Source organism: Dasypus novemcinctus, chromosome 6 (assembly GCF_030445035.2).
Source record: "Dasypus novemcinctus isolate mDasNov1 chromosome 6, mDasNov1.1.hap2, whole genome shotgun sequence".
NCBI lineage: Eukaryota > Metazoa > Chordata > Mammalia > Cingulata > Dasypodidae > Dasypus > Dasypus novemcinctus.
The window spans coordinates 93,444,160-93,586,316 of record NC_080678.1 but is presented as its reverse complement, the minus strand read 5'-3'; the positions used below and the strand labels follow the sequence as shown (position 1 = coordinate 93,586,316).

The 142,157-nt window shown below is 53.5% G+C and overlaps 1 protein-coding gene and 1 pseudogene across 1 annotated transcript; both read left to right on the top strand.

Annotated features, from left to right (window-relative positions):
• Window positions 1-8,579: 8,579 nt before the first annotated feature.
• Window positions 8,580-11,361, top strand: LOC101425748 (ataxin-7-like protein 2; annotated as a pseudogene).
• Window positions 11,362-71,892: 60,531 nt separating this feature from the next.
• Window positions 71,893-133,028, top strand: RET (ret proto-oncogene). The gene is given in 21 exon segments (XM_004452112.3): window positions 71,893-72,088; window positions 103,751-104,014; window positions 105,651-105,938; window positions 107,709-107,950; window positions 109,013-109,208; window positions 109,826-110,025; window positions 113,050-113,308; window positions 114,149-114,274; window positions 114,948-115,058; window positions 115,606-115,728; window positions 116,654-116,910; window positions 119,333-119,480; window positions 121,016-121,123; window positions 122,085-122,224; window positions 122,226-122,300; window positions 122,377-122,499; window positions 125,423-125,493; window positions 126,709-126,846; window positions 127,635-127,734; window positions 129,283-129,430; window positions 130,751-133,028. Coding segments are annotated over 21 exon segments (3,342 nt in total). The 5' UTR covers window positions 71,893-72,021; the 3' UTR covers window positions 130,909-133,028.
• The last annotated feature ends 9,129 nt before the right edge of the window (window positions 133,029-142,157 follow it).

Here is a 142,157-nt window from a genome sequence, read left to right as displayed (position 1 = left end):
AAAAAAAAAAAGACTTTAAAAAAAAAAAAAAAAAAACAATAACTGAGTGAGTGCTGAGTTCCTAGCCAGGGGGGCTCTATCACATTTCCCAATGGAACAGCAACAATCCCCCAAGTGCAATGGCAAAAACCAATAAAGAAGGATGGTCCAACAATGAGCCCTTGATACTGATGACTATGCTAATGAGTCTGTGCACCTGAAATATGAACCATGCCTAGAGCTGCAGCATGCCTTAGAGTTACCTCCTGAGAGCCTGCATGTTGCTCAAATGTGGCCTCTCTCTAAGCCAAACCCAGCATGTAAACGCATTACCTTCCCCCCATCCTGGGGATGAGCCTCCCTGGCACTGAGGGATTACTACCAAGCACCAGCTGATGATGTAACTAGAAAAAGACCTTGATTGAAAGGATCAACTCAGACCAACAGAATATCTCAACCTACATGTAATATCACATGTTAAAAACTGTTTTTTTGACCTTGAATAAAAAGGAGAAATGGAAAGGACAAATGAGTTTATATGGCTTTGAGTCTCCAAAAAAGAGTCTGGAGGTCGTCAAAGGAGTCACGCTTTTGCATGCCTCAACAGGGTCCCAGAGACAGCCAAAGTAGATACAATCCCACGTACTGGTTCTCCTGAAGGCTACAGAGATCCACAGGTTCTATGGTCATGGCAGATGGCTCTAGGGTTCAGTGCCATGTCAGTTGGCCCTACTTTGGAGTTTGTGTTCCTGAGTGTGATGCAGTTGGACTCAGATGTGACCTTTTCACACATGCCTCTTCTGTTGCTTTTACTGAACTGTGGTTGGCACTGGTGTTGGTGTATACCCAGGAGACCTGAATCTCTGGACTGTCTATGTGCCAGCTGGGCCCTGTGCCTTAGTAGACTTGCAACTCCTACCCTCTGGTTTATTGGACTTACACCGGTCAACTAGCAGGGAGGTGAAGAAGGTCAGCCACCACACCATGGAGCCAAGAGTGCCTACAACTGCAAGCAGGAGAATTGCATCCATTATCCAAGTGGATAATGAAGCCTAATATATTGCCAAGTTCCATTAATAGTAAAATGGAATATAGTGATGGGCTTAAAGTTTAGATATAGAATACATACTAATTTAGAAAAATTAAATAAAGTAAAAATAAATTGGGTATCCAAGTGGCCAAGAGGACCCACCTCTCAGTATAGAGGTGGAGTGGACATAACCATCCCAGGGTCCACAGGATGGAGGAATAGAGTATGGATTAGAGGGGACTTACTGATATTGTACTATAGAACTATTGTGATTAGTAATGGAAGAAATTTGTACCACTGATGTGGAAAAAGTGGCCACGGTAGCTGCTGAGGGTATGGAGATGGAAGAAGACGTATGATGTGGGGGCATTTTCAGGACTTGGAGTTATCCTGGGTGGTACTGCAGGGACAGATGCTGGATATTGTATGTCCTGCCATGGCCCACTGGGTGGACTGGGGGAGAGTGTAAACTACAATTTAAACCATTATCCATGTGGTGCAACAGTGCTCCAAAATGTATCCACCAAATGCAATGAATGTGCCATAATGAAGAAAGAGGTTGTTGATGTGGGAGGAGTGGGGTGAGGGGCATGGGGACCTCTTATATTTTTTGAATGTAACAAAAAATAAATAAAGAGAGAAAAAAAATTTAGACAATTGTACAGTCTGAAATATAAACCATAATGTAACCAAAATAGAACCATGTTTGGTAGCTGTTTCAATATCTGTACATCAGCTGCAGCAAATATAACACAAACATGTAAAATGATCATTGCTGAGGAAGGGGGAAAATGTTTGATGTTGGATATATGGGAGTCCCCTATATTGTATATGTGACTATACTGTGATCTAAAACTTTTTTGAAGACAAAATTAAAAATTAGGAAAAAAAAAAAGCAAGGAAGTATGTAGACACTGAGGAAGAAATGAAAGAAATTGCCTTGCCACTGTATATGCAGGGCAACACCTATTACAGTGATGAAAAGCAAAATGTCAAAAACAAAGTTTTATGATATTTTTCATTTTTTAATCCAATTTATTTTTACTTTAGTTTTTCTAAATGAGTATGTATTCTATGTCTAATCTTTAAACCTATCACTACCATTTCATTTTCCTATTAATGGAACTTGGCATTATATTAGGCTTCATTTTGGACCATAGAGGGGTTCAACTATGGCAGGGGAGGAACACTGGTATGGGGTGTTATTGATGGGGAGCACATGGTTGGGAGGGAGTTCTCCAGGGCATGAAGACAGGGTACATAAAATTGTTCTGATATATGTTGTGTATTTTCATATAAATGACAACTGAGTGAGTACTGAGTTCCCAGCCAGGGGAGCTCTGTCACATTCCCCAATGGAACAGCAACAATCCCCCAAGTGCAAGAGCAAAGACCAGTGAGAAAGGATGGTCCAATGATGAACCCTTGATACTGATGACTATGCTTATAAGCCTGTGTTCCTGAAATATGAACTAGGCCTAGAGCTGCAGGGTGCCTAAGAGTTACTACCTCTTGAGAGCCTCCATGTTGCTCAAATGTGACCACTCTCTAAGCCAAACTCAGCATGTACATGCATTACCTTCCCCCCAGCATAGGACATGACTCACAGGATGAGTCTCCCTGGCACTGAGGGATTACTACCAATGACTAACTGATGATGCAACTAGTAAGACACCTGAATAAAAGGGGAAAATGGTAAAGATAAATGAGTTTATATGGCTGAGAGTCTTCAAAAAGAGTCAGGAGGTCATCAGAGCGATCACACTTATGCACGCCTCAGCAGGATCCCAGAAGACAGCCAAAGTAGATACATCCCTTGGTACTGGTGCTCCTGAGGGCTACAGATATAGTTTCTACGGTCATGGCAGGTGTCTCTGGAGTTCAGTGCCTTGTCAGTGGGCCCTACCTGGGAATTAGTGTTCCTGAGTGTGATGGAGTTGGACTCAGATGCGACCTTTCTGTACATGCCTCTTTTATCACTTTTACTGAACCTGTGGTTGGTGCTGAGATTGGTGTATACCCAGGAGACTTCAATCTCTGGACTGACAGTTGGGCCATGAACCTCAGCAGAGTTGTAGGAGAATCATCAACCATGGATCTAAGCCTCTCTTGATACAGAGGTAGAGTGGACATCACCAACCCAAGATCCACAGGATGGAAGAATAAAATATGGATTAGAGTGAACTTACTGGTATTCTAATATAGACCTATTGTGACTAGTAATGAAAGAAACTGTATTGGAACGGACTTTGGCCCAGTGGTTAGGGCGTCCGTCTACCATATGGGAGGTCCGCGGTTCAAACCCGGGGCCTCCTTGACCCGTGTGGAGCTGGCCATGCGCAGTGCTGATGCACGCAAGGAGTGCCTTGCCACACAAGGGTGTCCCCCGCGTGGGGGAGCCCCACGCGCAAGGAGTGCTCCCGAGAGGAAAGCTGCCCAGCGTGAAAAGAAAGTGCAGCCTGCCCAGGAATGGCGCCGCCCACACTTCCCGTGCCGCTGACGACAACAGAAGCGGACAAAGAAACAAGACGCAGCAAATAGACACCAAGAACAGACAACTGGGGGAGGGAGGGAAATTAAATAAATAAATAAATCTTTAAAAAAAGAAAGAAACTGTAGCATTGATCTGGAGAAAGTGGCCAAGGTAGTTGCTGAGGGCAGGGAGAGGGAAGAAGAGATAAGATGTGGGGGCATTTTTGGGAGCTGTCCTAAATGATATTGCAGGGACAGATGCTGGACGTTACATATCCTGCCATAACCTACTGAATGGACTGAGGGAGAGTGTAAACTACAATGTAAACTATATTCTATGCAGTTTAGCAGTGCTCCAAAATGTATTCACCAAATGCAGTGAATGTGCCACAATGACGAGGGAGGTTGTGATGTGGGAGGAGGTCGGGGGGGGTGGAATGTGGGAACCTGTTATATATTTTGTGACTTATGTATTTTTAAATACAATTTAATAATAATAATTATTTATATATATATAGAAAAGAAGGAAAAAATTCAAGAGACAAAATCTGGGAGTGGAACATTAGCAAAAAAATTAAAGAAATAAAAAGCCATGTGGAAAAAAATGATAGACCAAGAAGGGAAGTTGAGACCAAAACAAGGGGATGGAAGAAGGTGTTCTTGAAGGAAATCAAGAACTGCATCTGGGCTGAGAGAGGGGATGTCAGCAGAAATAATAAAAGCCAGGGGAAGACACCAAAGAGTACTCAGTCTCAGGAGGGTGGGCAGAGCTGGGGTGGAGCCGAGGGTTTTGGAGCAGGGAGGCCACAGCAGATGGTAGCAACCTGGAAGCAGAGGAACAGTGGCATCTGGGACAGGTTTGCAGCTGGCTCTGGTGTGCCAGCTGGAGGAAGGGACATAGGGGCTGTCTGCTAGTGGACCCCAGGCCCGCCTACTCAGTTAGGGTGGCTTCCGGGCCCCAAGCCCCTGCCTGATGCTGCTGAGTGATCCCATAAGCCCTGCCCGTGGCTAAGAGCTGGCACGTTTAGGGAGTCAGAATACTCAGAGACACTTTCAGCCACACCCAGGAATCTGCAGCTTTTGCTCTCTTCTCCCACCTACCCACTGACCCATCCCCAGCTCTATGCTTGCACAGGTTCAGCAGGCTTTTCATCCATTTCTCTCTTTAGGCTTCAGTGGATCCCAGAGCTGTAGCTGTCCACTTCTCATCTTGCACTAAAGTTGCTAGCACAGCACTGGGCTCAGACTAGGGTTTCATAAGCACTGTTGATGGACAACCTGAAGTGAAGCAGAGCCTGTCCCAGGAAGTCCAGGCACCCAAGGGAGGCAGCTGGGGAACCTCCTAGAGGCTGTGAAGGTTGAATGAGCTGGGGCCGGGTCTGTGCTCACCGCTCCACTCTCCTAGGGAGATCAGACCCAGATAAACTAAGTGAGAGGTCATTCCAATCACCGCTTTTCCCAGCAGTCGGCTGCAGCCCGGATGGGTGGTTAGAGCCCTGGGCTCGGGCTGCCAACCTCCCTTGCTCGCCGTGCTCACAGGCTAGACAGGAGGTGGTTAGAGTGGCACTGGCCCATCATGTGCATGCAGTAAGTATGTGTGGTTACTTTCATTGCCCTGGTGTACATCTCGCTCATGGCCCAGCCCAGCACAGATCTCGTGCATCGTGGAACTCAGAGCTGGCCTGGGTCCCAGAGTAGGGCATGGTAGGAGTGGCCAGGACTGGCCTGTGCCCGGGCACCTGAGCCAGATGATCCCCAGGCAGCTTCCTGGACAAGGATGAGCCAGAGACCAGAGGAAACCCTCATGTCCATCCCAGCATGGGCTGCCCAGAGGCCAGAGCAGTGCCAAGGGTGAAGGACCTGCGTGGCTTGACCAAGTGAGCTTCTGAGAGTGAGATCCAAGAATCTCCTGCAGGTGCCCACTGAGGGAGGCAGGGAGCATTTGGGGTGCTAGAGACCCATATATGTGAGCCTGAAAAGAGATGTGCCTGGGGGCCTGGAGAAGACATAGGGGTACTTTTGGGTCCCCTCTCCTCTTGTTTTTTTTCCCCTCATCTTTTCTTAATAGCTCCATTTTTCCTCAGTTAATTCCCTTGGTGTTCCTTTGCATGTTTCCCCCTGTTTAACATTTTTAAAACATAGAAATGTACAGAGCACAATCTAGCTAACATCAGACACCCACCATCAGAAGTTATAAATGTTAAGACTAGCCATACTTACTTCAGATTTTTTTTTCATGTAAAAGAAATAAAATATTGTAGATGATGTTCCCTCCTGAATGAAGTTGCTTTCCCTCCTCTGTGGAAGCAAATGCTGGCACAATCTGACGGGCATCTGCCCCATCCATGTTTTCATATTTTCACTGCATCTGAACACACACACAGATGACACAGGAGCCATGTGTGTGCTGAAGGCCTGCAAATGCTTGGCTTCAACGAGACTGTTTTCAGGCTTATCCACAATGACACCTATAAAGCTAATTCACTCATTTTAGTTCTCCATTAATAATTCCATCATATAAATACCTCACAATTTATTTATCTGCTTCCCTAACAATTTATGTTATTTCCAGGTTTATACTAGAGCAAGCTATACCAGAATGAATACCCTTACAGTTTTCTAGTTGTACTCCAGGGTATGTAGCCAGAAGTGGAATTTCAGCATTTTTCAGGAATGCGCCATTTCAAAGTCATGAGTTTTTGCCACTTGCCTTCTCAAAGTCACTGTATTAATTTACACCTCTGCCAGGGTATAGATTTCCCATTGCTCATCATTTTATCAACTCTTGGGATTATCAGATGCAATTTTTTTCCAAATTGGGGATATGAAATGCTATTTCATCACTGTAATTTTTATTTGCTTGGTGATTAGTGATGGTGAGATCTGATCTCATGTTTTTATTGGTGTCTTTTTTACAGGGCCCTTTCAGCTGTAGGTTGTTTGTATTTTCCTGGTTGTTTAAATTTTTGATCCTCAAGTTTGCTAAGTATAAAGAAAATATCTTTTCCCATCTGTTCCTTTTATTTTTTAAAGATTTATCTATTTACTTCATTTCTTTTTATTTATCCCTCCTGTCACCCAGATAATTTTCTCTTCTGTCTGCTCATTGTTGGCTCATTGTTTGTTCACCTTCTCCAGGAGGCACCAAGAACTGAACCCAGGACCTCCCAGATGGGCAGTGAGTGCCAAACAGCCTGAGCCATACCCACTTCCCACAAGCTGTGGCATCTGCTGGCTTGTGGCATCTGCTCATTTAGGCATCTGCTCACTGCAGCAGGTGCAGCATCTAGCTTATTGAGGCAGGTGCAGCATCTAGTTCATTGCTGGGGGTGTGGCTTCTGCTTGTCTTCTGTAGGAAGTATCAGGACCCAAACCTGGGACCTCCTATGCGGTAGGTGGGCACCCAACTGGTTCAGCCACACCTGCTTATTCTTTTTCTCTTAAACATTGTTTTGAAGTGTAACAAACACAGAGAGAGGGCACAGATCCTGCATACAGGTGAACCTTAGAGATACTGCTTATTTAGTTTCAAGCCAATGCAACAAAGCAACTATAGGGATAAGGTGAGTCACACAAATTTTCTTGGTTTCCCAGTGCATATAAAAAGTTACCTTTACACTACACTTAGTCTATTAAGTATGCAATAACATCATGTCTAAAAAACAATGCACGCATCTTAATTTTAAAAATAAGATTGTGAGAAGATGGCAGAGTAGGGAGCTCCAGGACCCAGTCCTTCCACCAAAACAACTATTAAAAGGAAGGAACTATGTGGATTAACTCTTTTGAAACTCTGGAGGCCAGAAGAACACTGTACAGCCTTCAGGGAAGAGCAGGAAGAAGAGGCTGGTAAATGATGGTAAAGAACAGTAAATTGCTCTCTCTGTCTGGCAGCTACCAATGTCCATCGCCACTCTCATGGCAGGCTGCCATGGGCCCAGCTCCTGGCTAGCACACTGATCACAGAAAGTACCTTAAAAACACTCTTCTCCAAGGCCAGGAGTGGGCAGGGCTGATCACTCATCACAGCTTTTGATTAACAACTTCAGATTGCTGAGGGCCCGGCTCTACAGGCAGCGATTTTTCAACCTGCCTCAACAGGGGCAGCAGCAGAGGCACCTTACGGCCTTAAGGATGCTACACTTCCTCAGGGTACAGAGGACATCGAAGTGAGGGGCTGATTTGCTGGCCAGGCCAGAAGAGCTCAGCTTTGAGGAGCCATTGGAGAAACTCTTGGTACCATTCCTGATGCCCTCCACAGGGCCCTTGGGAACTGATCTGTACCCCCCTTGTGAGGCCCTGGCCCTTGTTTTGGCTGGAAGACAGACTCCCCAGGTGGACCCTCCTCCCAGAATTTGCCCTCCAAGCAAAAACAGTGTGGGACAATTAAAGGAGCATAAGAAACTATACAGGCAAATAATCTGGGGCAAGGCTTGCCAAATTCAAACACCTGGAGAGGGAGGTCTGTCTTCTAGGAAAGAGGGGACAACCAAACTCCTATAAATAGGGAAACTCCAAAACAGCTAACAAGCAAAAGCCCAGGACAAGACAGAAGTCCAGAAAGATAGGAAAATCCCTGCTTACTGCATTTGTCTTGGGCAGACCTTCCCAATAGGAGGGCTGGAGCATGAGAACATCTGTCTTATCACTATCTGCTTACAAAAATCAAAAAACAGGCTTCTAAGGAAATAAATTTCAGAGCTAACAATTTGAAATATTAAAATGTGCAGTACATAACAAGAGTACAAGACAAACAAAGAAACAGGAAATGATGACCCAACCAAAGGAAGTGGATAAAAATCCAGAAAATACCAATGAAAACCAGAATGTAGACATATTTGGGGGCAGGGGCAAGGAGATGAAGAAAAAGTACAGAGAAAGAACTAATGGATGTCAGGGAAAAATGAATGAGCAATATGAGAATCTTCCCAAGGAGGTAGAGATTTTAAACAAGAACCAAGAAGAACTACTGGAGTTAAAGACCACTACAAATGAAATGAAAAAATTCCCAGAAGAGTTTCAAGCAAAGATTCAACCTGGCAAAATAATGATAATAATAATAACAATCAGGGCAATGCATGAATGCTTTGCGGTAGCAATGGAACCTCTGGAATCGCGGTGCCATCGAGTCTTGACTTTTCAGGACAGAGCTGGGGCTCATTCATGGGTGAAGCAGGCCAACTTGCCTACAGCTGACAAAACTGAAGTATAAGGGCCACCCTTGCCCAGAGACCCCTAAGGAGCAGAAGGCTTGCCTAGCTGACCAAGAGGACTTTGAAGATGCCAAAACAGCAATTTCTCCAGTCTATGGCCATCATACCAATCCCAGACAAGAAAAGCTGGGTGTGACTTTGACAATGCTATGGGGCAAAATTGGAGGACAGTAGCAAAATCACAAAGAAGTTGAATGCCATGACCCCATTAAAGAAGGCCCGTGACGAGGGCTTCTGTCATTGCAGACGTGTCCATCTTCGGGCTCTATCCTGCCTGTGACTACTTCTGTTTGGTTGTGTTTAACCACTGCAGCCAAGTGGTGAAGACTCAAGCTTTCCAGAAGCACTGCAAAAGAAGACATGAGCCCCTCAGCAAGCTTTATACCCGGGCCCAACCCCCACCAGCAGCCCCCCGCCCCCCCCCCAGCTGCAGTCAATGGGCAGGGCCCAACTTGTAGGGCCCCAGGTTCCATCAAAACCCCCTCCAGGGTGTAATATGGGGGCACTTTCAGGGCTTGGAATTGTCCTGAATGACATTGCAACAACTGATATAGGCCATTATATATCTTGCCATAACCTACAAAATTGTGCCAAAAGAGAGTGTAAACTACAATGTAAACTATAGTCCATGCTTAGTGGCAATGCTCCAAAACATGTTAATCAATTATAACAAATGTACCACACTAATGAAGAATGCTGTTAATGTGGAAAATGTGGGAGATAATAGGGATCGGGGCATACAGGAAACCTCTATATTTTTTATGTCACATTTATGTAATCTAAGTATATACTTTAAATAATTTAATTTAATTTAATTTTTAAAAACCTCCTCCAGGGAGAAGGGCCAGGGGTCCCAGAGCCATGGCCACCAGCCTCCTGAGAAGACCTAGAAGGACAACCCCTGCCCTTTCATGCCTGTGGTGAATCTGGAGAAGATGTCCAGTTTCCCAAAATCCAATGGGCACAGAATCAGGGTAGCCCTGCCTTCTTCTTTCCTCAGCCAGCCAGGCAGCCCTGCCGAGGACTCCTCTGGAATAAACCCCTTGGCTCCCCCTTCTAAAGAACCTACTGGCAGGGAGAGCACTGAGGTAACCCCCAGTGAGGGCCCCAGTCACCAGCTGAAGATAGCCCCATGAAAAGGAGCCTGGTGGAACAAGGGCCCCTCCAAAAAACACGTGGGAAAATGGCTCAGGAGCAGTGCAACCTCAACAGACAGTGAGAGCTGATAAACCCAGAGACCTACGAGATCTGTCCCCGCCTGCTCACTACAAGATCCACTCGGTGCACCAGCGCCCAGAGGTCCAGGGCCAGGCCAGGGACCTGGATGTTCTGGTGGCAGAACTGAAGGCCAACTCCCGCAAAGAGGAGTCTCCCAAGGAAAAGAGCACAGGGCACAAGGAGCCAACTCTCAAGTGCCCCTCCCAGGAGCCCCTTCCTCAGTCCAGGTGGTGACAGCTGCAGCTGCTCCAGCAGCACCCTCACTGCTCATGCCAAGCAGACCTACCCATCCTGTGCACTGCCAGGTCCCAGCTTCCTCTGAGAGTGAGTTAGATGATGAAGGCCCAGGGATGGTGATGGGGACCCAGGCCCCTTCCCCTTCCCCCTGCCCTGTGGTGGGGCCCAGGCCTCCAGCGAGGACAGTGACCAGGAGGGGACATCTGATGACATCCACCTGCCCCCGACAGCTACTTTGTAACCTGGCCCCGCAGGCACAGGTCTTCTGCACCTTTGGGAGCCCGTTATTGAGCCCAGGATGCTACGTGTTTAGCCACCGGCTGAACCGGTTCTGCTTGGCACTTAGCTCTGCGTTGGAACGGCGCCTCACCATACATGTAGAAGATCCTGCTTGCAGCTGACCCTCCATCCCACCCTGTCGGTTCCCCCTTATCTGCCCCCTGGGCCCCTCCTCCATGGGCAGCTGACCCCACCTTCCAGGCTCACCCCCAGACCAGCCTGCCCAGCCTCCACAACCCCCATCAAGGACAGCCTTGTCCCCAGCTAGGCAGCGGACACACGTGTGCTGGGCGGAGGGCGTGGGCAGGAGCCAGGCCCTCCCCTCGCCACTGCCCACCAACACACCATCCCCTCCTTCAGCAAGCTCCCACCTTCCAAGGCCAGCAAGTGGTCCAAAGGCAAGGACGGGGCAGAGGTGGAGGCCCTTCTTGAAAAATGGAAGCTATCCCCCAGGCCCAGCACTTTCAAACGGACCTGCGTCCACTGGAAAAGGCAAGCCGTCTGGGTGCTGGGGCCTCTCTGCTAAGACTAAAGCAGCCCTTGGCATGGGGCTTAATGGGGTGATGGGGCCAAGAACGAAGAAGGCAGGACTCCCAGACTGCCAGGGTTCCCCTCATCAACCCCCCACAATGGCAAGGCTTCTCAGCTGGGGAACCAGAAGCAGCTGGACACCCAGCCATGGCCCTGTCAACAACCTGCCTCTCTGAGGAGGAGGTAGCCAAGAAACGGAAAAACCTGGCTACTTACTGCTGGCCCATAAAGGCCAGGCACTGTCAGGTTGGCGCTTCTGCCACTGCAGCCTGCTCAGTGCACTGCAAGAAGCCTGTCCCTTTGGAGAGAAGTGCTCCACATGGAACTCAAAAGCTGTTAACAGGACGGTGCCTACCCACTGAGATGGAGCTGCCCCTCCAGATCTGGGCCCCAGGATGCTGACGCTTTTTGTAATTTTATATTATTTTTTAAGGAAAAAAAAACTCTTTAAAATACCTCAAGACTGTCTCCCTGCTCTGTTGTTGCTAAGAAAATATAAAAACAGAGACATAGAAAAGGAAGAAAAAAGAAAAAACAATCAGCGAACTTGAAGACAAGACACACGAAATGAGCAAGGCTGAAGAGAGGAAAGAAAAAAATAGTTATTAAAAGTGCAAATAGCTTAAGAGACCTATGGGACACTATCAAAGATATGAATATACATATTATAGGAGTCCCAGAAGAAGAAAGGCAGGAACGAGCAGAAGAAATATTCAAAGAAACAATGACAGAAAACTTACTAAGCTTAGCAAAGGAAGAAGTCCAGAGAACACCAAACAAGATAAACATGAAGAAAAATACACCCCGTCATATACTGATCAAACATCGAATGCAAAGGGCAAGAAGATTTCTGAAAGCAACAAGAGAAAATGAATGTGTTACATACAAGGGAGTCCTAATTACATTGAGTGTCAATTTCTCATTAGAAACCAAAAAGAGAGTACAATGAAATATTAATACTTAAAGTGCTGAAAGAAAATAACTGTTAACCAAAAATTTTATATCCAGTGAGACTCTTTCAAAAATGAGAGAGAGATTGGCATTCTCAGATAAGCAAAAGCTGAGGGATTTCATCATCACGAGACCTGCCTACAAAGCAATACTAAAGGGAGTCCTTCAGACTGAAAGGAAATGGTACCAGACAGTGGTTCAAAACAGCATCCATGCGGTGTAGCAGTGCTCCAAAATGTATTCACCAAATGCAATAAATGTGTCACAATGACGAAAGAGGTTGTTGATGTGGAAGGAGTGGGGTGAGGGGTGGGGGGTATATGAAGATCTCATATTTTTTTAATGTAACATTTTAAAAAAATTAAAAAACAGCATAAAGAAATAAAGACCTGCAGTAAAGGTAACCATCTGAGGATTATAAATACCAGTATTATTGCAGTGCATTGCTTTGTATGTAACACCACTTCTTATTTTATAAAGTAAGAATTGATTATGCAAGAATATGCATTGCTAAAATGCAAATGCATAAAAAGTAATTATAAACCTATGGTTTAGGACATATAATGTACAAAGATATAAGTGGTAACAAGTACAAAAAAAGATGAGGGGACAGAGGAGTATAGGAAAAGTATATGTGCATGCTATTGAAATTAAATTTGTTTCAAACCAAATATAATTATTATATATTTAGGATGTTACATTTTAACTCCATGGTACCCACAAGGAAAATAGATGAAAAATATATCCAGATGGAAATGAGAATGCATTCAATATGGTACAACACAAAACAAATCAAATAAATATAAAAGTAGGTATTAATGGAAGTGAGAGACGTAAGGGTATAAGACTTAAAAAGGCTAAATAGCAAAATGGCAGAAGAAAGTTCTGTATTATCAGTAGTGACTTTTAATGTAAATGGATTAAACTCTCCAATCAAAAGGCAGGGTTGGCAGAATGGATGAAAAAGCATGACCCAACTATATGCTGTCTGCAAGAGACTCATCTTAAATACAAAGTACAACTAGGTTGAAAATGAAAGGATGAAAAATACATATACTGTACAAGTAGAAACCAAAAAAAGAAGTGGGGTAGCCATACTAACATCAGATAAGATAGACTTTAAGACATTACTATCAAGTCCACTAGAATAAAAAGGACTATAAGAAGATACTGTGAACAACTGTATGCCAATATACTAGATGAAATGGACAAATTCTTAGAAACAGACAAACCACCTACATTGACTCAAGAAGAAATAAAAGATCACAACAAACCAATTTCTAGGAAAGAGATTAAGTCAGTAATCAAAAACCTCCCAACAAAAAAAGCCCAGGACCAGATGGCTTCACAGAGGAATTCTACCCAAACGTTCCAAGAAGACGTAACACCAGCTCTGCTCAAACTCTTCCAGAAAACTGAAGAGGAGAGAACACTCCCTAATTTATTCTACAAGGCCAACATCACTCTCATACCAAAGTCAGCTAAGGACACCGCAAGAAAAGTAAACTTCAGACCAATACCTCTTACAAATATACATGCAAATATCCTTAACAAGGATACTACACAAACAGTGAACCTTAAGTTAAACCATGGACTACAGTTAATAGAACGATTAGAAAAATGTGCTATCATCAATTGTAACAAATATTCCACACCAATGCATGGTGTTAATAATACTGCAGTATATGGGAATCCTGTATTTTATGCATGATTGTTCTGTAAACCCACAACTTTTCTGATAAAAAAAATGTATTGCTGACCACCTTCTGAGCCTTCAGAGAATCATAATATTTTTGCATGTGCAGGGTCTTGCCTTGATGTTAATGACTGCTGACTGATTGGAGCAGTGAATGCTGAAGGTTGGGTTAGCTGCAGCAATTTCTTAAAATAAGGAAATGAAGTTTGCCACATCGATTCTTTCAAAATTGGAGTCCAACCTCTCAAACCCTGCCACTTTTCATTGACTAAGTTTGTGTAATATTCTGAATCCTTTGTTGCCATTTCCACACTGTTCACAGCATCTTCACAAGGAGTAGATTCCATCTCAAGAAACCACTTCCTTTCCTCATCCATAAGAAGCAACTCATCATCCACTCAAATTTTTCATGAGATTGTAGCAATTCAGTCACGTTGTCAGGCTTCACTCCTAATTCTAGGTCTCTAGCTATTTCTTCCATATCTGAGGTTAGTTCCTCCACTGAAGTCTTGAATCCCTCAAAGTCGTCCATGAGGGATGGAATCAACTTCTTCCAAACTCCTGCAAATGATATTTAGACCTCCTCCCATGAATCACAAATGTTCTTTATGGCATCTAAAATGGTGAATCCAACTTCAAAACCTTTTCTCCTTGCTGAGCAATGATCTTTTTACATATCCATATTGTATTTGCTGCAGCTGATGTACAAACATTGAAACATAGCTTTCAAACATCATTCCATTTGGTTTACATTATGGTTTATATTTTAGACTGTACAATTTCCAGAAAGTTTTCAATTAAACTTATCCAGATCCATCAGAGAAATCACTATCTATGACTGCTATATCTTTATGAAATCTATTTCTTAAATAATGAGACTCGGACAAAATGAATCCTTGATCCATGGACTACAGAATGGATGTTAGGTGAGCAGGTAAAATAACATTCACCTCATTGTACATCTCCATCAGAGCTCTTGGGTGACCAGGGGTGTTGTCAAAGACCCATAATATTTTGAAAGAAATCTTTTTTTTTCTTAGCAGTAGGTCTCAACATATTAAAATATTCAGTAGACCATGTTGTAAACAGATGTTCTGTCATCCAGGCTTTGCTGTTTCATTGATAGAGCAAGGCAGAGTAGATTTAGCATCATTCTTAAGGGCCATAGGATTTTCAGAATGGCAAATGAATACTGGCTTCAACTTAAAAAGTCACCAGTTGTATTATCCCCTAACAAAGGAGTCAGCCTGTTCTTCAAAGCTTTGAAGCCAGTCATTGACTTCCCCTCTCCAGCTATGAAAGTCCTATCTGGCATCTTCTTCCAATGCAAGGCTATGTCATCTACATTGAAATTTTATTGTTTAGTGTAGCCACCTTTATCGATTATGTTAGCTAGACCATCCAGATATCTTGCTGCAGCTTCTACATCAGCACTTGCAATTTGATGTTATAGAGATAGCTTCTTTCCTTAAACCTCGTGAACCAACCTCTGATAGCTTCAGATTTTTCTTCTGCAGCTTCCTTTACCTTCATAGAATTGAAGAGAGTTAGAGTCTGCTCTGGATTAGGCTTTGGCTTAAGGGAATGTTGTGGCTGGTTTGATCTTCTATCCAGACCAATAAACTTTCTCTGCATCAATAATACGGTTGCTTTGCTTTCTTATCATTCATGTGTTCACTGGAGTAGCACTTTTAATTTCCTTCAAGAACGTTTCCTTTACATTCACAACTTGGCTAACTGGCATAAGAGGCCTGGCTTTTGTCCTGTTTCAGCTTTCAACATGCCTCCTTCACTAAGTTTAATCATTTCTAGCTCTTGATTTCAAGTGAGGGACATGCAACTCTTCCTTTCAATTGAACACTTAGAGGCCATTGTAGGGTATTAGTTGCCCTGGTTTCCATATTATTGTCTCAGGGAATAGGGAAGCTTTAGGAAAGGGAGAGAGATGGGGAAATGACTGGTCAGTGGAGCAGTCAGAACAAAGGCAACAGTCATTGATTAAGTTTTCCTATTATAGGGGCACAGTTCCTGGCACCCCAAAACAATTACAGTAGTAACATCAGCCCACAGATCAACATAATAGATACACTAATAATGAGAAAGTTTGAAAAAATCGTGAGAATTACCCAAATACAACCCAGAGGCAAAGAATGCACACATGCTGTTGGAAAAATGGCACCAATAGACTTGGTTTGTCACAAATCTTCAATTTGTAAAAATCATCTGCAGAGCACAATAAAGCAACATAGACTAAAACAAGGGAAGCCTGTAAGGCTTGGAGTGACCAGTGGTGTGCATGCCCACATCACCCCCACCAGGTCGAGGCCGAGCACATCCAGGCCCCCAAGCGCTCCACGAGCCTCCCAGTCGGAACCTATTAGTCATGTACTTTGTTAATATAGCTCTTGGTACTGTACACCTCATCCTGCATTGAAGGCCGTTATTCTTTTAGTGTTTACCTCTGATTCTATTTGGTAATAATCTATTTAAAGATTTTGCATCCACCTGCACAGGGTAGAGTGGTCTGGAGTTCTCCACTTTAGTTATGGTATTCACGAGAGGCCAGCTCCATAACAACTATTCTTCAAATGTTGGTTCATTTATAACCCCGGAAGCCGTGGCCAGGACAGTAGAGGGCAGCAAAGAAACAGAGGCTCAGAGGAGGCTCCTGGGCCTGGCCCATCTTGCCGCCCACTCGGGACATGCATGCACTGTCCTCAGCAAGGTATCAGACCCTCCCAGACTCTTAACCAAGGGCATTTCCAAGGTCATTAGTTTTGGGGGGTGTGAGTATGTGTCACACTTGTACCAGAAAGAGCTCAGGACTATGAGATGCTGGGAAATACTGGATTTTAAAAGCTCAACAAGGTTCTGCTTCTGTTTGTGGTGTTCACCGCAGCACTTCTCTGAACTTTCCCTCTGAATCTCCAAGGGAGGGACGAACCCATGAAGGCTGCAGACATGAAACGATGGTTAAATTCACATGTCTACCTGGCTAGATGATGATGTCAGCCATTTAGTCAAGCAAGCTCTAGCTTGATTATTACCATGAAGGTATTCCATAGATGGACTTTGCATCTACCATCAGTTGATTGTATCTACAATCAGCAAAGGAGTTTGCCCTCAGCAATATGGGGAGTCTTCTCATCCAATCAATTGGAGGTCTTAAAAGCTTGAACTGAGGGTTTCAGAGTCCAGAAGACTTTCTGCCTCAGCTTCAGCATTGGCTCTTGCTGGAATTTCCAGCCAGCCAGCTTCCCCTTGGGAATTCAAACTGAGGGCTTCAACATCACCCTAAGGAGTTCAGACTTGCCAGTCCCCACAGTTGCATGAGCCAGTTCTTAATAATAAATTAAATTTCTCTCTCTCTCTCTCAGTATATGCACCACATTGGTTTTGTTTCTCTGGAGAACCTTAATACATGCAGTAAAGCACAGACCTCTTCTCCATGGGAAACCCCTGGGAGTGGCCTGCAGTCAGGTCTTGGCACCTCTGCTCAGCTGCTGCCCTCGTGCTTCTAAGCTGCATCCCCCTGTCATGAGCCTCCCCCCAGGGGTCTCTCAAGGATTTCCAGCCAGTCCAGCTCTGGACACCAAGTGAAAAATTTCCTCCCATTGGCAAGACCCTGTGGTCAGGTTGGGCATTCACAGCCCCCTGGGCTGTCCCAGGGCTGTCCCAGAGCAGAGGAGGACAACACCTGCCCACGGGGAACCCCTCAGGCATCCTGCTGGGTGGAGATGGACCAAGCACCTGTGACAGTTTGTGGGCCCCAGAAAGTCCTGTTGTTAAAGTTCACGCCTTCCTGTGTATGTAAACCTACTGTGGGCAGGAACTTATGATAAAATTACTTCACCTAAGGGCCTCTGATTAGATTGTGGGACCCAGGGTGGGTCTTAATCCTCTTATTGGAGTCCTTTATAAATGGAAGAATAAAAAGCCACAGACACAGGAAAGAGCTGCAGAGACAGAGAGGAACCCAGAAGCCGAGAGAGAAGTCCTGGGAGCCAGAAGGTGAAATCAGGGAAACACAGGAGCTGAGAGGAAGCCACTTTAGCCAGAAGCTGAAAGTAAGGAGGCCCAGGGAGCAGGGAGAGGTGAGCAGACACTGACGTGTGCCCGAACACCCACAGCCGCTGCGAGGGGAGAAAGCATCTGACGATGCTCTGATTTGGACACTGCCTCACGGCCTCATAACTTAACAACACCCCACTATAAAAGCCAACCCATTTCTGAAACATTGCTCTAGCAGCACTTAGCAAATTGAAACGCACCCGTTCGCACATGCCCCCGAGCGGGAACAAGACTGCCCTTTGTTTCAGTGAAGACGAGCCTGTGCCTCTGACCTCATTACCCGGGGCTGCTGAGGCTTCAGGCGGGCCCATCCACGTGTCCATTCAGCCTCAAGCCCACAGGGCAGAACATCTACACTGGGTGGAGCCCGGAGCCAGGCCTGGCCTGGGAGGATGGCAGATGACCCTCAGCCCCGGGGACAGATGGCCTCAGTCCACGGTGACGGTGGGCATGGGCACAAGCACAGTGGGCACAGACAGGGAGTCCACCCTGCCTGCCCAGGCCTGTAAGACAAGGGGTTGGGTGTGAGTTTGCAGGGATAGGTGCAGGAGGCTTCAAAGAGGGGGACACTGGGAGACAAGCAGGGCCGGGGGCTCCCGGCGAGGGGCTAGTGCACACAGCAGAAGGCCCTGGAAGAACAGGGCCTGCGGCTGAGAGAATGAGGGTCCCCAGGGGACCGCAGGTGGGGGGAGGCCTGGCTGTGAGCCAGCCGTGGGGTGGGGGCTTTGCAGGGCAATGCAACATGCCGGCCCTAACCTCGGAGGGAGCTCAGGGTGCCTTCTTGAATGAACAGGCTCTACCTGCCTGGGACGAGCTGCTGCTCTGCCCGGACGCTCCATGGGCTTCAGAGCTGGGAGGGTGTCCGGAGGACAGGGGTGTCTCCAGTATGCAGGAGCACTGGGTGAGGAGAGGGTCAGAGGGGCAAGCCTGGGCCTCGAGGAACCCCCTCAGCTCTGGCCCCTGCAGCTGGGCTTGGGGCACGTGGGAAGGACTAGGAGGAAGGTAAGTGGCAGAAAGCCTCTCCCTCCCTCAAGCATGCCCCCTTGGAGAGTAGCAGCCCCCTCTGAGCCTCACCGGCTCCTCGCTCTACCTGGACGTTGCCTGCCCTTCCTGTCCCCTGGGGCTGTCGGGAGGCCCAAATGGCCGTGGTGTGTGAACGGAACAAAGCGATACAATCGAGCGAGCCCGGGTTATTATTTCGCCCTCCATGTCCTTGTTCTCCAACCCGCTCGCTGGGCTGAGCTACTTGCATCCCATGTAATTAACTGTCGGAACAATTGGTTCCCTTGTGTGCAGCCAGCCAGAAAACGAGCCCGCGGCTCCTCGGCACAGCGGCGTTCGCGGCGCGGCTGGGGAGGCTCTAGCCCCTTGCCTCTCAGCACCGCCGCCCGTGCCTTCCTCCATTTCCCTTCCAGCAATGAGGTGCCATTCTGTTCCGAGTTGGGGGCTGTCTTTTCCAGCACCCACGTTTCCCTGGGGCTTTTCAAACAGGCTCCCTGCAAGGGCATTATTTTAGTTTTCCCGAGTCCTCAGCCACCACGGGGGTCTCTGGGCCTGGAGAAGACTCATGCCAGAACTGCATCCCTAGGCTGGCCGGGCGTGCACCTGCAGGCGTCCAGGGCTCCCGGGGCCCTGGGGTGAAGTGGGGTGGGGAGCAGGATGGGTGAGGGGGTGCCTGGAGAGCCCCAAGGCCCAGAGGAGGCAAGTGGGCGGAGGTTGGAGAAGCCTGTCGCAGGGCCTAAGACCCCATAGCAGGGTCCAAGGAGACACTGTGCAGCAGCAGCTGCCCCCTGGCCAGACCCCCGGTCCCAGAGAGACCCGGCATGGAGACCAAGGCTGCAGTGGGGGACCCCAGGGCTCCTGCAGCAGCTGGCAGGTTCCTCGCCTCCTGGAGCCTCCTTTTCCTTTCCTGCTTCCACAAAAACCTTCAGGGTCCCTGGGGCTTGTGCCCCCACCCTGCCAGGCTGGAAGAGCTCCAGAGGCTCCAGGAAGAAACAGCTCTTCTCCAGCGGCTCCCAGACCCAGCAGCTCCTAACTGAAGGGAGCTCAGAGTGCAGCGGGGATGGCCACGGCCCCCCTAGCCCCTGGAGCTGGGGTTCCACGCCCTCCCTGTACCCAGGTTTCACAGGTGCCTCCTGGAGTACACAAGAAAGAGAACGTCACCCCAGAGAGGTTACGGGCTTGCAGAGCTCCCTCCCCAAAGGCCCTCACAAGCCCCGTCCAGCCTTCCCCGGGACTCTGCTGGCGAATGCTCTGCCTGCTGCGTCCTGCCTCAAGCACGCATCCGTGTTGTCCTCCCACAGCAAGCCTGACCGTGGAGGACGGTTCTTGCCCCTATGTCATGGAGGAGGCACTGCTGTCTGGAGGGGCTGGGCCCTGGGGAGGGTCTGCTGTTAGGAATAGGGTCTCCAAGTCGGCCAAGTGCACACGAGGGCATGACCCCACAACGCTGCCTCTAAAACCCAGGGGGAAACTGCATCTGGAACTGGCAGCCCCAGGGGACAGCTGGAGCACACAAGCAACTGCACGTGGGCCCCTGTGTGTCCCCCCCACCCTCTTCCTGCACAGGCTCCCAATTCCCCGGCTCCAGGGAGCTGACCGCCCCACAGGAAACTGCAGTGGGAGCCTCACAAAGACTGAGGTCCCCGGCGAGGCAGAAAATATGTGGCAGAGCTGCTGGTCGAGCCCGGCCGGGGTGGACGTCCAGACGGCGAGGAAGGCCCAGCCCCGTCCCCTGCGAGGGCAGGTGAGCCAGGCCTGCAGGCGGAGATCCACCTGCAGCACCAGCCAGACAGGCCAGCCCTCAGGCAGTGCCCCTCTCCCGTCCCAGCACTTGCAGCCTCCGTCATCCACATCCGCAGGGTCAGGCCTTGACTTGGGCTGATTCTGCTCCTCTCCCCACACTGGCTGTTGGCCTGGACACGACCCCGAGCTGTCTGAGGTAGTGTTTCCTTGTTTGCAAAGAGAGGTAATATTAGCACCAAAAACCTCCAGGGCTGGTGTGGTGAAGCATATCTGGCATCTGGCGGGTGCAGAAGGCATGAGGAAGCGGGAGCGCTCGAGTGGAAATGTGCCCTCTGCCCACGCAGGGTGGGCACCCTGCCAAGCAAGAAGGGACTCCCAAACCAAACCAACGCACTCCCTCACTGCATGGCACCCCAGGCCACGCAGCTGGGGACGAGAGGATGAGCCCGTGGCCAAACCAGACCCTGGCCGAGGGGAGTGGGCTCCTTGGAGGAGACGAAGGTCTGCTGCGATTTGAGGAGATGTTGGGGAGCCGACAGGTAGGGCTCCTTTGGAGAAGATGTCTGACTGAGGCTGAAGAAGGACGTTGAGCTGGAGGTATAGAAAGAGCAACGGCAAAGACGGCGGGACGCAATGGCCTTGAAAGGACAGGGAGCGCGGGCAGAGGAGGAGCAGGGCCGAGGCTTCTCCCACAAGGCTCTGGGGCCGTGGGGTGCGCAGGGAGTAGCTCCTGGAGGGGTGAGTAGAGGAGCAACAGCAGCTGCCTCTTATTCTGGAAAGTTCACTCCACTCACGGTGGGGGCTGGGGGATGAGGACCCTGAGGGGAGCAAGGGGCCAGGGAGGAGGTGGGAGACGGCGGTGGCTGGGAGGGGGGGAAGGTAGAGAGAATGGGGGGGTCTGAAGGATCTGCTATGCTAGCCAGGGGCAGGGGGGAGGTTGAGGCAGAAAGGGTGGGGTAGCAGCCCGGGAAAGAAGGGAGGAGAAGGCCGGCGAGAGCAGCGCATTGGCAGTGGAAGAGGGCGGGAAGTGGGGTTGGAACCCCGGGGAGGCGTGGAACCCAGGATTTCAGAGCTCAGTGGGGAAGGTTCCTGGGGTTTTCAATCTCCCTTTGCCACAAAGCAAAGCACTTCCTTCAAATGAAGCCAGATGTAAGAGCCCAATCAGGAGAAGGAAAGGGGAGACTTTTCTTTCCCCTTGAAGTGAGATAAGAAACCATAACTGTAACCAGTGTACCACACTCACGAAGGATGTTGTTAATGTGGGAAAATGTGGAAGGGGTAGGGAGCGGGGCACGTGGGAATCCCCTATATTTTTATGTAACATTTATGTAATCTAAGTATCTTTTTAAAAAGTAAAAATAAATTTAAAAAAAAACCAAAGACATAATAAAAGAAAAAAAAAACCCTATGACTGCCCCTCCACACACACAAACCACCCCACACTCTCCAGGGGCCGAGGGGGCGCTCCTGGGGAAGCCCTGGCTCTGTGGACAGCCTGAGGACCGGGGGTAGCTGGCTGTGTTGGTTGGACCCTCTGGCTGCTGGACAGAGCTGAGGAGCAGGTGTGTCCCCCAGACCCGGGAGCCTCCCAGGCAGCACCTGCCGATCGGGCCTGAAGCCCCCCTTCCAGAAGCTCCCCAGGCCGTCTTTACTGCCTCCACCAGCGGCTTCTCCCTCCTCCTCCTGGCCGTCATTTTCCCAAGGAGGAAGCAGAGCGTGTTGTTGGAGTGGGAGGTGGGGCTTAGGGTTGGGGAAGCCCCTGATGACCTCTCACCCTGGTTCACCCAGCCTCCCCCACCCAACCTACCTCCGGGAATCCCTCTCTGTCCATGGGGGCAGGGGCTGTGCCGTTTCCACCTACAGCTGCCCTGGTGCATCTGGGCGGCCTGCGGATGGGGTGTGGGGGGCATTCGGGCCGCTGGAGAAGCTCACCCCAGCCCTGGACTCCAAGCAGGCCCTCGAGCGCTGCCCTGGCCCCGCCGGGCCTGGAGATGCCGCTGCCCCAGGGAGCTCCCTAAGGTTCTAGCTCTGTCTTCTCTGGTCCTGCTCCCTCCCCTGGGAGCCCAGAGGACTGGCCAGCGGAGACTTGGGGCCAGCAAGAGGGGACAGGCCCGCCAGGGAGGACGGTGGGACACTGGCCCTCAGCGGCCCCTTCCCGGCAGCTGCGCCACAGACCCAGCCAGCTGGGTTCTGCCACCGGGCCTTCCTCGTCTCCTGCTCCCCTGCCAGGCTGAGGCTGCAGCCCAGGGGCGGTGGCTCCTGCCAGAGGGGCAGCTGGAGGGGGAGTCCGAGCGGCCTGCCGGGCTCAGCTCTGATTCACTGTGTACCCCATTCTTTTTATTTTTTAATTTATTTCTCTTGCCTTCTCCCCCACCCCAGTTTGCTCTCTGTGTCTGCTTGCTGCGTGTTCTTCTTTGTCTGCTTCTGTTGTTGTCAGCAGCACGGGAATCTGTGTTTCTTTTTGTTGCATCATCTTGTTGTGTCAGCTCTCCGTGTGTGCAGCACCATTCTTGGGCAGGCTGCACTTTCTTTCACACTGGGCAGCTCTCCTTACGGGGCGCACTCCCTGCGTGGTAGGGCTCCCCTACGCAGGGGACACCCCTGCGTGACAGGGCACTCCTTGTGCACATCAGCACTGCACGTGGGCCAGCTCCACACGGGTCAAGGAGGCCCGGGGTTTGAACTGCAGACCTCCCATGTGGTCTAACGCCCTAACCACTGGGCCAAGTCCACTTCCCTATACACCATTCTTAAACTTGGCAAGGCCCGTTGAACAGGGCGGCCTCCCACTGCCACAGCCATGTCACTCCAGCGGCCTCGACAGAGGAAGGGGAAGGCTCGGCCCTGACGGTCAGCCACGGCTATCGAAGGTCTGCACCCCCATCTGTGCCCGCAGCTCTCTTCCTGCCTCAGCAACTGCCAGCCAGAAAGCAGCCGGGGCCAAGCGAGGCCTTGGGCAGGGCTGCCCCAGCCCCTTTCCCCTGTTCCAGACACACTGGTGGTTGACCAGCTTCTCTCTAGCAAGTGAGGGGAGGAAAGGACCCCAGGCCAGCTGCAGCTCGTTCTCCTCAGCAGAGAGATGCCACCCCCTAGCCGGGCAGACGCCAGTGCCACTTTCTCCACCCCCTGCCCCTTACCCCCCACCCTGTTCTCCCTCCCTGCTCCTGGGAGGCTGCCATCCAGCTTGTCTCTCAAGCCAGCCTCAGCCCCTCGGCACTGCCCCCCTTACAGGACAAGGGATCTGAGTGCCCACAGCATGCAGCTCCCTGCAGGAGGCCTCAGCCACCCTCCGAGGATGCCCACGGGGGAACTGGCCTCCAGGCCCATCCTGCCCCCTGCATCCAGGTCCCAGGGAGGTCAGGAGGGTGCTCTCCTGATCCGCAAGCACGCGTGCCGTCACGCTTTCCGATGATGAGGACTAATTGCCGCAGCAGCCCGTCTCAACAAGAAGCGCGCACCAATTAAAACGAAAATTCCTCCCGTGGTTTGCAGGCAAGAGCTGGAGCAGAGGGCGTGTGGAGATGTTTACACAGACATGCAAAGAGCTTGCCTGGCATCACCCAGACTAAGAGGCCCATTGGAGTGGAAGCAATGAACCTCGTCAAGTGGGGGCCCGGGATGCTGTTTAATTAAGGCCAAATCAGGCAAAATCCTTGGCTTTCCCTGCTGGACACCAGGGGCAGCAGGTACAGGGCAGGCCCTGCTCCCTCCTCTCCAGACCACCCTGCTGGACCGCCCAGAAGAGCCCGGCAGCTCTTTCTGCATCCAGGTACGAGTCCACGGTCAAGTACACTGATCACATCCAGGGGGGAGATGCACGCAGAGCCGTGCTGTCCCAGGAAGTGGACCCGGAAGTGTGGAGCACGTTGCTTGCACTGAAGACTTACACATAGCAGCATCCTCAGCCCTACAGCACCCACAGAGGGGCACAGGGATCCCCGAGCCTGCACAGCAAGGCAATGACAGAACGGGGACCCACGGGTGACCCTGCATCAGTGATACCACAGGCAGTGCTGGGAAGGGAGGCAGGTGTGAGGGGGCCTGAGCATAGCCCTCCTCCCCAGAGAGTGCAAGTGAGGGTGACGGAGGTGAGTACAATATCCCCTCCACAGAGGTGTGTCCTTGTAGGTGAAGCTGGCGGAGGAGAGCGCAGTCCCCTGCTCCCAGTGTTTGTGTGCGTGTGAGGGTGACGGATGTGAGTGTGTTTCCATCGTCCACAGAATGACCGTGTCAAAGGGCTAATGGAGGTGAGAGCAGTCCCCTCCTCAGTGTGTGTGTGAGGGCTTGAGGTGGGCACAGCCCACTCCCCCACAGAGTGTGTGTGAGGCTGGTGGAGGTGAACATGGCCCACTTCTCCACAGGTGTGAGAGGGCCGCTGGAGGTGAGCATGGCCCACTCCTCCACAGGTGTGAGAGGCTGCTGGAGATGAGCACGGCCCACTCCTCCACAGGTGTGAGAGGGCTGCTGGAGGTGAGCACGGCCCACTCCTCCACAGAGTGTGTGAGAGGGCTGTGGAGGTGAGCACAGCCCACTCCCCCTCAGCAGGACACGTATTGGGGCTGCACACGGCCTGGACGGCAAGCACCATGGGAACCGTGGCCTTTGAAGCAATGCTAAAGGAACCATTACGAATGTTCGTTCAGGAGGGCTTGTGCCTGCAGTCTCCATGCCCACTTGCTGCCAGGGCCCCTCCCAGTGCTCTCACACGCACCCTGCGCTCCCAGGCTACATTAAGCCTGGGCCCTCGCCGCGCAGCAGGCAGCGTCATGTGCGGCCCCGCACACCCGGGGGCTCTGCCTCCGGCCCCGCAGGCCCCAGAGAAGGCTGGAGGGGGGCCTCACCTGGCTCACCTCCTCCCCACGGAGACCAGGGCCAGCCTGGCAGATGCCCAAGGGAGAAGAGGGGCCTCACCAGGCTCTGCGTGTCCTCCCTCCTCGTCCGGCCCCGCTCGGGGCTCGGGGGCCAGCAGCAGAGGCGTAAGCTCTATGCAAACATCCTGCCTTCTCCCCAGGACTCGTTTTAATAAAAGACCACGGAAATGTCAGCGCACTGAACAAATAGCCACGTTTTGCAGAGGAAGCACAGCCTGCGTACCAGCGCCCCAAAGCCCGGTCTTCGAAGTGGCTTTGGGAAAACTGAGTGCCGGGGAGAGGCGCAGAATTCTCCCCCCCAGGGCGAGCCTGTAGGATGGTGGGCGACTGAGCCCAGGGAGGCGGGCCTGCAGGGACCCAGGAGGTCCCAGAGCAACTGCAGCCTGCACCCCAAGAGCCTGGGCTCTGCCCACCACGGCCTACATCCTGGCGCCCCAAGAGCACGAGGCCACGGGCAGAGGGGTGGGGGCAGGCTGACAGCCCTGAAATGGGCACCCCACCTTCCTCTTGTCCAAAACTCAGGACTCTGGTCTAGGGGAGGCTCCCATGGGCCCCGACTCGGGGTCTGGCACCAAGGAGCCTTCCAGGGGAGTGGGAGGCCCTTGACACCTCACTGTGTCCCCTGGATGGGGTCATGGTGAGGCCTGCAGGGGCTGAGGAACTTCCCAGCCGAGGAGCCCCCGTCACCCCGCTGCGAGCTGTTCTTTCCTGCTGGAAGGGGGGCGGTCCAGCTGTAGCCATGGCGGGTGCGGTCGGCTGGGCCCAGGCTGGCTTCACAGCCCTTCCCTCCCCAAGAGCAAGGTTTCAGGGTGCCGCGCCCTCGGAGGATTCCTACCACCCTTGAAGGGAGTGCCCAGGGGAGAGCTGTGTGCGAGCGCAACTGAGCCCCCAGCCCAGACCCAGGACACTCGGGGAGGGAGCCCAGGCTTCAGGCCCCAGGCAGGGCTCCCACAGGAAAGGGGCTCGGAGGTTAGGGCCTGCAGGGGGTGGCAGCCTCCTCCCAGCCCCCACGGCTCCTCGGCATGAGAAGGAAGGTCAGCCCTCCCCAGGCAGGGCCCGCCGAGGCAGAGCCAGGGTGGAAGCCATCCCCGAGCCCTCGGGGCAGCCACATGAGGATGGGCCGGCCTTGAACGCCACTCTGCCCCTCACTGGCTGGTGACCTCGGCCAGCCTCCCAGAGCTCCACCACCTGCAGCACGTGTGATTAGGAGGCGAGAGCCAGATAGTGGGCCTGAGGCAGGCCTGGCCGGCATTCAGGTACGGCGGTCTCTCCCCCTCACCATCTCTCCTGTGTGGGTGCTGAGGTGGGCCCTTCTCGCGGCGAGGACTCCGTCCCTGGGAGAGGATGCTCGGCGTGGCAGGCGGTGTTTTCCTCAAAAGCAACCACAAAGTCACGCACGCTCTTTCAGAAAGTGCCCTCCCCCACCAAGACAGAGTCTATTTTCCCTCCCCTTGAACCCAGAGGTGGGGGCCATCGGGCCACCTGGATCAACAAATGAGGCCGCGGTTCTGCCCTGTGACCTCGGAGGCTCAGTCAGATACAGGGATTCCCTCGGGAGTCCAAGCTGGGGACCAGCTGCCATGTTGTGAGGGAGCCCCGGCCACGCGGGGAGGCCTCTGAGGCCCCAGCTGAGGTCCTGGCACCTACCCCAGCCCTGGGAGGGCGGCGTCCAGATGCCTACAGCCCCCAGGGCCCGAAAGGCCCCAGCTGCTGCCCAGTGGGGTAGAAATGACCGTCCCCCCAAAAAAACTCTGCCTGATTTGCAGCTTCCTGAGGAAATCAACTTTATTGTTTAAGCCAGGAAGCACTGGGGGGTGTTTTCTTATGCCACAAGAGCTGGCAGGTCGCCAGAACCCTAGAACTGGGCCTTTCTTTCCCAGACCACTCGAGTGTAGCTGAGCACGGGGAAACCGAGGCATCGGGCCGCGAGTGTCACTGCCACCCATTCTACTTCTCAGTCCCCACTTGGCGAGGCCTGTTTCGGGAGACAGGCCCCCAGGGGCCATCAGTGCCCCTAGCCCAGGGCTTCTTAAGCAGGGGTCCGTGAGCTGGAATTAAAATTCAATAAATAAACATTATTTGTGTGGGGACGTGTTGGTGTATTGAATAATACACAGTATAGTATGGACTTAGTAAGGGGTCTGTGGTTTTCACCTGACTGGCAAAGGGTTCCATGGGACAAAAAAGGTTATGAAGCCCTGCCCTAGCCCAGGGCCCAGGTCCCCGGCCAGGCTGGATTTCCTTGACCCCCAGGGACACAGCTCCTCCCACCACGACACAGATGTGCCACCGGCCACCCAAACTCTGTCCCCCCCAGCCTTGCAGAACGCGTGTGATCACGAGAAACCTGAGGTCCAGCATAGGCTGGGCCCTTGCCTAAATGCGTCCCCCGGAACTTTGAAGAGGCACAACTGGGAAAGAAACTCAGGCCTGTCCGACTTAAAAAGCCCACGCTAGATGGCTTCTCACTTCCCCAGCCACACCCTCCAGGCCCACCCTCCCCACCGGGCCCAGCAGCAGCTCTCAGCCACGCACCGCCCCCATCAATCAATATTTTTAATTACTTACATGATTGACTAATAAAATTCTCCACTGACTAATTGATTTTTTGCTCAGACATGAGCCTCTGTTTTTATTAGAAGGCTACTTAGGTGAATATTTTTTGTTCACGTAAATGGGAGGTTATATTTCTTCCGGTCAATTTAGAAGAAGAAAAATGGGAGGGGACAGGAACAGCGGAAGTCCCTGAGGCCGAGAAGACTGCAGGGCCCAAACCTGAAGACCCTGTGATGAATGAGTCGACCCCGCCGCTCACCCGGCGGCTGGTCAGCTGCACCGCGTGCAGGCTGCGGACAGGTCAGGCCACCGGCCAGGGGGCCCCGGGCCCCCACCCTCAGCTCCTGGCCACAGCTTTGACAGGTGGCCGGAGTTAGCCGGAGCTGCTTCCATTCTGTAAAAAACTGAAAAAACAAGCTGTAAACCAACCTTCACCTTTTAATCACAGCCGTTCATTAAATTATCAAGTAGCTCGTTTGTTAGGTGTGATTTGGAAAGACAGGCAAACACAACAACGTGCAAAAGCAGGGCCCATGGGCTGCCCGAGAGCGGGTGACTGGATAACGGGGACGAGGGCTGCAGGACTTCTGCTTTCGCAGGGGCCGAGCCCAGACAGACCGTCGCCATAGAAACGCTCAGGTCCCAGCACCCAGTAAGAGGGCTTCCATGGTTAACAGGGCGATACCCTTTTTCGGTTCTGGTTTTGGTTTGCCACATTGTATCCAGTTATAGACCCGGTTTCGCGACGCCCCAGGACTTGAAATGGCCTTCCAGGTGTATCCGTAAGTGACAGCAGAGCAGCCGTCCAGTACGGGGCGCCCCCCGCGGCCTCTCCTGGGCTGCGGCCAAGGTCGTCCTCCCTGGGAGGCCATGCAGGGCAGGGCCAGTTCCAGACCAGCCGGGAGGGCTGCACGTTAAGGCGGTCGGGGGAGGGGATGCTGGGGCGAGGGTGCAGGGAGGAGGCGCCCTGCCGTGGAGAAGCCTGCAGCCCCTGTGGTCCTCAGCCCCTCGCTGGCCCACGGTGCTTCTGCACGGGATCTCTCGGCCCGGTCCCTCCCACGCCTGGGCCACCCACTCTCCTCTCCAAACCCTCCTGCAGCTTCCAGGGGTGCAGAGGTCACTCCAAGGCTGGGGTGGGGAGGAGGGCACTGCCCCACACTCAGCTCTGGGCAGAACCCACCACGCAGGGGTCTGCCCGTCTCCACCACGGCCACAGCACGCCACGCCATGGCCCAGCCTTTGACTCTGCCCGTCTCCACCAGTCACAGCACCCCTGCCGCGGCCTCCCCTTGGTTGACCACGGCGTGCCCGGCAGACAAAGAACGATGGGATGCACGCTGCAATGGCACACCCCTCAGGGGGCTCGAGGCCCATTCCTCTCCACAGGCTCCCGAACCTGAGAAGGTTGCAGAGGCGGCAGCATCACCCGCAGCCGCGCAGCAGCGGTGACAGGCCACCAGACCACCCCAGCACAGATCAGGGCCACCCTCGGGCCCCAACAGGCTGCTTCTCCCAAGGGCCTGCTTTCAGACTCACCTGGGCAGCTGTAAAAGTTGTAGGTTCCTTTGCCCAGCCCATACCTGCTATCCCAGGGCCCAGGTGACGTGCCTTGAGCAGCTCCAGGCAACATGCCGAGAGCTGCACCAGGGTCTGCCCCCAGGAGACCCCCACGTGACAAAGGATAACTGAAAGCACGGGTGCAAGCCGCACACACTCAGGATGTGCCGGCCCATTCCTTGGAGCGGGATCCAGAGCTCCCTCAAATGACCGGGCCTCACCTTCTCCACCTGACCACCCTCAGGCAGGTGGGAGGCTCCTGACGATGGACCAGGTGGCTTGGGGTCAGGAGATAGTCCGGAGCCAACCCTGTACCTGTGGAATCTGGAATAGCTCTAAAAACTGCTTCTATTTTTAAATAAAACTCACTGTTTTTATTTTTTTAATTTTCTTCAACAAAAATAGCATCTGCTCAAAGCAGAAAGCTGAGGATAGAAAAACCACAAAAGGAAAAGAAAACACTTGTCCTCCTCCGCTGAGAGCTGATGACACGGGATGGGGAAACACTGCAGGAGCGCAAAGGCCCAGGGGCCACCGGACACAGTTACCCCAGCATGTCTGCAGATCTCTTGGTGTGACTTCTCAGCTTCTCCAGTAGCGGGGACCCCTCTCCCCCAGAACGCGTCTCTCTCGGGGCCCGAGGCCAGCCCCAAGCATGCAGCAGAGCTGGAGCCCACGCAGATGGCCCCGGTGCTTCTCCCCAGCGCCTGCCGTCCAGCCTCCCTGGAGGCCCCTGAGGTTCGCGCATTGAAGCCTCAACCCTTGGCCATCTTCTCACCCCAGGCCGGCCTCGGTGAGCTCATCGGGCTGGAGCCCCCTTGTGCTCCTGCTGCTGTAGGGGCCTCTTGGAGCACCTACGAGGCATTTGCAGGACTCCTGACACATCCCAGTGCACACACCAACCACCACACACCCGGCTCCCTGACTCGGCAAGAAGCGGCCTCCTCCACGCGTGTCTCCACCTACGCCCTGGGGGCCAGCGTGGCTCTACCCTTGGACCACACACGCTCCAGGGTCTGCATGCACCGCTCCAGCCCTCAGAGCATTCCTCTCCTCCTGGTCTCCCACCGCCACCTTGACCTTCTCCAGGTTCTCTTCAGCCAGAGAGGCCCTGGGAAAGCGTGTCGGGTCACTAACCATCCTCTGGGGCCTCCCACCTCACTCCCACGTGGCCCACGAGGGCCCACCAAATCCAGCCCCAACCCTGCCCCAGCTCCCTGAGCTCCAGTCGCCAGGCCTCCTTGCTCATCCTTGAGCCCACGCAGCACGGCGTCCTGGTGCCCCCAAAAGCAGAGCCCGCGGCAAGGATGTGGTGCCCATGCTTCATCTGGAGGTGACCAGATGCAGGAGGAAAGTCAGTAGAAGGGCCCAGTCCGCCAGGAGCCCCTGGGAAGCTTCCAGAGCTGTCACTGGGAGGATGCGCAGCTGCAGCTCGGCTCCCAGGGCTGTCCCACCACTGCAGGAAAACAGAGGCGGGCAAGAGGACACCCCGGGGACACCAGGGAGGGGTCTGTGCGTCACGCCGTGGCTTAGGCTCCCGGCCAGGAGTGTTCTTCCCCTGTGAGCAGGAGGCTCCTGGCTCACCTCCTCCAGCGCCTGCTCAGCCATGCTGGCCAGAGCCTTTCCCCAGCTGCACTGGGGCAGCCGCCCTGCCCCTCCCTAGAGGGGGATAACAGCTCCTGTCACCTCCTGCTGTTGTGCACATTTATCAGATTAATCGCCTACCTCACCCGTGTGGACACTCGAGACTCCTCTTTTGATTGAACACATGAGTGAGCTCCAGAAAAATGAAAACCAGAAACCTGTGGACGGATGGGGGTGAAATGAAACCGCAGTGGTTACATTTAATTTTTTAACCTTTGCATTTTGGGAAATTTCAAACAAATACAAAGTAAATGGAGTAGTATAACGAACCCACAGGAACCATCACCAAGCTTCAGATATTTAGCCACCTTCTGCCCCTCTTGCCTCCTCTCCACCTATTCCTCACTTCCATTCAACTACTAATTTTATACTTCTTTTTAAAGGCAAAATTTACATACATTGGGATGTATAAATATTAGCTGAGCAATTTTGACAAATGGATACAGCCACGCAACATGCTTGTATCATGATATACAAGTTTTAAATAATTTCTTATTGTTTAAAAAACCAAACCTTAGCAGATACACATTAAAGAGAAGTTGAATGTAAGGAAGAAGAATGATTAAGTGAATGAAATTAAAACCCCAGATCACTGCAGCAGGGGAGGTGTGAGAGGAAGAGGAGAAAGTAGAAGCATGAGAGGAGCCCTTTTTTTTTTTGGCAGGAGAGAACATAGCTGTTGATAAAATTTAGACATCGATAGAAAAACATAAATTTAAGTATTTGCATTAAAAAGCCAAGAGTAACCACTAAAAGAATAGAAATAGAATGAGCAATATTCAGTAAAGAATATTAAAATAAAAAATTTAATTTGTTCATTTATTCTAAAATGTTTGAGAGTTTGCTATGCCACAGGCACTGCTCCAGGCATTGGCAGAACGGCCATGAACAAAACCGACAAAATTCCCTGCCCTCACAGGGCTCACGTCTTTGTGAGGGAAACAGAAAATAATCAAAATAAATAAGTAAACACATGGCGTGTTAGCTGGTGGTAAATGCTGCAGAAAGAAAGAAAGCAGGGAAGGAGGCTAGGAAGAGTCGGAGGTGGTTTGCAGTTTCCAGCAGCGTGGTCAGGGGAGGTGGCAGTGTGAATGCAGACCCGAGGGGGTGGGGAGCCACGCACAGAGTCAGAGAGGGAGGCAGAGGGAAACTGACCAGGGCTGGGCTCCTGCAGCATGAGGTCAGGGACTGGAATGGAGTGAGCAAGGGAGTAGCGGAGGCTGGGAGCTCAAAGAGGAATCAGGGGACAGGCCTCGCTGGCACATTGGGTAAGGGCTGTGTGGCAACTGTCACTAAATGGTCCCCATAGTCCCTGGGTCCCCCTCAGTGGGGGCTGGACTTGGTGCTTCGCTTTTAGAGACTAGAATATAGCAGAAGTTACAAAAGATTGCAGCTTCTGTCTTAGATGTTCTTGTTTTCTTGGGTCCTTCATCTGGGAGAAGCTGGCTGTCATGTCATGGCCATGCCAAGGACACTCGGGCAGATCCTGGAGAGGCCCAGATGATGTGGAACTGAAATCTCTGGTTAGTCATCAGCAAGGAACTGATACCTGCTGACAGCGATGCAAGTGAGCTTGGAAATGGATCCCATCTATGTTGAACCTTCAGATGAGACTGCAGGTCCCACTAAAGCTTGACTGAAAGCTAACAGGGAGGTGAGGATGGTCAACCACCACACCAGGGAACTCAGAGGGTCAACAGCTGCAAGCAGGAGAATTTCATCCATCAGCCATGTGAGATCTAAGCCCCCTCTCAATTTAGAGGCAGAGTGGGCATCACCATCCCAGGGTCCTCAGGATGGAGGATTAGAGTGGACTTACTGGTATTCTACTATAGAGTTATTGTGACTCTAGCAATGGAAGAATTGTATCATTGATGTGAAGACAGTGTTCATGGGAGTTTCTGAGGGCAGGGAGAGGGAAGAAGAAATGTGATATGGGGCCATTTTCAGGACTTGGAGTTGTCCTGAATGATATTGTAGGGACAGATGCAGGATATTATATATCCGACCATAACTCACTGAATAGACTGGAGCAGAGTGTAAATTACAATGTAAACTATTATCCATGCAGTGCAGCAGTGCTCCAAAATGTATTCACCAAATGCAAAGAATGTGCCAAACTGATGAAAGAGGTTGTTGATGTGGGAGGAGTGGGGCGGGGAGAATGGGATATATGGGAACCTCTTACATTTTTTAATGCAAAATTTTGTGTGATTTATGTATCTTTTTTAAAAAAAGACAATTAAAAAAAAAAAAAAAAAAAGCTTGACTAAAACCTTACCCAGAATCTCCCTGCTAAGCCACACCTGAACCACACACTAAAAAAATGAAATAAGGGAGTGGATGTAGCTTGAGTGGTTGAGCACCTGCTTCCCACATGGAAGGTCCCAGGTTGGGTCTTTGGTGCCTCCTAAAAACAAAAACAAACAACAACAAGCAAACAAATGAAAAGGCCACCTCAGGGGAGCCAATGTGACTCAGTGGTTGAGCACCGGCTTCCCACATAGGAGGTTCCAAGATTCAATCCCCAGCTCCATTACCTAAAAAAAAAGAAAGATAGAAAGAAATAATAGGGAAGCAGACCTGGCCCAGTGGATAGGGCGTCTGCCTACCACATGGGAGGTCCGTGGTTCAAACCCCGGGCCTCCTTGACCCGTGTGGAGCTGGCCCATGTGCAGTGCTGATGCACGCAAGGAGTGCCGTGCCACGCAGGGGTGTCCTCCACATAGGGGAGCCCCACACGCAAGGAGTGAGCCCCGTAAGGAGAGCCACCCAGTGCGAAAGAAAGTGCAGCTTGCCCAGGAATGGTGCCGCACACACAGAGAGCTGACACAACAAGATGACGTAACAAAAAGAAACACAGATTCCCATGCCACTGACAACAACAGAAGTGAACAAAAAGAAGAACACACAGGAAATGGACAAAAAGAACAGACAGGAAACGGACTTTGGCCCAGTGTTTGGGCGTCGGTCTACCACATGGGAGGCCCGCGGTTCAAGCCCTGGGCCTCCTTGACCCGTGTGGAGCTGGCCCATGCGCAGTGCTGATGCGCGCAAGGAGTGCTGTGCCACACAGGGGTGTCCCCCGCGTAGGGGAGCCCCACGCGCAAGGAGTGCACCCATAAGGAGAGCCGCCCAGGACGAAGGAGGGAGCAGCCTGCCGAGGAATGGCGCCGCCCACACTTTCCGTGCCGCTCACGACAACAGAAGCGGACAAAGAAAAAAGAAACAAGACGCAGCAAAAAGACACAGAAAACAGACAACCGGGGGAGGGGAGGGGAATTAAATAAATAAAAATAAATCTTTAAAAAAAAAAAAGAACAGACAACCGGGATGGGGTGGGGGGGAAGGGGAGAGAAATAAATAAAAATAATAATAGTAAATGTTTGTTGTTTTAAACTGTTAAATTGGGGGCAATTTGTTACATAGCAATAGATACCTAATACAGGCTGTGAAAGAAAGAAGGGAGTCAACACTTGGCTTGAGCGACAGTACCAATGGAATTGCCATTTACCGAAATCAAGAAGAACATGGAGGAGCTGCCCTGGATGGTGCTTCAGAGGCAATCACTGGACATTGTAAATCTTCACAGGGCCCACTGGATGGAATGGAGGAGAGTATGGGCCATGATGTGGACCATTGACTATGAGGTGCAGAGGTGCCCAAAGATGTACTTACCAAATCCAATGGATGTGTCATGATGATGGGAACGAGTGTTGCTGGGGGGGGGGGGGGGGAGAGGTGGGGTGGGGGGGTGGGGTTGAATGGGACCTCACATATATATTTTTAATGTAATATTATCACAAAATCAATAAAAAACACACACACACACACAAAAAAAAAAAAAAAGAAGAAGAACATGGAAGAAACAGGTTTAAGGAGAAATTTCCATAATTTAGCTTTAAGCTAAATTTGTGTCAAGTTTGTGATGACTGTTAGACATTGTAGTCAGGTAGTCAAGTGAGCCATGGACATTTGAGACTGGAGTTTAGGGGAAATCCTGAGCTAGAAATACATCCTTGGGAATCATTTGTGTGTCGTTGGTATTTAAAGCCCTGAGACTGGATGAAATCACCAAGGGAGGGAGTGTAGATAGAAAAGAGAAGTGGACCAATCTCTGGAACAGGAGCACTTCCATGTTCGAAGGTGGGAAGAAGAGGGAAACCAGCAAGAAAATGAGAAGGAACAGCCAGTGAAGTAGGAGGAAATCTGTGGCAGTTTGATGTTATTTATGAATTCCAAAAAGAGATAGAGATTATGTTTGTAAACTGGTCTGTTCCTCTATGTACAATACCCTTTGCTTGTATTAGATTTAGCTGAGATGCCTTTGATTATATTATGTTAAGATTAGGGGTTTACATCCCAAGGTCCACAGGATGGAGGAATAGAGTATGGGTTAGAGTAGACTTACTGGTGTTCTGCTGGGGAACTATTGTGATTAGTAAAGGAAGAAATTGTAATATTGATGTGGAGAAAGTGGCCACGGTAGCTGCTGATGGTAGGGAGAGGGAAGAAGAGATAAGATGTGGGGGCATTTTCAGGATCTGGAGTTGTCCTAGGTGGTGCTGCAGGGACAGGTGCTGGACATTGTGTGTCCTGCCATGGCCCATTGGGTGGAATGGGGGAGAGTGTAGACTACAATGTAGACCACTGTCCATGTGGTGCAGCAGTGCTCCAAAATGTATTCACCAGGTGCAGTGAATGTGCCATGATGATGGAAGCAGTTGTTGATGTGGGAGGAGTGGGGGGTATATGGGGACCTCATATTTTTTTTAATGTAACATTTGAAAGAAAATAAAGAAGAAATTTTTTTTAAAAACATGGAGGTTGTGGTAAAAAGCAATCAAGTGGAGACTAGTCTGCTCATTAGAGATATAAGATAAACCATAGTCTAGCTAGTTTATCATAGAGAGCCAGGGAAAGAAACATAAAAATAGCTCTCTAGGGTCAGAACAAATTTGAAACACTGACCTCAAAAATTATCTCTCAAAGGAGGTGAGGATGGACAACTACCACACCAAGGAACTGAGAGAGTCTGCAACTGCAAGCAAGAGAGTCCCGTCCATCAGCCATGAGGCTCGAAGCCCCCTCTCAATTAAGAGGTGGCGTGGGCATCACCATCCAAGTTCTCAGGATTGGGAAATAAAACTTGGACTAGAGTGGAGTTACTGGTAATCTACCAAATAATTATTGTGATTCTAGCAATGGAAGAAATTGTATCATTGATGTGGAGACAGTGGCCACTGGAGTTGCTGAAGGCAAGGAGGGGGGAAAAGAGGTGTAATATGGGGACATTTCCAGGACTTGGAGTTGTCTTGAATGATATTGCAGAGACAGATGCAGGAAATTGTATATCCTGCCATAACCGACTGAATGGACTGGGAGAGAGGGTAAGCTACAATGTAAACTATAATCCATGCTGTGTAGCAGTGCTCCAAAATGTACTCATCAATTGCAATGAATGTACCACACTAATGAAAGAAGTTGTTGATGTGGGAGGAGTGGGGGGTGTGGGGAGTGGGGCATATGGGAATCTCCTCTTTTTTTAACGTAACATTTCATGTGATGTATGCATCTTTTAAAAATAAATTTTAAAAGATTAGGGGTTTGATTCAACCATGTAATTAGTTGAGTCCCTACCCCTTTGGTGGGCTATATAAAAGATACTCACTCAAGGAGAACACAGAAGAAGATGCGCAAAAAAGAGAGCGAGTTCTGTAGGCAGGGAAGAGCATCCAGAGGCCCTGGAAAGAGAGATGAGCCATTCGCCTGACAGTTTATAGCACTTAGAAAGCCCCAGGAAGAGAGACAAGCCCTATGCCAGCCTACAGCTGAGATCAGAACAAGCTGGGACCACGGAGCCTTAAGGGGAAGAAGGCAGGCTCAGCCTTCACAGACACTGGCAACCATCTTCAGTAGGAAAGCACCTCTTATGGTACCTTGAGGTGGACTCTTCAGGGCCTTGTAATTTGTAAGCTTCTACCCCAAATAAACACCCTTTATAAAAACCAACAGATTTCTGGTACTTTGCATCAGCACCACTTTGGCTGACTAATACAAAATCCAGGTGAAGAAAGAGTTTCAAGGAAGAGGGACAGATCAACTGGACCAAATTGTGGCCATACAGATGAGGACTGAGAATTTACCACTGGCTTTAGCAAGATGGAAGCCATAGGTGACCTTGACCAGAGCATTGATTGGCCAGTGGAGATGAAAGCAAATATGACTATTTTGAGGAATTTTGCTATAAAGAGATGAGAAATTGGATAGTAGCTACAGAGCTAAGGGAAGTCAAGAAAGGGTTTTGTTTTTAAATATGGAAGAAATAACTATTAGTATGTGTTTCGATTTGTTTTGGAAATATCCAATGGATGAGGAAAATTGATGATGCAGGAGAGATTTGCTGGAGCAATGAGTAGGCATCAGATGTTGGAATCTAGCATACATGGGCTCTCACTGGAACAAAGACAGGTTACCCATAGAAGCAATTGAAGAAGGCAGGGAAGCGATCCAAGATGGCATCAGAATAGCTTGGGAAGGATGCAGCTCTCTTGCAAAATAAGGGAGCTGCAGAAGCCATCCAAGGGAGCTGCTTTGGGGACCCCTGCAGATAAGGAGAGTGGGGAAAACCATGGGTTGATACCCCTGCAGCTTGGAACACTGCCCACCCCCCCACCCACCCCCGAGGGGAACAACCTTGGTAAAATCTGTGGCTGAGAGGCCAGTGGAGAGGGGAAAGGACAGATTCCTCCCTGGGAAAAGAGAGGGTACAGCAGAGGGCTGAGTGTGGTTTCTTTTTGGCGAATATAACTGCCTTAGCTCGGCGGTTCAGAAAAGCTGGTGGAGGTAGAAGGATTCGTCTCTGTGGAGGGCTTTGCCGAGGAGCTCCGTTTGCTGGCCAGCTGGGAAAGTGAACGAAAACTGGCTGGTCTCTCCAACTCTTTCCCAGGCACCATAGACCTGACCAGACCCCTTTAGTGTCTACCTGCCCCTATTTTGACTAGTTAGCTGGGGCAACATTAAAGTTTCAGAAAACAAACTAAAGATCAAAGAAGAGTTGTGTCATAAAATCACTAGGCAAGAAAGAAATTGATGAATCACCAACATAAACAGATGCCTAAGTATCAACAAAAGATAACAACCAATACTAAAAAGCAGGAAAATAAGGCTCACCCAAAGTAACAAACCAAGAACCCAGAAGAGGGAAACGGACTTGGCCCAGAGGTTAGGGCGTCCGTCTACCACATGGGAGGTCCACAGTTCAAACCCCGGGCCTCCTTGACCCGTGTGGAGCTGGCCCACGCGCAGTGCTGATGCGCTCAAGGTGTGCCCCCCCACGCAGGGGTGTCCCCCGCGTAGGGGAGCCCCATGCGCAAGGAGTGCACCCGTAAGGAGAGCCACCTAGTGCGAAAGAAAGTGCTGCCTGCCCAGGAATGGTGCTGCACACATGGAGAGCTGACACAACAAGATGATGCGACAAAAAGAAACATAGATTCCCGTGCCGCTGACGACAACAGAAGCAGACAAAGAAACAAGACGTAGAAAATAGACACAGAGTACAGACAACCGGGGGGGGGCAGGGAATTAAATAAATAAATAAATCTTTAAAAAAAAAAAAAAAGAACCCAGAAGACACACAGGCTATAAGACAACTAATAAATTATGTTTACACAAATGTGGAGGGCATGTGGGAACAGACACAGGTGGGTAAGGAGATGGGGGTGGGTTTGTGGATGTGCTCTCCTCATTGCTTCTGTTCTCTCCATGAATGAGAATGCAAGGTAGTTAGTATCTGCTGAGAGTTTGGTGTTTCAAGTAGAAAAGGTCTAAAACAGCTGTCTGGAAGAATGGGAGAGGGAACAAACCAGCAACTAGACTGTGACTGTCAGGCAACTTGAGGTTAGTGGCCATAAATTTACAGTGAAACCAGCTGCATAGATGTCCACACATAGTTAGGCAGAGAGGTAGATTTAACCCAGATAGGGACTTTGCTATGTGCAAGAGCGTAAAGTAGGAAAAAGAAGACATGAGCCAATGAAGGACAGTGACAATGGGTAAACCCAACAAATTTTTGGTCCTGATAAGGTTTAAACAGCTATAAAAGGAATGAATAGAGGGAAAGGAAATGTGAAAAAGCACAGTAAATAGAAGCATAAAGTAAGAAGACAGGAATAAGTCCGATAATGTCACATTTCACAATAAACACAAATGGGTTAAATTTTACTATTCAGAAATGGACTCAGATTGGGTTAAAACAAAATCCACAGCACTTAGCCACTTAAAGTACTATATCATGGTAGTAGTCCCCATTTCCACGCAAGGGTCTTTGTAATTTAGCAGTAGCTCAACAATAAATTGATTTAAAGTCTTTTAAAAAAGAAAGAAAACAAATTCCATGCTTTCCAGAGAGAGATAGAAAAAATATACACAAAAGATTAAAAATAGAGGAATGGAAAAACATACTAGATAAACACAACCCAAAAGGCAGTATCACTATGTGAATTTCAGACAAAAATAAAAATCAAGTCAAAAACATTTAAAGTGACCAAAAGTTATCATTTATATTCATGAAAATTACAATCTTCCAGGAAACTATAACAGTCATAAATATATATGTACATATTAACATAATATACCTGGCCCAAAAGATAAACTGACTAAAATAGAGAGAAATTGTGAAATCTACAATCACAACAGGGCCTTTTACTGTATCTTTTTCAGAAGTCCACAGATCCAGAGATACCAAAGAGAAAAGACTATAGAGAAGTTATATTACAATAATCTTAATCAAATATATAATAAGAGTTTACCTAAAAGTAGAGAACTCATATTTGTTTCATGCACAAGTATCATATATTAAGCCCTAAAGAAATTCTCAGTGAATTCAAAAACATGAGAATTCCTGACTACTTTTTATAACAATAAAATAAAGTTTGAAATTTAATAATGAAGGAATAGGCAAACAAAACTAGAACAAAAAATCTATCTGCTTAAAAACTTTCTATATAGCTCTTGAATTGTGGGATGATAGATACAGTAACAAAACAATATCATTTGTATTAAAATCACTTCAAAATGATGCCATATATGACTCAGAAAAGTGGAGAGAAGAAAACAGACTGACTAGGGATCTCAAGACCCAAAGAACGATATGGTAGTTATTTCCCTGAGTTTTCTTTTGCCTCATCTGTCCCAAAAATAGAAATGCTGTAGTTCCAATCCCACCCATGCTAACAAAGATCTGGTGGGAGCTTAGACTTCCACCCTGATGAAGCTGTAAGGAGATGCCACACACATCTGTCAGATCAATGGAACAGAACAGACAACCTAGAAACATACCCACAAAAATACACCCAACTGATTTTTGACAAAAGGCACAAAGGCAATTCAATGAAAGAGAGAGAGACTTAAACAAATGGTGCTGGAGCATTTGGACATCCATAGGCAAAAAAACTGAACCTCAACCTAAGTTTCATACCTTAAACAAAAGTAACTCAAAATGGATCACAGACTTGAACATAAAATGGAAAATGGAAAAGAAGAAAAAAGCATAGGAAAAAACTTTGAGATCTAAGACTAGGCAAAGAGTTCTTAGACTTGACACCTAAAGCACAATCCATAAAAGGAATACTTGATAAATTGGACTTCATTACAATTAAAATCTTTTGCTCTGTGAAGGATCTTGTTATAAGGATGAAAAGACAAGTTACAGAATGAGTGAAAATATTTGCAAATCATAGATCGGACAAAGGACTAGTTATCTAGATTATATATATTTAAAACTTACTAGAAAAACAAAAGGAAACAATCAAATTAGAAAATGGACAAAAGACATAAACAGGCATTTCACTAAATAAGGTATATATAAGGTAGCAAATAAGTATATGAAAATGTGTTCAACATCGTAAGGTATTAGGGAAATGCAAATTAAATTCCCAATGAGATACCACTATACACTTAGCAGACTGGTTAAAATAAAAATAGTAACAACACCAAATGCTGATGAGGATGAGGAAAAACCAGATCATTGCATTGCTATGAAGAGTAAAATGGTACAGCCATTTTGGGAAACAGTTTGGCAGTTTCTTATAAAACTAAACATGTAATATATCCCAGAAGAAAATGAAGATTGGTGCTCACACAAAAAAACTCACATGAATGCTCATGATAGCTTTATTCATAATAGCCCCAAACCAGAAACAACCCAAATGTTCTTCAATGAGCAAATGATTAAACAAACTGTTGTCCCTCCATGTGATGAAATATTTCTCAGCAATAAAAAGGAACTATTGATACATGCAACAACCTATGCAAATCTTCAGAGAATTATGCTGAGTGGGAAAAAAAAGCCAATCCCAAAAGGTTACATACTTATGTTTCAGTTTGCTAAAAACTGCAGAAAGCAATATACCAGAAATGGGTTGGCTTTTACAATGAGAGTTTATTGACTTGCAAGCTTACATTTCCGAGGCTGAGAAAAGTGTCCAAATCAGGGCATCATCAGGCAGCCCTCTCTCCCAGGAGAACGGCCGCTGGCCATCCTGGACGCCTCTGTCACATGGGAAGGCACATGGTGGGGTCTGCAGGGCTCGCCTTCTCCTCTGAGCTGTTGCTTTCAGCTTCTGGCTGCTCCATCTGTGGCTTTCTCTCTCAGCTTCTGTGGCTTTCTCTCTGTGTCCCTCTCTTATTTAACCTATTTATAAAGGATTCCAGTAAAAGGATTAAGATCTCCCTGGGCCACACCTTACTGAAGTAATCTAATCAAAAGACCCTTAACTGAAGCAACCCAATCAGAAGGTCCCACCTACAGCAGATTCATACCCACAGAGCTCTAATGATTTTCTGGGGTCCATCCAGCATCAAACTGTCACATTGTATAATTCCATTTTATACGACATTCTTGAAATAACAAAATTGTGAAAATGAAGAATAGATTAGCAGTTTCCAGGGATTAAGAGGGGATGGGAGCAGGAGGGAAGACGGTGTGGCTATAGAAGGACAAGACAAGGGACCACTGTGGTGGTGGGATGTCCTGGATCTTGACTATATCAGCGGCCTGGCTGTGAACCCACAGTATAGTTTTGCAAGATGATATCACTGGGGAAAACTGCATAAAGTGTACAGGAGATCTCTCTGTATTATTTCTTACAACTGCATGTGCATGTACAATTACCTCAAAATAAAAAGTTCAACTCTTAAAAAAAAGATGATAAAATTAGATGCAGACCTGAGCCCTGGCTCTATTGTTTAATTCCTGGAAGATAGTATATATTTTATAATCTTACTGGGGGAACTTATTCCTAAGGAAAACCAGACATCCAGGTGTCTTAGCAAAAAAGACCATAGATTTGACTAGATAAAAATGAACAATGCCTACACAGCTAAAGACGCCATGAACATGAAAAAGACAAATGACAGCACAGGAGAAAAATTTACAAAGTACAAAATAGAAAGTTTAATACAAATTCAGAAAGTATTCCAATAAGTAAAACAACAACTTTCTAATAGAAAACAAGCAAGGATTATGAACAGACCATTCATAAAAATAACATGAAATGACTAATATATGAAAACATGTTCAACATCGCTAGTCATGAGGTGAACACAAATTTAAACCCCTGTGAGACCTATGTATTTTGTAACTAAAAGACTGGCCAAAAAAAGAAAAATGTTTATTTTCTTAAACCTTTTATTTGGAAATAATTTCAAACTTACAGAAAAGTTAAAGAATAGTGCAAAGAACTCCCATATACCATTAGCCAAATTCATGAACTGTTTATATTTTGCCACATTTTGTTTTCTTATCTATCATCTCTCTCTCTCTATCATCTTTCTATCTTTCTATTCATCTATTTATTTGCCTATAATACATATCTAATTTCTGCTTTGCATGCATCTATGCCTCCTAACACTAAATTCTTTTTTTTTATTTCTCTCCCCTTCCCCCTCCCCCAGTTGTCTGCTCTGTGTGTCCATACTTTGTGTGTTCTTCTGTGTCCGCTTGTATTCTCCTCAGCAGCACTGGGAATCTATGTCTCTTTGTTGCATCATCTTGTTGCATCAGCTCTCCGTGTGTGCAGCACCACTCCTGGGCAGGCTGCACTTTTTTCACGTGGGGTGGCTCTCCTTACGGGGCGCACTCCTTGCACATGGGGCTCCCCTATGCGGGAGTGCCCCTGCATGGCACAGCACTCCTTGAGCGCATCAGCAATGCATGTGGGCCAGCTCCACACGGGTCAGGAGGCCGGGGGTTTGAACCCTGGACCTCCCATGTTGTAGATGGACGCTCTATCCACTGAGCAAAATCCACTTCCTAACACTAAAATATTAATTATTCATCTTCTACAAATACGGGCATGTTCTTACTTAACCATAGTACATTCTCAAGAGCAGGAAAGTTAACCTTGATAAAATGCTGTTCTCTAACCTACAGCCATATTTTGTCAACTGTCCTAAAACATCCTTTATAGCCTCTTTTCCCGTCGAGGATCAGGTTGTATTTGAGCATTTGACGGTCACATCCCTGGTCTTCTTCATTCTGGAGCAGTCTCTACCCTTCTTTGCTTTCACGGCTCTGACATCTTTGAAGGGACCTGGCCAGTTATGTTTCAGAATATGTATCAATTTCAGTTTATCTAATGTTTCCTTATGATTAGATTCAAGTTATGCATTTTTTAGGACTAATATAGAAGTGATGTTGGGTCCTTCTCAGAGCATCCCACTAGAAGAGACATGTCAGTTTTTTTCCATTAACTTTGATCACTGATTAAGCTGTTATTCACCAGGTTTCTTAATTATAAATTTACTATTTATTTTCCTTTTCTAATTAACAAGTACTTTTGTGGGGAGATAAGTTTTATCTATGTGAATCCACAGTTCCTGATCAAACTTTCACCCACAAATGTAATCTCTGTTGATGATGATTGTAATTATTGCGAAATGGTGTTTTATCTAAATTCCATCTACATGTATCGTCTGATTTCTGATTTTAAGGACAAGTTCTTCCTTCTTCTCATTTTATTTATTTAATATCAGAATGGGCTCACGGATTTTCTTTTAGTCAACCGTTATAATTCAATACTGCTATTATTTATTTTAATGCACAAATTGTCCCAGAAGGGCCAACAGAGCCTTTTATAGGTGCCCAACAGTCTTTGAACACTTCCTTACTTTCTAAACACATTTTGTTTCTCCCTGTCCCAGTCCTAGAACCAGTTATATCTCCAAGTAAAATGGAGGTGGTATTTAGAAATCAAGATGTGGGCGCTGGGCATACTCATTGTTACTTGGATGTTGGCAAAATCTTCTAAGGATTTTAAGTACCCAGGGTTCATGAGGGCTTGGATAAAGAGCATCCTCATTCTCAGTTGGTGGGAAAGTAACTGGTATGGCACCTTTGGTAGGAAATCCAGCCATACCTACAAAGTGCTTACCTGGACACACCTGGACACAGCCATGCTGCCTGTGGGAATCTGTTCAACACGAAGTAGTGGATAAGGGCACAAGAGCAACACACTGGAAACAGCCACTGTGTCCGCCAACACAAGGGTCATCAACAATGACAGCTCTTCCTTCTAAGGAGGACTCATCATTGTTAGCAATAACAAACCAGACTCATTCAGGTCCATGAATTATTAGAGAGCCAATTTACAGAAAGGCATGTATGGTCTGATGTTTTATATTTAAAATAGAAAATAAGAATACATGAGTGTTCTTATGGGAAAATTCTAGAAGGACACATGCCCATCTCCTAAGCCGTGTTATCCCTCTCAGTTGGGGGAAGGTGCGTGAAAGTTGAGAAAGTGAGAATGGAACATTATAGTTTTACTTTATACATTTCTGAGCTGTTTGAGGATTTTACTGTGACTGCTCTTCTTTTGTCATCAACAGAGAAAGTGTTAAGAGATAATAGGTCAAGAAGAGGCAGTCCAGTTCCCCAGGGTACAAGATTTACCAGAGTTGCTGAATAGTACTAAAGTAGCTTTAAAAATAAAAAAGGAAGGTGTTCTTCAGAAGAGGGGTCGATCCAGCTTTGGAAACAGAGAAAGGAGAAAATGAAGAAAAAATCTTGGCAGTGCTGTCCACGCCTGCCCTGGAGCTGAGGCAGGGCCCTGGCCCAAGGTGGGCCTCACCAAGCTCTCCTACCCTGGGCTCTGGAACTTCCCAGAGGCCAGCTCACCTGTCTGGTCTTGGTTTCACACCTTCTTCTGAAGGCAACGGGCTTCCCTCCCAGTGTGTACAGGATGAGATTCTCAGACCTGGGCTGGGCTGTTTTCCTGCCACGTGCTCTTGTAAGCAGATACACAGCATTGCATGGGTTTAGGCACAGGTATTCTGCAGCCAGACTTTCTGAGCTCAAGATCACCAGCTGGGACAAGTGACCTCAATGTCTCTGTGCCTCAGTTTCTGTACTGTCTGTTAAAATGTTGCCCAAAAGAAGAAGATTAAATGTTAGATATGCCAAGTGCTCAGGACAGCAGCAGGTATATGGTGAACACTTAGACAAAGTCGTTTGTATGATTACCATTACGAGTGGGATTTCTGGTGGGGACAGTGAGCATGCCCTGGTCTCTTTTCAAAATGCAATGTGCATTTAATTGAGAAGTGCATATTTTTATTCAACTGTGTTTTCTTTTTAGTTTTTAACTGTGTATATTTTCAATTATTTAATGTTTAAAATGAAGTTTAAAAAAAAATGTAATGGGAATGCAGCTGATATTTTACCATTATGTGTGATGCTGGCCAGTGTGGTTTGCATCACTTAGGAAGACTTTCAGCTGCAAGAATTCCAAACCCACCAGTTGAAACAAAAAGATTTGTTTTGCCTCAGTTTAGAAGAGGTCTAAAAGCAGTCAGCTGCTGGCCCACATTTAACAGCTCAACCATGTCAGTACCCTGTCCCCACAAGCCTGTTGGCCTCTCTTTCATGCTCAACTGCCTCAGGGTTAAAAGGTGGCTGCCACCACTCCTACCATCACATCTATCTTTAATGTAGGAAGAAAGGAAATAGGTAGAAAACTGGAAGTACCAGCCACATTTTGCTCTTTTATCAAGAAAACAAGCCTTCCCCAAATCCCCCAGCTGACTTCCACTTAATGTCTCATTTACTAGAAATGCATCATCTGACCACATATAGCTCAAAGCAGACTGGGAATATATTTAGCTTTTCCAGCATCCACAGTACAGATCACAAGGGAAAAAGAGATTGAGAAAGTCTTCACAGAGCCTGCCATTATTTTCTTTATCTCATTAAGGAAAAATCCAAGTGACCCCTGTTTTCATGAATCAGGAGTGGGTGGTGGATTTTGCCAAACGTTTGCTCGTTGTGGGATGATTGCAGTCTCCCTACCTCACTCCTGTTCTTGGGATTCTAAGTAGAGACCTGTGGTGAAACAGAGGGCAGGTCTGGCTCTGGGTGCCCGAGCTCCCGTTCTCTCCGGATGCAGCAAACTGCCTTGCAGACAGGGGTCCAGAGCTTTCAGATCCCCGGGTCCAGCCTCGCCCTGCCCAGCCCGCCCTTGGCTGCGGTGTGGAGGCGCTGCGAGGAACCAGGCGGTCAGTGTGCTGGGCCTCGCCGTTTCCTCCAGCACCGGTTTTGCCCTCCGGGCTCTCGGAGCCCAGCAGGCCGGCAGGGGTGGGGCAGCGCCCAGGTGTGACAAGGCCCCTCCTTGCAGGTCCACGGTGGTGCAGGCCGGCCGGTGCCATCGAGTTCCCGAGACCCCGCGGTGAACTCAGCCCAGATACTCACACTTGATAACAGCCTCGCCTTTTTCATCTTTTAACAAATACAACTCCTGGCTTAAACCCAAAGTCTCACTTGCTGCTTCCCAGAAACTAGTCTGGTCTGGAATGGATGGTGGAGGAGGAGAGCCAGGCCTGGTGCCAACAGCTCGCTGTGCGTCCCGGGCAGCACGATCGCCCTCTCTGTGGCCCGAACTTGGCGGCGTGGTGAAGGGGACGGGTGGCGGGTTTCCGGGGCTGCCCTCCTCCACGCACACTTGGCAGTTTTTAAGTACCACCACGGCTGCCTGCTCGGCCTCCGGGCCCCCACTCACCCGCCTCGGGCGCCGCGGGGCTGGTGCAGCCTCCCGGACTGGCCTTGTGCCCCGGCTTGGGCACCCCAGCCGCGGCCTCACGCGCCTTTCCAAGGAGGACCGGCAGGGCGCGCCGCGCGGCCCTCGGAGCAGAGGCTGCCGGCTTGTTTCTGAGTTTTGTGGGAAGTGCACTCTGAACACATTTGCATCAGTGGAGGAAATCGCATCCCTCCCAAGGGGCCACGAAGGAAAGAAAATCCAATTTGCTGAGACATCAGCCCCGGAGTCCAGCTCCTCTACCTGGGTTTCTTGGCCATCGCAAAGCAGCCAAGCCTTCTGGGCCCAGACCACGAGGGAAAGAAAGGAAGCCGCGCTGAACGCGGGCTGGCTCCTCAGCCCAGGAGCAGCTTCACACGCCCATAGTAACCGCGGCCTCCACGGACAAACCCTCGGCGGTCCAGGCCCTCCCCGTGGCCGCTCCCCAATCCCGGCTCAGCACCCCACTGCTCAGCCCACGCTGGTAAGGTCATCCTGCCCCTCAGGCCTCCTCGGGCCTGGGGCGTCGTGACAAGACGTGGAGTGGCACCCCCCTGAGGGCCCCGTGAAGTCGTGCTCCCACCATGCCCCCCCCCCCCGCCGTGAGGTCGTGCTCTCACCGTGGCCCCCCCCTGAGGTCGTGCTCTCACCGTGCCCCCCCACGCCTGTGAGGTCGTGCTCCCACCGTAGCCCCCCCACACCTGTGAGGTCGTGCTCCCACCGTGCCCACCCCCACCACCCCCCCCCCCCGTGAGGTCGTGCTCTCACCGTGCCCGCCCCCCCCCAGGTCGTGCTCTCACCGTCTCCCCCCCAACCCCCCCCCCCCGCCATGAGGTCGTGCTCTCACTGTGCCCCCCCCCAAGGTCGTGCTCTCACCGTGCCCCCACACCTGTGAGGTCGTGCTCTCACCATGCCCCGCTCCACTGTGAGGTCATGCTCTCACCGTGCCCCCCCCCCCCACCCGTGAGGTCGTGCTCCCACCCAACCCCCTGACAGCCTGGAGGTCGTGCTCTCCCTGCCTCTGGGTCAGCTTGTGGGCTCTGCTCTCCCCTCGCCCTCCGCAGCCCTGAGCAGGGTCCTGCCCACCCCTCAGTCTGGGTTGGCTCCGCTGTCTTGTCTCCCACCCGCACGCTCACGCCCGGCTTGGCGTCCCCCGCCAGAACCACAGCCACCCTGGCCTGCACCTGCCCTCCCAGTGCGGCTTCCCTGCGCCTCGGCCTTGTCCTGCTCCGGCCCTGGGGGCTGCGTCAAGGGGTCCGGTGGCCTTCGGCTTGGCCCTCTCCTCCTCCCTTCTGTGAGCTTATCAGCCCCTGGTTTCCAGCTTATCTCAAAGGAAATGAAAAGACCTGCGGATCCCCCTCAGATGAAAGGCTGAGCCTCGTTCCGTCAGGAAATTCCCAAGTGCAGCGTCTAGCACGGCCGCTCTCACGGGTCGCCCCTGGGTCACTTCAGCCGCCGCGCCACCCAGCAGCCCCTGTGCCTGGAGAGGCTGCCGGCCGCCTCAGGTTTCCTGCCCAGATGCTGGGATCCTCCAGCCCCCCCGGGCCCTGTGCCGGGCAGGGCCTTCCGTTCCCATCAGCCTCCCCCGAACCGCTGTTTCTCCCACCCTGAAACACCCTACATGCCCATTTCTTGGCTCCATTTTTCTGTAAGGCTGTGTCACCTTCTCCAAAGTCTCCCCTTGCACTGGTGACACCCCCTCCGAAAGCTGCTCCCGCGGTCACCCCGACCTCCTCCCCTGACCCTGAGTGGCCCTCAGGCTGCATTTCCCTGGGCCCAGTGGGGCGTGTGAGGAGGCAGGAGCCCCCTGCCCCTTGGAACACCTTCCTCCCTGCGTCCCACGAGGGGAGCCTGGGCCTGCGCCTGCTCCGCTGGGCCCAGCCCTGCGCTCTGGCTCTCCTGTCTCCCCCGCTGCCCTGGGCCCAGCCCTGCGTTCTGGCTCTCCTGTCTCCCCCACTGCCCTGGGGTTTGCAGCTGAGCACACAGCCTGCGGCTGGACTCCAGGCGCTCAGAGCTGGCGGGGTGCCCTGAGGAAGGCTGGGGAGTGGGGCATGTGCGGCTGCCTCCGAGGGCAGTGGGGCCCTGGGGGAAAAGGTGGTGGCTGGGGTTGGGGTGGGAGATGCCCCGAGGGACCCAGGGGCCCCCACAGCCTGAGAAACCCCCACACAGAGCAGGGCTCAGATGTTTGTCTAGTGAACCAATGGCCCGTCCTTCCTTTCTCCTACCGACCTCAAAGCCAGACAGTGTCCCTTCCAAGCCCCAAATAATGATTCTGACCCAGACCTCGGGAATGCCAGGAGAACTCCAGCCAGCATGCCTCAGGCGGCGCTCTCCCTCTCTCAGCCTCTTCAGGGGCCGCCCGAGCATCCCGCCACGGCATGCCCATAGGTGCTGCCCGCGGGTAGGTGTCATCCCCTCTCAGGGACCCGGGAGGGGCCAGGTCCTCTCCACATTTAGAGGCTGCACAGCTGTTCCTGTTCCAAGCCCAGCTGGGAGGCAGAGGGACGCATGGAGACACCTCGATCCCGGGACCCACACGTGCCCTTATGGGGAGACAGGAGGGGGACCTGGGAAGGGTGTCCCGAAGGCCAGGCTACATGGACATCATGCGTGCGACAGCAAAGGAAGGAGACCTCAGGCGGCCCGTACCACGAGCTCAGGGTTTGAGCCAGTTCCTGCGTTCTTCCAGCAACCCTCACAATCACTGCCCGTCCCCCACCCCGTTGGCGCCGCCCCCCACCTCCACTTGTGCAGTGTCCACACTGGCTGAGCACTCACCTGCCCCAGCCCCCAACGACTGTCCCAGCTTGCAGGGGCTAAGCAGTGTTCCCTCTGGGGTGGGGGGCTCCTGGGGCCCCACTCAGGGGGAGGGGCGCCAGCACAGGCCACACACCCCCGGCCTGCCCTATCTGCAATCAGAGCCTCTGCGCGGCCCACATCCCCCAGCCTGGCTCTGCTCTCACTAATGGAATTCCAGCTGCCAGGCGACGGTGACAAGATGTACGAGATGCCCCAGGCATGACAAGCCCTCCCTTGAGTGGGCCATTTCCTGAAGGAGATTCCACTGAAGGCTAATTTCATAAATGGAAGAGCTCTGGCAGCAGAGACGTTTGGAGCTGGGGGCAGTGAGGAATGATCACGTCCCGCCTCTCCGCGCCGATGGGTCCACAGAGCCAGCGAGGAAAAGGGACGAGCCGTGGGATGTCGACGAGTAGCCACCTCACGGGGAGGGCGCTTTCGTGGGCTCTGTCCCTAAATTCTGGGGGTGAATCATATTTGACCCAGACTCCCTTGGTGTGACCTCTGACCCGTGGTGTGGCAGGTCATGTTTTCCAAAAACGGCCACAGCCACACTTCTGGCCATTCCCCATTAAGAGGCAGCAGCGACTTTCTCTCGCCTTGAAATGAGTCAGGCCCTCAGTGACCCTCGATGAACAGAAGTGGCAAAAGGGATTCTGGGTGATTTCTGAAGTTAGGTCACTGTCGTATGTTGAATGATGTACCCCAATTTAGACATGCTATTTTTTTCCTTTTTAATTTTTTTATTAAAGCAGTTGTAAGTTTACAAAAAAACATGCAAATAGTACATAGCCCCAATATACCCCCCTCACACACACACTTTCCCCATTATTTTTTTATATTTTTCCCATGTATCACCATACTCTTAACGCCTTGTTGTAGAACATTCCTGTCTTTCTATTATTAACCACAGTCCTCATCGACCACCAAAATCACTGTTACACATTCCCTATATTATCCTCCAGCTGTCCTCCAACCAACATAACCTTCCTAGACTACCCATTTCAGCCACAAACACACCCATAAATCAACAGTGTTTGCTACACTCATTATAATGTGCTGCCATCAATTCCATCCATGACCACATATTTACAACTGACCTTATTAAAATCCATCCCTCCAGCATCAGCTCCCCCTTCTCAACCCTCATTCAGTCTCCCACCAACTTACACTCCATAGTCCAACTCCATAAGTCTACTCACCATATTTAGTTCTTATCAGTGAGGCCATGCGTATTTGTCCTTTTGTATTTCACTCAACATAATGTCCTCAAGATTTCTCTATGTTGTCATATGCTTCCCAAATTATTTCTTCTTACAGCTGAATAGTATTCCATTGTATATATATACACACACATTTTATATATATATACACACACATCACACGTCTTGTTTATCCATTCATCAGTTGACCGACGATTCAGTTGTTCCCATCTTTTAGCAATTTTGAATAACAGACGTGTTCTTCATCCACATCCCTGGGAGTGTGACCCCAGTGTTAATCAGACCTTTTGAAAGTGTCATTTGTACTTAAGTGTGGCCTGACTGATTGAGGATGGGTCTCAATCCATATGACTGGAGGCATGAGAAAGAGAAGAATGAGGAAGCCACAAGTTAGAAGAAACCAGAAGTCAATGGGAAGAGCCAGAGAAAGGAGAGTACACACACCACACGACAACAGGAAAGAGAGATACGAGCCGAGGAACCCCAAGGGCTGCCAGCAGCCAGCACCAGAATGTGCTTTGCCAACACCTTGATTCTGGAATCTTCTAGCCTCAATACCATGAGCTGATAAATGCTGGTGGTATAAGTCAACCCGCTGTGTGCTATTTGTGATAGCAGTCGGACAAACCAAGATAGGCACTAAAAGTGATATGACCTTCACCTGCCCTGACTTGGGCACTGGACCTGGAAACCCGGCGTGGATCCACGCTGTGTGTGGACATCCCACTGTGCTGACAGCTGCGGTCAACCAGTCAGCTGACAGCAGGTCACCACCAGATAACTGAGTGATCCCCACCATGGCGTGAGAGTAAACTGCAGTGCACCTGGCATTGGCACCTCTGGAAGGCCAGACCTCCAGCTGCAGGGAGAACCATCTGCTTACATGTAGGAATCCTAAGCAAAAAGATCTCTGCAGGGGCACTCAGAGAAGCACCTCAGGGATGGCCAATGAAGGCTTAGGTTTATGTTCCCTTAAAGTTAAAGAAAACATGCACCATTCTCTCTGGCCTGTTCCCCCATGAAAATTATGAAAATTTCTTTTTTAAATAACTATTTCAAATTTTAAAATGTAAAACAACAGAAAAAGGCAGCCCAACAAGTTATGAAAGCATTACTTCTAAAACATTCTGTCCAGACACTTTTATCCCACCTAATTCCAACTACTAATTCAAATGTGCCTCTTGTGTTCAGAAAGATACACAGATAAACACACATTAGTTAAATGACATGGTCAAGGTCTCCTTGTTAATAAAAAATTGAAGAGGAGGAAAAAATGCTTAATCATATTCATATCTCACAAATCCAAACCCCATATTCTTTTTTTCTCCCCTTTAGCATTAAATAGTACCAACTTTGCTTTTGCTACAAAATCATTACAATGTTATTGTTAACTATAGTCTATAAATTACATTTAGTCATCTTTTCCCATGCATTACCACATTCTTAACACCTTGTAGTAAACATTCCTGTATTTATATTATTAACCACAATCCTCATCTACTGCCAAAATTGTTGTTATACAGTCCCTATATTATCCTCCAGCTGTCCTCCAACTAACATTAATCTCCCTAGACTAGTCGTTTCAGCCACAATCACATTCATAAATCAACAGTGCTTGTTACATTCGTTATAATGTGTTACCATCAAGTTCAACCATTACCGCATATTTACATTTGACCTTATTAAACATTCTACACCCATCCATCATCATCTCACCCTTCTTATCCCACAGTCCATCTCCCACCAACTTACACTTCATAGTCCAGTTCCATAAGTCTACTCATTGTTTTTAGGTCATCCTTTTGTGTCCAGGTTTTTTCACTCAACATAATATCCTCAAGGTTTCTCCAGGTTGTCATGTGCTTCACCAATTGATTTTTCTCTTACAGCTGAAAAATATTCCATCTTATGAATATACCACATCTCGTTTATCCATTCATTGGTTGACAGGCACATAGGTTGTTTCCATCTTTTAGCAATTATAAATAATGCCACTATGAATATTGGTGTGCAAACATCTATTTGTGTCCTGGCTTTCAGTTCTTCTGAATATATTCCTAGTGGTGGGATTGCCAGATCATATGGCAGATCTACATTTAGTTTCCTGAGGAGACACCAAATCATCTTCCACAGAGGCTGCACCATTTTCTACTCCCACCAACAGTGAAGGCGTGCTCCTATTTCTCCACATCTCCTCCAGCACTTGTCATTTTCTGTTGTTGTTGTTTTTTTAATAATGGCCATTCCATATGGTGTAAAATGATATCTCATTGTAGCTTTGATCTGCATTTCCCTAACAGCTAGTGATGCTGAATATCTTTCAATGTGTCTTTTGGCTGTTTGTACTTCCACTTCAGAAAAAAAAATGTCTATTCAACTCTTTTGCCCATTTTTTAATTGGGTTACTTGTCATTTTGTCATTAAGTTGTGTGGTCACTTTATATAACATTGATGAAAATTGTTTTTAAAACAACCATTCAAAGTCTCTGTAAGTGAAGAAACATCTATTCAAGAAAATCTGTGGCTCAAGGATTGGGCTCCAGTCTACAATATAGGAGGTCCAGGGTTTGATTCCTGGGGCCTCCTAGTGAAGGCAAGCTGGCCCATGCAGAGTGCTGGGCTGCGCAAAGAGCTGGTGCAGCAAGATGATGCAACAAAAAGAGTCACAGAGGAGAGACAATAAGAGACATAGCAAACTAAGGAGCCAAGGTGGTACAAGAGATTGGGCACCTCTCTCCCACTCTTCCAGAGTGGGAGGAACCAGAATTGGTTCCTGGTGCCACCTAAAGAGAAGACAAGCAGACACAAAAGAACATGTGGTGAATGAACAAAGAGCAGACAATATGCAAAACAATGAGAGGAAGGGGAAATAGCTAAATCTTAAAAAAAAAAAAAAAAAGAAAAGAAAATCTATGAAAACCTGGTAAGGTAAGAATCTGAAGTATTTGAACCAAGACCACTCGTTCCACCCACAATTCCAACTCAGTGAAGTGGAGACTCCCTTCCAGACTGCTGCAGTCAAAAACATAGGGCTCTCTCTTCCCCCAGCTCCCAGCCAGAGATTTCTTCTTGGGACAAGTAGGACTTTAGCATTTCTCATCCTGCCTCTTGCTGAGGCTAATCCTAACCCTAAGCAAGTGTTGGTTGAGAGGTGGGGGCCCCTTCTGCTCAGCCCCCCTGTGGAATGGAGGCTCACTGAGAATACCAGGACCCCAATCTCCCTGACCCAGCTCATGAGGCAGTGGTTCCATGCCGGGAGAAGCAAGCTGAGAGAACCCAGGCTGTTGCCTTCCCACTCCACTGAGAGCTCAGCTCCTCAAGTAGAGGTGTTACTCAGAGAGAAGCTTGCCATTGTCACCTCCCGCAGCACCAGAGCCCTGTCTCAGAGATTTTGCCCAGGGGAAGGGTAGAAAAGCAGGTTTCTAAACAGCTCCTATCCTCTTCCCAAAGGAACCGGCTTCATTCATAACAGAGCATGAAGAAATCTAAACATGAGAGTACTCTCAAGCCCTATGGAGGTTGTGGAGGAAGGCAGTTGGGAGTTGTTCATGGGCCTAACGAAGATACAGCCTAGACTGTGAGCCAGCTAATTTGCAGAAGACACCAGGGAAACAAGGCAGCTGGGAGGAGCTCTCCTGAGATCAGAACAGACATCAAACACTGACCTCAGAAACTGTGCCTTCAAAGGAGCCACAACTTGATTGGATTAGTTTGAGGAGGAATATAAGTCCCAGAGCCCTATTGGAAACAGAGCAACCAGCCAGCAGTTAGTGGAATGTAACAGCTGGGTGTGGTCAGAAAAGAGAGGAAGCTCGTCTATCCAAACCACTGCCATCGCATGGTGACTGTGGGTACACCCAAGCTGAATCTCCACTGTGGTGGAGAAACAGACTTCAGCAAAATAATCCAGCCAGTCACTAAACAGATAAACAAGCAAATAACAATAGCAAGCCATGGAAGATGAAGTGGGGGACCTGCACCCATAGTTGCTGCAATATATTATCAAAAATGTCCAGTTTCCAACAAAAAATTACAAGACATATAAAGAAACAGGAAAGTATGACCATACACTTGGGGGGGGGGGGGAAGCAGACAATAGAAACTGCCTATGAGAGTGACCAGATGTCAGATTTAACAGAAAAATACTTCAAAATAGTCATTATACATCTTTTCTTAGTTTGCCACGGGGCTGCTGCTGCAAAGGACCAGAAATGTGTTGGCTTTTATAAAGGGAAATTTATTAGGGTAAAAGCTTACCTTGTCCAAATCAAGGCACCATCAGAGATGCTTTCTCACCAAATGCAGCTACTGGTAATCCTGGTGTCCTGCCATGTGCCAAAGCAAAATGGCAGGACCGACGCCAAGGTCCCTGCCTTCTCCTCAAGGCTCACCATCTCCTGGTGTTCAGCTGTGATGACCAGGTATATGACAGGGCTCATCTCCTCAGCCTAGAGCTGCTCCATGGGCCCAGCCCCTCAGGAGCTTCTTTCCTTGACTCTGTGCTCTGCTGATTCCAGACTCCAGGACCTCTCTCAGCGTCTTGGGCCTCCTCTGTTTTCCTGCAGTCTCCTCTCTCACATGGTGAATCAATACAGTGGCTTCCTTTCTCTGTGTCTCTGTTCCTCTGCGTCTCCATTTATGTAAGGTGCAGCAAGAGGGCAGAGACCCAACCTGAGTCATGCTTCATTGATATAGTCCAATCAAAATTGATTTAATCAGGTGATCTAATCATGGTCCCTTAACAAAATACAATCAAAGGGTATCACACCCACAGCAATGCATTAGTTGAAAAACATAATTTTTGGGGGGAGTCACCAAATTCAGACTGTCATAATCTGTCCACAGAACTAAAGGAAAACTTGACAAAAGAAGTAAAGGAGAGCAGGCTAATTATGTTGCATTAAGTAGAACCTATCAATAAAGAGATAGAAATTCTTAAAAAGAGATAAATGGACATTTTGCAGTGTAAATTACAATGACTGAAAAAAAATTCACTGGAGGGGCTCAGATTTCAACTGGCAGAAGGAAGAATTAGTGAATTTGAAGATAGATCAGTAGAGAGGAAAAAAGGTTGAAGGAAAATGAACAGAGACTCTGAGAAATGAGAGGCAGTATTAAGCATACCAACATATATGTAATAGGAGCTCCTGGAATGAAGAGAGAAAAAAAAAGAAAAAATATTCTAAGAAATTTCAATAAACTTCCCTAATTTATGGAACAGTAATAATGTATACATCCAGGAACCCCAACAAACTCCGAGTAGGATAAACACAACAAGACACACAAATGCATCCTAGTGAAAATGCTGGAAGTCAAAGACAAGTAGAAAATCATGAAAGCAGCAAGAGAACAATAATTCAGCACATACAAGGGAACTGCAGTAAGATTAACTCTTGACTTCTCAGCAGAAACAATGGAGCCAGGATACAGGGAGATGACATATTTAAAGTACCTACATCATGGGGCATTTTCACAGTGGGTGGAGATTCACGCAATAACTGAAAGAATAATGTATTCCCATCCTGGGGAGCTCTGCCTTATTCTCTAATGAAACAGCAACAATCCCCCAAGTTCAGAGCAATGACTAGTGAAGAAGGATGGTTCATTGATGGGCCCTTGATATTGATGACTATGCTTATAACCCTTTGCTCTTAAAATTGCAACTTAGCCTAGTGCTGTAGAATGTGTAAGAGTTATCTCTGAGAGTGTTCATGTTGCTCAAATGTGGTCTCTCTCTAAGCCAAAACTCAGCATATAAATGCATTACCTCCCCCCCAGGGTGGGACATGACTCCTGGGGATGAACCTCTCTGGCACCAAAGGATTACTACCAAACACCACTGAGCAATGCAACTGGAAAAAGACCTTGAATAAAAGGGGGAAAAGGTAAAGAAAAATGAGTTTATATGACTAAGAGACTTCAAAGTGAGTCGGGAGGTCATCCCACAGGTAACATTTATGCACATCTCAGCAAGATCTCATGGACTGACAAAGTAGACACCACCCCAAATCATGGGGCTCCTGAGGGCTATGGAGATATCCAGGTCCTATGGTCATGCCAGATAACTCTGAAGTTTGGTGCCTCACCGGTGGGCCCTACTTTGGAGTTTGTGCTCTTGAGTGTGATGGAGTTGGACTCAGATGTGATGTCTCTCCGTGTGCCTCTTCTGTCCCTTCTATTTGAACCTATAGTTGGTGCTGGAGTTGGTAGGTGTATGTCCAAGAGACTTGAATCTTTGAGCAGTCCATGTGCCAGCTGGGCCCTGAGCCTCAGTGGAGTTGCAACACCTACTCTCCAGTTCATTGGCCTCAGCCAGGACAACTAACAGGGAGGTGAATATGGACAACCACAATACCAAGGAACCAAGGCAGTCTACAATTGCAAACAAGAAAGTCTCATCCATCAGCCACATGAGATCAAGGCCCCCTATCAATTAGAGGTGGAGTGGGCATCACCATCCCAGAGTCCTCTGGATTGGGGAATAAAATACGGAGTAGAATGGAGTTACCAGTATTCTACTATAGACTTACTGGTATTCTAGCAATGGAAGAAATTATATCATTGATGTGGAGACAGTGGCCACTGGAGGTGCTGAAGGCATGGAGAGGGAAAAAGAAGTGTAATATGGAGGCATTTTTGGGACATGGAATTGTCCTGAGTGACACTGCAATGACAGATACCAGCCATTATATATCCTGCCTTACCCTACAGAATGGAGTGGGAGAAAGTGTAAACTACAATGTAAACTATAATCTATGCTGTGTGGAAATGCTCCAAATATGTTCATTAATTGCAAGGAATATACTACACCAGTGAAAGAAGTTGTTAATGTGGGGAAGGGTGGGAGGTGTGGGGAATGGGGCATGTGGGAATCCCTTACATTTTTTTTGTGTAACATTTTGTGTAATCTAAGTATCTTTTAAAAAAATAAAAATAATATATTAAAAATAAATAAAGTACCTATAGAAAAAAACTGTCTTATGGCCAGCAAAGTTATCTTTCAGAAATGAAAGTGAAATAAAGACATTCCCAGATAAACAAAAACTGAGAGAATTCATTGCTAGCAAATCCACTTTACAAGAAATACTAAAGGAAGTTCTTCAGACTGAAAGTAAGTGAACCCACATGGTGATTTGAATCCACATGAGAAAACAAAGCATAGGTTAAGACAATTATGCAATTATAACAGACACTATTAATGGATATTTTTCCTCTTTTCTTCTATTAAATGACTTAAAACTCAATTGTATGCAATTATATATATAACGTATTGTTGGGTCTAAAGCATATGACATATAATATATTTTCCAATAATACTACAAAGGGGGTGGTGGAAGCTAAGTTGTGATGGGCTACAGAAACTATTACAGATGGTAAAGTAATAATTATAACAAGGTACTGTTGAGTTTGTAACATTAATAACTGTATCTAGGGGATTTGAATCTCTGGACTGACAATATGATAGCCAGGCCCTGAGCCTCAACAGACTTCAGCTCCTACACTCTGATTTATTGGACTTACCCCACTCAGCTAACATGGAGTTGAAGAATGTCAACCACCACACCATGGAGCCTAGAGTGCCTACAACTGAAAGCAGGAGGATTGCATCCAGTATCCATGTGGAATCTAAGCCCCCACTTGACATAGATGTGGAATGGACACAACCAAGCCAAGGTCCACAGGAAGGAGGAATACAGTAAGGATCAGGGTGAACTTAATGATATTCTATTCATGAACTATTGTGGTTAATAATCGAGAAAATGTGGCATTGGTGTGGAAAAAGTGGCCATGGTGGCTGCTGGTTGCAGGGAATGGGAGGAAGAGCTGAGATGTCGAGGCATTTTTGGGACTTGGAGTTGTCCGGGGTGGTGCTGCAGGGACAATTGCTGGACATTGTATGTCCTCCTATGGCCCACTGGATGGAACGTGGGAGAGTGTGGGCTATGGTGTGGACCACGGGGCATGGGGTGCAGCGATGCCCAGAGATGTACTCACCAGATGCAATGGATGTGTCATGTCATGATGATGGGGGAGAATGTTACTGTTGGGGGAGTGGTGGGGTGGGGGTGGTGGGGGTGAATGGGGACCTCATATTTTTTTAATGTAATAATATTTTAAAAATGAATAAATTGAGTAGAATTTGAAAAAATGAAAAATAAATTGTAAACAAAGAAGTAAAAGGATATCAAGTTACATAAGAGTAACATTTCAATATATTTCTTGAATTAAGCTAGTATAACTCTGAAGCGCATTCTTATAAATTAAAATGTATATGGTAGGAAGCAGATGTAGCTCAAATGGTTGAGCACCTGCTTCCCATGTACGAGGTCCTGCATTCGATCCCCAGTACCTCCTAAAAACAAACAAACAAATGAAGAAACCAACTCTCAGTGGATGTAACTCCGGGATTAAGCACCTGCTTCCTATGTACGAGGTCCTGGGTTCAATTCCCGGTACCTCCTTTTAAAAAAAATGTATGTGGTAAACTATAGAGAAACCACTAAATAAATAACTGAAAGAAATACAGTGAAAAATCATTCATGAAACTAAAATGCTACATTAGAAAATACTCACTTAATGCCAAAGAAATCAGTAAAGGAGGAATAGAGGAACAAAAAGGGCATGGAACATACAAAAACAAAAAAATAAGATGGCAACAAAAAGTAAACTCAGCTATATCAATAATAACATTTAATGTGAATGAATTGGATTGAATAATCCAATCAAAAGACATGCTTAAAGCAGACAAGGAAAAGTAGCAGTTCCCAGAGAAAGTATAGTGGGAATTCATAGTTGCTTACGCAAGTTGCACCCAAGGGAAGAGTTTGGATGAGTAATTCCCATGGAGCAAAGATGGGTGACTGCGATTTGTCAGAGGTTCACCCAGGCCCCATCCTTGGAGAGGCAGGCAAGGGGTCGAGAACGCTCCCCCTGCAGCCGTTCACCCGGCCCAGCCCCCTGCCTGCCCTCTTCTCAGTCCTCCCGTAGCCCCTGGCACCCTGGGGGCTGGGGGAGGGGCACTGAGGCTCAGTGGGCAAGGTAAGAGGACTGAGCCCTGGAGATAACCGCAGGCCTGGCCTCTGGGAGCCCCATCAGCCAGCCCTGGCGGGAGCCCACGATAAAGCAGAGGATAGGGAAGACAGGAAGTGGCGGCTCTGCGAGGGCTCCCGCCCCTGCGGCCTCAAGCAGCCCTGCAGCCCCTCTGCCCACCGACCCCATCCCTCATCCCTATTGATTACTGAGGTCCAGTCCTGCAGCGGGATGTAAATCAGGGAGCCCCAGAGAGGGAGAGCTACAGCTGCCTCGTGCGTCCTGCATCTGATGTTTTTATATGAATTCCTATGGCGAACAGATTCATCTTTACTCTACCAACCGTTCTCTCTTCTTCATTGACCAGGAGACATTCCTGAGAAGCACATTTCTCACCTAGGAGCCATCATTTCGCTGGGTGCTTCCCCTTCCTGCGAGGTTTTAATTTAATAATGGAGAGTCCTTTGCTCTGAGTCAGTCTGTGGCAGGAACAACACAGAGGACAAAGGCTCGGTCACAACTGCTGCCCCCGCTCATGCCGCTGGAGCTGCCGGGGAGCTCCCCACTAAGGGTGCAGGGTCCCCTGGCCTCCCCATCCACCTCTCTTACAACCGCTTCTGGATCAGCCTTTACCACGTGCCAGAGACCAGCAAAAGAGCACATGGTCGTCGGAGGGACGAGGGAGCCCTTGCCCTGGCTCAGCCTCCTGCTCGCCCTTCTCACTGCCTCTGCACCCACTCTGAGATGAGGCAGTGGCCATCGTCAGACCCCTTTGCAGATGAGAGAAAGGTGCTTGCTGTGAACTCCCAGAAGCTCAGTTTTCTACAAGGGTCCTGGACATCAGGGCGAAACGGGAAGTTCTTCCCGAACGCTGAAATCACTTCCCCTTTCAAGGCGTTCAGCTGATCGGATAAAGCATCCCTCGTTGCTGACAGCAATCCCCCGACTGATGAGGTGTAACCAGCCATCTATGCAGTGCAGTCACTGGGGACTAAAGCCCCCGAATGTCCTTGTAGTACAGTTAGCCCAGCGCTTGCTCGACCAAACAGCTGGGCACAGCTCCCTGGCCGAGGTGCCCGGTTAGCCTGGCCATCACACAGGGTTTCAGGGGAGCAGAGCAAGGCTTAAGAGCAGGCGTGGAGCCATTTACAACACAGGTCCAGCGGCCGAGAGAGGTGGGAGTGTCCGGGGCCTCCAAGCCCAGCCAGGGCCACGGGCAGATGTGACGGGGGACTGTGGTTTGGGGTGAGGAGGAGAGGCCAGCTCAGGGGTGGGGGGTGTCTGGCCAAGGTGGATGCCGGGGTGACTGCACCCCTCAGATGAGTGGCATCCTCCAATCCCAGGGCTCTCACCTGCCACCCCCTGTCCCACCTTGCTTTAAAGGACCCTGGGGTGGGGGTGGTCCCAGCACCAGCTGCCTCAACACCGCTTGGGAACTGGTTTAGGAAAGCACATTCTCCACCCCAGACTCAGATTGGGGCAGCCCAGCCTCCGCGATTTAACACAGCCCCCGAGGGACAGCGATGTGCACTAAAGTTTGAGAACCCCACACACCTCTGTTCTCCCACCCATGGGGTGGAGGAGCTGCAACATCCCTCAGCCACCCTGGGCCCATCCCACCCACCCCTCTCCCTAGGAGAAATGCTTCAGCCCCGAAGCTTCACCCCCAGAGGCACTGCCTTCAGCCTTTCCTCCAGGGGCCAGGCGTGCTAATTAAAAGGCAACAAAACCCTAGACCTTGAGGGCTTGGAGAATGCTGGTGGGTTACAAGTGCAAGGGGGTAACTGGTGAACACCCACCCTGCCCGGGCTGCTGTCAGCCATGGGAAACGAAACGGAGTGTCCTTGGGCGCTGGCCTCTTAGGAGAACCGGGATGCAACTCACAGAGGGTGCTGACCAGCTCCCGACACAGCCAGGGCCCCGGGGCGCGGCCAGGGCAGAGCAGCCGGGCTGAGGGGTGAAGCCCGGGCTCACGGCAGCCTGTTCCGGTGGGGGCAGAGCCCAGGACAGGCAGGTGGGGGCCTGCCTCTCAGGCGGAAGGGAGAAGCTTCCAGACATGATTGCATCTGACCTTCTCGTGTCTCCTCTCTGGCGCGGGGCCCACAGTGAGCTCAGTTCCTTCCACTCCTGCCTTCAGCTTGGGAACTTTGTAAAGTTTGCAATCCACAGTAAAGTACCCACCTCCAGAAGCCTCGGAGAAACCCAAGTGCAATGCAGCGTTAGCCCCCCACCCCTTGGAGGACGGCTTCCTCTTAGCCAGCGGGTGCAGGGCCCTCTCCTGCCTGCAGGAGGTCATGCTCCTAAACCAGGTTCCCCAGGGACCTCTCTGTTGAGCAATCCCCAGTCCAGGGAAAATCGCCTGAAGCCCCCTTGCCTGGGGACTGTTCTATCCCTAGGTTTAAAGGGCCAGAGGGAGAAGAACAACGTCTCTGAGTTTTTAGAGAAAGCCTCTCAACTAAGCACCTGCTGATGCTTGCCTGACACTGTAAACCTATTAGTCATAAACTTCTCCTGCCGAGCACTTCTCAAACATGTAATTATCTAAAGGGCATCAATGTTTGGTCTCAAACTCAAACGCTGCAAATGTCAGGCCCCCAGTGATCGGTCTCGGGGTTCCCGGTGCTCTCCCGTGAGCTGTCTTCCAGCTCACCCCCTCCTTTCGCTCCTCTGCCAACCTGGACAGATGGTTTCAGCTCCCCCAGAGCAAAGCAGCCCAGAGGAAGAAAGGGGAGAGCAGCGTGAGTCTGTGGGTGCACGTGCGAGCATGGGTGGGCAGACGCAGGCATGTGTGCGGGCTTGGGCGCTGCTCCTTCCAGCGCTTTCGGAGCTGGAGCCCGTTTCGTCTGGTGCCCAGTCTGACCCCATTCCCCGGGGCGACAGCAAAGTGTGTGAGGGGAGGGGACGGAGAAGACAGACCTGGTGCCAGCAGATGACCCCCATCCCCCATGCCTCCTGCCTGCCCGAGCCGTTCTCTGCCTGCTGAGCCATTCCTCCCGTGGGACACTTGACCAGCTGTGACTCCTCTGTGGACAAGCGTGGCCTTCTCGCCCCGCCCCCACCGCAGGCAGAGGCTCCGAGGAAGGGGCGACGATGGGCGCTGGAGGGACAGGTAGGACCTGGGGCTGCAGGAGGGAGACCCAGCCAGACCAGGAGCCAGCCAGGCCACCGGCGGAAGGCCCACGCGGGGTGCTGGGGCACAGGCTGGAGCTGGCCAACAGTGCAGCTGGGACTCCTGGATGGGGTGCAGCGTTGGCCACAGAGGGGAGCCCGGAGGCGCTTTCCCGGGCTGGAGCAGCGGTAGGTGGCCGCCGGTGGGAGGCAGCACCTCGGCAGTCTGGGGAGCTCGGGGGAGCAGAGAGGTTCCTGCCCCAGAATAGGCCCTGGGGGGCCCCGGCGCAGCCCCGAGTCCCCCAACAGCCCTTCATCACTGTGTCTTAATACGCGTGAGCTCGTCAGCCCTCTCCAAGGAGGCCCCTGGGAGCCGCCCAGGGCGAGCCGCTCCTGTCCAGCTGCAGAGGACCAGGGGCTTTGGGACGTGCTGGGTCCTGGGCGGAGGCCTCGAGGGGTGCAGGGGCCTGCAGGTAGCCGGGGGGAGGGGTGCCGGGGGGGCCAGCAGTGTCATCTTCCACTTACAGTTGCGGCATCTTTGAGCCACCAGAATCAGGAAGTGCAGGGCAGACTATTTCCATCAGAGAATTCCACTGGGGCCAAGCAGGGTCCCCACAGGCCCCCGAGGCTGGGGCCTCGTAGCAGGCCCTGGTTTCTCTGCCAGGGGAAGAGATTTGTACAGGGAGCCCCGAGGGAGAGGGTGGGGGAGCTGTTTCCCAGCATCTCCCTGCCCAATCGGGCAGCTACTCGCACACAGGGCCACTTAAGTTGGCATTTTAAATTCAGGAGTATGAAGAATCCAGTTCCTGGGCTGCACAAGCACTTTTCCCATGCACGAGAGCCTCACTTTGAGTGGCCGCGGCGTGGGCAGTGCAGATACGGGTACCCCACCATTGCAGAGGCTTCCCTGGGAAGAGCTGGGCCGGAGGACGGTGAGGGCCAGTCCGGCCCCTCAGCAAGCAGGGGGCCTCGGCTGGCCTCCAGGGGAGCCAGCACTGGGGCTGGGGTACCCAGGATGTTTACTGCTCTGGAACCATGGGGTGTGGGGTGCAGGGGGGCTTGGCAAGGCCGGCAGGGCCCCCCATGCGAGTTTAGGGGGCAGTCTCAGGCAGGTGACAGAGACGAAGCTCTGAGACCTGCTGTGATCTACCTAGACCAACCTGCAGCTTCCAAAAGAGCCGGGCAAGGCTGCGCGCAAGCGGGGGACACGGGAAATGGCAGTGCTGCTGGGCCTTCTGCACGCCCAGGAGGTAGGCAGCCGTGCCCTGCCTGCTCTGCGCCGCCCCCTCCCCAGGGCAGAGGAGCCCCCCAGCTGCCTGCTCACAACAGCAGCTGCCCCATGTTGAGTGGGAAAGTCTGCACACGCCTACAGCCAAGGCAGAAAGAGCCACCACCGCGGGGCCTGGAGGCGCGGGCTGCAGAAGCCACCAGGAGCGCCAGGACGCAGGCTTCCCCCAGCTCAGCATTTCAAAACACGGCGGGAAGGACAAAGAGAGGCTCGAGGGACAACAGCAGTTCACCACAACGCATGAGCGTGGACCCCATCTCAGGATGGAGGAGAGAAGGCCCAAAAGGACGTTTCTGGGACAACCCAAAAGACTAAAATATAATCTGTAAGCTTTCTATCAAATTAAATTTCTTGAACTTGATAACATTAATGTGAATATCCATTAATAACTTAAGTGAATATCCTTTGTCTTAGGAAATCTACATGGAAGTATTAAATGGTAAAAGAACATGATGTATGCAACCTATTCTCAAGTGTTTAGAAGACAGATGATAGGTAGATAGAGATGATAGATAAATAGATATAGATGATAGACAAAAAACAATTGGATAGAAGATGATACTTAGAATGATACAAGAAATGGGGCAAAATATTAAAAGTTGATAAATCTGGGTATCTGGATAGTGGGTGTGGCATTTTGAGATTATTTATGATTCTAAAAAGAGTATGTTTATAAATTGGTCTGTTCCTCTGGGCATGATAATGCTTTGATTGTGTTAGATTTAGCTGAGATGTCTGACTAAATTATGTTAAGATTAGGGCTTTGATTCAACCATGTCATTAGAGTGCAACTCAGCGTTGAATCCCAGCCCCTTTGGTGGACTGATAAAACAGCCTTTCATATAAGTAGACACACAGAGAAGAAGAACAGAGAGGAAGAGAGACAGCTCCATAGACTCAGCAGAGGCCCCGGGAAGAGAGATGAGTCTGATAGTCTACAGCTGACCTTGTGAAAAGAACTGAGCAGCTGAGCCTGGAAAGAAATGAGCCGAGGGGAGAGAGAAGAGCCTTGTGCCAACCTACAGCTGAGATCAGAAGAAGCTGGGACCACAGAGCCTTAAGAGGAAGAAGGAAGGCTGAACTCTGCAGACCTCACCTGCCATCTTGCTTCAACAAGTGGCAACAGACTTTAGGTGAGAAAGCACCTCTTATGGTACCTTGAGTTGGACTCTTTAGGTCCTGGTGACTGTAAGCTTCTACTCCAAATAAATATCCTTTAGAAAAGCCAACAGATTTCTGGTACTTTGCCTCAGCACCCCTTTGGCTGACTAACACAGAAGATATATTGAGTCCTCTGTATTATTTTTGTATTACGTTTGCAACATTCCTGTAAGTTGGAAATTATTTCCAAATAAGAAGTTAAAAAATAAAATTTAAAAAATCAGGTCTCCTCAGCTCCAAATAAGGCCCTGGCCAGAGCATGCACTCCCACATCCAGCGTTAAGCCCTGCTGGAGACAGAACACTGCTGGAGAGGCTGTTCTCTGGGGCAGCCTTCTCCTGGGGAAGATGAGAGACGACTGCTCGTCCCCTGCACAGAGCCTCTGGCGTCTGGGGCAGTGCCATTCCCTAGCTGGTTCTCCCTGCCCAAAGCACCCTCCCAGGGAGCCCACCTCCCGCCCAGCTCAGCTTCCCTCTTCTCCGTGGCACAGGCCCCTCTGCCACCCTCACATACCTTGTATTTGGGGAGAAGCACCAGCAAGGTGAGCTGTTTTGTTGACCGACGTGCCACCATGGCCGAGAATGGCACCTGGAGTAGAGCCAGCGCCCATTCTGCCAAATAGATTAACTTTTTAAGTAGAAGGGCAACTGGAAACTCTAGGTTGGGCGAAATGTAGCCCCACGAATGAGCTTTTGAGCTGAAACAACTCTCAACCTTATTCTCAATTGTTCATTTAGGGTCCATGACTAGGGAGGGGAAAGGAAACCACAGGGATGTTGGGAGCAGGGCCCGTCGGCACCTGCCCCATGGACGCTGGATAAGCCCCTGCTCTGTGCTGGGCCTCAGTCTCCTTCCCACAAAGTAGCAAGTCTCCTCCGACAGGCCCCTCCAGCTCATACCTTCTTGGCTTCAGGACCTGCGTTGCCAGGGGACAGCATGCTGGCTGCCTCATCCCTGTTCTCTTTCACCATGAGCCGTAGACCAAATCGAGCAGTGTCATCCGTCTTACCAGAAGGTTTTGCCATTAAGTCATAAATAGGTTTTGCGATGGTAAAGGTAAGCTGCATTTTCCATTCACCTCCAGCTAATAACTTGATGGGGAGGCACTCCTTCGCTTCCAGAGGCAAAGAGGAAAAGAAAGGGCTTCCTAGTGACAGGATAATTTGTCAGAAAGTTATGGGCGAGTACAGCCAGGGGCGGTATAGGAAGTGTATATGGAACGGTACTGCACACACACTGGCTTCTAATTGCCGTTACCTCTCTGATCAATAATACATGTTTTCAAAAAGCCTTCTGTTTGCATTTACACAATGGGCTGTAACTACTGTGAAGGATCCATTAAGATCTATTTTAAAAAGTACATTCGTAAAAAGTTGTCTAAATCTGCATTACGAGGCAGATTATGAAACTGCCTTGGGAGATGCTTTCTCTAAAAAGCCTTTAGGCCATGTTTGCCGGACTTGTCATCGTGAGCTCCCTGCTCTCTCCACGGCCTGCCCAGGCAGCAAGCTGGGCCCTCTCCACGGTCTAGGGAGGTACAGATGAGGGTGGTGGGTCTGGGTCCCCTTCTCGCCCCGGAGCTGCCCTCCCTGCGGAGAGCTGCATACGAAGCCGGGAGCAGGGCGGGGATGCTCATCGACCAACCACTCCCCGAATGTGTAATTACAAACTCAGATAAGTGCTCTGAGCCACCGCAGGCAAAGAGGGCCCTGGGGTCTGAGGGCAGGCTCCTCCGCAGCAAAGGCTGCCGTCAGGCCCAGGCCAGCTGCAAGCCAGTGTGACCTGCACCAGGAACCACCAAAGCGGGTGTCGGCTCCTCCGCAGGGGGCTGGCTGGGTGCTGGCCACCACCCCCCACGCAGGTGCGGGTCGTGCCCTGCGCGTCTGGGGCAGAGCGGGGAGCCTGGGAGGACGGAGGCAGACAGCGTGGGCGTGCAGGCCACCCGGCTTTCTGTGCTGCCTCAGCTTCCACGCCCGATGGGCATAAATAATGACGATAGCTCCATCGACTTCAGGGAGGCCGGGTCGCAGGGCCTGCTATGGACTGACTCATTCCGTCCTCCTGGCCACCCAGGGGGAAGGGCCGCCGCTCCGCCCACTTTACAGATGAGGAAGCTGAGGGCCAGGGAGGCTGTGCATGAGGCACAGAACCCCATGTAAGCCCAGGCTGCACTGCGGGAGAGCCTCCTGGCTTGAGAGGAGCCCAGAGGAGGGCAGTAAAAATGCCCAGCATTGGCTGCGCCCGTCCACACATTGCTGCAGCAACACTGCAAAGCCATTGCTGTGTTGTCATTCCCAGGACACAGAGCCAAGGCACATGCCGTGCAAGGTACTACAGCAGCCTGGTCACGGCCTGGGTGGTAGGGACGGAGGCAGGGGATTCCTCCAGGAGGCAGGGATGCAGGGGAGGACAGACAAGCAGGGGAGGAGGGGAGGGAAATCCGGGAGAAAGAGAGACGCAGTACATCTGTCCCAGTGAGCATCCTGCTGCATGTAGGTGAGCTCTGTCCCCCAGGGCCGCTGATGAGGCGGAGGACCCTGAGGCCACAGGCTAGGGCTCCCGGCCCTCCCCCAGCACCAGGTGGCTTGGATCAAGGGCACTCTGCAAACACCCGGCCGTGGGCGCCACCACCACGGTGTCCCTCCGCTCCACCCCATGAACCCCAGGCAGGAGTCCTGTCGGTGTGTTAACGAGGGTGGCCCGTCAGGGAGGGCTGGCCTGGGAGCCCAGCCCCCCGTGAGATGCCCTCATGGCTGGCTGGTGGGTGCTGGCTGCTCCTTACAGGAGGCCGACAGCAGGGCGAGGCAAGGCAGGCGTGGGGGAGGTGGGGCAGCAACCTGCCCTCCGACTCATCATCCCACTAAGAGGCGAGGGCCGGGGAGGTGCCCCTCCGTGTCCACCTTACAGATGGGGACACTGAGGCACGGTGCGGCCACAGCAGAGAGAGGGCGTGAACGCAGTCAACCTCTGGTGCTTCTAGCCAGCATCATGCTGCCTATGGGAGGGGACTTCCACCCCCTCGCCATGCCCACTCTGACCACGCCTGGCGCCCGGCGTGAGCTCGAGAAGCCTGGGTCCGCTGTCCCCAGGGCACGGCCAGCGCCGTGGGGCCTGAGCAGTGCCCTGAGCCACTTCCCTGCCGTGTGCTTCTCCTGCCGCCATGCTCCACCTCCGTTCCCACAGGCTGGCCCTCTCGGCGCACCCCCCCGCCTCCCCCCCCTCCCCCCCCCCCCCCCCCCCCCGTCTTCAAGTCTCCGAGCATCCGGCACCCACCTCCCTGGAGTAACCAACTTGCCTTTCTGCCACTGGCCTGGCCATGTGTCCATGCTCCCTCCCAGGTCTGTTTTGGGGCCAGGCCAGAGAGCCGCAGGCAGGCCTCCCCTGCTCAGAAGCTCCAGCACAAGCCTCGCGTTCTCCCTGCCGCAGGGTGGCCATGCGAGCTGCCCAGTGGCCAGGCCAGGCCCCGGGCCTCCCGCAGGACCTCGCCTGCCACCTCGGTCTCTGTCACATCACCCTGCGGGGAGGGGCTGAGACGCGATCCCACCCCCACTTTACTGGTGACAGAACTGAAGCTCAGAGAGGCCAGGTGACCTGCCCAAAGCCATCCGTCCTACAAGTGACAAAATTCAAACTCAAGTCAGACTACCTCCAAGGCGAAATCCCACATCAGGAATTGGGGGGTTTGTTCAGGTGGGGCCCAGGAAGCTGTGCATTGATCGATCAGAGCGGCCCTGGCACTTCTCCAGGGGGTCCGTGGGCAGGGGTGGGGCGCTGGGACTGCACTGGGATCCCCACGCAGGTCGAAGGCTGCATCTGGAAAGTGCAGAGAGCACCCCTCAATGGTGTGGTCTGGGGCAGGGTGCTGGGCAGGCCAAGTTAAGGCTGCACGCGACTGAGCGCCTACTGGGTGCCTGAGGCCGAGCTCCCTGCTCACCTTCCTGGCTCTTTTCATCTTTGTTCTCCTTCCAACAGAAAGATGTTTAAACGAGGAAACTGAGGCTCAGAGGGAGATGACTCAGAAGCCAAGAGAGCCCACAGAAACCTCCTCCAGAACTGGAGGGCGCCCCCAGCGCAGGCAGAAGCGAGGCAGGGGCTTGCTGGGGGCAAGCCCCTCCTGGGACCCCCTGGAGGTTTCTGATCTGCAGGGCGAGGGGGGGTGCTCCTTCCTGCCCTTCTGAGCTTCTGCACCTGGTCTCTTGCCCCTGGCCCAGAGCAGGGCTATACATTCCCTCCTGCAGCCCCTCCCTCAACCTGACGCCCCTGCACGGAGACCCCAGGGTAGGTGGGCGTGAGAGTGTACCTGTGTGCACAAGGAATGCGTGTGAGGGTGCCCCACCCCGGACCTTCCTCCAAGGAGAGGGCAATGTCCCTGCCACAGCGGGCACTCAGGACCCCCAAACATGGTGGCAGGAGGGAGGGGAGACGGGACCGAGGGGCCCGGGCGGGAACCCAGCCTCAGATGGGCCCTTGAGACTGTCACACAGTGACACACTGTCCTGTGTCCCAGGGAGGGGCAGGGTGGGGCTGGTGGTAGGGCTGGTCCAGAGCCCACCCTCTGCCTTCTCCTGGGAGGCAGCCTTGGGAGACGGTCATAACCAAAAGAGACTCCTTGCCCGTCCCACTTAAGGAGATCCTGGGGGTGATGTCTGCTCAAGTCCACTCTTCTGGGCTCAGGGCACAGGGACCAGCCCCAGAAGGGGGGACCCATCTACATCCCAGGAAGCTCCCCATGGCCAACTCCGTCCCCAGAAACCGGGGGCCAGGGCCTGGGGGCACAGGGTGGCTCTGCTGGGCGGGCAGTCCCTCTGTCCTGGCCTCCAGCCAGCAGGCCGCTCTGGACAGCTCCACTGGCCGAGCCCCAGGGCCATTCGCCGCCTTGGTAGCCTCCCTCCTCCGGCCGGGAGAGGTGACTTCAATTTGACTTCATATCTGCAAAGGGAAGCGCAAATCGCTTATTCAGCCCTGACCACATGCAGGCAAGATGGGCGGGGTTCTGTGAAGGAGGAGGTGCTGGAGCAGGGGTCCCCTAGACCTGGACCCTCCCGCCCCAGGCCCACGCTCTTCCAGGCTTTAGGACCCCACCACATTCCTCCATCCCTCTGTGCCTGGGTGGAGGCCAGGCATCAGAAGCAGGCAACTGGCTGGTGGTGTGGGGAGACCTTTCTCTCGGGAGCCTAGAGACCACCCCCAACATCGGCCCAGGACCCCCCATTCCCAGCCCACAGATTTCCCCTTCTCCGAGGTGGGTGTGTTTACCGGCAGCATTTCCTTGGGCCCCCAGGCCCAGCCCTCCTACAGGGCTCCTGCCCTCGCAGCCCCACATTCTAAGAGCTCTCCTGTTTATGAGGGGAGGGGCGAGATCCGGGCCGCCCTGCAAGCACCTGTCAGGCCGCCAGAGAGCAGGTCATTTTGAAAGGTATGTCGGTGGCTAGTGTCCTGCTCCCATTGCAGGACCCCTCCTAGAAAAGGGGAGTCGCAAACTAGCCCTACAGGACGCTCACCGTCTACCCCAGAGGGACCCCGGACGCTGTAAGCCACGCGCTGGGCTCGCCCGATTCAGGCGCGGGAGGCGCTACTGCCCTCAGCCCCGCGTCCCCCGCGCCGTCTCCTGCCAGCTGCCCTCCTCCTTCCACCTCTGGCCCCTGGAGAGGCCGCGCTCCCCCCGCGCCTCCCCCTCCCCTTCGCCTCTGAGAAATGGCGCAGGAGGCTTTCTGCACCCAAGGCCTGGAGGCCGGGCTCCCGCCTCGTCTCCGGGTCCTCTCGGGCACACCCCGGCCAGTCCGGCCCGACCCCGCAATCCCACGTTGTCTTCCTGCCCTCCACCGGCGGCGGGGAAGGGTGAAATGCAGGGAGGGCGCGAGGATGCGCCGGGTGGAAAAGAAAGGCTGCGTGGGGCCCCCGCTCCGCCCGCGCCCTGCCCCACCTCGCACCCTATCCCAGTCCACGGCGCTCCCCATCCAGACCCACAGTCCGTTTCTCTAGGAGCCCCACCCGAGCCCGCACCCCACGCCCCGCCCCGGCCCGCACCCCACGCCTATCCGCGCCCCGCCCCGCCCTCCGCCCCGCCCCGGGCCGCTCCTCCCGCGCCGCCCGCGCCCGCTTCGCCTCAGTCCCGCGGCCGGAGCCCAGCTCGCAGCCGCGGAGCGCGCTCGGGTCCCGCGCCCCGACGCGCCCGCAGTGTCCCCCGCGCCCCGGGTGGGCATGGGGCGGCCCGGCTGAGTGCCGCACCTCGCCGCCGCCCCCCGCCGGCCCGACCCCCGGCCCCCCAGCCGCGGCCCCAGCGCGCTCGGCGATGGCGAAGGCGACGGCCGGCGCCGCGGGGCTGCGGCTGCTGCTGCTGCTGCCGCTGCTCGGCCAAGGTGAGTCCCGCCCGCGGCCGGGCGCCTGCCCGCCGCGGAGCTTCCGCTCGCCGGCCCGAAGTTGGCGACGCGTTCGGAAGCGCCTTTCCGGGGACGGCGGGGACACGGCGTCACCCTGCCCGTGCGCGGCGCGGCCGGGAGCCGGATCGCTTGAGAAAGGGCGCTTCGGGCTCGGGGCTACGGGGCTGCGGGGCTGCGGGGCTGCGGGGCTGCGGGCCCCGAGCGGGGTCGAACGTCGCCCAGGCGCGCGGCCGGTAGTCGCGGACTGGGCGGCCAGGGCTGGTGCCCCGGGACCGACTCGCGGCCGGCGCCGCCGCCCCTCGCGCCTCCCGCGCGTCTGCGTTCTGAAGCGCCCCGCACGGACCGGTCGCCGTCCTGGCGCCGGCGGGCGGCCCCGCGAGCCCCAGCGAATGCGCCTTAAAAGCCCGCGACGTGCGCGGGGAGTTTAGTTCCGCCTTGCTCCTCCAGCTCCGCCGCCCGGGCCCGCTGAGAGGCAGCAGGAACCGGCCTTTGCTAAAAGGGTGCCCGGCGGGAGCCACCGTGGTCCGAGCCCCACCCTCAGTCTCAGAGGCGTTGGCGGCCGCGGGAAGGTTCTGGACCGGCCGGTATCCAGCCCCTGTGCCCCGCTTGGGGCGGGGGAGCGCGCTTCGGTGCGCAGCGTCGCTGATGGGTCTCCCGAAGCCGCACTCTGTGCCCCCAGCACGAGGGGAAAGCTGCCCACCGCCCCCACCCCCAAACCCTGGCAGGGTGGACCGGAAGCTAGAGAGTCTTTGACCTGCCTGTCCGTTTCAGTATCTCCGATGCTCGACTCGATTTCCCTCTTCCTTGAGAGGGCAAAGGAGCTCGTCCGCCCTCCCCTCTACTCATAAAGGGCCTTCCGGGAGAGCGAGCCCGCTTTGGGAATGAAAGAGGTGGTGGTCACCTTGCCTCTAGCCCTGGGCCCCTAGCCAGGGGCTTCATTTGCCTAACCGTTCACCCAGCTCCAGGGCCAGAGGCTGAAGCCAGAGTGGGGCCTCGGCCACGGTGGGAAGACTATTCCTTCCTGTCCCTAAGACTGGGTGGCTGGGGCTGTCTGATCCCAGTCTTGGGGCTGGGGCCACAGTCCTGCAGGTGGAAGATAGACTACGGGAGAAGGGGGCATAGGGCAGAAGTAAACGAGTGTTTCCAAGCTGTGACTCCGGGTTGCAACTTTGTAGTTGTGCATGTGTGGACCACTGTAAGCTGCATGTCTGTGCATTGGTGGAACTGCAAAGGACTGCCCTCGTCCTTCCCCCAGGCTGGGGTGCCCAGCAAAGGCTGAGGGGAGCCAGGGCTGCAGGAGCCAGCCTGGGGCGCTTGGCAAGAACGTGGCAACCTCCGCGCTGAGACCCCCTCGCCCACGTAATTAGGTGGCCGCAGAGATCTCCCCCGCCCAGGGAAGGGGTGACCTGGAAGTTACTGTTGGTGGCGCTGGGGATGGAGAGGCCTGCTGGGCGCCCTGGCTGGAAGATCGGCCTAGGAGCTTCTGAGCATTGCTCTAGAACAGTCCTGCAGCTCCCCCCGGCCCAGGCAGACAGGAGCAACCTGGCCTCAGGGCGCCCTCTTGTGGGCCAAGGCCTCCATGGGTGGGCCTGCTGCCCGAGGGATGGGCAGGGTCTCTGGAGGGTGGGGGCCTTCGCCAGCTCCCCCAGACACCCACCCAAAGCTCCCTTCTTTGCTGAGTAACTGGAGTAGGGAGCAGGGCAGCCAGATGAGATAGAAGCAGTACTGCCTGGGGTCTGCTGGGGGCTGAGGGGGGCATGGAACAGAAACTGACCCCCGCCCCCACCCCCACGTGCCCACCCTCTCGCACTTCAGAAGAACAGGCCAACCCAGGCACAGACTCTCTCAGGGCAGCGCAGGATGCACTTTCCTACACCCCCGGTCCCCCATCTCACCTGAGTTCCCAGGTGCTCTCTGTGCTATGCTCAGTATGCTCAGCCTGCCTCAAGACACACGCCAGCATTTGCTCGAGATAATGTGCTTTTGATACCTGTGGGGGGGGACGACCCACCCTGGGACCCCCCCATGTACACACACCCTCCCTCCTCATCACCACGCACTGCAGGTTCAGCCATCCCCATTGCCCGGATGAGGAAACTGAGGCTCAGGGCCCACAGCCAGGAGGGGGAGGAGGCTGGGACCGATCTCCTTCATCCTCTGCACAGTCAGACTGAGCCAAATACCTTCCCCCTGCCCCCCCCCCCCGCCTTCACCCTGGCCCCTGCCCTGCCCCACCCTGGAGGGAGGCAGTCCATGGAGGCAGCCGGGTCCCAGGGCAACACCTGTAGCCCTGTCCAGTGGGTGCCGCCCGGAGTCCATCACTGGAAGGAAACCGGGACACTGTCTCCCATCCCCCTTGCGCCCTGGGGGGGGCTAGGTGTGTGCGTGCGGCTCCCCTGCTCCCACGCCCCGGCTGCTGCACACCAGCTTCCTGCCTCCTGGGGCTCCCAGCAGCCTCCCTTGACCCTTGGGTCTCATTTTGCCTGCAAGGAAGGGCCGGCCTCTGCCCGCGGGCACCTGGCTTCACCTCCCCAGCGCTGAGGAATGAAGACACAGAAAGAGGCGTCCTCCTGACCTGGCCATTTGCCCTCTTCTGGGCCCCACCCCCCTGTTGTGGAGCCCCTGTGGGCAACTGCTCACTTCCGTGGGACTTAGTCCTTTTTTTTTTAAAGGATTTATTTATTTATTTATTATATTTCTCTCCCCTTCTCCACCGCCCCCCCCCCCCCGGTTGTCTGCTCTCTGTGTCCATCTGCTGCGTGTTCTTCAGTGTCCGCTTCTGTTGTTGTCAGCGGCACGGGAATCTGTTTCTTTCTGTTGCGTCATCTTGTTGTGTCAGCTCTCCGTGTGTGCGACACCATTCCTGGGCAGGCTGCACTTTCTCTCGCACAGGGCGGCTCTCCTTACGGGGCGCACTCCTTGCACGTGGGGCTCCCCTACGCGGGGACACCCCTGCGAGCAGGGCACCCCTTGCGCACATCAGCAGTGTGTGTGGGCCAGCTCCACACGGGTCAGGAGGCCCGGGGTTCGAGCCCTGGACCTCCCATGTAGTAGATGGACGCCCTAACCACTGGGCCAAGTCCGCTTCCCACTTCGTCCTTTCTGACTCCTTCCCTTTGTGGTCAGGTCCAGCCCTCTGAGCCCCTCAGCCTCCTGTACAGGAGCTGCCTGTAGCCCAGTGGGGACCAGGACGGAGGGCAGGGCAGGGCCAGCTGGGGGTGGGGTAGGGGGCTGTGAGCAGACTACACACGGGGGAGTTTATTGAGCCCATTCACTAAACTACCTTGATTCTGCAGAAGTGCTTGAGGGCCAGCTAAGTAAATTGCTGTTTCCTTGGTCGTGTGAATAAAATGGGATGAGTTGCACCTAATGGGGAGCTAATGGCCTTTTAAGCCAGGGAAGGAGAAAACTAATGAAAAATTACGGAACCCGTGGGTCTCTTTATCCCTCAAAAGATGGGGTTCACTGCCATGTCAGATGGCCCTTCTTTGGAGCTGGTGTTTCTGCGTGATGGAACTGGACTCAGATGGGATCTCTTTTCACAAGACTTTCATGCTACTTTACTGGAATTGTAGTTGGTGTTGGGGTTTAAGATATATTTAGGGGATTTGAATCTCTGGACTGACAATATGATAGCCAGGCCCTGAGCCTCAACAGACTTCAGCTCCTACACTCTGATTTATTGGACTTACCCCACTCAGCTAACGTGGAGTTGAAGAAGGTCAACCACCACACCATGGAGCCTAGAGTGCCTACAACTGAAAGCAGGAGGATTGCATCCAGTACCTATGTGGAATCTAAGCCCCCACTTGACATAGATGTGCAATGGACACAACCAATCCAATGTCCACAGAGAAAATGTGGAATGGGTGTGGGAAGGGTGGCCATGGTGGCTGCTGGGTGCGGGGAATGGGAGGAAGAGATGAGATGGGGAGGCGTTTTCAGGACTTGGAGTTGTCCTGGGTGGTGCTTCATGAACAACTACGGGACATTGTAGATCCCCCCAGGGCCCACTGGATGGAACGTGGGAGAGTGTGGGCTATGATGTGGACCATTGACTATGGGGTGCAGCGATGTCCAGAGATGTACTTACCAGGTGCAATGGATGTGTCATGATGACGGGAGAGAGTGTTGCTGTGGGGGGAGTGGGGGATGGGGGCGGTGGGGTTGAATGGGTCCTCATATTTTTTGAATGTAATATTTTTTTAAAAAATGAATTAAATAAAAATAAATAAATAAATTATACTTCATTTAAAAAAAAATCTCTTAAAATGAAGCCTGGGGTGCAGAGGGGAGGACGGATGCTGCCACTGCCCCTGGTGCCTTCGGGGGGGGGAGTTGCGGGGGGTGATGGCTCCCCACCATCTCCCTGCAGCCCCACAGAGGACTTGTAGGATCCCTTTATCTCAGCCACAGAGGACTGATACCTGCAGCAGACCCCACGGGGGTGGGACCCCCTAGGCCCGGGTGAGCTCTGCCCGCCCATTCGCTTACCTTATCCTCACCACACCCCTGCTTTTAGGTGAGGAAACCGCGGCTCCCACAGGGCCTGACTTTGTGAGTGGGAGAGGACTTCGTACACCTTGCCCCAGCAACCCCATTTGCTGTGCCATCAGGGGTGGGCATGGGGCTGACGAGGGCTGAGAGGGGCGGGCGGCCCTGCGCCTGCCCTCCCCTTCCCTCCCCACCCCAGACTACCTGTCTCAGGGCCTGAGGTGCCGGGTGCGGTCTCCGGCCACCCTAAGGCAGCAACCCCGAGGGTCCCAGCTCCAAGTGTGGGGCAGGCGCGTTGCTAAAGCCGAGGTCTGGAGAGCAGGGTCTGGAAGCAGCCCCTCGTCGGGGCGTGCCTGCGGAGCCTGCGGAGCTGGCTCAGTCGGGAGGCTGCTTGGTCAGTGAGGGCGGGTCCCACAGTGCTGGGAAGCATGCTGGGGACGGGGTCCAACGGGGCCAGGGAGCTGTGGGCCGGCTGGGTGTCCTCGCGCAGGGCAGGGCCCTTCTCCCGCTGCTCCAAGACTGGGTACCTTGGAGAGAGCTCCGCGATGGAGGACGCCCCACCCCCACCGCTGTTGCATTTTTTTCCATCCTGTGAAGTGGCTACATTTCCCTGCCTTTGTAACCACAGCCTTCTCCTTTGTGGCCGAGGGAAGTGGGGGAAGGGGGAGCGACACTTGTGGTGTACCCTGCAGCCCGCTGCCGCCCCTCTGGGTGGGCGGGTGGCCACCTGCCCCGGGCGTGCCCGCGGCGCCCGACTTTGCCTGCCCACCCAGCTCGGGCGCCCCTGCAGGGGCTGTGCGCTCTTTAGAGCTCTTCTCCTTTTCTCATTTCCCCAGTTGTTTTTCTGTTTGAGAAACTTAAAAGTAGCAATAATAGTAACAATAACCGGCCTGCAAGCCTCTCTAGCCTGGCCCTAGGGGAGCGGGTCCTGGGGCTGGGGATGCTTCTGAAAGCCCCGGGACCTGGGCACTGTCTCCCCTTTTAGAGGGAGAGGGGCCGGAAGGGAAGCGATCGTGCCTGCTTGTTATAAGTATGTGTGCCGCCTTCACAGAGGGCGGAGGGCCAGGAAGTGGGCAGAGGGCAAGGCTTGGAGAGGGTGGGAGTTGGTGCTGGAGAGGGGGAGGTTTCTGCCGGGCCGAGGGGATGAGAGCAGCCTCTGCTCCTCAGCGTGCAGGCCCAGCCACACCCACGCCTTGTCCAAGGGGCAAATACGCATCGGCCCTGGAAGGCGGGGAGGTCAGTGAGAGTCAGGGAGGTCAGGGCCGCGAGTCCCGCGGCGGCCGTGGTCCAGGGCCGCTCGTGTGGCAGGTCTCTTGCTGCTTCCTTAGGCACTGGTCCCGCTTGGCTGGGGTGGGGGTGGGAGCTCTCTGGAGGGCTGGCGGGGGGAGAAGGCTCTCCTCCCCCTCCCAAGCCCAGCCACAGTCCAGCTGACCGTCCCTCCCTGTCCCCACCCCTCCTGCTACCCCACCCAGTGCAGGCACCCAGTTGGGGGCCAGCCATGCTTCCTAACTAGGACTCCTCCTGCTCCATCCCTGCTCAGCCCTCCCACCATGCCCAAACCTGAGCCCACATCCTTGCTCTACATCCAAGCCACGTGACTTGGGGACCCTGGGGACCCCTCAGCACCCCCAGACTGAAAGCTGTGAGGCCAATGGACCCTCGAGCTGTCCACCGTGAAAGCTGGTGGGGCAGGGTGGGTGACAAGAGGCAGCCAGGTACCGCTGTCTCATTCCCTCCTTTCACTGCAGTGGCTGATGCCCCTAAAAGCCTGGCTGTGGGTTGGTAGAAGCCAGGGGACCCCGGGGGAGGGAGCAGAGCTGGACAACCATCAGGAAGAGCAGGTGGCCCGGCTCGAGCAAACACCACTGTTTGTGTTTGCCTTCCGGGTGGTTCCACTGAGTACAGCAGCCGAAGTGTGACCTCAGAAAGGCCAGCTGTGCACCTGGACAGGTGTGTGCCCACCTGGCAGGCCAGCGGGTGCTGACTCCCCTCCAGGACGTTCGTCATGCTCTGCCGTGTTTCGGGGCATCACCAGGCCCACAGGACCCCGGGGCTCCAGGAAGGGACTGCAGGGCTGAGGGTTGCCAAAAACCTTTGCCAAGAAAATGGTCTCGGACACTGTTTCTAGGTCCCCCCGTAAGCCTTGGAGATTTCCAGAAAGTTCAGCCTGTGGTTCAGGAAAGGGTCAAGGAAGGAAATTACACTTACATTTCCTAAAATTTAGGTAGTGGCCTGGGAAAGGCTGGGGAATGTGTTTGTGTGTGAGCAGCAGCTCTCCCTGCCTCCATCCACCTGCCCTGCTCCCTTGAAGGGGGTGCATCCTAGGTCAGGGGTCAGGAAGCCGGGGCTCAGTTAGGGCCACTGAGTGACTCTGGACAAGTCCCCACGCAGCCTCCCTCAGTCTGTCTGCTCATCTGTGGAAATAGGTGTAAAGGTCTTTACGACGTGAGGGATTAGCTCTTGTGGTGCACTCCCCCCAGAAACGGGCAGCCTGCCAGTGGTGTTTGCAGGGGACCCATCCCAGACTCCAGAAAACCTTGAAAAGCCACACAGCTCTAGACCAAAGAACAACTCCAGCCTTCTCTCCAGCCTCCCACCCTGGCAGGCAAGACCCCGCGTGGGTCACGGGAAGCCCCCCGGGCTTGGACTGAGCATAGCCCCTTTCTTTCCTGCTCAGGGCACAGCTTGGCCCGTCCTCCAGGTGGGCTTGACTGCCTTCCATCGTCTTCCACCAGCTCAGGGGCCAGCGTGTCCAGCCCTGGGTATGGGGGCAGGCACAGGGTTTGGAGGAGCCAGGACTGGCAGGAGCCCCTGTCACTTTGCCAGTGTTTCCCAGTCGGAACCGAGCCACGTGGCCGTCCATGCTCACTGCTAGGGAGGCTGGGAGCAGAGGGGCGCGCAGGGTGGGGGGCACTGCGTCTCCCAGAACCCCGTCTCCAGGTCTTCACCCCTCCTCACCCATCGTGCCGCTGAGCTCAGCAGGGTTGGGGGGCTGTGGCGAGCCCAGCAGCTGGGGGTGGGATGGGGATGGTTACCTTCACTGTTTGCGCCTCCACCACGTGCTGCTGGGAAGCGGGTTCACCCCAGTGGCTGCCTGAGCTCCAGGACCCTTCTGAGGGAGACCCGATTCATCCGAGGTCCTCAGATGGGGAGGGGGCCCCGCCAGCTCACGCTGCCTGAGCAGGAGGCACCACAACCTGCGAGGGAGGTGCCGATGCCCATCGGCAAGCCCCCCGTGGAGACAGGGACACCCGCCCCCACCCACCCCATAAAGCGAGACCTCGGCGTCCCGGGGCAGCCCTCTTGCTCAGCCTCCAGCCAGACGCTGAAAAGGCCCCTCAGAGGGAGCTGCTGCTGCCGGTGATCACGGCTGCGCCATGCCGCTCTCCTGCCCTCCAGAGCCATGTTTCCTGGTGGTGGCTCCCAGATGCCGTCTGACCCTGCAGGGGTTCCTGCAGCAGCCCCAGGCGGCGAGGCCCCATGGGTCCAGAGGCTCTCCAGGCCTCAGGGTGCCAGGCTGGCACTGGGTTTGCCCTCAACAGGCACAGTGGGCTGGGGTTAGGGGCTAAGGTGTCCGGGGGCCCTGCCCTGTCAGCCACAGGCCCCACCTCTCTGCACCCAGGCCCCTGCCTGGTGCCGGCATCCAGGAGCTGCAGGAGAGCCAGGGCTGGCGGGCACAGGGAAGGCGTTTGCAGGGCCCTCTGGCACAGGGGCCCTCTGCTCCAACGCTGGGCTCAGGTTGCGGGTTGAGGAGGAGGAGAGGAAGGGGGCTGCTGCTGTCCGGCCATCTTGCCTGCATTCCGGGGAGAGCCCCTCTCCCCATGCGCTGGGAAGCAGGCCCCTCGGGGAGACGGCGCCCTGCCCCTTGCCACCTGCTCCCTGCTCCCCCGAGGCGTGCGAAGGCCTTCCTGCCTTAGCACCAGTGCCCGGAAGGACGCTTCTGGCCCTGAACCTGCCCCTGGCCCCGTGGCCCTCCTCGCCTGGGCCGCCCACACCACAGCTGCCCCAGCGAAGGAGATTCACACGCCCACCCTCCTTGGGAGTGGCCCCACTTGGCGGGGATGCCCGTTACCCGCTCGCTTGGGAAGTCCCTCGAGTGTTCTTGCACTGACATCCCAAGAACCAGTAGGGGAACCGGAATTTGAGCGGAAAGGACCCTTACCTCAGGGGCAGCCCTCAAGGTTTTTTTGTTGGTGGTGGTTTTTTTTTTAAAGATTTATTTTTATTTATTTCTCCCTCCCTCCACCCCCGTCGTCTGCTCTCTGGGTCCATTCACTGTGTGTTCTTCTATGTCCACTTGCATTCTTGTCAGATGGCACAGGAATCTGTATTTCTTTGTTGTTGCGTCATCTTGCTGTGTCAGCTCTCCGTATGTGCAGCGCCATTCCTGGGCAGGCTGTACCTTTTTCGCACTGGGTGGCTCTCCTTACAGGGCGCATTCCTTGCGTGTGGGGCTCCCCTATGTGGGGGACACCCCTGTGTGGCACAGCACTCCCTGTGCACATCAGCATTGCTCATGGGCCAGCTCCACACGGGTCAAGGAGGCCCAGGGTTTGAACCGCAGACTTCCCATGTGGTAGGCGGATGCCCTATCCGTTGGGCCAAGTCCGCTTCCTTCCTCAGGTTTTATAGATGGGAAACTGAGGCCCAGAGGACGCACCAGTTGCCTGAGGCCACTTGAGGGGACTTGAGACTGAGCTCCTGTGCTTCCCCGGCAGCACAGCTGCCCTCACCCTAGAGTCTTTCCCTTTTTTATTTAATTAAAGAAGTTGTAGGTTTATTGAAAAGTCATGCATAAAATACAGAGTTCCCATATTCCACCCTATTCCTAACACCTTGCATTAGCGTGGTATGTTTGTTACAATTGATGAATGCATGCTTCTCTAATTGTGCTATTAACTGTAGTCCATCGGTTATGATAGGGTTCCCTGCGGTGTACAGTCTTGTTTTTTTTTTTAATTATAAGTAATATATGTACAGCCTAAAATTTTCCCTTTTAAGCATATTTGAACATAAAATATATATATTTGAATATAAAATTCAGTGCTGTTAATTCTGTTCCCAATGTTGCACTAAGGTCACCACCATCATTTCCAAAACCTTTTCCATCATCCCAGATAGAAACTGTGTATATCTCGAGCATTAACTCCCCATTCTACCACCAACCTGGCCCCTGGTAACCTCTACGCCAGATTCTGACCAAATAAGTTTGCTTATTCTAACTGTGTCATAGCAGTGAGATCATGTAATATATGTCCTTTTGTGTGCTTTTGTTTGATTCACTTAATATGATGTCTTCAGGATTCATTTATGTTGTCGCGTGTACCAGAACTTCATTCCTTTTTCATGGCTGAATAATATTCCGGTGCATGTATAAACCATTTTGTCTGTCCATTCATGGTAGATGGACCTTTGGTTGCATCAATCTTTTGGCAGTTGTAAATAATGCCTCTGTGGACTTCAGTGTGCATCTCTGCTTTCAACTCTTTTGGGTATATTCCTAGTAGCAGGATTTCCAGATTGAATGGTAATTCTATACTTAACTCTCTGATGAACTGCCAAATTGTCTTCCACAGCAGCTGCATCATTTTACATTCTCCCCAGCAATGAATGAGTGTTCCTGTTTCTCAACATCCTCTCCATCACTTTTAATTTTCTGTTGTTTTTTCTAACAGCAGCAATTCTAGTGGATATGAAAGGGTATCCTGTGGTTTTAATTTGTATTTCCCTAATAGCTAATAATGTTGAGCATCTTTTCTTCTGCCTTTTGGCCATTTGTCTGTCTTCTTGGGAGAAATGCCTATGCAAGTCTATTGCCCATTTTTTAAATGGGTTTTTTGTCTCTTTATTGTTGAGTTGTAGGATTCCTTGATATATTCTGGATATTAAGCCCTTATCATATATGTGGTTTCCAAATATTTTCTCCTATTAGGCAGGTTGTCTTTTCGCTTTCATGTTAAGGTCGTTTGATGCACATAATTTTGTTTTGTTGTTTGTACTTTGGAAGTAAAGTCTAAAAAACCATTGCCAAACACAAAATCCTGAAGCTGCTTCCCTACGTTTTCTTCTCGGACTTTTATAGTTCTGATTCTTATATTAGCTCTTTGGTGCAGCTTGAACTAATTTTTATATGTATTGTGCAATAGGGGTCCCCCTTCATTCTTTTGCATATGGATATCCAGTTCTCCCAGCACCATTTGTTGTTTCCCAATTGAGTGGATTTGACAGCTTTGTCAAAAATCATTTGGCCATGGAAGTGAGGCTCTATTTCTGAACATTCAGTTCCATTGGTTAATATATCTATCCCTGTGCCAGTACCATGCTCTTTTGACCATGGTATCTTTGTAATAACTTTTAAAGTGAGGAAGTGTGAGTCCTCCAAGTTTGTTCTTTTTCAAGATGGTCTTGGCCATTCAGGGCCCCTAATGACGACTGGCTCTTCTGTTTCTGTGAAGGCAGCTGTTGGAATTTTGATTGCATTGAATTTTTAAATTGCTTTGCGTAGGATTGACATCTTAATGATGTTTAGTCTTCCATTCCTTGAACAGGAAATGTACTTCCTTTTATTTAGGTATCTTTAATTTCTTTCAGGAATGCTTTGTAGTTTTTTGTATACAAGTCCTTTGTATTCATGATTAAATTTATTCCTAGATAATTGATTCTTTTAGCTGCTATTTTAAGTGGAAATTCTTTCTTGATTTCCTCTCAGATTGCTCATTACTATTGTATAGACACACCACTGATTTTTGCATGTTCATCTTGTATCTCACCACCCTGCTGCATTCGTTTATTAGCACTAGTAGCTTTGTTGTGGATATTCTGGGGTTTTCTATATATAGGATCATGTCATCTGCAAGTAGGGAAAGTGTTACTTATTCCTTTCCAGTTTGGATGACTTTTACTTCTTTTTCTTGCCTAACTACTTGGCTAGGAGTTCCATTACACTGTTGAGTAACAGTGGGGACAGTGGGCATCTTGTCTTGTTCCAGATCTTAGAGGGAAAGTTTTCAGTCTTTCATTATTAAGATACTACCTCTGAGTTTTTATATATGCCCTTTATAATGTTGAAGAAATTTCCTTCTATTCCTAGTTTTCTAAGTGTTTTCATCAATAAAGGACGCTGGATTTTCTCAAATGCCTTTTCTGCATCAATTGAGATGATCACATGGTTTGTTTTCTTTGTTTCATTAACGTGGTACATTACGTACATTATGTCCATTTTCTTACGTTGAACCACGTTTTTTTTTCTGGGATAAAACCCACTTGATCATGGTGTATAATTACTTTATTTCTTTTTTTTTTCTTTATTAGAGAAGCTGTGGGTTTACAGACAATCATGCTTAAACTACAGGATTCCCATACACCGCCTTATTACTAGGACCTTGCATTGACGTGGAACATTTGTTACAATTGATGAGGGTACATTTTTATAATTGTACTATTAAGGAAAGTCCATGGTTTAATTTAGGGTTTATTGTTTGTGTAGTACAGTTCCATGGGTTTTTTTTTAATTTTTATTCTATTATTATATGTGCAATCTAACATTTCCACTTTCAATCATATTCAAACATTTATTTCAGTGCAGTTGATTGTGTTCACAGTGTTGTGCTACCATCACCACCATCATTCCAAATAGGAACCCTGTTCATTTTAAGTCTTAACTTCCCATTCCCTATCCCCACACCATCCCCCAGTGACCTATATTCTAGATTCTGGCTCTGTGAATTTGCTTATTCTGGTTGTTTCAAAACAGTGAGATCATACAATACTTGTCCTTTCGTGTCTGACTTATTTCACTCAACATGATGTCTTCAGAATTCATCCATGTTGTCTCATGTATCAGGACTTCATTCCTTTTTATGGCTCTATGCCCCCCGTATTTTCCGTACTATCCACATTTTCCTTCATCTCCTTGCGTTGATTTAGAAGTTGTGTTTGAACTTCTTTGATGAGTGGTTCCAAAGCCTGTGTCTCCTCTGAAGTCTTCATTTGTTCCCTTGACTGAGACATATATTCCTGTTTCTTAGTTTGGCTTATAATTTTTTGCTGATGTCTGGGCATCTTATTACTTGATGCTCTAAGTCTGAAGGTCAGTTTCTCCCTCTTGCCTAGGATTTTATTGTAATTTGGCTGTTAAGGCTCTTCTTTGACACATGATCCAACTTACTGTAGACCTTTAGCGTAGCCCGTGGTTAACTGTTCAGGTTTTCTGTTTTTCTGTACCTGGTTCTTGTCCTGGATATACAGTACAGTTTTTAAGAGTGCCCTTTTGGGTGCAATTATTTCACCTCCAGGAGGTAGCTTCCTTTCCTGTTCCTCCTCCAGGAATCTTGATGGGTTCTGTTGGAGAGGGGGTATAGATTTTTCTCCCCAGCTCCTTTTGTTCAACTTTTCACCCTCACTTCAGTGACCCCTCTTCATTACACTTTCCAGTTCTGGGACCTATCCTCTCTTTTAGCAGTTCAATATCCCTTTCCCTTTTTCTGCTTCTATTTACCTTCCCCGTTAGGTTATCTGACCCCGAGGAGCCAGATGGGGTCCATCCAGAACGTCTGCGTGTTTTTGCTTTTCATTCAGGTGGTCCAGCAAACAAACTGGATCGAGTGTGTATCCTCTTCGCCCCAGTTCTCCTTATTTTTTCCCTCTGGGGGCCCTTTTGTAAGTGGCCCTGCCCAGCAGCCTGTGTGCCTCCCCGGGTCTCTGCAGACCTGGGTCCCGGTGCCTGGCTATGCCCGGGGTTCTCACTCACTGCCGCAAGGAGCTCCGTAGCCTGCATCTGCGGCAGGAGGGCCGGGCTCTGCGTGACCCCACTGTGTGAGGTCCAGTGAGGGGGCGAGCTGGGCTGGCTGCTGCAGGTCCTGGATCTCCTACCTTTTGGAGGGTATTTTTTCCCTTTGATTCAGCATTTGTGGAGTCCTTCTCCAGTCTTTACAGCACTCGAGAGAGCCAAGCCAGTGGGACTGGCCCTTTTTTTTTTTTTTTTTTTTTTAATTTTTTTATTTTTTATTGACTTTGTAATAATATTACATTAAAAATATATATGTGAGGTCCCATTCAACCCCACCCCCCCACCCCCCCTCTCCCCCCCCCCCCCACAACACTCGTTCCCATCATCATGACACATCCATTGGATTTGGTAAGTACATCTTTGGGCACCTCTGCACCTCATATACATTGGTTCACATCATGGCCCATACTCTCCTCTATTCCATCATGTAGGCCCTGTGAGGATTTACAATGTCCGGTGATTACCTCTGAAGCACCATCCAGGGCAGCTCCATGTCCCGAAGACGCCTCCACCTCTCATCTCTTCCTGCCTTTCCCCATACCCTTTGTCCATTATGTCCACTTTTCCCAATCCAATGCCACCTCTTCTATGTGGACACTGGATTGGTTGTGTCCATTGCACCTTTATGTCAAGAGGAGGCTCAGATTCCACCTGGATGCTGGATGCAATCCTCCCATTTTCAGTTGTAATCACTCTAGGCTCCATGGTGTGGTGGTTGTCCTTCTTCACCTCCATCTTAGCTGAGTGTGGTAAGTCCAATAAATCAGATTGTAGGTGCTGGAGTCTGTTGAGGCTCAGGATCTGGCTATCACATTGTCAGTCCAGAGATTCAGATCCCCTAAATATATCTTACACCCCAACATTAACTGCACCTCCAGCACATTAGCATGAAAGTCTTATGAAGGGAGATCCCATCTGAGTCCAGATTCATCACACATAAACACCATTTCCAAAGAGGGGCCATCTGCCCTGGTAGTTAACCCCATCGGCCATGACCATAACTCCCATGGGTCTCTTTAGCCCTCAAAGGAACCAATATCTGGGGGTTGTATCTGATTTATCTGTCTCTCTGACTCTGCTCAGTTGTGCATGAGGGCAAACCTTCTGCCCGCCTCCAGACTCTTTTTTAGAAACTCGTAGCCATATAAACTCATTTCTCCTTTCCATTTCCCCCTTACTTTAGGTCAAACAGCATTTTAAAGTCATGGTATTTTATGTAGACATGGATATTCTGCTGATCTGCATTGAACCTTCCGTATAAGGTCATTTTCCAGTTGCATCATCAGTTGGTAGTTGATAGTGGTCCCTCGTTGCCAGGGAGGCTCATCCCCGGGTGTCATGTCCCACGCTGGGGGGAAGGCATTGCATTTACATGCTGAGTTTGGCTTCGAGACTGAGACTGGCCCTTTTATTAGCTGTTTCTGGGGGAGATTTTCCCAAGGGGTGTCACCAGGTTGACTTCACCAGGTTGACGGTCAGTGTGCTTGGTTCCTCTTGGCCATTGAAGTCGAGGTCTCAGGTCCGGCAGGTGTGGGGCGGAGCCACAGGGGCTGCTTCTGGAGCAGGGCTCCAGCTTCCTCTGGGATTTGTCCACAGGCGTGTTGGGGAAACCCACATCTCTGGGTTCCCACCATCGTCCTACCAAGGCAAACCGTCAGGCCAGGACTGGGCTGCCCCCACCCCAGGGGAGCCCCAGCCTCTGCTCTGGGGAGACCGTGGGCCCGAGGGAATGTTGGAAGTGGGGGGAGGCATGGCAGCAGCCTGCAAGCCGAGCGGGTGACGTGGCCCCTCGCCAGGAAGGCTTAGCTGTCCTGGAGGCCCACACTGAGAGGAGGGCTCCCATGTACAGGGGAGACCCAGCCCCGTAGTTCTTCTTGGGGGACAGTGTCCAGACCTCAGACTGGCCTTGTAGCCCCTCCCATCCAGCCCCCTCTCACTTCCTCACCCAGAGAGGGTGCAGCTCCACAGTGCACATGGCTGGAACCACCCTCTCTGGCTTCAGAGGACCCAGAGGTGGGCAGAGTGCTGGGTCAAGGGCCCCTGCCTGCCCCCGCAGGAGGCCCAGCCCTGTGCTGGTCAGCGCAGCAGAGTCCTCACCCCTGCGCCCCTAGGTGAGCGGGCCTGGGAGGGCTGTCGTCCGTGCGGCCTGCCCTCCATGCTCTGAGGTTTCCGGTGGCCTTGCCCACTGTCATCGCATCCCTCGTGGGGCCCAGCAGGGACTCCAGGGCCCTTCCCTGGCTCCTGATTACACGGCACAGCCTGAACATTTGGATGCAGGTGCAGCCTCCTGGTATCTGTCCTGTGGGCTGACCCACCCTGCTGGGACTGGGCGCCCAGGGAGCTTCCGGAAGGGTGTACTCGCTGGTCCCCGTGGCGGCGGCCCTCCGTCTACTCCCCACCAGGCAGGGTGGGAGCACCTGGTTGCCCCTCCCGAGTCGGCTGTGCGGTCAGCTGTCAAGTGACCAGCAGCTACTTGGGTCCTGAGGCGCCACTGTTCGCGGTGCCTGCCTTTCCCTCCCAGCACTGGCCCAGGGCCAGGCGGTGCCAGGCAGGTCCCTCTGGACTGTGCTGTGTGCCAAGCTCTCCCAGTGGGCCCCGAGCCCCACTCCCAGGTGCCTGGTGGAGCATGGGAGCCAGAAGGAAGGGCCGGGTGGTGAGGCCCCGTGGGGTTCGGGGGCTCCTCCTGCACGAGCCCACCTTCCCTCCTCTGTCTTCCTGTAGGAGACCTGGATGCGCGGCACCTGACTATAGCTGTCAGCCCACGGGTGCTGGTGCAAAGTGCCACAACTCCACTGGCTTTTAAAACGGGTATTTATTTGGGGTAAAACTTAGTCACGGGCCCTGAAGAGTCCAACTCAAGGTTAGTTCTTCACCCAAGTCTGTGGCCACGTGCTGGAGCAAGATGGCGGGCGACATCTGGGAGGGTTCAGCCTTCCTCTTTCCATCAAGGCTCCGTGGGCCCAGCTTCTTCCCATCTCAGCTGTAGGCTGGTTTCTATCCACGCCTGCTCAGCTGCTTAGGGCTCTGGTCTCTTCAGCTGCAAACTGTCAGGTGAATGGCTCAGCTCTCCCTGGGGCTCCAGCATCAAAACCAAGTCCTCTCCTCTGCGGTGTCTTCTGTGTATCTACTTCTCTGTGAGTTTCTTCTTTTCTAGTGCAGGTTCGTACAGCCCTCCAAGGGGGTGGGGGCTTTAACTGAGTTACACTCTACTGACATGGCCGAATCAAAGCCCCAATCTCAACATAATCAAAGGCATCTCAGCTGAATCTAATGCAATCAAAGGCTATCACACCCAGAGGAACAGGCCAGTTTACAAACACAGCCTCTCTTTGGGGAATTTATAAATAATCTCAAAGCGCCGCACTGGCAAAGCCTGTTTACGACAGACCCCAGTGGAGTGAGAACCACGCCCATGGAGAAGCTCAAGGCACAGCAGGGCCTGGGAGACCCCAACCCCCTGGCCGCTGCCCTCCTGGCCTTGCAGGCCCTTGCTCCCAGGAGCTGGCTCATGTCTCAAGCATCTAAGGCATCCTGCCCCTGCCGTCCTCACTCCTGCATCCACCCACTATCTTGGACATCTCCCTGGCTCCCTCCATAGGTGCTGCCATGTCGCCCAGCTCCGGGCCCCCCATGCACTGCCCCCCGCCATGGACCCCAGTGCTGGCTGCCCCATCCCCTTCCCCGCAGCCCAGGCCCCAGGGTGGCTCAGGTTTTCCGGGAGGAGGTCCCAGGCACTCCTGTGTGTCTCACACACCTCCCCAGTGTCCTTGTCACCCTCTGGGGACTGGGCTGAGTGGACAGGTGGGCCTTGGCAGTGTTTTGGTGCCCGGGGGAGGGCTGTGGGCTGTGTCGCGGACCCCTCCCTGGGTACGGTGGAGGAGAAGCCTCTCTGGAGGATGCCGGGCTCTGGGCTCGCTGTGCTGGAGGGCCTGGCCAGGGAGGGTCCCTGCATCTGCTCTGGGGGTGGGGCTGGGCAGGGGCCTCCGCCTAGGGCTGGGAGGTGGCCCCGAGACTGCTCTACTCAGGGCGCTGTGAGGCTCCAGGACCACCTGCCATGCCCCGGGGAGCCCGGGGGGACCCCGTTGCCCGTGTGCAGCACCGTCTTCCTTTTGGGGTTGGGGGTGAGCTGCTGCCTGGTCCGGGGCCAGCCCAGGGGTCCCTTTGATTTCTTGGCCGTGAGGTTCCTTGGGGGTGAGGGACACCCCACGGTGGGCCCCTGATTCTGGGTCCCCCCTAGCATGCTCCTGGAGGCCGGAGGGAGCCCCAGGCACCATCCCTGATGCCCGCCCCAGTCAGGACGGGGTGTGCCGGAAGCCTGGCGACGGCTCCAGCCGGCCTTTCGGGCCCCCAAGGGTGGCGTGGGGAAGTGTGGGGGGTCAGAGCTGTGCGACTCCCGGACTGCAGCCCCTTCCTGTGGTGGCCCACAGGGCTCTGGGCGCCTCCTCCCGGCAAGTGGGTGACCGCCGCGCCCCTACCCAGGTGCTGCAGAGGAGGAAGGGGCGAGCGTGCCCAGGGCTGAGCCCCGCGGACTGCGCCCTCGGCCTGGCTGTGGACGGGGTGTGGAGTCGCTCGAGGGCCCTGCTCGCACCTCCACAGGCCACCCCACAGCTGGTTCAGTGTGGGGACTTGGGCCCTCGGGAGGGGCCGGGGGACAGGGACGATGAGGCAGATACCTCTCCAGGGTTTTCCAAGTCTGTGTCCATCAGTCCCACTGGCTCAGGCGGGGGCAGGGCTCAGCCTGCCCTCCCACGGCTCTGGAGCGTCCCCTGGAGGCTCAGCTCCTGGTGACCGGTGGGGGAGCCCATCAGCTCTTCATGAGGGCTTGCGCAGTGACCGCAGCAGGCAGAGGCTCCGCGAGTGTCCCCGTGGTTGTGTCTGCCCCCAGGGGGGCACCCGCAGGAGCAGCCAAGCAGGTGCACCCCCACTCAGGGCCAGCGTAGAGCCTAAGCCTGTGTGAGGATTCTCGGGGTGCCTGCCTGCCGTCCAGAGGAGGCCGTGGGGGCCGGGGAGGGCCTGTGGAGGGGCTCTGAAGTCCCAGCCCACCACCTCCCACCCCTGCCGTGACTCCTCTGTGTGTCAGCTCGGCTGCTCGGCCTAAAGGCTCTGGCCTTGGGCCCCCTCTATAGAGCAGGGGTCATCGCCATGACGACCACAGGGTCTCTGTGGACAGAGCGGGACGGGGCCTGTGAGCGCGTGCACCAAGCCCTGTCGCGAAGGCCGCGCCGCAGACACCCCACCGGCCATCGAGGGCGGTGCCGGGTGCAGCGTGGGGGCCTGGGGCGGAGGGCGCAGCTCAGCTGTTGTGCGTCAAGCTCCCAGGTGTTGCGTGGCAGGTCGGGGAGGCGTGGCGGGGTCCCGGGCCCTGACTGGTGCAGTCCAGCCAGCCCCGGGGGCCTGTGACCCTCACACAGTCCCCAGCAGGCCACTTGGGTGGCCTCTCCTTTCCAGCCAGGGCTTGCTTTAGGGAAAAAAATTAATTGTAACCCTAATTGGCAGTTTCCTTTGCACAGAAGCCGGAAGGAGCTTGCCAGCCTGGCTGGTGATTAACTCTGCGCAGCTGGGAAATCGCATTTGGGCAGGAGCAGGGCGTTGATCATCTCGGCGAGGCGGCAGCAGCTGGTCTGCGCAGGGCTGGGTGGTGGCCGCGGGTGCCGCTGGGGACAGCCTGCGGCTCAGGCCCCTTCCAGCAGGACAGGCCCTGGGGCGCTGGTTCCCATCTGCCCGGCCTGCTGAGCCCCATTGCCCCACCATACCCTCAGCTGCACCTGAGCCCCTTCCCCAGTCCACGGCAGGAGGCTGATGGGAGCGATGGGACCCTGGATGCAGATCCAGCCTGAAGGGGTCAGGCCCCGAATGCACCGGTTAGCCAGTGTTAAATGGAGACTCGAGCACAGGGACTCGCCTGCCCTCCAGGGGAGGCTCCAGGAGATGTGCGTGAAGAGCTTTGAACCAGAGAGGCAGAGGGAGCACGACCCTCCCGGCACTGTGATCGGGTGCCCAGCCTGAGGCCCTCTCCTCTGTCTCTCCTCCCTCCCTCAGCTGCGTCCTCCAGGCCACTCCCACCCCAGCCCCGGCCAGAGGCCCCGGAGGACCAGGCTCTGGGCTGACCCTCCGGGATGGCAGGAAGCGCCGTGAGACCTGGGCTCTGGGATACAGAACCCTGGGGAGCACGGAGAGCCCAGGCCCCTGTGAGGACCTGCACCTTGGGCCTGCCCGGCCAGGTACAGCAGGTCCGTACTTGCTGTCTGTCCATCCAGAGAGGAAGACCCTTCAGCCTCACTGGCCGCCCTAGCACAGGGGGACAGAGAGAGCTGCTGGCCACATTGGGAAGAGGGATTTCAAGGCTGGACACAGGGCATACTTCCACAATGGGGTCTGCTTATTGCATACATTAAGGCACCATCCACTGGCCCCACTGCCAGAGGACAGTGTTTTCTCAATGGTTTTACAGATGGAGGCATAAACCCAGGGCGTCAGGGTTGGGATAAGTTGTCAGCCTGTCTGCAAGGGAAGCGTTGGCTTATGAGTGACAGCAGAAAGCATTGAGCTGGGCAGCAACTCAAAGTCAGGTGCTGGGGACGGTCACATTACTAGGAGGCTCTGTGCCAGGCCTTTCCTTCACACCTGCTCAGTCAAGGTTCTGGGTCAAGGCAGGTCTAGAGTAGCCCTGCAGGTCCCACCCATGGCTCTTCCCCTTGGCTAATGTGCGTCAGGCAAGGCAGAGCAGCTTGGATTGGATGCCTCAGAATGGCAGGAAAAGAAAAAATGATGGTGGTGGCAGTGGTGGTGAGTGGTGGCAGTGGAGGTGGTGAAAATGGTGAGCAATGATGGTGGTGGCAACGGTGGTGGTGGTGGAGTGAGAATGGTGGCAGTAATGATGGAGGTGATGGTGGAGGTGATGACGATGGTGGTTTTAGTGGGCAACAGAGGTGAAAGGTGGGGGTGGACAGTGGTGGTAGTGGCAGTGGAGGTGACGGTGGGGATGATGACGGTGGGCATGACGGTGATGGTGGTGATGGTGGGTAGCAGTGACAGACGTGGAGATAGAGGGTGGTGGAGGTGGGAATGGTGGCGATGACAACAGCAGAGGTCGTAGCAGTGGTGGTGGCGGCAGCTGCAGCGGTGGTGACGGAGTAGCCTTCATGGAGAATTTCCTGGGTGCTGCCCCTGCTCGGAGCGCTTCCTTTTAGTGCAATAGCTCCTTTTAGCCCCAGCAGCCCTGTGAGGTGGGAACGCTCAACTCTGAGACACGGAATTGAAGTCACTTACCCAGGGCGGAGGCCCCTCCATCACGAGCACACGGTGCTGACCGCTGGCCCCAAGTCAAGGCCACTCGTCATCTGGCCCAGCCTGCCTCTTGCTGTGTTTCCAGGGTTCTGGCCTGGGTCTGCAGAGCTGCACTCTTCACCCAGCTGCCATTCCTACCGCCCAGTCCTCCAGCTCCCTCCATCCAGATCGCCTTGCTCTGCCCATCCTGCCCCTGCGCCGAGCCCACCCCCACCCCAGCTGGTCCTGCCCTGGCTGGTGCCCCCCACCCACCCTCCACTCTCCTCCACCCCTCTCTCACTGCCCGGGCACTGTCTCTGCTGCTTTGTGCCCTGGCCGTGGGCCTGGAGGAGAGACCGCCTGCCCCCTGCAGCCCTGTGGGTGTCTGCCTCCTGCAGAAGCCCGCCGCTCCCCTGCCCATTGGCGGAAGCACCCGTCCCAGAAGGCCTGCCCTCAGAGGAGGTGTCAGGGGCCCAGGTGTGACCCCGGCTCAGCTCCCCCTCCTCCCAGGCCACAGCGTGTGCAGCTATAGAGTGCCGCCGAGGCCCCCCGCTGGCGCCCCGGCCTTGCTGCCTGCCTCCGGGGTCAGACCTTGGTTTAGAAGGGGCCCTTAGCTCTGCCTGACGCTCCAGGGGACAGGATCGTTTTCAGACTGTGCCAGAGCAGCCAAGACACACAGCCGTGCCATGCAACCAGCCAGGGAGGGGCACGCTTCCACCGCACGCCCACGCATACCGTGCACGTGCCTCACGCCTGTGACCACACAGCAAGCTCACACGAACGCACCAGTGCACACGCCACACATGTACTACACTCACACCTCCTGCCACTGCACACGCCGCACGTCCCGTGTGTCCAAGCCACTGCACACCATGCACACATGCCCCTCCACACACCCCCGTGCATTCCGCAGATGCCCACGTGCTTCCCACACCCATGCACACGGCACTCTGCACACCACACGTGCACACACAGACATAGCCCCGAGGCCCTCTGGAGCCTCCCTGAGAGGACCGGGCGAGGGGCAGGCCGTCCTTGGTGCCCAGCAGCTCCCGGCCCAGCCGCCAGCCCCTCACCCATGCCCAGCTCTGCTGACCCCAAGCCCTGGGCCCTGCGGGCACACCCTGCCTGATGACCAGCCCGTCACAGACCCGGCCTGCAGGGGCGGGGGTTCCCTGGCAGGTGTGGACGGAGTCCTCCAAGCAGTGCCACCGAGAGGCCCCCTGGAGCTGCCCTGAGCTGTGTCCCACAGTGATGGGCAAGGAGACCCTGCCCGCTGGTCCTGGGCTGTCCCTGGATGCAGGCCCCCTCGGGCCTGCTCTCCTTCGGTGCTCGTGGGGGCTGAGCCAGGAGGCCCCCAGCCCCCCGGGGACACGCCTGACCATGGGGCTGGGCCCATCTAGGGGGGTGGCTGGCACGGCAGGGCCAGGACGCAGCTTCCGCAGACTCACCGCTTGCCCCATGAAGACTCTGGCCCTGCCCACCGAACGGGCTAAAGGCGCTCGCTTCACCCACAGCCCCGAGTCCTGCAGGTGGCAGTGGCACAGGCAGAGCCCATGGACGTCCCCAAGGCTGCCCTCTTGGGGCCCCTGTCGGGGGCAGGTGGGGGAACCGTTCCTTAGCGCAGCTGATCTCAGGGTTTAACCCGTGTCTCTCAAAGGCCTGGGGTCAGTGGTCAGGGACAGGGCCGAGTTCACTGGGACGCTTCTCCTGGTTGGCGAGCGCGACGCTGGAGGGAGGAGGGGCCATAAGCTCGTGCGTTCGACTGTTTTCCCAGCCTGGCTTGGCACGCCAAAAACGGCCACTCACATGCTGCTCAGAGCATGCTCCGTTTCTCCTCCTCTGAGCAGGTGGCGTGGGGTGACGTGGGGCACCCCTTCTCTCCGTAAGGCCTCCGTGGCCTAAGTTCTCCCCAGGACCCGGCTGGAGGGCCGCGCAGTGCTTGGTGCTGAGGAAGTCAAGAGACCGAGTTGTTTCTGTTTCTGTATTTTAAAGCAGTTGCAGGTTTCCAGAAAAATCCTGCAGGAAATACAGCGTTCCCCCATGCCGCTCCCCACCCCGACAACGAGGGGCTCCTGCTCGGCCCCCGAGCAAGCGTCGGGCGAGGCTGGGCCTGCTCTGGCGTAGATCTCTGCGCACAGGGGGAGGTCAGGTCCCGGCTGTCGCGGCGTGGCGCCCCATGGCCAAAGGCGAGGTCCTCCCCCTGGGTGGGGGCCCCTGAGAAGAGGTGGCGTGGGGGAGCCCCGGGAGCCCTGACTGCGGTCCCACCTGAGCCAGAGCCCCCCGCCCTCCCCAGCCTGCAGGGTCACGGAGCCTCTCCCACCCCAGTGTCCTCAGGGGCCCTTACATGGTCCTGACAGGAGCCATGGAGGGGCATCGGGCAGGAGACGGTCCACGGAGAGCCTCGGGGACCCTTTAGAGCAAGGGTGGAGGGTGAAGGGGCGAAGGCCACAGGTGGGGTGCCAAGGACTGGGCTGGGGCAGGGGGCGCTGGGGGAGGAAGGGGCGAGGCTGGAAGAGCACGTCCCGAGACCCTGGAACCCGGCCACCCCGGCCGCCTGTGAACAGACCTGCCCTGGTACAAGGACGTGAGAGGCAGGTGGCGCCACGCAAGGGCCAGGAGCTGCCAGACGACGAGGCCGAGCCCAGGGGAGGGGCGTCGGTGAGGGCAGGGGCCAGGCCGCGGGAGGGGACTGCGGGAGCAGAACGGGCATGTCTGGGGGAGGCGCGGTCTAGAAACGGCTGCGGCCGAGCCATTTGCTGGCCTCTCCTGAGCTGCTTACCACGGGGGTAGGCAGATACCACGAGGGCACCTCGGCATGCTCTTGGGGTGACATCTGTGGACCCAGAACCTCATGTGACTTCCGTGGGCCCCCTCCTCCGCAAAAAAACAGAATGACGTTTTGCATCTGTGCCTGGTACAAAGACGGTTATGGCCCAGGCTGAATGCGTTATTATATATACCTTGACTGCTACTGCACTGCGTTTTGCTTTAGAGTGTTCTTGAAGAAATGAACATTAGAACGTTTCTGGGACCCAGGCGTCGCTCCTGCTGAGCCTGCTGGGGCGCTCGGCTCTGGGGGAGCACACAGCAGCTCGGAAGTCAAGCCCTCCTTCTCTGCAGGTCTCGGCCCCTCACGCCCCAGGCCTGAGGGTTGGCGCAAGGGGGTGGTCCCATGTTTCTGGACGCCTCCCTCCCGTGGTGGGATGGTGAGCCCCGACCATGCAGTCTTCCCTGTTGCTGAGCTCTGTGGCCCGTGAGTGATCGGCAGCCAGATGGCAGGGGTCAGCCAAGCCGCCCGGATCCCCCTCGCGGCTGACCCCTGGGAATGTCTCCAGGATGTGGGCAGGCCAAGGGTTCTGTTTGGCCTTGCTTCTGGCTAAAGATTTAGCTGTGGGCACGTCTTTAAAACTGGAATGCACCCCCCACGGACTCTCCCCAGATCTGTTGTTTGCGATAGAGCACCCCCTGATTTGTGCCTTTCCCTAAAAGCCAAGTTAAATTGCAAGCCCGTGAAGAACAGCCTTGGGCTGGCACGAACAAGAGTTGCCTGGAGGCTCACCGCACGGCGCTCCCACCAGTACATGCAGGGCTGTGCGTGCACGTGGGGGTGGAGGCGTGCATGTGCACACGGGTGCTGGCCCCTATCTACCAGCTGGCCATGGGCCTCAGTCACTGATGATAATTCCTTTTCCTGAGCCGGGTCAGTGGTTCTGTTCTCAGCTGAGTGCTTGTTTGTTCAGCTGCGGGCTGCCGGCCTCTCCGGGTCCTCCAGCACGCAGAGGGCATTTAATGCCCCAACACGAGTCTCGAGAGCTAAGCAGGTGCTCCAGCTCTGCCCACTCACTGCCCACACTGCCTCTGGCTCCCAGTACCCATCGAACAACCCGGAGGGTTGTACTGAGCCTCGTCTCGTCCCTGGCCCCGTTCCCTGCTGCTCTGTCCATCTCTCCTATCCCAAATTCTGACCATGTCCCCAGTGGGCCCTTTCATTGCTCTGATTGTGAAGTCATCCATTCGTTAGGTCATTCCTTCCTTCCACTCATGGACACTAAGTTGGCCAGCGTGGCCAGAAGGTGGTCCCTGAAAGAGTGGGGGAGACGGGGTGGGCGAGGCGTTGCCCAACCCCAAAGGCCCTGGGTCATTTCGCAAGCAGTGGGCAGTGGGCCAAAGGCTCCAGCCGAAGGACGGCCTGTGGAGTCACGAGCGGGCTCGGGGAGACCGGCCGAGGCGCTGTGGTAGTCGTCCAGGTGCGGAAATGCTGGCCCAGCCGGGTGGGATGGTGGTGGAGGGCTAGCGGGCTGGGGTGGAAGAGGGGAAGGCTGGGTGCCAGCTTGGGAGGTGGTGGCGCCAGGGCTGGGCGAGGAGTGGGGGGAGCAGGCCTGCGTGGGGAGGGGCCGACGACCCTAACCTGGGCGAGGAGTGGGGGGAGCGGGTCTGCGTGGGGAGGGGCCGACGACCCTAACCTGGGCCACGGCCTATGAGTGAACGCAGCGGAGGGGGATGTGTGCATCGCAGTGGAGGGGCAAGCTCTGCGCTGGCCACGTGGCCTTGGGCATCGTCAGCACGGGGGTACTGTTTAAGCCGTGGAACTGCCTGCCGTTTCTTGAGAAGAATAAAGTCGGAGAACAGCGTCAAAACTAGCCCAGGGGGCTTCCGTCGTCTTGCCGGTGGGCTGAGGAGGAGGAGGCCAACAGAGGAGGCTGAGGGCGGTCGGGGAGTAGAACACCAGGGACAAGGATGCCCCGAAAAGCAGCCAGAGGGAAAAGAGAACACAGGAAAGGAGTTCTCGGGAAGCCATGTGGCTCAAGGGACAGAGCATCTGCCTACCACATGGGAGGTCCAGGGTTCAAACCCAGGGCCTCCTGACCCGTGTGGAGCTGGCCCATGCACAGTGCTGATGCGTGCAAGGAGTGCCGTGCCACGCAGGGGTGTCCCCTGCATAGGGGAACCCCACGCGCAAGGAGTGTGCCCTGTAAGGAGAACCTCCCAGCACAAAAGAAAGTGCAGCCTGCCCAGGAGTGGCGCTGCACACACGGAGAGCTGACGCAGCAAGATGACAAAAAGAGACACAGATGCCCGATGCTGCTGATAAGAATACAAGCGGGCACAGAAGAACACACAGCGAATGGACTCAGAGAACAGACAACGGAGGGAGGGGAGAGAAAATTTTTAAATCTTTATTTTAAAAAAAAAAAGGAAAGGCATTCTTAGCAGCAGGACAGAAGCCAAAGACCAGGCCTGGGGAGTGCCGAGCGAAAGTGACTGTCCAGAGACTCCTAGCCCCAGCAGAAGTACCTTCCAGAATGGGGCAAAACGGTAAAAAACAAACAAAAAAGTGCAGACGGTTGCAGAATCTGGGCTCCCGTTAGCTGTGGTGGAAGGTGGAGGAGGAACGCCAGCCTTGCTCGTGGTCCTGACGGTAACTGAGTGTGGCTCTCCCGGGCATTTTTTCTATTATTGCACTTTCAATAATGCATGCAAAATGTCCTCTTTGCAGGGAACACACATTGAGCTATAGTAAGAACTGCAGGCGAGGGGGGAGTGGTGCACAGGTGGCACCCCCACAGCGTGCATCATGGGTGCCTGCCCAGTTCGGGCTGGGAGGACCCCCCAGGGACAGCTGTCTTGAGAAGGGGGAGGGGCCGCCCCTCCACCCCCAGTCCCTGGGAACGACTGGTGGGGTCTCTTCCCTGTTCTCGGAGAAGATGCTTGCATTAGGAAACCGCCCGTTGAAGAGGTTCTGCTGGGCGGTAATAAAAACATCATCTGCCTCGTTCTGCTGCTTACAAAGAGGGGGTGCCGCGGCGGGCCCCTTCACGTGGGATTTGCTAGGAAGGTGCTGCCCTCTCACCCCCAGCCTGTGTGTGAGGTGCTGGGGTTGCTTCTGATTCCAAGTGGTTCTTCAGTCACACCGTTTTTACAACTTTCCTTCTTTCTTGGGAGCCAGCATTCAAGCCTGCACGTTGTAGTCCTGGGGAGATTCATAGTTGTTTTTGGTAAAGTGCCTCTTACTCCTCTGTCTTTGGGGCTCCGTGGGCATCTCCGTGGCGGTCCTCTGTGTGTCGGGGTGAGCATGACCTCGCAGCCCCAGGCTGAGGGAGAGACCCGCGTACAGAGCTGGGGAGCGCCCGTCCAGGGCTTTAAACAAGGTCTCCAGCTCCTGCTGTGGTCACATAGGAACACGTCCACCCCAAAGTGATGGTGACGGGACTCAGGTGAGTTCTGTGTGGCCCAGACAGTGGGGCCTGACCAGCACCCTATGGGGAGTATGCTCAGGGAAGGCCCACCTGTGGGAGGCGGGCTTGTGGAAGCCCCGCCTGTGGGAGGCGGGATCGGGGTAAACACCACCTGTGGGAGGCGGGCTCGGGTAAGCCCCACTGTGGGAGGCGGGCTCGGGGAAGGCCCCGCCCGTGGGGGGCAGGCTGGGGAAAACCTGCCTGTGGTTGGGCGTGCACAGGTGAGCCCCTGCCCTGGTCCTCCACATCAGACTCGGCAGTCAGGGCCTGGCTGTGCTAGCGCATCTGCCCCTTGTCACGCCATCCTGCCAAGCACCAGGGCTGAGGGAAAGAAGATGGGGGAGAGGAAGCAGACGTGTGCTTGCATGCGACAGCGAGTGTGCAGCTGAGAATGTGAGAACACGTGCGTGTACAGATGGAGCAGGTGTGTAAGGATCTGAGTCTGTGAGAGGGAATACGTGTGCTTGTGTGTGAGAAAAGGAATATGAGAGGCTTGCATTGGTCAGGGCCGGGCCGGGAGGCTGACCCTGTGCGGTGACACCGGAGGTGCCATGGGAAGAACCGTTAAGCGGGGACAGAGTGGCTGTGGACGTAAGAGGGGCTGGGGACCTGCACCCAGGGAGGCACCCTCGGCAGGGCCTCCTGGGGCTGAGGCCAGACCCCTGCCCACCTGGAGACCCAAGCCCCTGGCCCAGGCTCTCCCTGCACATCCACCCAGGCCCGGCTGCAGCATTTTAGGGTCTCAATGCAATAGAAGGAAGCAGGGCCCCTGGTTCAAACCGCACTGAGAGCTTTAAACTGACCGTGGGGCCCACCCAGCATGCCCGCCCCCCCAGCACGCCAGCCGTGGCCCCCAGCATGCCAGCCTCCTCCCAGCACACCAGCCGTGCCCCCCGCAGGGCTTCTCCCCTGCGCCCATGTGTTTCTCCGTCTAGAAGGTGTCGCTGACAAGGAGACGTTTTAAGGCCGCCGTGCCCTGCGGCAGGGACCGATGGAGGCATTTTAAGTGCCTTTAAGTCTGTTTCTGCTTAAAATCACTGCATGAACCACAGATGCGTTCTGGCAGCCGCCAGGCCAGGCCCCTCCTGGACCGGAGGGCTGGGCTCGGTGAGACCACCACAGGCAGGCCCTGTCCCCTGGGTGCAGGGTACCTGTGGCGGGAGCGGCAGGAGCTCCAGGAGCACAGGCTTGTCCCCTCACCTCCAGGCCCCGGACCCTGAGGTGTGTGTGCATCACCCCACCCTGACTGCCACCCTGACGGACGCACAGCCCCTTCCTCCCCGGATCCATGGGTACAGCGGGTGGGGGCTCTCAGCAGAGGTGCAGCCCTGCCAGCTCTGCTCTGCACCCAGCATCACCAGAGCCACTCTGCACACTGGCACCCACCCGCCCACTTCCCCGGGGTGCTGTGCCGTCTGGCCCCTCCACAGGGTCCCCAGCATGGCAGCTGCACAGCCCGGCAGGGCCACAGTGTGAGCCTGAGAGAGTGAGAGCCGGGCAGAGGCTTATGACGGTTTGTGACCCAAGCACAGATATCACTTGGTGTCACTCCCAGACTCCTGGGGGGAGGACACAGACCCCCCTCCCCAGATGAGGGAGGGTCCCAGTCACACTGTAAGGGGGCTGGGACATGGGCTGGTCTTCAGGAGAGACAGCCTGCCCCTGGGCCACCCAGCAGGGCCGACCCCGCCCCGGAGTTTGGGGACCAGAGCCTTGGGGGGCTCTGCGTGGCCCACCTGGCAGCAGCGCAGGCCATCAGCTGTGAGTGTGCCTGGCCCTCTGCCGGAAGGTGGAGGGCATCCGGACCGCGGCGGGGTCCCCCGACACCCCCAACGTGGCACCACGTGCCCCGGATCCCCCGGAACCTGTGCCTTCGCCGGACCACCGGGGACACTTGTCGTCTTTGTGGCTGGAAGCTCGAGCTCTGCTGAGATGCTGAGCCCGGGGGTGGCCTGGCAGCACAGGGTCCTGGGGGACAGTGGGGAGGACGGATGGTCCTGCCTTCCAGGGACATGGAGGGGGAGCACCCCAGCCGGGACGAGGCCCACAGTGTGCCACGAGGGCGCTGGGTGGGAGCGTGGTCTGGAAGGACCCCTTCACTCCTGGCCGTCCGACTTTCTGTTTGTCCTTCCCTCCCGCCTCAGGTTCTGCTGGTGCAGCAGCGGTGGCAGCAGCGCTCCCGCTTGGGCAGGGAACCTGAAGGTTCCGTGCTTGCCGGAGCCTCTGTCCCCACTGGGGGCAAGGCAGGGGCTGCGCCCGCTCCACGCCCACCCCGGGGAGGCAGCCCAGAAGTCCCGGCCGCTCCTCCAGGCTCCAGGCCTTGCCTTGTGGCTGAACTGGCGCCACTGCAGGCGGCCTGGGCGCTCTGTGCCGGCGCAGGCCACCGTCCTGAGTCTGCTGTTTGGGGGCGCGGGGCCTTGTCCAGGGGCTGTGGACCCCTGTACTTCCTGAGAGCGAGGCAGCAGGGGGCAGCTGAGCTTTCACCCTGCCAGGAGGCGCAGCAGGAGGCGCCGGCGCGCTGCTTGTGGGAAGTGCCCAGGAAGGTGGGCCCGGGCGATGAGCCACATCCTAGGGCCTGCCTGGCCTCCACACTGTTGGGAGTGAGGGTGCTTCTTCCCGGGGAAGGTCCCAGTGGGCAGGAGCACCCTCCGCCCCCGCGCACGCAGGACTGCACGGAGCTGGCACCCTTGACTGTCGGAGCCCCCCGGCCATGTGTCCTTCTCCAGGGAGATGCACTGTACGCTGGGCATCCCCCGGACACGAGCTCCCTTGGAAATGGTCAGCCAGGCGAGAAAGGAGCGGCGACAGAGGGCGGGTGCTTCCAGCTGCCCTAGACAGAGGCACCACGGGCACACACGCCCTCCAGGACGACCTTCCCAGCCCTGCGGCAGCTGGAGTCCTCCCAAGGGAATTTTCTGGAGTGGGAGGAGTCTCGCTTTCTTACTGCTTCACCACTTTGGGGACCCCAAATGGTCTTGCCTGTCCTCTTCACTTGACTCCAGTTGTTACCTGATGGTTTCCCAAACTCAGGTCCACTCTCGGAAGAACCAGGCCCCTGCTGGGGGGTGGGGGGGAGTGGCCTTGGACGATGCTGTGGGCCAGCCGTGGGGCGCTGGGCTAAGTGGGCTCCCCAGGCCCCTGGGAGGGAGCCAGAACCTAGTTGAAAACACATGGCCAAAAAGATGAGTCGGTTACATCTGAGGACAGTGCTACATTTTCTCTGTGGGCTGGCCTTTCTGTGCTTTTTTGTACATTTGAGAGTGTATTTGCAAGGTTTTGATGGTTTTTAAGCAACTTTTGACTATCCATCTTTTTTTAAAATTTTGGTTTTTTACACTTTCTATAAAAACCAGTTTGAAAAGCTCCCACATATACCATCACCTAACTGTCACAATGAGTAACATCTGCCTTAGTGTATAGTTTATACCTCTGTGCACACCCCCTCAATGCTTTTTATTTTTTAATATTTTCAGGTAAACATATGTTCAAATGCACAAGCCTTCACCATCCCATTTTGGCAATAAACTCAGGGGTCCCACACCCCTACCATGATATGGAGCCTTGACATTGCCAGAAAAGTCCCTCCTGCCCCAACAGGCCTGGTTTTTATCACTGGAACTCAGTCTAGACTCATACCCCATATACTCTTTTGTGCCTGGCTTCTTCCACTCAGCCCCTCGTCTATGAATTCTGCCCAGGTTGTTGGATATATCAAAAAGCTTTTCTTTTTTATTGCTGGGTAGCGTTCCAGGGTGTGGCTGGACCACGGCTATTTATCTGCTCACCCTGGGAAGGACCACAGGGCTGTTTCCAGCTCTTGCTTTATTTGTGGATAATTCTGCCACTTGTGATTAAGCCCTTTGGTGGGCACGTTTTCATTTCGCCTGGATAAATGGAGCAGAATTGCTGAGTCAAATGGTAGGCATATATTTCACTTTGGACCACGGTTCATGGCTTTGGATTTGCCAGTCCTGCTTGTCTGGTGGTGTCTGCATACATTTGAAAACTCTTGCTAGAGCAACTTGTTCAGAAACATATGTGAGTTGGTGTATGTCCCATGTTTTCGTCAAATGTCAGTGATTTGGAATGCTCTTGCAACTATTTGATGCTGCCTCCCCTTCCTCCATTTTGTTACTCTACTTCAAAGCATTTTTCATATATTTTTAGCCAATCTTTACCTATGCAAATAATTGTGTGTTCATATACTGAAGACTGAAATGAGAAATTCCTTTTTCGATGAGAATCGTTAATGAATTTTCCTGGCCCACTAAGAAGCCTTTATCAAAGTGTAAATCAGGGAAATAGTTGTGCTCAAGCGATTGGGCTCCCATCTACCATATGGGAGGCCCAGGGTTTGATTCCCGGGCCTCCTGGTGAAAGGCAAGCTGGCCCCCGTGGTGAGCCAGCCCATGCAGAGAGCTGGCCCACGCGGAGTGCTGGTGCAGCAAGATGACACAACAAAAAGAGACACAGAGGAGACACAATGAGACGCAGCAGACCTGGGAGCTGAGGTGGCACAAAAGATTGAGCACCTCTCTCCCACTCTGGAAGGTCCCAGGATCAGTTCCCAGTGCCCCCTAAAGAGAAGACAAGCAGACACAGAAGAATGCACAGCGAATGGCTACAGAGCAGACTGCGAGCACAGAAACAATGGGGGGAGAGGGGAGAAATAAATAAATAAATCTTTTTTAAAAAATGGCGCGAATCAGTCTGCTGTTGGAGATGTCTGGCTGGAGGCCTGCCTCGGGTGGTCTGGGACCTTTCCTGGAAGGCTGAGTGCTGGGTCTGGGGGTGGGGGCAGGGGACATCCCATCTCAGTCCTCCGTCATCACACCACCTCCCCATTTCCTGCAGCCCCACTGGGCCTCTACTTCTCACGAGACGCTTATTGGGAGAAGCTGTACGTGGGCCAGCCGGCCGGCATGCCCCTGCTGTACGTGCACGCCCTGCAGGACCTCCCCGAGGAGCGACCCCGCTTCCGCCTGGGCACGCACCTCTACAACGCCTTCCGCGCGCGGCTGCACGAGAACACCTGGATCCGCATCCAGGAGGACACGGGCCTCCTCTACCTGAACCAGAGCCTGGACCAGAGCACCTGGGAGAAGCTCAGTATCCGCAGTGAGTGGCAGCCTCGCGTGCACCCCCCAGGACCCCCTCCCAGTGTCTGGACCTTACATGGACTCCGTTCACAGCTGCTGGGGCTGGCGCTTGGAGCGGGACACCCCCGCTGCCCCCGTGTGTGAGGGTGCAGGGAGGGTGGCCTGCCTGTGTCCAGCAGGATGAGGGAGCCAGGATGCGTTTGCGGGCCCGTGGTGACCCTTGGGCTTTCTGGGGCTGCTGAGATTTTTGGAGAACTCATCAGAAAGGTGCCTTCCACCTTTTCTGGCTGCGGGGTGGGTTAAGAAGAGCTGAGAAGCTCCCGCAGTTTAGGTTTAGCAAATGACCATACACTTGCTGGAGGAGCAACAGTTCCCCAGTGGCAGCGAGAGGCACTTAGTACCTGGTGGGGGAGCCAAGGAAGCGCGTGGGGGAGCGGAGGGTATGGGAGACCTGGCCAAGCTCCGTGGAGCAGGTCTCAGCACCAGGGCCAAGCTGCACATGACCCTGGCTCCGTGGGCTGGGAGCTGAGAGCTCTGCTGTGGATGTGGACAGCAGGGTGCCCAGCTGGGAGCACCCCCATCTGCCCTGCCCTTGAGGCACAGGTGCCAGGCTCTGGAGAGGGGGGGGGCTTCCCACTGTTGGGCACACATGCTGCCCTCCTCTCACATGATAAGGCAAGTCAGGGTCCCCAGAAGGGCCCTGCCAGGATGAGGGAGGAGACAGGGGGGCAGGGAGTAGTGCCCCCTCCACAGGGGGCTCCCAGCACACACACACACACACAGGCCCGCTGTCTGCACCCTGACTTCCCAGGCGGGGTTAAGGAACTTGAGTCCCCCTTGGGTGGAGGCCAGAGTGGAATTCACAGTAAGAAACGAAACGCACTGGCCTGTTCGTAATAGATCAGTTGCACTGTGATCTGAGCACCAGGCAGGGTCCAGTGAGCAAAGAGAAACCACTCAGTAAACTGAACAGGGGAAGTTTACTATCAAGAATGATTAACCACAGCAGGGGCGTGCAGTCAGGCAGGGGTGAGTGAGAAGTGAAGACAGCTCTGAGAATACAGGAGAGGCAGATAGAAGGAGCAGCCTCTACCCTGGCACTGAGGTGGACCCCCAAGGAAGAGCCCCCTCCCAGCTGAGACCCAGACCTCACAGGGAGGGGTGTGGCTGCGGCCCACAGGGTGGCAGGGGGAGTTGCTGTGGCTTGTGGAACTTGCTGGAAGTCCTTCTCTGGGTGCCTGGGGAAGTCTGTTGGGGTGAGTCTCAGCAGAGACGTTTCAGGACAAAAACACCCTGGGGCAGGGGAGGGGGAGCAGGCCACGCTGGGGAAGCCACCCACCTGCAGGGGATGCCACACCTCAGGGCATATGTCCGAGTTGCGGCAGGGATGTGAAGGGGTAGGGAGAGTGAGGGGACATGGTCAGATGCAGGACCCCTCTCTGAGGGATGGCAGGGATGTGAGGGAGTAGTGGGAGGGGAGGGCATCAGAACAGGGCACCGTCCTGAAGGGGGCACCTGCGCAGAGAGAATGAGGAGAAAGTGGCCTGCATGGCCCTGGCCTCCAGGCATGGGGCTCAGGACCACAGACCCTGGCTCAGGGACCTGCCCCTCCCCTGCCCTGCTGCCCCCGGCCCTGACGCCCCCTCTCCTTGCAGCCGGGGGTTTCCCCCAGCTCACCGTGCACCTGCAGGTTTTCCTGGCGCCCGCGTCCCTGCGCGAGGGCGAGTGCCAATGGCCGGCCTGCGCCCGCGTCTACTTCAACTTGGTCAACGCCTCGTTCCCCTCCTGCGGCTCCCTCCAGCCCCGGCAGCTCTGCTTTCCGGAGACGGGCCTCTCCTTCCGCATTCGCGAGAACCGGCCGCCCGGCACCTTCCACCAGTTCCGCCTGCTGCCCGTGCAGTTCCTTTGCCCCAACGTCAGCGCCACCTACCGGCTTCTGGGCGGTGAGTGCGCGCCCGGCGCGGTGGCCCCAGCGCCCCGCCACGTCTTTAGCCCGAGAAACTTCCTGAGCGCCCGCCGCCGGCCCTGGCTGCCCGGGGAGCCAAAGCTGCCTGCGTAGAGCCTCCGATCCTCCACGTGGACACGGGAGGCCCGGCCGGGAGGGGAGTGGGCTCCAGAGGAGAGAGGTGGGAAGAAAGCCTGGAAGGCACCAGAGGAGGTGTGCGGGGGCGGGGGAGCTAGCCATGCGGGACAGGGTTGGGGACTAGGGCAGGAGAAAAAGGTGCCTTCCAAGCTCCCTGTCTGCGGGGCATGAGGTCTACGAGAGGGTTCCATGCAGGACACCCTAGTCTGATACTATGGGGTGGGGAGGCTCCTGGTGGAAGCCGCTCCAGGGAGACAGTTGTAGGTTGGAAAATCCTACAGAATTTCCTGATGGGCTGCAGGTGGGGTGTTGAGGGACAAAGGACTAGGCAGGGTTCCAGGAAGGCCCTGTCCTGAGTTGTGCCCCTAGGGGCTGGGGCAAGTGGCCGGGAGCAGGGATGGAGAGCTAGACCCACCGGGAGCTGGGCCACCACTGGGGGTGCTATTGTACCCATTTTACATGACAGCTGCAGAACCAAGGCAAGATTCTTGCAAGTGGATCCCACGTGCTAGGTTTACTGCACAGGTACACGGAGATGACTTTAACAGAGAATCCACAGTGTGAAAAAGCACTCTCTCACACGCCCTCATAATTAAATATAAAAATTTGTTAAAATTTTTTTCACAAAAAAGAAAACAGGAAAAAGTATCGTAAGCCTTTCCCAAGCGGCCACATAATTCCAGGGTTCTGAGATGAGAGGCCAGTGATTGCCACCGAGTAGCATGGACTCCCCACCCCGTGGTTAGCTGAGAGGAGTCAGCAGTGTGGACCCTCCTGACTTAAACACTCAGCTTCTCTGTACTGTTTCTTGAGGGTAGATTCCAGGGCAGGGGTGGGGGTGGAGGCTTCCATTGAAGGCACTGTCCCTGGGTCCCTATCTGAAGAGCCTGAAGGGCAGTGCCTGGCCTGAAGAGAGCTAATTAGCCATCAGCCTCCCGCCTTAGAGTGAGGAAACTGAGGCACAGAGTGACCAAATGAGCAGCTCCAGCCCACCCATCCAGGAGGTGGTAGAACAAGGATGAAACCCAGGCAATGTAAAATATCTGCCCTAAGTGCATCCAATTGGATCCTCAGTCCCTCATGTTTGTTTTCCAGTGGTAGGATGTTACTGACTTAATTTTTTTTTTGCCTTTATTTCTCACATTGCCTAAAAATGAGCACATATTGTTTCCATAATTTAAAATAATTTTTAACATTTAAAAAATGACAGGAAATGGTTCTATTTTTGTTGTCCACCCTGGGCCCCTACCCTTCCTCACAGGAGCCCACCCCAGAGGGGATGCGGTCCTCTTCTAGCTGCCAAAGTGCTGGGCTCAGGCCTTGGACACAAGCTCCCGGGTGCCAGAGGGTGGGGTGGGGGGCCTGTCTTGTGCCTGGACTCGTGCTCCCCAGTAGCCTGGCCAGGACCTGGAGCCCAGGGAGGCCTCCTGGCCCCTCTTCCCACACTAGCAGCGGCCACACCGCTGTGGCGCTGAGGAGGCAGGGAGGCTGGAGCGTTCCATCCGAGACCCAGGGGTGTCCTTCGCAGAGTCCCCTCCCGCGCCGCGGCTCTCCCGGGGTAGGCAGCCTGGCCCGTCTCCGCCCGGGCAGCCCGAGTCACGCCGGCTTTCCCGGTCTGCTTGGCGCCCAGGTGAGAGCCTGCCCTTCCGCTGCGCCCCGGACAGCCTGGAGGTGCGCACGCGCTGGGCGCTGGACCGCGAGCTGCGCGAGAAGTACGAGCTGGTGGCGGCCTGCACGGTGCGCGCCGGTGCGCGCGAGGAGGAGGTCATGGTGCCCTTCCCCGTGACCGTGTACGACGAGGACGACTCGCCTCCCACCGTCCCCGGCGGCGTGGACACCGCCGGCGCCGTGGTGGAGTTCAAGCGGAAGGAGGTGCCTGCCCACGGTCCACGTTGGGCGGTCGTCTCGGTCCCCCGTGGGCGGTCGTCTCGGTCCTCCGTGGGTTCCTCTGTTCAACTGTCCGTGCGGCCACCCGAATGCGTTCATTCGTCTGGTCGTTTGTGCGTCTACCTGCCTATCGGGGGCGTGGCCGCCCCAAGGCGGGGTGAGAGGCGGGGGATGGCAGCCCTGCGGGCACGCAGCTGGCCCTTGACTCTGGATGGGGGCCGTCCCCGGTGCCTGACACGGCGGGCCCGAGTGTGGAGGAGGAGGGGGCACTGTGGGCCCCTGTGCGCCCGAACCTGCCCCGCTGCCCGGATGGGGCCTCTGGGCACCGGCGCCCTTGGGGCTCCGCGATGAAGAGGTGCCCGCCGCGAGCAGGAGGTGCGCCCTGGGGCTGGGGAGTGGTGCCAGCGCGGCGCCGGGCGCTTTGAGGATGGCCCGCCAGCTGGACCCACCGGAGTCGAAGCTGCGGGAGCAGAGCCCCGGGATTGGAGAGGGGAGGGCGAAGCGCGGGTCCACCCCCTGGGCCGGGCTCCAGCCAGACCCCGCCCGGGGAGGAGCGGGCCCTGCGCAGGGTGGAGCGCGACCGCCACCTGCTGGACTGCGGGCCCGCCTGCAGCCAGCCCAACGGCCTGGCGCTCGGAGACAATGGGCACCGCAGGCCTTTCGTGACATTTGCCTGCCCTTCTGGGCACCCTGGGGCTGGTGTGGTGGGTGGGGACGGCGGGAGGAAAGCGGGCCTCGTGGGACAAGGCCGTGGGAGCCTGGAAGGGCGGCTCCCAGGGCGGCAACGCCAGCAGCCCGAGAGGCGTTCTGTGGCCCCGAGCCCCTCTCCTGGCCTCTTCCCGCCGGTGTGGGGACACGCCTCGAGGACATCCTGGTGCTCCGCCGGGCCTGGTCCCTGTTCCAACGTCTCTCTATGTGATCTCTTGTCAACCTCTTCAGCCACCCTAGGACCCCGTTTCCTTAACCCTTGAGCAAAACGGGGGTGACACCTCGGCTCTACAGGGCGGTCTCTCCTGGCCGCATGACCCCGTGCTCTCTTCCCTGCAGGGCACCGTAGTGGCCACACTGCGAGTCTTCGATGCCGATGTTGTGCCGGCATCCGGGGAGCTCCTGCGGCGGTACACCAGCACGCTGCTGCCCGGGGACCCCTGGGCACGCCAGTCCTTCCGCGTGGAACACGTGCCCAACGAAACCTTGGTCCGGGCCAACGGCAGCTCCGTGCGGGCCACGGCACACGACTACCGTAAGGGCCAGTGAGAGCCTGCCAACTGGCGGGATTGAGCCCAAGGGCCCACGGTGCTCGCCAGCTCCAGGGGCATCCCTTCCCCACCCCCAGGCTTGCCTGGGGTTACCTTCCAAATACACCACTCCCGCTGGGAGCCTTGGTTTGGGGGCTTGCTTCTGGGGGACCCAGGCTGGCAGGAGCCTTGACCCTGCTTGGCCCGGCTTGATCCTGTTTGTTTCTCAGCTGCCCTGCCCCCCACCCAGAGTGGCCCCATCCTTGTCCCAGCACACTGTACACACTGGGTGCTACCCCCCAGCTTAGTCTCAGCTAGACCAGCACCCTGGGCACACAGCAGGTAATAGAACCGTGTGAGTTCTGGGGTCCACCGGTGGCTGCTGTTGGGTGGGTTTCTGTCTTTTCTGGGGGAACCCACTGAGACAGCTCCTGCTGGCACCAGTGTAGAGACAGTTGTTCTGGCCTCGTCCACCCCTGGCCTGCTCTTTGCAGGCTGTGCAGCGTGTGGAAAAAAGTGTGTGCACGTGTGCTCCGGGAGGAGGCGCGCAGGGCTGGGGGCAGGGGCAGCTGTGCGAGCCCCAGGCCACTGGGGAACCATCCGCTCCCCCACCCCCACCCAGGGCTGGTCCTCAACCGGAGCCTGCCCATCTCGGAGAGCCGCAGCCTGCAGCTGGCCGTGCTGGTCAACGACTCAGACTTCCAGGGCGCGGGCGACGGAGTCCTCCTCCTGCACTTCAATGTGACTGTGCTGCCCGTCAGCCTGCGCTTTCCAGGCGCCTACGCCTTTGCCGTGAACAGGAGGGCCCGCCGCTTTGCCCAGGTGAGCCCAGGACTGCTTGCTGCTGGGGGTGGGGCATGGGTGGTCGGGAAGACCCCTGGCCGCATGCTCTGTGGCCTCCATTCAGCGGTGGCCGGCAGGACTGACGTGGGTGATGCTGAGCAGTACTCAGAGCTGGCGAGGATTGAGGCCGAGCAGGGCCACCTGGGACCCCGGGTGGCTGCTCCAGGCCCAGGCCCAGGGCCGACAGGGCAGGGAGCACGGCTGGCAGGGCTCGGACGCAGCACTGGGGCACAGGGCTACTAGGGTCGGGGAGCAGGGCCAGTGCAGCAAGGGCCCAAGGTTGGGGCTCAGGGTTGGGCCTGGGGTTGCAGGGGCGAGGGCTGAGGGCTGCTGGGGCAGGGGCGCAGGGCTGGCAGGACGGGGAAGCAGCACTGGGGCATGGGTGGGGGCACAGGGCCGGGGCTCAGAGGCTGGGCTGTGGGGGCCGCAGGGGCTGGGGGAACAGGGACACAGAGCTGACAAGGCAAGTCAGGCGCCCCTGAGGTCAGGGAGACCAGGAAGAGGTAGCAACAGGCGGGACTAGTGTTCTCTTTGGACCCCTCTTTATTTGTCTCCTGAATACTTTTGTAACTTTAAAACTTGTTCGCTGTTGATGTAAAAGCTGGGCCGGGTGAATTTATACATCCTGACTTGGAAAGAGACTAAGTGAAAAAGTGGTTTCCAGAAATCTTGGTCTCATGTGACTCCACTTGTGCAAAAACAAGTCTTTATTGATGGGAATTTGCAAGCCAAGCGTGCAAGCCCAGACAGCAACGAACTGTGGCGCCCCCTGGGGAGGAAGGAGGGGAGGACTCCATTTTTCATTGACTGCAAGTGTCTTTGCCAGAGCTTAATTTGCATTTGCCGTTGAAAAATCAGAACTTAGAAATATAAAAAGTAAAAGTACCGAAGGTTCATTCTAGAAAAGGAAAAATACAAGAGTGGCCCCTTTTTTCCTCACGAATTGGTATTTAGCATCTTGGTGCATTCATTTCCAGAATTATTTTTCGTGAACAATTTTTTTTTATTTAGTTACAATTGCAGTGGGCATGTGATTTAAGACACTGCTCTCTCCCAATCGCACAGCCCTTGGGAGCATTCCCTTCAGAATGCCGTACTTATTGGTTGTTTCCTATTATCCCCTGTCAACTACCTGTTCCCCAACCCCTGGCCTTTCATGAAGTTCTAGGCATCCCTGGAGCAGAGGGTTCCGGGATGGTGGCAGGTACCTGCTGGGGGCAGACAAGACAGGGACCTGAGAGTCTCGTCTCCGAGGAGGTTGTGCTGGACAGGTGTCCCTGGAGGTGGGTCTCCTGCCCTGTGGAAATAACCAGGAGACAGGCCCCTAGCCCCAGTCCTGCCTGACTCACTGTGCTCCCTCCCCCTGCTCCCCAGTTTCCTTCATTGTGAATTGAAGACCATGACCTTGGGCAATTCCGAGGCTCCGTGGGAAAGGGAAGTGAGCGCTTTGTGCTCGAAAGGTGCCAGGAAGCACAGCAGCCCTTGCCGTGGTCACCTCAGCACAGAGCTCGAGGGGCTGGCTCTGGCTTGGTGGGCAGAGCTGGGTGAGGACTGGCTGGTACTGGACAGGCCAGGGGCCCTCCCCTCCCAGCCTCGGCACTCGGAGTTGTCGGTTTCAAGCCACTGCAGCCTCAGCCCAGAGTGCTGGAGGGGGAAAGGGGATGTCCTCAGACCGCAACTGCTCGCCTGGCATCCCCAGGAGAGAAGGCTCCTTCCCAGGGTGCCAGCCCAAGTCCAGAGGAGGCCCCATCAGCCAGGGGGTGCCCCGATGGACCAGACCGGGTGACCCCAAAGAAGGCATGGGAGCCACGTGGACGGAGGGCCACCAGGGTGGCCAGGAGAGGGAGGGACGCTGGGCAGGAAGGCTCAGGGTCCCTGGGAGCATCACCGAGGCCAACGGGCCTTTGCAGACCTTCTAGCCCTTGACCTTGGGGCTCTCACCTGGGAACACCTGTGTCCCAGAGCCCCCCGCCCTGCTGCCTCGGACCCCTCAGAGCCCCTGGGCAAGCCAGCTCGTCCAAGTCCATCAGCCAGGTCTGCCGCTGGGGGCGCACCTCGGACCAGCCCCCGCAGCTGTGGAGAAGCCGGGTGGGGCCCCGGCCCACCCTCGCAGCCGCCCACCTGGACTTCACTGTACCCGCTGTGAGGACAACTCTGAGACACACGGAGGCATGAGCCCAGGGGCCTGGCTGCATCCCCCGGCCGCCAGGCTCCACAGCCCAGTTCTCGGCTCCCGTTCCGCAGCTGCAGACCCCCCTCTTCAGTTTGAAGAGAGGGCCCTAGGCGGGGAGAGCCAAAGCAAGAAGCAGCTGAGGGGTGGGCTGCTCCTCAGGCACCCAGCCCGCCCTGCCCCGTGCCCTTGCACTTGCCATCTCCTCCCCCTGGGGCCTTTTTACCCAGAATTGGCTGGTTTCTGCGTTTTGTGCAGGTCTTGACAGAGGGCCTCCCCAAGCTACCTTGTGTAAAACTCCCCACCATCACTCTCTCCCCTTTGCCTGACGGGTTATATGTTTTTGTTTTCGGCGGGGGGGTGGGGAGGGGGTGGTCAGGCCGCCCCTGGAATGTGAGTTCCAGGAGCACAGGAGCCTAGTCGGCTCCGTTCATGGGAAACGTCTGGCTCCAAGAACGGCCCTGGCACTTGGAGGCGTGTGGTCCTGCTTTGTGATTTGAACAAGCGAGGGGCCACATGCCTCCCTGGAGGACCTGCCCTGGTCTTTTCTGCTGCCAAACCTTAGTGCCCGGGTTCCTTTTCTCCCCGCCGCTCCTCCACATCCTGGAAGCATCTGGCTCGCAGGAGCAGGACGGGAGCAGGACGTGGCCAGCCCAGGGCACCAGCCCAGGCACTCCCTGTGCTGCCTCCGGCTCGTGCGTTAGACCAGCAGGGGCTTGGGCATGCAGCTTCAGGGGGGCAGGAGGGCGGGGTAGGCGGGGTACCCTCCGCTCTGCCAGCGGGTCGGGGGCCGCTGCTGCCCGGCTCAGGCATCTCTGGTGCCGCCCGCCCAGGTCGGAAGGGTCTGCGTGGAGAACTGCCAGGAGCTCAGCGGTGTGCACGTGCAGTACCGGCTGCAGCCCTCCAGCGCCAACTGCAGCGCCCTGGGCGTGGCCACGTCCAGCGAGGACACCTCGGGGACCCTCTTTGTGAATGACACAGAGGTGCTGCAGCGGCCCGAGTGTGCTGAGCTCCAGTACGTGCTGATGGCCACCGACCGGCAGACCCGCAGGCAGGCCCAGACGCAGCTGCTCGTCGCCGCCGAGGGGACATGTGAGTGCCTGTCCCTGCTCCTACCACCGCAGGACACGGCCGCCTCTGCTGCGGGTTGGGGGGGGGCCTGTCCCTCCTGGGCAGCACGGGTCCCACGGCCTGGGACCTTGCCCTGTACCCCTAGCCTCTCCCCGTGGTGCAGGCTCCCGGGGATGTGGGCAGTAGGGGCCCAGGGGAGCCCCGGGCTCGGCCCACAGGGACTGGTGTCCAGAACCTCCCTGAGCTCCAGCCTGCTCCTCTGTAAAATCAGAAGAATCACGCACACCTCCCATTCTTGCTGGAAGGCTACGGTGGAAAGCATGCCCAAAAACTTACCCCAGAGTGACTGCCGAGGAAACCATCACCGCTCAGCTCGGATGTAGCCGGGGTTACCAGAGGAGACAGGACAGAGTTTTCATTGCATTTCAGATAAACTACAAATTGCTTTCAGTTTAAGATTGCCCCACACAGAGACTCCTGGAAGGCCAGCTTCCGAGTATGCCCTGCGCCCTGTGTGGGATTACTAATAACCGGAAAGCAGTTGTGGCTAAAAAGGCACATTTAACTGGGGTCCTAAAGGGGCGCTTGCAGGCTGGCTGCCCTCCCCGGCTCCCCGGCCTCACGCCTTCCTCCTGCGGTGGCCAACCCCACTGCTGACCCTCCCAGGACCGTGCCCTCCACCCCGGCTGGCGCCGCCTCTCCCCCAGCCCCAGGCCCTCTGCCCACGACCCTGGCTGCCCTACGGCAGTTTGCACCAGCCACCCTGGGGCTTGACTGATGGGAGCAGCTCAGTTAGGGTCCTCGCCTGTCTGGACCCTGCTCCCAGCAGGCCACGTGACCCTCCCTGTCCATCTCCCTCAGACGTGGCCGAGGAGGCCGGCTGCCCCCTGTCCTGCGCGGTCAGCAAGCGGCGGCCTGAGTGTGAGGAGTGTGGCGGCCTGGGCTCTCTGACCGGCAGGTGCGAGTGGAGACAGGGGGATGGCAAAGGTAAGCCCTGCCTGGGGGCAGCGGGGTGCTGGGGCTGTCGGCGAGAGCCACACTGCCTGGAAACAGGGTCTGTGTGGGACCTGCCAGCCTCTGTGAGGGGCTCTCCCTGCCATGCATGCTTTTCTTCGGGGGCTCGTGATGCCTGGGAGAGTGTGGGCAGGGCAGGCATGCCGGGGCGCCCGCAGCACATCCAGGAGCTGGCCAGCTGCCTGGAAGGCGCCTCTTCCTGGGACCACATGTGCCCTGAGCCATCACTTCTGGTTTGAGAAGGTCTGGGTCAAAATTGCAAAGAAGGACAGAAAGGCTCTTCCTGGGAGAGTCCAGGCTGGGGGCTGGGGGGCTGCTTTCCACGCACTGGCCAGGGGCTGCCTCTGAGCCACCTTGCAGGTCCACGCCCTGAGTGGCCTGGAGAGGGGCCCGGCCTCGTCTGGCCTTGACGCCTCATCTCCTTGACGTGAGGCAGGGCTCGGGCAGGACTGGGGGCCCCTCTGGTCCTCGCCGCTGCCCCGAGCACTCGGGACCCCCGGGCGCTCCTGGGGGCTCCCCCCGCCCATGAGGCTTTAGACCTGTGTTCCTTTGCCCAGGCCTTGGCCCTTCCTTAGAGGGGGAACCACAGGCGGCCCAAGCCCCAGGAACGTTCTGGGAGGGGGTGACTGCCTGCCCCCTATCACAGGAATCACCAGGAACTTCTCCACCTGCTCCCCGAGCACCAAGACCTGCCCCGACGGACACTGCGACGCCGTGGAGAGCAAGGACGCGCACATCTGTCCCCAGGACTGCCTCCGTAAGCCCACTGCGGCCAGGGGTGGGGCCGCGGGAACACACGGGGGCTCCTGCCTCATGCCCGCCCGCAGCCACGGGGGCCGCCTGCCTCTGCTGTATGGGTTGTCTTCTTCCAAAGATTTTGATTTGAACAAAGGGTGCTCCCCCACCCCGCTCAAGAAAAATAGGCCTGGCAGCCTGACCCCCACACACCCACACTGTCCTGGCACCTGTTGGGGCGCAGCGCCCCCATCCTGCGGGCCGTGCCTGCCCTGTCTGCCGCACCCTCTCGGCTTCTGGGAAGTACCCGTGCCCAGAGTCATCCAGTACCCAGAAGGCCCTCTGTGTCCTGGGCAGGCTGGGGGGTCTGGCCAGGGGGTGGGCTAGACACCTGGATTTCCCTGTGCTTGCTGCACACCCTGAGCCTCAGGAGCGGCCACCTGGTGGGCAAGGGACTCTCCGAGCTCCTCGGGCTGCCATCACTGGCATGTGGTGGACAAGCAGCATGGGGGGGCTCCGGGTGGCAGGCACAGCCAGGGCGGCTGAGGTGGCCATGTCTGGGTCTCCAGGGCGCGGCAGCATCATCGGGGGTCATGAGCCAGGGGAGCACCGGGGCATAAAAGCTGGCTTCGGCATCTGCAACTGCTTCCCTGAGGAGAAGAAGTGCTTCTGTGAGCCAGAGGACAGCCAGGGTGAGCAGGGGCTGGGGGTGGGGAGTTGGGACTCACCACACAGTGTCCCCAAGTCTCCCTGTGTCCCAAGGAGGACTTACATCAGCAGTGCTGAGGCCTCAGGAGGGAGGAGAATGCAGGAAAGTGAATGAAGCCCATGGGCCCCTCCATGTCTCTGGGCCTCAGTTTCCTCTTTTGTACAGGAAGGGAGTTGAGCCAGATTGCCTCTGTAAAGTGCCTTCTAGATCCAGAGTTCTATCCAATTCTATCAGATAACTTGTCGGATAAATCTGTCCCTGTGCAAGGGGCCTTGCTGGGTCCACGGGAACTGAGCAGCTGGGTGCCTGCTCTTAGAACCTCCCAGGTGGGTCTTCTGGGGGCAGCAGGTGAGTGGCCGGCAGGAGTCCTGACCCAGATCCTTACTCACCACGCTGGAGCCCAGGAGCATCATCTGGTATCTGAGTTATTATCACACAGCTTTTATGTTGGACTACTTTCCTTTTTTCCCTCTTTTTTATAAAGAAAATGGCAAAAAAAAAAACACATTTAGTACACAGAGGAAAAACTTTGCCTCCCCTCCTAAACTCCAGGGGGGGGGGGCTATTTTTCCAGGGCCTGGTGCCAGAGCCCAGTGCTACAGGCAAGTTGCTCACCCTCTGACCTCTCTCCATCCATAAAATGAGGTGGTAACAGCACCATGTTGTAGGAAGGTAATGTACACAGAGCCTCAGGAACAGGGCACACTGTCTGGTTATTGCTGTGTGTGTGCTTGCCATCGTTCTTGTGATCTTTAAATGAGCAGCATGAGCCAGGCCATTTCCTGGCTGGCAGGGCTACAGGGGGGCACGAGCAGTGCCACACACACCTCTTTGAGCCCTTGGCCAGCTCATTTGGAGGCTCCCTGGGGCCCTCCTGCGTGCGCCCTCACCATCATCCTCGCTCGCAGAGGCCCTGTGCGATGAGCTGTGCCGCACGGTCATCGCCGCGGCCGTCCTCTTCTCCTTCATTGTCTCCGTGCTCCTCTCCACCTTCTGCATCCACCGCTACCATAAGAATGCCCACAAACCTCCCATCGCCTCGGCCGAGATGACCTTCCGCCGGCCTGCCCAGGCCTTCCCAGTCAGCTACTCATCAGCCAGCGCCCGCCGGCCCTCTCTTGACTCCATGGAGAACCAGGTCTCCGTGGATGCCTTCAAGATCCCGGTTCGTTCCACTTGGGAGGGGATTGCCATAGTGGGGAGGCAGCCCCTCTCTAGTTCAGTGTTGGTCCTGGTCTCTGGGGTACTGTTGGGGTGCAGAGGGGCATGGGGTACACTGGGGGTACACTGGGCCCTGCACATGGGACCTCCACTCACAGGCTTGGGGCTCCTCACCTTGAGCTCTCAGGCAGCCAGCACTGCTGAGCTACTGTGTGCCCAGCCCATAGGCATGCTGGCACTACCCCCTTCACAGAGCTCGCCCCAGTGCAGGGAGAAGGCACGGTAGTGAGGAGGGCTAATTTAGATAGACTGGAGTGTGAGCCCAGGCCCAAAGGAGGCAAGAGAGAGAGCCAGGAGCACTCCAGGGAGGGCAAGCCAGGCCAAGGCCCCAAGGGCTGGATGGGGTGTGGTGGGGGGCATGCCGGGTCACAGGGCCCTCCAGGGCCCTAGGGAGAGTTGGGGTTTTATTCCGAAAGGACAGAGGAGAGCATGTTCTGCCTTCCCTTCTGAAAGATGCTCCGTCGGGGAGTCTGCGGGGAGGGGAGGAGGGGCTCGGTGGGGAGGCGGCGGCAGTGGGCAGGGCCCCTCGTGGTTGCTCCCCCATCCAAGGCTGCCCCACAGTGGAGGGAGCCCCGAGGGACTCTGGGACCATCGAACAGAGAGCAGCAGCCAGCGTTGGGTGGCTTTTCCAGTTTCCCCTTTCCCCATGGAGCATCCAGGGACAGAGCCGGTGGGCCTGGTCTGTAGGTCGACATGTGCTCCTCAAGCTAGACTGAGGCAGGGCAGACGCCACCAGGGGCCTCCCAGTTCCCCTCTGCAGCCTGCCCTCTCCTGCCCAAGTGGGGACCCCTCTCAGCATCCCCACGGGCATTTGTCCAAGCAGCTGGACCTTGGGTTCTGGAAGAACTGAGGAAAGTGCTCAGATAGAGCCTGTGTGTTTGTTGTGTCTTTGTGTATGTGTGTCTATGTGTAGGTGTGTCTTGCATATGCACACATATAGGCGAGTGTGTCTAAGTCTGGGTGTAGAGGTATGTTTATGTGTGTGTGTGTGCACATGTGTGCATGCATGGGTGTGTCTGTATATATATGTGCCTATTTACGTGTGCCTGTGTGGTGTGAGCACATGCTTCACCCTACCAGGCCCCGGACAGGGGTCACTGTGGTGGTCGGCAGGGCTTCCTGGCACCCCATAAGCCCTAGCAGTTGGCTGGGGCTGCCCAGGAAGGGCTGTGCTAGCGAGGTGGACGAAGGTGGGGAATTTCCCTGTACAGGCAACACCCAGGCACCCAGCGGACACGGGTGAGCTCTGAGGTCTCGGAGTGCTCCGATCTCTCCAAAGCAAATGGGGAGGATGGCTTTTAAGATTTTTAGAAGGACGAGAGGGCTGTGTGCGCACATTCTCTGTGCAGCCTCTGCATGTGTTGAGCGCGTGGTCATTACGTGCCGGTGGGCAGGTGATGGCAGCAGGGGTGACGGCGGTGGTGCCATTCGCTGATGCTGACCTCTGATTGGTGTCATCATGATGACTGTGGGTTCTGGGGAGAAATGAGGCAAGAGCAGGCCAACTCAGGTGCTTGCTTAAAGGCGCCCACTCCTGGTCTTATAGCGGGTGGGGGGTGACAGGTGCCTGATACACAGCCAGCGGGGACAGGGTGTGTATGCCTGGTACAGGCCCCAGGGGCGAGCTCGGCCTGACTGGCTTGGGCACCCACACACTAGTTGAAAGTGGACAGGGCTGGAGAGGCAGGAGCGGTGCAGGTGCGGGCACAGTCCCAGGGGCCTGATGCAGTTGGGTTTCTCTGGGAGCCGGGTGGGCAGCAGGTGCAGAGCCATAGGTGGTGGAGCCGTGGGCAGGCATGTGCCAAGGGCGGGGCAGAAGCTGCCGCATGGAGCTAGTTGGCCCACGGGTTGAGCTCCTCTTCCAGACTTTGGGGTGAGAGGAGGCTTCGTAGGGGTGCAGGAGGGCCACCAAGCAGGAGCCAGGATGCTTGGGTTTGGTTCTGGGTCAGGACGCTGCTTGGCCTCTTCAGGCAGATTTTCTCTGCTGGGGGGTCCTGCGTGACCTCCCAGCGATCCTGGGGTCTGGGGGTCCAGAGGAGAGGCAGATGCTGAGAGAGTTGGGCCCCTCCTGGGGAAGAGGAGACCCCAGCGAGCACCCGCAGGGCCGAGTCTGCCCTGGACAGCTTAGGCGCACGGTTGCCGTGACCGTTTTGGTGACCAGGAAACCGACCCGGGCAGCCCACAGGCAGTTCTTGGGGCCCAAAGGACACAACGCTGTGTCGGGGCACAGAGGCCAGGCGAGCTCTGGGATCGGGGAGACCCCTCCCGCCAGGGGTCCCACCTTCTACAGAGGTGAGTGGGGGCTCATCTGCCCGCTTCCTCTCTTCCTCTCACCGTCTCTTCCCCCTCCTTCAACCCCAACATAGGAGGATCCAAAGTGGGAATTTCCACGCAAGAACTTGGTTCTCGGAAAGACTCTGGGAGAAGGTGAATTTGGAAAAGTGGTCAAGGCGACAGCTTTCCGCCTCAAAGGCAAAGCGGGCTATACCACGGTGGCTGTGAAGATGCTGAAAGGTAGGGGGCTGCAGCCCGGCATGTGCCAGGGCTCGTCATGCAGACTGGTGGGGAGCCCGGGCTTCGCGCCACCTTGGCCACCGGCTGTGTCAAGTTCACGCTGACAGTCCCGGGGCTCATGGCTGGCCCCGACCACCCCACCCCGCTCCCCACGTTTTGCAGGAGCCCCTCCCCACTTGGGAACACCATGGCCAGGCGGCCACCACTGCAAATGTCGTGGGCCGGGCAGTCCCTGGAGAAGCAGGACAGGACTTTGCTCTCCTTGGAAGGCTCTAGACTGGTGCTGCTTCTGCATGGATGTCAGAGACAGGCTCGAGCTCTTAAAAAATTAAAGAGTCCTTTGGTTTTTTAACAACAGTTCCTGCATCCCATGCCGTCATTCCTTACTCAAAGCCAGTCCTCTGGGGCGCTCTGGGTTGAGACGCCTGAGAGGGTCAGCCCCTTCCACCCACCGAGACTTGCCCCGTCCAGGAGGCCTCCTGGGGGTGGGGCGGTGCCTCCCAGCTGCTCTCACCTGGTGCGCTGGCCTTGTCCTCCAGCCTTCTGTACACACATTGTGCTGCCAGGAATCCGGGGCACAGAAGGCACTTTAGACATGTACCCAGGTTCTTCAGACTGGGATTAGCCCCGTATCTAGAGACCCTGTGCCCTTAGGCAGGCAAGGAGGAGAGGGTGCAGTGAGACCCCCGGGTTCCAGGTGTGGCCCAAGCCTTAGCCAAGCCTGCATGACAGAAAGGGGCAGGGGCAGCCAGGAGGGGACCTAGTGAATCGTCAGCCTCTGACGCAAGCGCCCAGGGGACCTGGAGCCCAGGTCTGCCCTTCTCGAGGCGTGCACACCCAGCATGGCACGAAGTCATTCTGGGAAGCCTGCGGTGAGATGCTCGTGTGAGGGCCACGCACCAGGCGGTTCGACTTCGGCAAGTGACTGTGCAGGGTGCTGAGAGCTCCCAAGACAGAAAAGTCTACGCCTGCATTTAACTGGCAGCACCGCTTTATTCCAGCTGCTGTTACGTGGCTTCCTGAGCCGCTAGACTGAAAGCACAGGTTCATGAAAGCTCACTTCTGAGCAGAACCTCTGTGTGCGCGTGGAGGTGCGTCCCCAGAAAGTCCAGCATCCAAGATGCCCGCTGCCCTTGCAGGGAGCCCTGCAAAGGCTCTGGGGTGGCCCGCCTTGGACAAGGGGCGGAGGGCAGTGAGGGACCGTTCACTGACCTTCCCCCTGCCCCTCCCACTGCCCCAGGCTTGGTCAGAAGTGTTTGGGGATATCGGGGAGTCCCCTCACTTTTCCAGAAGGACTGCATCCCCATTCCAGCCTCGGGAGGCTATCCGTGGAGTGGTCTGCCCTCAGGAAACAGAGAGGTTTTGGGCTGTCCCCTGGGCCCCGCAAAGCCCCAGCAACTGCTCCTGGAGAGTATTTGTCTAAACAGCAACAACAAAAAACAAGTAACCCATGTCTGGGCCCCACCCAGAGTGGCCTTGACCAGGACTGCCAGAAAGGGTGGGTGTGCAGCCTGCTTTGTTGCACTGCGTTTCAGAGAACGCCTCCCCCAGCGAGCTGCGGGACCTGCTGTCGGAATTCAACCTCCTGAAGCAGGTCAACCACCCCCATGTCATCAAGCTGTATGGCGCCTGCAGCCAGGATGGTAAGACCCGCAGGCCTGGGCTCGGCATTGCTGGCGGGACACACCCACCCTCCTCTCCCGCCCCCCCCCCCCCCCCCCCCCCCCCCGTCTCTCCCTCCTCCCAGAGGGATGGGGCTCCTGGCCTCCACTGCCGCCTACTGTTGGTCCAGGCAGGGGCTCACTCTCCTTTCCAGCTCCTGGGCAATGCTGGCAGGTTTGCTTGGTGTGTACCAAGAGGGTGCTGCCAGGGCCTGTGGCAGGGCGGGTCCCTGGGTGCTAGTGGGTGCTTACACTTGCCAGCACCGCCATTCCAGGCCGAGTGTCCAAGGCCTAGAAGCTCCAGGAAGGGGCAGTGCTCCTTCAGCACCCATTCTGTTCTGGGCCCGCGGGGACTTCGAGTGCCCCCTCACGGCCCCACCCCGGCTGTGGGGCATTGGCTCCATTCCTCAGCTGAGGACACGGGTCGGAGAGGTGACATTGACCACCAGCCTGCTCCACTGGCTTTCCAATCCCACACGGCTGCCCAGGGGCGCCTCCCTGAACTGGGACACCTCTTTCCCCAGAACTGGCCTGACATCCTTGGGTCCAGGGTCCTCACAAACTGACCTTCTGGCCCAGGGCCACTGGGTGGAGCCCGAGCAGAGGGCGTGGTGTGGGCAGACCAGACAGAACAGCCCCTTGAGCTGTGGCATCTGGGTGGCCAGGACAGAGCAGCATGGCATGGGAACCCCCTTCTGGCAGCAGCCCCCCCCTCCCTGAGAGCCTTGTCCCGGGAGTCTGTGCACTGTGCTAGCGATGTAAGAGACGACTGGGATGGGCTCCCCATAGCTGCCCTGACTTCCTCGTGCCCAGGGCACCAGCAGGCCTTGTCGGCCCAGGTCAAGGAGGCTGAAACGTGGTGGCCCCCGCGGCCCCGCCCACAGGCCCTCCCTCAGCCCCGCCCTCGGGCGCAGGCCCCGCCCCCAGCCCCCCTCTCGCACAGGGCCCCTCTTCCTCATCGTGGAGTACGCCAAGTACGGCTCCCTGCGGGGCTTCCTCCGGGAGAGCCGCAAGGTGGGCCCGGGCTACGTGGGCAGCGGGGGCAGCCGCAACTCCAGCTACCTGGACAACCCGGACGAGCGGGGCGCTGACCATGGGCGACCTCATCTCCTTCGCCTGGCAGATCTCCCGCGGCATGCAGTACCTGGCCGAGATGAAGGTGCGCGCGGCCCGGGCCTGCCCACCCCGCCGGGCGGGGCGGCCTGGCTGAGGCCTCCTGCTTTGCTTCCTCCTAGCTCGTGCATCGGGACCTGGCCGCCAGGAACGTCCTGGTGGCCGAGGGGCGGAAGATGAAGATTTCGGACTTCGGTCTATCGCGAGATGTCTATGAAGAGGATTCTTATGTCAAGAGAAGCAAGGTACCCCGTGGTGGGGACCTGGCGGGACATTGGGCAGGGTTGGACAGTGAGCACTGGGCACCGCGGGCCAGCTCCCTGGAGCCTGTGGGAGAGAGAAAGCAGATTTTATAACTGCTAAACTCACCTTCATCCCCAGTTCGGTCCACGACGCTCCCTGTCCCCAGAGGGTCCGGGCAGGCAGACTTAGCAGCAGGTACTCTGCTAATTCTCCCCGGGCCCCACCTACAGGCCTGAAGCTCAGCTGGGTTGTTGGGTTTTTTTTTATTTTTAATTTTTTTACCAGAAACTGGTTGGTATTTATTTGGGGTAGGAGTTTACAGATACCAGGCCATAAAGCATAAGTTACTTCCCTCACCAAAGTCTATTTGGAGCAAGATGGCTGCTGGTGTCTGCGAGGGTTCAGGCTTCCTGGGTTCCTGCGTTCCTGGGCCTTGCTTTTCTCTGGCTTCAGGGTTCCTTTCTTCCTGGGGCTGGCTTCTCTTTCCTCTGGGTGCTGACTTCTCAGGGCTCCAGCATCAAACTCTAACATCAGAAATCCCCGCATCAAAAGCCTGTTGTTTTGTTGTTGTTGTTGTTGTTTTAATCTCTGTGGCTTCTGAAGGTCACTTGATGCTGTGGAAACAGCCACCTTCTTCCTCCCTGCAGCTGCTCTTCTCGTTCTTACAGAGGAAAGGGCACCACTTCCCTTCTGTATTGCTAGTTCTTTGCTCAAAGGAGAGGGAAGTTAAATAAAGGGAGGATGGCAACATTCTCTGCAGAAAGGAGTAAGGGGCCCTGCAGGGGGTGGGGCTCAGGTTCCCTTGGCTGGTGAGTTTGGGAGGTTCCTGGGCTGCTAGGGGTCAGGAACCCAGAAGAGCAGCGCAGGGTCTCTGAAGCACTGTCGAAAACTGTGAAGTAGGTGGTCGATGGTGTTCCTGGCTGGTGGCATTGTCCTCAGGCATCCACTCAGCGCCCTGCAGTCTCCCTGTGGCAGGTGTGGCCTTGGCCAGGGGGCAAGTTCACGATGCAAGGTCCCAGCTGACCAGGTGTTCACCCTATACCATGCTTGCCCCGAGAAGGTGGTTGCTCGAAATTGAAAGAAAAATTAAAGAGAAAGAACTCAGCTGCTGCCGCCCAGCTTTACTATAAAGAGCGGAGAGAAACTGTTTTTCTTGCCACCGGTTGCCAGGATGATGTTTCAGTTCTGGGGTTTCTGTTGCAGCTGCTTGTATCAGACCTGCAGAAGGGGAAGTGGGGAGCAACTGCGCCCCCACCCCCCTCCTGAAGGGTGAGGAAGAGTCTTGTTGCCACATCGCTCCTGCCAGGGCCGTCCTCTGTGCCATGGCATGAAGACGTACAATGTGGCGCCTCCGGGCTCGGGCCCACAGAGGCCAGCCAGTTTGCTCTGCAGATAGCCCTGTTCAGGAAACAGAGCCTCCAGAAACTGTCACCCCACTGAAGGAGATAAATCCTAGGGAAAGTTTTTTCAAAGCTTTTTGTTTTATAATAATTCTAAACTTGCAGGAGAATTTCAAAAATAATACAAAAACCAATAGAACTGCAACTTATCCACCCCCCATACCCAGATCCACCAACTTTTAACATGGTACCACGTTTTCTTTTTCTTTCTTTCTCTTTTTATTTTTCTTTCCCTCTTTCTCTCTCTCTTCCTTTCTTTCCTTCTTCAGCCTGTCAATCTTATCTCATCTATTTCCTAAACATTTGAGTGTAGGTTGTATACATCATGCTCCTTGAACACTTACTACTTTCACATGCAATCTATAAAAACAAGGATATTCACTTACATAACTACCTTAAGCACAGTTATCATGTTCAAGGACTTTAACGTTGATATAAAGTTTACAGTCCATATTACAATTTTTTATCATTCCAGTAATGTCCTTTGGGGCATTTTCTTCTCCTTATATTAAGTCCAGTCCAGGATCATGCATTACATTTAATTATCACTCTCTTTAGTCTCTAAAGAATGTTTTCAAGTAAAAGAAATTACAGTAAATGCTGCTTTAAAATTCAATATGTACATAGTCTTTATTGATTTGTGTCTTAAGACTTACCGCTTGAAAAGCAGTGTCTCCTGTTGCATTGCAAAGGATTTGTTAGGCCTGACCCCACAGCCTGCACAGGGTGCCCATTTGGCTGGGTGCCGCAGGGCTCTGCGAGGAGATGAGTGGGGAAAGCCTGTCTGCCCTCAGTCTTCTCGGAAGAGCCTTTGGGGTGTCGTGTGCCTCAGAAGGTTCCAAGATGCAAAGGAAGGATGTTGGTTTCCCAACACATTGGGCATCAGAACTGTTTGGGGAACATCATGCTGGACAAGTTACTTTTTTCCCTGTCTAATTCTGGAAATGTATCTGCCTGTAGTCTTGGAATGGTTTGTGTTTTTACTAATGTTCGATCTACTGCTGTGGGATTTCTGCCTATTCTGGGGGAGGACGTGGGAGAGGGAGTGGCCCTACCATCTTCCCTAGTAGCGAATGAGGCAGACATTCTTGTCCTCTTTTCCACTGTCAAGCCCCACTCTGTGGGATCAAGCGTGGACGGTGTTTCAGGCCTGCCTCTAGCCAAGTCCTGCTCTGCACCCCTCAGAGGGTTCCAGAACCTTACAGGCCCCAGCGTGAGGCATTTGGGGCTTGCTTCATTTAGGTTTCTTCTTAGTGGAGATGTGTCCATTAAGCATCAAGCAGCCAGCCATCTTGTCACACCCAAGTCAGCATACCCAGTCGTGCGGTGACCCAGAGGCCAGGCCGCGGTGCAGGGCCTGCTCCCAGGGGGTCATCGCAGGTTCTGTCCCTAGAGAATCCCAGGCATCGTGGCTTGGCGTGCACGCAGAGTGGAGGTGAAGGGGCGCAGCAGCCGACCCGTGCCCCAGGACTCCCTTCTCTGGCCAAAACAACGGTCACAGTTTTCCCTCCAACCCCCTCTCTAGGGTCGGATTCCGGTCAAGTGGATGGCAATTGAATCCCTTTTTGATCACATCTACACCACCCAGAGTGACGTGTAAGTGTGGGTGTGGCCTGGGCGTGGGCGGTCCCTGGCGCTGTGTGTGTGGCGGGCCACGGGGACAGTGCTGGCCTGAGCTCCTTGGCCCATGGCCAGCCATCGGCAGTGACCCCTGAGCTGAGGGCCTTCGTGTGTTCGTTCAGCCAGCACTGGGGCTGGGATGCGCCAACAGCGAGCGGGGCGGGTGGCCTCCAGGCTGTTCCCTCTCCCCGCCCCGTCCTTCCCCCCCTCTGGCCACAGTACCAGGAAGTCCCCTTCCTGTGAGTCACACCTTCCTGACAAGCGAGGCCAGGACTGCCCCATGCCCACACTGGGCTTGGGGACTCTGGGTCTGGGGTGGCCTTCACTGCAGGCTGGTGTGCCCCAAAGTGTCCCGAGGTGGGAACCCACGCTCAGTTCTCCAAGTGACCAGACCTGGTACTTCTCACATGCAGCAGACCTGTTTCTCAAGTGTTCTGTAATCGTAGCTTTAATAACATGGGTCGTGAAAAGGCAGTTCTCCAACCATTTTAAGCAACTCTTGGGATTATGAAAGTAACGTATATATCGGCTATGGGAGAATTGGAAAATGCAGAGAAACACATAATGAAGAGACTAAATGTCACTTAAGTAATGACTACTGATGCCCGGAGGCCAAGCCTTCCAGCATTTTCCGTGGTGTGCACGTATGCTTTTTATTACCCTAAGTGAGCTCATGTATACCTGCTGTTGTGAGGCATGATTTTGTTCCCACTTAATGGTCAATTTTGCTCCTAGAGTTAAATATTTTTTCTTTGGCAGTCCTTTAATTTTAAGGTTTCATGAGGATTTTGAAACATATAGAAAGATGAAAGGATCGTGTGGGGCGCCCCAAAGCTGTGCCTGGGGCTCAGCTTTCCCCCGCTCCCCACCCCCAGCCCATGGTGACACTTCGACATAGTCACCCTGGGGGTCTGCCCTCGGAGCAGAGAGGGGGGCTTCGGGGTGAGCTGCCAGCCATGGCTGAGGGGTTGGGGCGGGCACACAGGGCCTCTTCCACAGCCCCACGCTGCATCTGCCTGTGCGCTCCATCCTGGCCGAAGCCCCCCGAGCGGGTCTGCCCTGAGGCAGGCACTCGTCCTGCTGCGCCCTTCGCCTGCTCTCGTGGGGGCCGACGGCTGTGGGGGACGCAGGGGGGTGTGGGCCGGGTATTCTGGGCCCCACGGAACCGCTCACTGTCCCCCTGCCCTGCAGGTGGTCCTTCGGTGTCCTGCTGTGGGAAATCGTGACCCTGGGGGGCAACCCCTACCCCGGGATCCCCCCCGAGCGGCTCTTCACCCTCCTGAAGACGGGCTACCGGATGGAGCGCCCCGACAACTGCAGCGAGGAGATGTGAGCGAGTTACCGCGGGCCCCCCTCGGGCGTGGCGAGCTTGGGGGAGGGAGGGCCACACGCACTCGACCCCACCGCACCCCACACGTTGCTGAGCAGCCCTGGGGTGCCAGCCACGGTGAGCTGCACTTTGGGGGTGGGTGCTCCCGGGGCAGAACCTGATGCTGGGGGCTCAAGTGAACGAGACAGGCGTGAGCCCTGCCCTCGTGGCAGTCAGGTGGAGGTTTCAGCCTAACGGGAGCACACTTGCTCAGCGCAGTGATGGCTTCACACCCACGTGCAATCCAACTGCCCGACGGCATAGTGCTCAGGCAACACCTCTGAGTCCTGCGGTGGCAGGATTTCCTAAACAAAAATAAAAACCCATGCCAAGAGGCCCCGCATTGCTCGAGCGTTACTGAGAAACAGCCAGGAAGATGCTTCAGCTGCTGTTTTTGGTTTGGTATCCTCTGTCCTTCAGAGGTGGGCATTTGGGGTGGAATTTCCCCCTCAGCCACAAGAGTGGGTACAGCTTCCAATCATCTGTTTCCCAGAATCTTTGAAAGGGAGGTAAAAATAAGCCCTGCTCTGAGGACGGGGTGTTTGCAGGATGCTGGCGCTCCGCAGCCCCGGTGAGCTCACAGGCCTGCGTCCTGGCAGGTCCTCGGTGTGCCCAGCACCCAGCGGGGCTCAGAGGCGGTGCCAGAAGTTCAGAAACAGCCTTGGGGCTGGGGCAGCGGCCCTGCTGGGGTGGTCCTCTGGAGACCAGCCTTGCTGGATGGTCACCTCTTCATCCCCTCTGCCCCCAGGTATAGCCTGATGCTGCAGTGCTGGAAGCAGGAGCCGGACAAGAGGCCAGTGTTTGCCGACATCAGCAAAGACCTGGAGAAGATGATGGTTAAGAGCAGAGTGAGTACCTGGGGCAGACTCCCCGCAGCTGGTCTCTCACAGGCTGAACGTGGCGACGAGGGTGGGAGTGGACAGCGGGTCTCGCCATGTGGCGTTCCCAGTGCCGGACCAGAGCCAGGCCGTGACAAAGCATCCCTGCCAGCCCTGCCAAGGGAGCGCATCACGCTGTCCCCAGGGCAGGGGACCCACGCATCCCGCCAAACCCTTCTCTGTGAGCCGGGGCCCTTGGACTTGCTTTCATAGTGACATTCAAGAAGGGCTCTCCCAGACAGGTATGGGGGGAAGCAGAGCGGCAGTGAGCATTCTCAACTCAGGTGCTCTGAGGGGCCTGGTGGGAGTGGGGACCGGCAAACGGGGCCACCGTCCCTTCTCAAGGGCCCCTTGCTCTAGCCACACGAGGCTTTCAGACCTGAATTCTGAATTCTGGAAAGATGTCACGTTCAGGCTCCCAGTTTTTATGTTAGCGACTCATTTAAAGTTTTAAAAGCCCAGAGTGGGCCAAACAAAACATGCCTGGGGGTCCAGATTCAGCCTGGTTGTCTGCAGTTTACAATTCTGTAAGTAAATGAGGACGTCAGTACGTTTTCAGCTAACATCAGCTGAGAAGCTGCCACGTACCACATCCTGGCTTAGGTCTGGGGGTTCAAGTAAATGAGACGGGCACGAGGCCCTGCCCTCACGGGGCTTTGTCCTAACGTGAACACGCTCACGCAGCGTGGTGATTGCTTCAAATCCCAAAAGCACGATGCCCAGTCTCAGCCACGTGCAGCACAGTTGAACGTCCCTGTACTGCTTGGACAAAACCTCTGAGTCCTGCAGTTGCAGGACTACCTAAACAAAAATAAAAACCCGTGCCAGGAGACCCCGCCTTGCTAAGGCATGGCAAGAAACAGCCAGAAAGAAGCTCAAACTGCTCTTCACACGCTTAGCCGGGGCCAGAGAAGCAGTAGGCGCACGTGATTCACTGGGCTCGGATGCCAAAGCCAGGGTCAGCGCCGTGCGCAAAATCGACGTCCACGGCCAAGAGCCCCAAGCACTGCCAACGACGTTGTGGCTGGCACGGGGCTCTTGGAGGAAAGCTGACCCTGCCCGGCCTGGAGAGGCCTGCCCCGCGGTTTCTGGAATGCTGCTTTTCAATTCAAGAAGCAGGGCTGCTGCCGGCTCCTCCAGGGCCCCGAGTTTTTGCACCCAAGTCGTTTGCCCAGTGTCCACCTTGCAGGAGGGGGTGGGGGGCTGATGGCTCACCGTCGCCCAGTGGCTTTGGGTGCCTGCTGCACTTTGGGTGCTGGAGGGAGCCCAGGCTCCCGTCTGCCCTCACGATGCCCTGGGAAAGGGCCAGAACAAGCGGTCCACTAGAGGGGCCTCCGGGGCTCGGCCTGGCCTCTGGGGGACACTAGGAGGTGGGCAGCGGCGGGGGCAGGGGCATGGCAGACAGGGAGCCTGGAGGCCAGGGCAGCGCTGGAGCCAGGTGGACGCGCAGGGCCCTGCCCGACGGGCCTCTGCGTCGAGGTGGCAGCTGTGGGTGACACGCCCCTCCCTCTCTCCCAGGACTACCTGGACCTGGCTGCTTCCACCCCCTCCGACTCCCTGCTGTACGACGACGCGCTCTCAGAGGAGGAGACGCCCCTGGTGGACTGTACTAACGCTCCCCTCCCTCGAACCCTCCCTTCCACATGGATTGAAAACAAACTCTATGGTAGAATTTCACATGCATTTACTCGATTCTAGCCACACCAAGCCTGCACTCTCCTCCCACTCTGTAATGCTTTGTTCCGAGAGTGTTTCTGGTCTGAGTGCGAAACCAAAGCCTGCTCTGAAGCCTTTTCATGTGTACCTGTCTGACTTTGCCTCAGGTTTCTATTTAGGCGTCTTGCAACTATGTTTTTTTAAAAAAAAAGGATGTGAAAATAAGTGTGATTCCCACACCATCCAGAAACTTAAGACCCTAAAGGAGAAAAGGACAGGGCAGTAACTCTCAGGGGATATTGGAAAAGAAAAAACAAGGAATAAGTCATTTCGGGGTGGGAGCAGGAGGTCCTATACTTGTAAGTTGATTCTTGGGGAAATTTCCCAGATTTGGGGAGGCATTTAGTTTAGAAAGGAAGTGGCCGCTGCCAGGCCTGGACTGGGAGCACAGCCAGGGGCTGGCCCGGACCTCCTGGGGGGGGGTGGCCCCCAGCAGGGGCTGCAGCCCCTTGTCCAGGGACGAGGCAGAGCGTCCTCTCGGGAAAATGCACGCAGACTGCTGTTTTCACATCCTTTGCATTTACCTACCATTATGACGGTTGTCATCTATGAAATGAGTGCTAAAAGCTGGAGCCACTGCTTTTATTTTTTTTTCAAGAACATAGTCTGTGGTTGTAGTAGTCATGAGATGGACAGTAAATACGGTTCTTGCCAAAACTCCTCCTTTTGTCTTCAATTACACATTTGAGATTTTTTTTCTGTTTCCGAACTTCATCGCTGATTGTTTCAAAATCTTGGAGTTTCAAGTATTTTTGCATGCATCCTGCATCCATGATTCCTCGCTGGTTGGGGTCTAGTGCTACATTCCTTTTGTATTTGCGATGCTGTGGGCTCGCCTGCAAGCGCCCTCGATTCGGACGGTCCTGTCCACCGTGGCAGTCTCCGGCGACAGATAAGTAGCTAGGGGACTTTTTACACAGCCGAAGCTTCCTGTTGCAGTAAGCGCTGTAGTACAGCAGGGTGCTGCTACTTGACGCTGCCTCAGAAACAGTTAAACAATTCAACAAATACATAACAGATTGGAGAGTTTGAAGCTCACTGAGTCAAAATGGGTAGTTTCTTTTGGGTTCCTTTACTCAAGAGAGCATGTGACACTTCCCCTAAATAGATCAGTGTCTTGGAAACCAGGAGCACAAAATCATTAAATACAATTGGCACAGAAACCAGAAGTTTGGTTTGAACGTCAGAGGGAGTTTTGCCAAGGCCTTACTGTCTGCACATGCAGTTTTGGTTCTTCAGTGCAGAACGAATGATCTGTTTTCATTTTTAGGCATGTCAGCCCCGAACTGGCCCGAAGAGAGTCCTGTACCACTCACGAGATTCGCTGGCACTAACACGGGGTGTCCAAGATATACCAATGATAGTGTATATGCTAACTGGATGGTTTCACCCTCAGCGGCAAAATTGCTGGACAAGTTTGATAGTTAACATTTCCCTGTGAAAGGTGACGGACTCACGAGGGGAAGAAACATGCCAAGACGGGACTCCACTGGCTCCTTTGTGCAGTTCAAACCGGCTAAGCCACCGCTGACCTCCAGGGCGGCTAAAACTTGTTATTGGTAGTTTGTTTCAACTGCTTTCCACAGTGGCTTTCCTTATGATAGTTGGAGTTTTTTCCCTCTTCGAAAACATATCAAACTGGATAAGGGTTTTAAGCCTAGTGTTTAATTCTCCGTTTTATTCCGTCCGCTCCGGAGTCCAATGTTGGTATGTGTTTATCCGTAACGACCGCACACTTGGCTCTCGTAAACATTCGGGCGCGCCCCTCGCTCCTACCCTTTGTGTAAGAAATTGTACCTGAACTGTTCTGATTTTTCTGGTTGCCACCAAACAAGGCAACGAGACTTAAACCTGAAGCACACACACACAAAAGCAGCAGGAAAACACTGGCCAAAGGTACCTGGACTTGTTTCAGAATCAGACCCAGCAAGCGTTTGCGAGTGGTGGACGAAGCCCAGGCAAGGGCTGGAGAGGAAGGGGGGTCCTCGAGGCATGCCTCATCTCGACGTGTGGGATCATGAAAATGTCTTTTTAAAACCGCCGCCTTTTCTTAGGAAGACATTTGATTTTTTATCATGTTTAAAATGATTCTTAGATTTAGCACAATGGAGAGGGTTGGTGCCGTCTTTGCTACGTAGTCTTATTAAATGCAGGTGGGTGTGAGGGAGGGGGGCTCACAAGACCCATTTGTCCCCATTACATCCACCGCAGCTTCCTTGCATGCTCACTGTTCAGTAGTCATTCCTCCCTTGAAGAGAACGATAGAGAGGAAAGAGGGTGCTTGGCGTGCAGTCGACGCCAGGCCAAGAACTGGTGAAAGCAGGGACGGGCTGTGATAAATCCATCCACTATCCGCTTCTGTTGTGTGTCCAGCGCCCCCAGAGTCCTCCGTGTTCCACAGTAGAAGTAGAAGGGGCTTGTGCCAGTTTAATTTGTATCTTATTAACAACTTCCTTATAAAAGGGACAGTTGAACTAGGTATGTTAGAAGTAGCCCTGATAAGATCAAGGCCTGCTACCCTTCTGATGACCCTTCTGAGATGGAAAAGACCATATTGGCTCTCATAGAGCTGTGTGAAAAGGCATAGGCCCGCCCTCCCCGTGTTTGTCATTTGATGCTGCTGTAGCAAAAGACTTTTTGGTTCCTTAGACTCCGACCATGACTCAGCTTCGTGCTGCTCTTTAGGGCCTGTGAGTGTTGCACACACGCAGCACGCTCAGACAGGCTTGTGGGGGGCTTTTGGGGAGTCCTGCTGGCTGGCTGTCTCCGTACAGCGTGCTCCTCTCTGTAACCCCACAGAGAGGGTTCAGTCACCCAAACACTGCCTGGTCTTCAGATTTAAAACACTGTGAGAGGACTTAACATCATTTCACTAAAACACTTTACGGACATTGCACAAAAGCAGTAAGATGGTAGCACTCCTTCTGGCCAAGAAGGCTTGGATGAATATGTGACGGAGCCTCAGCATGTGTGCGCGTGTGTGTGCGTGTGTGCGTGTGTGTCCACGCGTCCAGAGAGAGGTGGGAAGCACCGCCTGGACGACAGTGTGGCTTTAGTTCTGGCTCTTTTTCCAGATACACCATGACAAGTTCTGTCACGAGTGTCTGTAGTCATGGTAAAACTTTTGGTTTTCAGATGTACTTAATGATAGTCTTATTAAATGCAGAACTAAGGAGAAGCTCTGTCAAATTACTAAAAATGCCTCCTCAGTAAGTGTGAATGAATGTAGCTTTTTTGTTCTCGGTAGGGGTGAGAAACCCAGTGTCTACAAGGCTGGCCCAGTGATGGGGAATTAGCCCATGACTAATAAGCTCATTGTCTGTTCCTGAGTTATAAAAGCATCCACATTTATCAGTCCTCTCAGACAGAATTTTCATATGCATATATGTTACTAAGTATTAGTATTAAGTGGCAATCTGTCAGTTATTAAAATTTGTAAAACCTATTTATGGGAGATTTATTAAACTATACCATGCTAATTTGTTTTTGTAATCAAGGTGACTAAGAAAACAGTTTCAGTTATGTAAATAAAATTATGTATCATAAAATGTGTTAATTTATTCTCTCTTTCTGAACTTCCTAGTGAGAAACATCAGGTTTTCACCTGGCAAGATTAACCTATCACAAAGCCATCTATTAGGTCGCCACCATGTAATTAATAATCATAGAATGGCCGAGAGACTCTTGGTGATATTGCAGACTCATCTTGTAAAATATATATGTAAATAAGCACATTTATAGTAAATATTAAAAACTCAGAAGAAAAAAAAACTCAATCCATTCTGTCATTCAAGAGCCTCCTTCCTTCAAGTTCTCCTTCCCTGGGATAAGGTGGCAATCAATATCAAGTTCAGGCATCTACAGTGCCTTCATCCTTTGCTTGCTCTTCATTTCTTGTAGCTGCAGCTGGGCAGTTATGGGGTAAAGAATGGAAAATGCATATTCATGATGAAGGGTCCATTGGAAGTTGGAAGAAAATTTTTGCTCTGGACCACCATGAAGCCTAAAATTCTAAATACTTAACATTTTATGTCTTTCTTTTGGAACATGTTGGAATACTGTGACATCCCTTCAGATGTCTGGAGGAGCAGGTGGGGCCATAGGTAAACACAAGTTGACCCCAACAGAAACAGAAATTGTCATCGCTTGGTGCATTGGCTCCCGAGGCCCTGTGTCATTTCTTGGCTACAGTGGGCATAGTGCCTGGGTCCTCTCTTCACTTCTTCTTTCAAACAGGGTTATGGGCGCAGGAAAGAAGCATAGTTTAGAAACCTGGGCTGCGAGTATAGAACTTTCTTCCAGGAGTGTTTTATTGTTTGTTTTAGTTTTGATATTGCATTTTGCTTGTTAATTTTTTTATTAAAGTAATTCTAAGTTTACAGAAAAATCTTGTAGAAAATACGATGTTCCCATATGATCCCTGTATTACTAACTTTGCATTAGTGTGGTATCTTTGTTATAATTGACGAAAGAATATAATCATACTATTAACAATAGTTCATAGTTTACATTAGGGTTTATTTTTCCCCATATAGCACTGTTATTAACACCTTGCAGTGTTACTTCTTAAGACATGTTCTCTGTTAGCCTCCACAAAGGGCTCCTTCCTACCCCAAGGCCAACCTGTTTGGAGGAAAATGTAGTTGAGGATGACATCTGAGAGCAGCAGGGTGTTCCCTTTTAATATCTAAAACTTTTATATCTAAAAGAAAATTAAGAAGGGAAAGCATAGTGTACCCCAGTATCAATAAATCATTTTTTTTTCCAGAGAGGCTGTGCAGTGAATGGCTTTCTTTCCTTTCTTGCAGCGTATTCACATATAGTGTTTTTAGCCATCCTTGTAACTGGAGGGTGGTTCGAGGAGGTACCTCAGAAATCCTTACCTCTCTGGTCCTGGAAGGAACACATAGTAAGAATGCCCCTGTATTAGTCAGCCAAAGGGATGCTGAAGCAAAATACCAGAAATTGGTTGGTTTTTATAAAGGGTATTTATTTGGGGTAGGAGCTCAGATACCAGGCCATAAGCATAAGTTACTTCCCTCACCAAAGTCTATTTCCATGTGTTGGAGCAAGATGGCTGCCAATGTCTGCAGGGTTCAGGCTTCCTGGGTTCCTCTTTTCCAGGGTCTTGCTTCTTCCTGGGGTCAGGGTTCTTCTCTTCCTGGGGCTGGCTTCTCTTTCATCTGTGGGCTTACTTCCCAGGGCTCCAGCTTAAGGCTTCAGCATCAGACTCCGACATCAAAACTCCAACATCAAAAACTCTCAACTCTGTCCTTTGCCATGCCTTTTATCTGTGAGTCCCCACCCACCAAGGGGTGGGAACGCAATGTCCTAATGACATGGCCCGATCAAAGCCCCAATCATAACTTAATCACATCCAGGTACAGACCTGATTGCAAACATAATCCAGTATCTGTTTTTGGAATTTGATACTATATCAAACTGCTACAGCCACCAAAGGACACATGCATGCACGGTGAGTGTGCACCCCTCATGCCTGGCACCCCCATCCTCTTGGAACCCTCAGCATGGAAGTGAACATGGAACTGATTCCTCTGCTCTTACGTCCCTTTGGAAATACCCCATCCATGGGAGCTGCAGATGGTGGTCCCTGCTCCCTTCTCCATGCCAGTGGTCCTGACGGCTTTCTTAGACCTGTGTGGAATACCCTCGCCTGTCTAGGCAGATGAGACTCGCACGAGAGATTGTCCTAGCTGAGAACATAAGAAACCTGAACCTGTCTCTGAGGTTTTGTGTGGTGTATGTGTGCGTATTTGGGATCCATTGCCATGTCTTGCAGCTGAGTCCAGATGTTTGACCAGCCAGACACTACTGGAATACAGGTTCCTTCCCAGGAACTAAGGAGGCACATGTCGTGAATGCCTGAAAGAAAGCACGGTTAATCTTTGCGACTAATTTTTTGAGTGCTGCATGAAGTACGAGATGTTTTTGCAGATGCTTCTGGGATGAGCTAAATCACAGGACCTGGCCAGCCAAGACCTCTCAGCTGAAGTGCAGGCAGGGGAGCCCTGGCAGGAAGACCACTCATTGCTGCCCGGGAAAATAGTGCCTGGCATCGTGAAGGGAGCTTTGACCCAAGAGCACCCCAACTCAGGAGTTCTGCATTTTACAAGGACCAACCACCTGCTGCCTTGCAGAGCAATTCAACCTAAAAGTAAGTGTCAGCAGGCAAGGTAAGGAAAGTGGTTTCTAAAACTCTGCAAGTCATCATTTTCCATTTTTTGAGAAGGGAAATAATTTATGTTTCACACACAGGCAATATTTACCATGCACACTGTCGATTATTTCTTGAATAAAAATACAAAGTGCATTTAAAGTGGCCATGCTTTTGATTCTTTTTTATATATAATTTTTGGCTATTTGTCCCCTGCATTCCAGTCCTTTGCTACACATGTCTTTTCCTCTGTAGAGTAAAGGGTCTTTGCAGATTGGGAAGCATCTAGTCCAAAAACAGGAAGAAGGTAATGTTGCGTCTTACTCGCTGAGGCAAGAGACTCTGGCTGGAGGACTGGGGGAACTCCCCCAGGGCCTGTCCATCCACGGTTCCTCCTCAGAGTCTCCTCTCTCACAAAGGGCAAAGGGCTTGCTCCATACTCTGTGCCTTTCTTTGGAGAGTTTTAAAGAGCCTGAAACATATCGTGGAGACTCTGTGGCCAGGGAGCTTGAAAGGCTAAAGCTTTTCAGCTTGCTCAGAGCTCCAGAGCAAAGGAGCATGCCAAGGGTTGGGGGCAATTTCGTCAGCACCTGAAAAGGAGAAATGCTACTATAGGAAGTGATTGTTAAGAGTAGAAGTGACACAGCAGATGGAAGAATTCTGTTCTCTCACAAAATAGTCACTGAAAGAAGTAAAAGAAGGGCTGTGGTAGAAAATTGTATTTTTTTAAAAGAAGAGTCCAAACAATTATCATAATATTTAACTTTGTGGAAAAAAATGAACACCCAAATAAGAAAAAGGAAAGGCTATTTATTCCGAGCTTGCTTTGGCGAGGGAGTTGGCCACCAATCACTGGCTTTTGGTAGAGACTCTAAAGGCAGGCAGAGCAATGGGGGGAAATTATAGCAGATAATTCTTTTCCACTCTTCTGGGGAGGGGAGGCTTCAGGTATGATGTAATGGGAGGTTGTTGGCATGGGGAAGCCGGAAGCAGGCTCTCTAGAAGCAGGGAAGCTAATATGATTGGTTTTGGGAGAATATTTGGCTTTCTCTGGTTGGCAATGAGTGGGGGCAAAAAAATAAAAATTAAAAAAATTTTTAAAAGTTTAAAAAGTACAGGAGCTGATAGTTACAAATCTTGAGCATTTTAGGCTGGTTACTGCTGTGGAAGTTGTGGTTTGGCTCCCCAGGCTAGTTGTGGGTCGGAGTTCTTTGGTCATATGTGGTATGGCAATTGTCTGTTTGAATATTGTCCATGTCCCCCTTTATGGTCATTTTCTTATGCTATCAAGAAATTGACCAGTACATGGAAGGCTAGAGATCCAGATACTCACTGCCTGAGAATGGTTTGGTTGTCTCCATAGCTAACTGTATCAGGAGATACTCTTGACCATTCTTGTCATTGGATCATCATGGTGATCATATGACAAGAGAGCAGCTGTGTAGAAACATTTAAGACTGGGTAAAACATAATGGGCCAGAATCATGATCACTCTGACAAAAAAAAAAAAACTATTCATAGTTCCTTAAGATGTGTGGAACCAAGAATTCCCATTTCCCAATCCAACCCAAGAATGAATCCCATATATGCCATAAGGATCAACCTTGGAGAGATAAGTAGGTTTTGCCTCAAGGCTATGTGTAGCTCTTCTACCTTACCTGTTTTATTGAACCAATTACAGCAAAAGGTCTTAGCAATAGCACAGATGACACCATGACCAGCCAACAAGAAATTGGGAGCATTGACATTGTCTATCACTACTCATGCCAGCGAGTTGAGTCTGACCTGTATTCCATCTAGAGGAGAGGTGGCATCATTAATAATTTCTGCTAGAGTCAGTAATAACTTTCTTACATTCTTATTTGTATGATTCCTACCAATGGGAACACTGCTCTGATTGTTCGTATAATACCTATGAGCTAGTACTCCCCCAGGTAGTATACCTGATTAATCAAGAGTGGGCTCATGAGTTGGGATTTCCAGCCTTGATTTATAGACTCAGGGACTCTGTATAAAGACAAGTCTCAGATTCTTTTCCTAAAGTGCACAAGGTGTTAGTCTGAGGCAAACAGGACCAGCCACTCAGGTCACATAGGAAGTAGTATCCAATAGCAGCACAGGAAGATCCAGGAAAAAGGGAGCTGTTCATGGCAAAACCAAGGCTTTACATTAAATAGCTGGGTTACATATTTGAATTGCTATTAGTCTCTTACAGGTGGCAAGTATTTGGCCTGTTGCCCCATGAAAGTTGTTGAATTAAAATTTAGAATTACCTAATCTGATCAATAGATTGTAATAATTATTTCTGTTTCTGGAAGAGAGGGATAGTAGCAAAGTCACAGGTTGATTTGTTTAACGTCATTTGCCAATTCCATCAGCTGTCCTTCCCTATGGTCTTGTTTGATGAGACCAAAATGGCCTAGAGGTTTTTATTATCTAGGAATCCTGCTATTCCTAGATGGCATATCCAGAAATCACTAAGATTGAAGTCAATGGCTACTGATTGAGATAATCTAAGATGGCATTAGAGTATGCTCTGATATAATCATTATTGTAAAGAGGAGAGAAAAGAGAATAAAAGGATAATTATTGTTGGGAAGCATTCAGAGGTCTACAGAAAATTAGAAGCAGCAGCAGCAAGCAGATTTAAAAAAAAAAAAAAAAAAAGGAATTAGGACTCATGCTCTGGCATCTTAGATGGAAGCTGTCCACTATCTGAGGCCATCAGCTTGTTCTGAAGGTCTTGAGTCAGCTATCTACTTCCAAAGATCAGCTTTTGCTTTTAGAAGATGTCTTAGAACACTCAATCTGATGTCCCCTGTTAGGACAGCCTTCTAATTGTATACCATTCTGGGTTGTTTCTTTTGCTGTGAAATGTGAACCTAAGGAATGATTCCCTGCTGCTTTTGTTGTTAACAGTACCTGATATGATCCCTTCCAAAGAGGTTCAAAAGTTGTTTTTATTTGAGTCTCTTCCAACAGATGAAATCTCCTGGTTGAACATAATGAAGAGGCTGTTGAGGAAATCGTTGTGAGAAGGTGACCTCAACCTATTTGTGATAGGACTGGGTTTAGTACATGAGTCCCTTACAATATTTTGCCATATCTACATGCAGCAGGGCAAGGTCTAGTATGGGAGGGGAAATCCCTAAACACATTGGCCTTCCAATTATAAATTCATAGGGGATAACTGCTGTGTCCCCAAGAGAGTGGACCATATGACCATAAGAGCTAGTGGGAGTACCTGTGGCCAAGGGAGCTCAAGGGCTTCTGAAATCTTTGCTAATTTTAATTTAAGGATGCCTTTGGTTCTTTCAACCTCTCTTGAAGATTAGTGGTGGTAAAAACAGTATTATTTTGGATAAGAGGTAATGCCTTAGAAAGTTATTTTCTAATGATTTCTATAAAGTGTGTGCCTTGGTCACTTGATATAAAAGTTGGTGTGATGGATTGAATTGTGTACCCACTTGGGTATGTTCCTGTTCTTAGTCCACATTCTAGTTGGTGTGGACCCAATGTAAATAGGATCTCTTCAAGATATTACTTCAGTTAGGGTGTGACCCAGCTGAATCAGGTTGGGCTTTAATCTGTATTACTGGAGTCCTTGTAAGCAGAGGGAAAGGCAGACAGAGAAGTCAGTCATGGGAGGCATCCAGAAGCTTGAAGTCAAGGGAATGCAGAAGAGAAAGGAGAAGATGCCACCATATGCATTGTTATGTGACAGAAAATCCAAGGAGCCCCAAAGATTTCAGAAGATACTGACTCCAGGACAAAGCAAGCCTTCTAACCTCTGAAACTATGAGCCAATAAATACCTGTTGTTAAGCCAACTCATTGCATGGTATTGTTTGAGCATCTAGGAAATCAAAACAGTTTTTAGTAACAGAATGTGAAGTGCTGCTATGACAAATACCTAAAAATATTTGGAATTGGGTAATAAGTATAGATTGGAAGAATTGTGATACGCATGATAGAAAAAATCCTGCCTTGCCTTGAAGAGTCTGTTGGTAGAAATATGGATGCTAAAGGTACTTTTGATAAGGCTTTAGAAGGACATGATGAATGTGTTTTTGGAAACTGGAGGAAAGGTGATCTTTGTTACATAGTGTCAGAGACCTTGACAAAGTTGTGTTCTAATGTTGGCTGGAAGGCAGAACTTGAAAGCAATGAGCTTAGATATTTAACTGAGGAGATTTCCAAGCTAGGTGTAAAAAGTGCAGCCTGGTTTCTCCTTATAGCTTATAGTGAAGTTAGAGAAGAAAGAGATAAACTGAGGATTAAACTATCAAGCACAAGGAAATCAGAAATTAATAATTTGGAAAGTTCTCAACCTTTCCAGACAGTATCCTCTGAGAACACAGCTATAAGTGGCCCTACCAGGGACCTTCCAGAACTTCAAAGAAGTAAGTCTCCAGAGAGCAGGGTTTCATGTGAATGTTTACCTGAACAACCCTTTGCTAAAGAAGGTGTGGCTGAACATGGATCCACTTAGCCATTTCAGTGGAAGAAGGATTAGAGATACAGTTATCCAGGAAGGATCTATGGAAAATTCTATCATCTGATGGTTTGGACCCTCTTGAACTGCATGAAAAGCTGACAAGGTTTTTGCAAAAATTTTATGAATAGTAGCAGTACCTGAAAGGAAGAATGAACTTCAAGGGCAGAACCATGGAAGCTGAGGTCTGAAAAAAAGAGATCTCAGGCCAAGAGAGTGGGCCCACCCATGTTTATGAAAAGGGCATGCCTACCCCAGTGTCTAGAGGGGGAAAACCATCTGCTCTGGTGCTTGGAAGAGGTGGGCCTTGTACTTCATTGTTCAGGGAAAGTGCCATCACCCCTATGCTTGGAGATGGGGCGGGGGTGGGGGGGGCCGTGCACCATCATTAGTGGAGAGCCTGACTGCCATTCTGATGTTTGTGGCTGCTGCACAGCCTTTGGAAGGAGTGGGGCTGCTGCTCCACCAAGTCCGGAGGACAGAACATCAGTCTATAGATGATTCTCATCTTGAAATCTAATGGAGTTTGCCCTGCTGTGTCTTAGATTTGTTTGAGAACCATGGCCCCATTTTCCTTCCAAATTCTCCTTTCTAGAGTGGAAATGTCTATCTATTCCTGTTCCACCATTGTATATAGGAAACAAATAACTTGTTTTCTAGATTTCACAGATCCACAGACAGAGGGGATTTTTACCCTTGGATGGACTGCACCCATAACTGATTTTTTTAAGGTTGTACGAGGAATTAAACCCAGGGCCTCCTACATGGGAAGCAGGCACTCAATCACTGAGCCAGATTTACTCTCCCATAACTTATTTTGATGAGACTTTGTACTTAGCATTGTTACTGAAATGACTTAAGGCTTTGAGGATGTTGTGATGGAATGAATGTATTTTGCCTATGGGAAGAACCTGTATTTTGGGGCTCCAGAGGTTGGACTATAGTGGATTGAATTGTGCACCCCAGTTTGGACATGTTCTTAAGTCTTGTTTGGCATTCTGATGGGTATGGACCCACTGTAAATAAGATAGCTTCAAGATGTTACTTCAGTTAGGGTGTGACCCAGCTGAATCTGATTGGGCTTTAATCAAGATTACTGGAGTCCTTTATAAGCTGAGTGAAAGTCAGAGAGGGAGAGCATGGGGAACATCCAGAAGCTGGAAGTCAAGAGAATCAGGAAGAGAAAGAAGATGTCATAGTGTGCATTGCTATGTGATGGAAAAGCTGAGGAACCCTACGTATTGCTGGCAAGCCAGAAGATACTGACCCTGGGAGGAAACAAGCCTTTAGCATCTGAAATCGTGAACCAATAAATTCCTGTTGTTGAGCCAAACCATTGCATAGTATTTGTTTCAGCAGCCAGGGAACTAAAACTGTTGGTATGTCCGAGGTTAGAAAATCAAGCGGCATTGTAGTGACTATAAGGGTTGTAGCTTTTCAATAAGGCAATGTTTCAAACTATCCGGACAAGAGACACATTAATAGCTAAAACATGTTCAAGTCCTATGCAGGTTGGAAGTTGGAATAACATCCATCTGAAGAGGTCTGAAGGGCTCTTGAGGCTTTAGTTTCTGGACATGCCCCACCTTTACAGATTTCCCAAGATTATTTTGACATGTGAGACATAGCCTCAGTTGTCTTTTTAAAGGTTTCCCTCCAATTTTGATTTAGATAGTAGCCAATTTGTCTGTACCCTGTGACTGGTTTCGCAGAGAAATTTCGCTAACATTCATTTAAAATCATCTGGGACCACCAAACAGCTATCTTGGGAGCACCAGAGATTATCTGAGTGAAGGGTACTACCAGATTTTTTCCCATTCTTACTTTTCAGAATCAAGGACTAAATGATGCTGATATTTTATCATAGCCTTTTGACTCCCTCCAAAAATTTATACCTTGAAGGTTCAGATAAGATCATAACCTGGTTAAGGTGGCTTGTTTGGCATAATGATCTCTAGAACACTTACTTTAGCTTCTGTCTTATCTCTTTTCACAAGTCGACCTTTAT